This window comes from Mustela erminea, chromosome X (assembly GCF_009829155.1).
Source record: "Mustela erminea isolate mMusErm1 chromosome X, mMusErm1.Pri, whole genome shotgun sequence".
Classification (NCBI taxonomy): Eukaryota; Metazoa; Chordata; class Mammalia; order Carnivora; family Mustelidae; genus Mustela; species Mustela erminea.
Window position 1 is genome coordinate 108,909,235 of NC_045635.1, and position 124,775 is coordinate 109,034,009.

General features: G+C 37.1%; 1 protein-coding gene across 7 annotated transcripts; it reads right to left on the bottom strand.

The window, feature by feature from the left end:
* Positions 1 to 42,789: 42,789 nt before the first annotated feature.
* SMARCA1 (SWI/SNF related, matrix associated, actin dependent regulator of chromatin, subfamily a, member 1) lies at positions 42,790 to 117,464 on the bottom strand. Of its 7 annotated transcripts, none has more exons than XM_032330405.1 (25): positions 117,089 to 117,463; positions 112,425 to 112,511; positions 109,422 to 109,588; positions 108,999 to 109,099; positions 108,391 to 108,491; positions 105,829 to 106,008; positions 101,122 to 101,277; positions 99,852 to 99,983; positions 98,756 to 98,824; positions 93,628 to 93,737; positions 91,422 to 91,648; positions 90,485 to 90,606; positions 87,201 to 87,236; positions 86,114 to 86,266; positions 83,298 to 83,430; positions 81,704 to 81,852; positions 80,842 to 80,961; positions 75,373 to 75,483; positions 75,031 to 75,144; positions 64,452 to 64,574; positions 61,594 to 61,726; positions 58,613 to 58,731; positions 58,288 to 58,500; positions 44,643 to 44,753; positions 42,790 to 43,526 (listed from the first exon to the last, which is right to left on the bottom strand). In XM_032330405.1, exons 1-25 carry the CDS (start codon positions 117,260 to 117,262, stop codon positions 43,455 to 43,457), a joined length of 3,213 nt encoding a protein of 1,070 aa, XP_032186296.1. In that variant the 5' UTR covers positions 117,263 to 117,463; the 3' UTR covers positions 42,790 to 43,454. The 7 variants fall into 7 exon arrangements, with proteins under 7 accessions (XP_032186296.1, XP_032186300.1, XP_032186299.1 ...); XM_032330409.1 differs by having other exon boundaries at positions 42,790 to 43,595; XM_032330408.1 differs by having other exon boundaries at positions 44,612 to 44,753.
* Between the last annotated feature and the right edge of the window lie 7,311 nt (positions 117,465 to 124,775).

Sequence of the window (124,775 nt, forward strand, 5' to 3'; positions counted from 1 at the left end):
AACCATATAAGCAATGGGTACAGAAGCAAAAATAAACAGTACATGTAGGGGCACCTGGGTGGCTCAGTTGGTTAAGCATCTGCCTTTAGCTCAGACCATGATCCCAGCGTCCTGGGAGAAGCAGATTCTCTCTCTCCCTTTGCCCCTCCCCCCACTCATGTGGTCTCCCTCATTCTCTACTCCCACCTCAAATAAATAAAATCTTCTTTAAAAATTGTGATGTAGGGGCACCTGGGTGGCTCAGTGGGTTAAGCCTCTGCCTTCAGCTCAGGTCATGATCTCAGGGTCCTGAGATCGAACCCTGCATCAGGCTCTCTGCTCAGCAGGGAGTCTGCTTCCCCCTCTCTCTCTCTGCCTGCCTCTCTGCCTACTTGTGATCTCTGTCTGTCAAATAAATAAATAAAAATATTTTTTAAAAACTGTGTATGTAAAGAAAAGAATAAAAGATATATAGGTTAGGGGTACCTGGATGGCCCAATCATTAAGCATCTGCCTTCAGCTCAGATCGTCATCCCAGGATCCTGGGATCCCTGCATCTGGCTCCCTGCTGAATGGGAAGCCTGCGTCACCTGTCTAAATAACCTGTGTATATATATATATATGTTATGTGTATATATATATATGTTATGTTATTTTTGTAAACAAGGCTGGGATTCTGGAGTTGAGCAACAGGCATGCAAAGGTCAGTAGTGGGAGAAAAGTTGGATAGATCAGTTAAGACAAGTCGAAAGAGAGCTTCAAAACCCACAGCTCAGGGCACCTGGGTGGCTCAGTCAGTTAAGCATCCAACTCTTAATTTCAGCTAAGTTCATGATTTCAGGGTTGTGAGATGGAACCCTGTGTCAGGCTCCACATTCACAAGGAGTCTGCTTGAAATTCTCTCTCTCCATCTCCCTCTAGCCCTGCCCCCAAATGCTCTCTCTCTCTCTCTAAAAGAAATAAATTTTTAAAAACAAAAACAAAAAATAAAACCCACAGTTAACATCATACTCAATGGTGAAAGACTGAAGTCTTTCCCTCTCAGGTCAGAACAAAATAAGGATGTTCACTTTCACCAATTCTATTCAACATTGTGCTGATGGTTCTAGCCCAAGCAATCAGGCAAGAAAAAAGAAATAAAATGCATCCATATTGGAAAGGAAGAAGTAAAACTGTCTCTATTTGCATAATATAGAATCTTAATATTTAGAAAACACTAAGGAATCCACCAAAAATCTATTGTAACTAATAAACATGTTCATCAAGACTGCAGGATATAAGATCAATATACAAAAATCAATTGTATTTCTATACACTTGCAATGAACAATCAAAAACTGAAATTAAGAAAACAAGTATACTTCCAATAGCATCAAAAAGAATAAAATACTTAGGAAGAAACTTTAAAAGAAGTGAAAAACTGGGGCGCCTGGGTGGTGCAGTCAGTTAAGCATCTGACTCTTGGTTTCAGCTCAGGTCATGATCTCAGTGTCGCGTGATTGAGCCCAGCATCAGGCTCCATGCTTGCTACGGAGTCGTTTGAGTTTCTTTCTCTCTTTCCTTCTTCTCCTGCTCCTCCCACTCATTCTTTCTCTCTCTTCCTCCCAAATAAATAAATAAATAAATACATAAATCTTTTTTAAAAAATTAGAAATGAAAAACTGATACTCTGAAAAACTACAAAGTATTGTTGAAGGATATTAAAGATCTAAATAAATGGGAAAACATCCATGTTCACAGATTGGAAGACTTCATATCATAAAGATGGCAATATTCCCCAAATTAATCTGCAGATTCAACATAATCTCTATCAGAATCCCAGCTGACATTTTTGTAGAAAGTGACAAGCTGATTCTAACATTAATATGGAACTGCAAGTTTCCCAGGATAGCCAAAACAACCTTGAAAAAGAAAAAAGTAGGAGTACTCACACTTCCTGATTTCAAAACTTTACTAAAAACAACAGTAATCAGGACAGTATGGTAGTAGCACAGGATAGGCATATAGATCAGAAGAATAGGATCATGAGTTCAAAAATAAAATCATGTATCTAAGATCAACAGATTTTCAATAAGGGTGCCAAGACCATTTAGTTGGGAAAAATATTCCCTTCAATAAATGATGCTGGGACAGCTGGATAGTCATATGCAAAAAGAAAAAAAAAAAAACACCTCACACCTTACACAAAATTAACTCAATATGGATCAAAGACCTAAATGTAAGAGCTAAAACTATAAAACTCTCAGGACACATAGATGTAAGTCTTCATTACCTCAGATTTTACAAAGAATTCTTGGGACACCAAAAACATGTCCAACAACAACAAAAAAATAATGTGGACTTCATCAAAATTTAAAACTTTTGTGCTTCAAAGCATACCATGAAAACAAGTGGAAAAAAGAACAGAATGAATGCAAATATCTGTAAACTATATATTGAATAAAGACTTGTATCCAGACTATAAAAAGAACTCTTAAAAATCACCAATAAAACGACAAATAACTCAACTTAAGATATGGCCAAAAGATCTGAATAGACATTTCTCCAAAGAAGATACAAATGGCCACTAAGCACATGAAAAGATGCTCAACATCATTAGTCACTAGGGAAATACAAATTAAAATCACAATGGAACACTGAAAAAATAAAATTAAATTTATAAATAAATAAATAAATAAAACAATAAGATATCATTTCATACGCACTAGGATGGATATAATAATAGAGATAAACAAGGGTGCATGGCTGGCTCAGTTGGTACAGCATGTGATTCTTGATCTCAAGGTTGGGAATTTAAGCCAAAGATTGGGTATAGTTTACTTAAAAATAAATCTCAAAAAAAAAAAAATAGATGACTAGTACTAAGTGTTTAGGAGGATGTGAATTAAGTGGAAACCTCATACATTTCTGATGGAAATGTAAAATTGTGCAGCCACTATGGAACACCATTTGGCAATTCCTCAAATAGCTAAATATAGTAATCATATGACCCAGCAATTCATAATTATATACCCAAGAGGAACCTAAACATATGTCCACACAAAAGTTTTCAAACAAATGTTCATAGTAGCACTATCCATATAGCCCAAAAATGGAAATACAAATGTCTATCAACTGATGAAAGGATAGCCAAATTAGTATATCCATATGATGGAATATTATTCAGCCATAAAAAAACCAAAGTATTGATATATGCTATAATGTGAATCAAACTTGAAAACATTTTTCCAAATGAAATAACAGTTATATTGGACATACTGTATGATTCCATTTATATGAAATGTCTAGAAAATGCAATTATAGATTACCAATTGCTTAGGATTGGGGCAGGGAGAAAGGGTAAATAGAGAGTGGCTACTAATGGATATGAAGTTTCTTTTAGGGGGAATGGAAATTCTAAAATTAAATTGTGATGATGGTTACACAACCCTGTGAGTATACTAACAACAACTGATTGTACAATTTAAATGGGTGAATTGTATGATATGTAAATTATATATGAATAAAACTGATATCATGAGTTGAATTGTATCTCCCCCCAAAATATGTAAAAATCCTAACCCCCAGTACTGGTAAATAGGACCTTATTTATAAACTTAATCAAGATTTAATCAAGTTAAGATGAAGTCACTACATTGGTTCCTAATTCAACATGACTGGTGTCCTTATGAAAAGAAGAAAATTTTAACAAAGACACACAGGGAAAATGCCATGTACAACAGAAGCAGAGACTGGAGTAATGCATCTGCCAGCCAAGGAACACCAAAGATTGATACCCACCACAAGAAGACAGGAAGAAGCAAGGGATGATTCCAGCCAGAATCTCAGAGGGACCATGGCTCACTGATACCTTGATTTCAGGCTTCTAGCCTCCAGAGATGTGAAACAATAAATTTCTATAGTTTTAAGTCACCCAGTTCATGGAATTTTGTTATGATAACCATAGCAAAACAATATAGCTATTAAAAATAAATAAAGCAACCCAAAGTGTTTCAACTTGTAGGAGATTTCAAAAATAATTAAGAGACCTAAATTTCTTGTCCCAATTCTCTCCTGACTCACTGGATGACATAAGGCAAGTCACTAGCTCTCTCTGAGGCTACATTTTACCATTTATAAAATAATGCAAGAATTGGGTTACATAATCACTAATGTCCTCTCAAGGATGACATTCCCACTGTTAATAGAACTAATTAACTTTACAGTTCTGAAATGTCAGCATGGGGTCCCAAATTCAAATAACACTATTAAAAACTAGGGAAATATTTTGTAAACAAATCAACTTTGTCCATCTTGAAGCTCTTTTGTTCACCTTGAAATCTTGCTGGAACTAAAATCACACCCATTTCTTCTTAGCTCCTACAGGAACATGAAATCATTCTCCAAGCCTTGTAGGGACTATGAACTGAGACATAACATACTAAGACACAATACAGTTGTGAATTAAACTCCATTTGTTCTCTTACACTTTAAAAATGCAGAACATTCTTTCTAGCATTGTATTAATATAAAACTTATGTGATGCCAACAACTAAGCCTCATTTAACTAAATAAAGAGCATTGTCCTAGTTCTTGTTCTGGCTTGTATTCAAAGATACTTTATGTAGTTTGTAAAACATTGGTTTTGATATATATTAAAGAAATATCATGCTGACATGCCCTTCATTATTAAAAATGTACAGAATACTTACATAACACAGAATGTGTTCAAAATGGTTTCCCAATCCCCTTTCTATGTTTTAAAGATTTGGAACATAAAAAGCTTTCCTTTATGCTTCCTTTATGCTTTTTTTATACTCTTTTTATCTCTCCTGTGGTCCTTTCTCTTTGCAAGAAAAGTCACTTGACCCTCTTGACACTGGCAAAATCCTTTGTAGCTCAAGAAATGGAGTATGTATCAGTTGCTGAATTGCGCCCCAGCCATAAAAAGTGTCTTTTCTTCAATACATAGCCTCATGTGAAGTTTAAATTACCTTCCCAGATCACCACAAACCAGCAGAATGCTTTTTCATAGGCTGAATATTCAGGAAGCAGTTTTTTATTTAGTTTCAAAATAATGAACTCTTCTAAGGGTCAGTCATTGGCTTTTTGGCAACTCATTATGGTTTCTATTTAATAGCCTGCCTTTGCACTTAAGGTTTTCTAACTTACTACTGCTAATATGTATCAAAACTTTTTACCCTGTAGGTTTTAATAAAATGGCATTTTTAATTTCATGCTACAGTAGTTAGTTTTAAATTTATTCAGTCACTCATTCATTCAGCAAGTATTTGTTGAGTGTTGTGCAAAGCTAAAAAGATACGATTTTTACAAATTAAACCACATTTCAATATAATACATGAGTTGTTATTTAGAAGAAATTTAGAGGGGAACCTTCTGTCAAGTAAGTAATCATTTGGTAAAGAGATGCCTCTAACTTAATGTATGCTGCATTGAGTTTATTTAAAATAAGGACCTTATTAGTTGAACATAGATGGAACATTAATATTCCTAATGGGGCACGAAATGTGGTCTTGAGCCCACATAAGACAGAAAACTGGAATTGAGACTCCTTTTTAAAATTAGGATCCTCAAAATATACCCGTTCTTTGTAAAAGAGATGGGAACAATTTCACCCATCATCTCAGGAAAACATCATCTAGGATACTTACAGGATCCTGGGAGCTACAGATTGAAAACAAATTCCTCCATCAGAAGTAACATTCTGAGTATGTGACACATTTTTGCATGGGTGTGCCCCATTAACATTATTCACATAGAATACAACAATAAATTAACATAAAATTTGGTCCAGACCTGGTAAGACTCTTAAGGTTCTTATGGAATTGAAACCAATTACTTAGAAATACCTCCACACCCCATGGTATGAAACACCCAAGAAAAGACAACCTTGAGTTTATAATAAAAACATACAGACTAGGGGCACCTGGGTGACACAGTGGGTTAAGCGGCTGCCTTCAGCTCAAGTCATGCTCTCAAGGTCCTGAGATCAAGCCCCACATCATGCTCTCTTCTGTGTTTCCTGCTGAATGAGGAGTCAGCTTCTCACTCTTCCTCTGCTGCTTCCCCTGTACTTGTGATCTCTTGCTTGAACACCCTCTCTCTCAAAGAAATAAAAATCTTTAAAAAACAGACAAATATGTTTGTATATGTATTAAAAGCTTTTTTTAAAAAAACAATGGGGCATAGTACTTGTTTCAGCCTATACGTCTGATAGCTCAAGTTAACTACTTTCTGAAAATGAAAGAATTTGGGAATTAAAGATAGCAGGGCTGAAATAAAAAAGATAGCAGGGCTGAAATAATGACAATGAAAATAATAGCTACTTTATATTATTTATCAACTTATACATGACTATTTAATCCTTAAGTTACACGTGTTGATTACTGACACTCATTTTGTGAGGTCAAATCACTGTTCATCTTACTGGATCAGTTTTTGCCTCATCTAACACAATTTTTCAGAGCACATCATTTCAACTTCCAAATAGTAGAAGAAATATACAATGGAATATTATTCAGCCATAAAAAAGAATGAAATCTTGCTGTTTGCTAGACAAGGACAGAGCTAGAGCATATAAGCAAAATAAGAAAGCCAGAGAAAGGCAAATACCATATGATTTCACATATATGGGGAATTTAAGAAACAAAACAAATGAGCAAAGGGGGAAAAAGAAAGAGAAAGATGTAAATCAAGAAACAGACTCAAACGAGCGAGAACAAACTGATGGTTGCCAGAGGAGAAGTTGCCGGGGAGGGGAGAGAAGATGGGTGAAACAGATGAGGGGGATTAAGGAGTACACTTGTTGTGATGAGCACATGGTGATGTATGGAAGTGCTGAATTACTATATTGTACACCTGAAACTAACAGCACTTTATGTTAACTCGAATTAAAATTAAAACTTAAAAAATTTGGGGGTGCCTGGGTGGCTCAGTGGGTTAAACCTCTGCCTTCAGCTCAGTTCATGATCTCAGGTTCCTGGGATCAAGCCCTGCATCAGGCTCTCTGCTCAGTGGGGAACCTGCTCCCTCTTTCATTCTCTCTCTGCCTGCCTCTCTGCCTACTTCTGATCTCTGTTTCTTAAATAAATAATAAAATCTCTAAAAAAAAAACCTTAAAAATTTTTTTTAAAAATTTAAGGTACAGCATGTTAAAAATACTATGAAATTGAAAGAAAAAGCCATCAGTAGAAGAAAACTATGAAAGGAAAAAATGTCATATGTAAAAGCAAACATATAATAAAGGTACCAGACTAATCACTTAATACACATAAAATGTTATATATAAACTCAATGGTAACCACAAATCAAAAGCCTATCATAAATACACAAAAGATAGAGAAAGGAATCCAAACATAACGCTAAAGAAAGCCAACAAACCACAACAGAAGAAAAGAGGAAGAAAGGAACAGAGAACTACAAAAACAACCAGAAAACTATTAACAAAATGGTAAAAAGTACATAACTATCAATAATTACTTTAGGGGCAACTGGGTGGCTCAGCGGGTTAAGCCTCTGCCTTCGGCTCAGGTCATGACCTCAGGGTCCTGGGGTCAAGCCCTGCATCAGGCTCTCTGCTCAGCAGGGAGCCTGCTTCCTCCTCTCTCTCTGCCTGCCTCTCTGCCTACTTGTGATCTCTCTCTCTGTCAAATAAATAATAAAATCTTAAAAAAATAATTACTTTAAATGTAAACAAACTAATTGCTCCCATCAAAAGGCATAGTGTGACTGAGTTGAATAAAAAAACAAGACCCATCTATATGTTGCCTGAAAGACACTCACTTTAAACCATGCATACTGAAAGTAATGGAATAGAAAAACAAATATGATCCAAATGGAAGTTAAAAAAAAACAAGCTGAGGCAGCAATACTTATATCAGACAAAAGAGACTTCAAAACAAAGATTGTGGCAAGAGACAAAGGGCACTACATAGTGATAAAGGGATCAACCCAACAAGAGGACACAACAATTTTAAATATCTATGCACCCAACATAAGAGCACCTAAATACACAAATCAAATATTAACACACATAAAGGGATAAATTGACAGTAATACAATAATAATAACTTTAACACCCCACTTACATCAATGGATAGATCAGACTCAAATTGAGAAAAAAAAATCAGTGGCTTTGAATGACACATGAGGCCAGATGGACCTAACAGAGACTATTTCCTCTAAAACAAGCAGAATACACATTCCTTTTAAGTACACATGGAATACTTTCCAGGATAGATTACATGTCAGGCTACAAAACAAGTCTCAATAAATTTAAGAAGACTGAAATCATATGAAATATCTTTTCCAGGGGAGGAGTCAAGACAACAGAGAAGTAGCAGGCTGAGATGACATCAGCTAGCAGGAGATCAGGTAGATAGTTTATCAAACCATTCCAAACACCTACAATTCCAGCAGGAGATCAAAGAGAAGAAGAGCAGCAATTCTAGAAACAGAAAATCGACCACTTTCTGAAAGGTAGGACATGCAAAGAAGTGAATCCAAAGCAAAGGGAAGATAGACCGCTGGGGGAGCAGCTGGATCCCAGCAAGCAGAGGAGCAATGGAGCACAAAATCAGAACTTTTAAAAATCTGCTCCCCTGAGGGACATCAGAGTCTAAGCTGGGGTGAAGCCCACACGGGGACAGCAGGGTCTCAGGGCCTGCTCCAGAGGCTAAGTGGGGGTGGCCCCCTTGTGGGGACAGTGTGGTATTGGGTCCCACAGGGTCACAGAAGGATCAGGGGTGTCTGAGTGTCACAGACCTCACAGGTAGTAGAGCAGGGAAGCCGGCTACAGAGACGGAGCCAAGAAGTGAGCTCTCAACTCGAGGTTACCTTAAACTGTGATCCATGGCAGAGTCAGGCCACTGCTCTGTGAGCAGAGACCCCACAAGATCCAGGGAGACCCCCCTGGAAGAGCGCAGGGATCTGCTGGGTTTGGAGACTCCAGGCAGGGCTGTGTGCCAGAAAGAGAGAGAGAGATGCTTGGTCACAGGCTGGGTGAGCTCAGAGCACAGACGGAGGCCAGGGAGATGGGAGTGATTGAGCACTTTTCTCTGAGGGTGCACTGAGGAGTGGGGCCCCGAGCTCTCGGCTCCTCCGGGCCAGAGATTGGGAGGCTGCCATTTTCATTCCTGTCCTCCAGGGCTCAACAGAAAGTGTTCAGGGAACAAAAGCTCCCCAAAGCAAACCCGAGTGGATTACTTAGCCTAGGCCCTGATAAAGGCAGTGGAATTCCGCCTCAGGCAAAGACACTTGAGAATCACTACAACAGGCCCCTCCGCCAGAAGATCAGAAAGAAATCCAGCCAAGACCAAGTTCACTTACCATGGAGAACAGCAGAATTCCAGAAGAGGAGAAAGCAAAGCATGGAATTCATGGATTTCTCCCCATGATTCTTTAGTCTTTCAAAGTTAATTAAAATTTTTTTAATTTAATTTTTTTCTTAAGCTAAAATATTTAAACTTTTACACTTTTCTCTTTTAACATTTTTTAACTAGTTTATCTTAACAATACCCTTCATTAAAAAAACTTTTCTGAAACGTCATTATTAAAGTCATATTTTATCCTTCATTGTATCTAACTTTATTTTTTGTATACACATAGGGTTTTTTCTTCTAAAAAACTTTGGGATATAACTTCTTCTAATAGAACAAAATATACCCTAACTAGTGTAGGACTTTGTTCTAGTCTCCAGCCTGAGCAAATTCCCTCCACTTTCTTTTTCATTATTATCCCAACCAACTTATCTCATCAATTCATCTTTTAGAAATTTTTTTAAAAGTTTCATTTTATAGTCATATTGCATCCCTTCATTGTGTTTACCCTTATTTTGTGTATGTGTGTGTGTGTGTATTTTTTTTCATTCTTTAAAATTCTGGGAGGTAGTTTCTTCTAAGAGACCTAAATACTCCCAGAATTAAGTGGGTAACTCTGTTCTATTCACCAGTCTAATATGTATTTTTTCTTTTTTATATTTTTTCTTTATTTTTCCTTTTTTAAATACTTTTTACAACTTCTTTTTACTTCCTTTCGTCCCCCCACAATTTGTGTCTCTTCTGATTTAGTTAAAGCACATTTTCTTGGGGTCCTTGCCACCCTTTTAGTATTTTATTTGCTCCTTCATATATTCTTATCTGGATAAAATGACAAGGCTGAAAAACTCAACGCAAAAAAAAGAACAAGAGGAAGCATCAAAGGCTAGGGATCTAATCAATACGGACATTGGTAATATATCAGATCTAGAGTTCAGAATGACGATTCTCAAGGTGCTAGATGAGGTAAGAAAAGGCATGGAAGATATTAGAGAAACCCTGTCTGGAGAAATAAAAGCCCTCTCTGGAGAAATAAAAGAACTAAAATCTAACCAAGATGAAATCAAAAAAGCTATTAATGATGTGCAATAAAAAATGGAGGCTCTCACTGCTAGGATAAATAAGGTAGAAGAGAGAATTAGTGAAATAGAAGACCAAATGACAGAGAATAAAGAAGCTAAGCAAAAGAGAGACAAACAACTATTGGATCATGAGGGGAGAATTTAAGAGATAAGTGACACCATAAGATGAAACAACATTAGAATAATTGGGATTCCAGAAGAAGAAGAAAGAGAGAGGGGAGCAGAAGGTATATCGGACAGAATTAACACAGAGAATTTCCGTAATGTTGCAAAGGGAATAAGCATCAAAACCCAGGAGGTGCAGAAAACCCACCTCAAAATCAACAAGAATAGGTCCACACCCCATCATCTAATAGTAAAATTTACAAGTCTTAGTGACAAAGAGAAAATCCTGAAAGCAGCCCGGGATAAGACATCTGTAATATACAGTGGTAAAAATATTAGATTGGCAGCAGACTTATCCACAGAGACCTAGTAGGCCAGAAAGAACTGGCATGATATATTCAGGGAACTAAACGAGAACAACATGCAGTCAAGAATACTACATCCAGCTAGGCTATCACTGAAAATAGAAAAAGAGATTAAAAACCTTCTAGGACAAACAAAAACTAAAGGAATTTTTAAGCATCAAACCAGCCCTACAGGAAATATTGAAAGGGGTCCTCTAAGCAAAGAGAGACCCTAAAAGTAGTAGACCAGAAAGGAACAGAGACAATATACATAATAGTCACCTTACAGGCAATACAAAGGCACTAAATTCATATCTCTCAATAGTTACCCTGAATGTAAATGGGCTAAATGCTCCAATCAAAAGACAGAGGGTATCAGAATGGATCAAAAAACAAAACCCATCAATATGCTGTCTACAAGAAACTCATTATAGACCCAATGACACCTCCAGATTGAAAGTGACGGGGTGGAAAACAATTTACCATGCTAATGGACATCAAAAGAAAGTTGGGGTGGTAATCCTTATATCAGATAAATTACATTTTAAGACAAAGACTATAATAAAAGATGAGGAAGGACACAGTATCATACTCAAAGTGTCTCTCCAACAAGAAGATCTAACAATTTTAAATATCTATGACCCTAACATGGGATCAGCCAACCATATAAACCAATTAATAATGAAATCAAAGAAACACATCAACAATAATACAATAATTGTAGGGGACATTAACACTCCCCTCACTGAAATGGACAGATCATCCAAGCAAAAGATCAACAAGGAAATAAAGGCCTTAAATGACACATTAGACCAGATGGTCTTAAATGCCACATTAGACCAGATGTCCATCTGTGTATCACAGATCTGTGTATCACAGATATACTTAGCACATTCCATTCCAAAACAAAATAATACACATTCTTCTCTAGTGCACATGAAACATTCTCCAGAATAGATTACATTCTGGGTCAAAAATTGGGTCTCAACTGGTACCAAAAGATTGGGATCATTCCCGCATATTTTCAGACCACAATGCTCTGAAGCTAGAACTCAATCACAAGAGGAAACTTGGAAAGAACCCAAATACATGGAGGCTAAGGAGCATCCTTCTGAAGAATGAATGGGTCAACCAGGAAATTAAAGAAGAATTGAAAAATTTCGTGCAAACAAATGGTAATGAAAACACGTTTCAAAATCTGTGGGACACAGAAAGGCAGTCCCGAGAGGAAAATATATAGCGATACAAGCCTTTCTCAAGAAACAAGAAAGGTCTCAAATATATAGCGATACAAGCCTTTCTCAAGAAACAAGAAAGGTCTCATATCCCTACATCTAAAGGAGCTGGAGAAAGAAAAGCAAAGAAAGCCTAAACCCAGCAGGAGAAGAGAAATCATAAAGATCAGAGCAGAAATCAATGAAATAGAAACCAAAAAAACAGTAGAACAAATCAATGAAACTAGGAGCTGGTTCTTTGAAAGAATTAATAAGATTAATAAACCCCTGGCCAGACTTATCAAAAAGAAAAGAGAAAGGACCCAAATAAAAATCATGAATGAAAAAGGAGAGATCACAACCAACACCAAAGAAATACAATTATAAGAGCATATTATGAGCAAATATATGCCAGCAAATTTGACAATCTGGAATAAATGGATGCATTTCTAGAGACATATAAACTACCACAACTGAACAAGGAAGAAATAGAAAACCTGAGCAGACCCATAACCAGTAAGGAGATTGAAGCAGTCATCAAAAATCTCCCAACAAACAAGAGCCTGGGGCCAGATGGCTTCCCAGGGGAATTCTACCAAACATTTAAAGAAGAATTAATACCTATTCTCCTGAACCTGTTCCAGAAAACAGAAACAGAAGGAAAATATCCAAACTCTATTATAAGGCCAGCATTACCTTGATCTCCAAACCAGACAAAGACCCCACCAAAAAGGAGCATTACAGACCAATATCCTTAATGAACAGAGACATGAAAATTCTCACCAAAATACTACCAATAGGATACAACAGTACATTAAAAGGATTATTCACCATGACCGAGTGGGATTTATTCCAGGGCCGCAAGGTGGGTTCAACATCCGCAAATCAATGGGACACAATACACCAATAAAAGAAAGAACAAGAACCATAAGATACTCACAATAGATGCTGAAAAAGCATTTGACAAAGTACAGCATCCTTTCTTGATCAAAACTCTTCAAAGTGTAGGGATAGAGTGTACATACCTCAATATCATCAAAGCCATCTATGAAAAACCCACAGCAAATATCATTCTCAATAGGAAAAAACTGAGAACTTTTCCCCTAAGGTCAGGAACATGGCAGGGATGTCCATATCAGCACTGCTATTCAATATAGTACTAGAAGTCTCAGTCTCCACAATCAAACAACAAAAAGAAATTAAAGGCATCCTAATTGGCAAGGAAGAAGTCAAACTCTCACTCTTTCCAGATGATATGATACTATATGTGGAAAACCCAAAAGACTCCACTCCAAATCTGTTAGAGTTCATACAGGAATTCAGTAAAGTGTCAGGATATAAAATCAATGCACAGGAATCAGTAGCATTTCTTTACACCAACAACAAGAAAGAAGAAAGAGAAATTAAGGAGTCAATCCCATTTACAAATTGCACCCAAAACCATAAGATACATAGGAATAAACCTAACCAAAGAGGCAAAGACTCTCTACTCAGAAAACTACAAAGTACTCATGAAAGAAATCGAGGAAGACACAAAGAAATGGAAAAATGTTCCCTGCTCATGGATTGGCAGAACAAATATTGTGAAAATGTTTATGCTACCTAAAGCAATCTACACATTTAATGCAATCCCTATCAAAATACCATACATTTTTTTCAAAGAAATGGAACAAATAATCCTAAAATTTATATAGAACCAGAAAAGACCTCGAATAGCCAGATGAATATTGAAAAAGAAAGCCAAAGTTGGTGGCATCACAATTCCAGACTTAAGCTCTATTACAAAGCTGTCATCATAAAGACAGTATGGTACTGGCACAAAAACAGACACATAGATCAATGGAACAGATTAGAGAGCCCAGAAAGAGACCCTCAACTCTATGGTCAACTAATCTTTGAAGAAGCAGGAAAGAATGTCCAATGGGAAAAAGACAGTCTCTCCAACAAATGGTGTTGGGAAAATTGGACAGCCACATTCAGAAGAATGAAACTGGACCATTTCCTTACACCACACACAAAAATAGACTCAAAATGGATGAAAGACCTCAATGTGAAACAGGAATTCCTCAAAATCCTTGAGGAGAACACAGACAGCAACCTCTTCGACCTCAGCTGCAGCAACTTCTTCCTAGAAATATCGCCAAAAGCAAGGGAAGCAAGGGCAAAAGTGAACTGTTATGACTTCATCAAGATAAAAAGCTTTTGCACAGCAAAGGAAACTGTTAACAAAACCTAAAGACAACTGACAGAATGGGAGAAGATATTTGCAAATGACATATCAGATAATGGGCTAGTATCCAAAATCTATAAAGAACTTATCAAACTGAACACCCAAAGAACAAACAATCCAATCAAGAAATGGGCAGAGGACCTGAACAGATATTTCTGCAAAGAAGACATCAGATGGCCAACAGACACATGACAAAGTGCTCCACATCACTCGGCATCAGGGAAATACAAATCAAAACCACAATGAGATACCACCTCACACCAGTCAGAATGGCTAAAATTAACAAGTCGGGAACCACCTCACACCAGTCAGAATGGCTAAAATTAACAAGTCGGGAAACGACAAATGCTGGCGAGGATGCAGAGAAAGGGGAACCCTCCCACACTATTGGTCAGCCACTCTGGAAAACAGCATGGAGGTCCCTCAAAAAGTTGAAAATAGAGCTACCCTATGACCCAGCAATCGCACTACTGGGTATTTACCCTAAAGATACAAACGTAGTGATCCAAAGGGGCACGTGCAACCAAATGTTTATAGCAGCAATATCCACAATAGCCAAACTGTGGAAAGAACCTAGATGTCCATCAACAGATGAATGGATAAAGAAGACGTGGTATATATCTACAATGGAATACTATGCAGGCATCAAAAGAAATGAAATCTTGCCATTTGCAACATGGATGGAACTAGAGGGTATTATGCTTAACGAAATAAGTCAAGCAGAGAAAGACAATTATCATATGATCTCCCTGATATGAGGAAGTTGAGATGCAACATGGGGGGTTTGGGGGACAGGAAAAGTATAAATGAAACAAGATGGGGAATCCCATGTGGCTCAGTCAGTTAAGCATCTGCCTTTGGCTTGGTTCATGATCCCAGGATCCTGGGATCGAATCCCACATTGGACTCCTTGCTTGGTGGGGAGCCTGCCTCTCCCGCTGCCTGCTGTTCCCTCTGCTTGTGCTCTCTCTCTCTCTCGCTCTCTCTCTCTCTGACAAATAAATAAATAAAACCTTTAAGGAAAAAAAAAAAAAGAAACAAGATGGAATTGGGAGGGAGACAAACCATAAGAGACTCTCACTCTCACAAACAAATTGAGGGTTGCCGGGGGGAGGGGGGGAGGGAGAGGTTGGTGGATTTATGGACACTGGGGAAGGTATGTGCTATGAAGTGTGTAAACCTGGCGATTCAGAAACCTGTAGCCCTGAGGCTAATAATACATTATATGTTAATAAGAAATTTTTTAAAAAGAACATCTTTCCCAACCACAATGGTCTGAAAACAGAAATCAATTACAAGGATAAAAAAGTGGAAAAAACACAAACTCATGGAGGCTAAACAACATGCTACTGAACATCAAATGGATCAATGAAGAAATCAAAGAGGAAATTAAAGGAGTATGTGGATACAAACAAAAATGAAAACACAATGGCCCAAATATTTAAGAGGCAGCAAAAGCAGTTCTAAGAGAGAAATTCATAGCAATACAGGCCTACCCCAAGAAACAAGAAAAATCTAACCTTACACCTAAAGGTATAAGAAAAACAAAGCCCAAAGCTAGTAAAAGGAAGGAAATAGTAAATACAGTAGCAAAATAAATAAAATAGAGACTAAAAAAATAAAAAGGATTAATGAAACCAGGAGCTTGTTCTTTGTTAAGATAAACAATATTGATAAAAATTTTTTAAAAGATTTATTTATTTACTTTAGAGAGCATGCACCTGTGAGTGGGGTATAAGGGGCAGAGGGAGAGGGGGAGAATCTCGAGCAGTCTGCCTGCTGAGTGCAGAGCCCAATGCTATGAACTCAAGATCGTGACCCGAACTAAAATCAAGAGTTGGACACTTAACTGACTGAGCCAATCCAGGCGCCCTAATAAACCTTTAGCCAGAGTCACCAGGAGAAAAAGAGAAGAGAACTCAAATTAGCAAAATCAGAAATGAAGGAGACATAACAATCAACACTACGGAAATAGAATTACAAGAGAATCTTATGAAAAATAGGACAACCTAGAAGAAATGGACGACTTTATGGAAACATATAATCTTCCAAAACTGAAACAGGAATAAATAGCAAATTTGAACAGTACAATTACAGTAAGGAAATACAACTGGTAATCAAAAAACTCCCAAAAATCAAATATCCAGGATCACATGGTTTCATAGGGAATTTCTACCAAACATTTAAAGAAGAATTATGAATTCAGTAAAGTTGCAGAATACAAAATTAATATACAGAAATCTTCAGCATTTCATACACTAATAATGAAGTGGAAGAGAAATTAAGAAAATAATTCCATTTGTAATTGCATCAAAAAAGAATAAAATACCTAGGAATAAACTTAACCAAGGGGTGAAAAACCTATACTTCAAAAAGTATAAGACGTTGTCGAAAGAAAATGAATACAACAACAACAAAAGAAATTGAAGACATCATAAATGGAAAGACATACCAAGCTTGTGGACTGAAAGCATTAATATTGTTAAAATGTCCACACTAGGGGCGCTTGGGTGGCTCAATGTGTTAAAGCCTCTGCCTTAGGCTCAGGTCATGATCCCAGGGTCCTGGAATCGAGCCCCGCATCAGGCTCTCTGCTCAGCAGGGAGCCTGCTTCCTCCTCTCTCTCTCTGCCTGCCTCTCTGCCTACTTGTGATCTTTGTCTGTCAAATAAATAAATGAAATCTTTTAAATAAATAAATAAAATGTCCACACTACACAAAGCAATCTACAAATTCAATGCAATCCCTATCAAACTACCAATAGCATTTTTCACAAAACTAGAACAAATAATCCTAAAATTTGTTTGAAACCACAAAAGACCTCAAATTGTCAAAGCAATCTTGAGAAGAAAGAACAATTCTGGAGGTTCCAGATTTCAAGATATATTACAAAGTGTTAGTAATCAGAACAATATGGTACTGGCACAAAACTATATATATAGACCAATAGAAGAGGATAGAAAACCCACAATTAAACCCACACTTAAATGGTCAATTAATCTACAACAAATGGGGAAATAATGAATAAAAGAGTTGTTTGTTTGTTTGTTTGTTTTTCAAAAAAAACTGTGGAATTTAAGAAGTTAAACAAATGGCATGCCTGGGTGGCTCAGTCAGCTAAGCATCTGCCTTAGGCTCAGGTCAAGATCCCAGGGTCCTTGAATCAAGCCCCTCATCAGGTTTCCTGCTCAGCAGAGAGCCTGCTTCTCCCTCTACTTCTGCTGCTTCCTTTGTTCATGCACTCGTGCTCCCTTGCTCTCTAGCAAATAAATAAAATCTTAAAATAAAATAAATAAATAAACAAACAAAAAACCCAAACAGTGATGCCTGGGTGACTCCGTGGGTTAAACCTCTGCCTTCAGCTCAGGTCATGACCTCAGGGTCCTAGAATCAAGACCCACATTGGGCTCTCTGCTCATTGGGGAGCCTTCTTCCCCCTCTCTCTGCCTGCTGCTCTGCCTACTTGTAATATCTCTCTCTCTCTCTCTCTCTCTCTCATAAATAAATAAATAAGTCTTTTTAAAAAACAGACTCTTAAAAACAAAGGACAAACTGGTGGTTACCAGAGGGGATATTGGTGGGGAGATGGGCAAAATAGACAAAGGGGATTAAGAGGTACAAACTTCCAGTTAGAAAATAACTAAGTCATGGAGATGGAAAGTACAACACAGGGAATATAGTTGATAATATTGTAATAACATTGTATGGTGACAGATGATGACTGCACTTATGGTGAGCACTTAGTAATGTATAGAATTGTTGAATCAATATATTATATATCTAAAAGTAATATAATATCATATGTCAGTTAGTAGTAAGAATTTTTTCTCCTTAAATAAAGAAAATTACTTATAGGATAATAAAAATTACTATACATACATTACTTATATGACGTTCTGTATTTAAAAAAAGTTTCCAGGCGAACCCTCCTACACTGTTGGTGGGAATGCAAGCTGGTGCAACCACTCTGGAAAACAACATGGAGGTTCCTCAAAATGTTGAAAATAGAACTACCCTATGACCCAGCAATTGCACTACTGGGTATTTACCCTAAAGATACAAACGTATGGGGCGCCTGGGTGGCTCAGTGAGTTAAGCCACTGCCTTCAGCTCAGGTCATGATCTCGGAGTCCTGGGATCGAGCCCCACCTCGGGCTCTCTGCTCAGCGGGGAGCCTGCTTCCTCCTCTCTCTCTGCCTGCCTCTCTGACTGCTTGTGATCTCTGTCAAATAAATAAATAAAATCTTTAAAAAAAAAAAAAAGATACAAACGTAGTGATCTGAAGGGGCACGTGCACCCGAATGTTTATAGCAGCAATGTCTACAATAGCCAAACTATGGAAAGAACCTATATGTCCATCAACAGATGAATGGATAAAGAATATGTGGTATATATACACAATGGAATACTATGCAGCCATCAAAAGAAATGAAATCTTACCATTTGCGATGACGTGGATGGAACTAGAGGGTATCATGCTTAGCGAAATAAGTCAAGCAGAGACAGACAACTATCATATGATCTCCCTGATATAAGGAAGTGGAGATGCAACATGGGGGGTTAAGGGGGTAGGAGAAGAATAAACGAAACAAGATGGGATTGGGAGGGAGACAAACCATAAGTGACTCTTAATCTCAGAAAACAAACTGAGGGTTGCTGGGGGGAGGGGGGTTGGGAGAAGGGAGGTGGGGTTATGGACATTGGGGAGGGTATGTGCTATGGTGAGTGCTGTGAAGTGTGTAAACCTGGTGATTCACAGACCTGTACCCCTGGGGATAAAAATATATTATATGTTTATAAAAAATAAAAAATTAAAAAAAATAAGTTCCCAGGCAACAAGTATGTATAGGCATAACATGCATAACAGTCCATTTTTTCCCACTAATAATTTAACACAATGATTAAAATATAGTCTCTGGAGTTTAACAAGCTAACATCTATTGAGGACTTACTAAGTGCCAAACCTATTCTTCACAGTAATGCTGTGAAGTAAAGTGTGACTTAGCGGCATTTTTTAGATGATGAAAACCAAGTCTCTGAGAATCTGAATTATCTACAGCTAGGGAGGATCTGATGGTAAAGCCCAGTGTCTCTACTCTAGCTGCTCCTATCAAGAGGATTATCTACCCAGAGACATGTTATGAAATTAGCCACAAGAAATCTGGTAGAACGGGAATGTTGTCCACAATCCTTGTCAATGCTGTCAGAGCAAAATCTTGTTTTCAGTTCAACCAATGATTTCAAGTAATTTTGACAACAAGAATTCCAGAGAATTCAGATGTCTTTCCCTGAGCTTTTCAGATTGCTTAAATGTTCAAACTACCCAAAGCAATTGACAGATTCGTTGCAATTTCTATAAAACTTCCAATGGCATTTTTTACAGAAATATAAAAAACAATCCCAAAATTCATATGGAACCGCAAATGACCTCAAATAGTCAAACGAAGTTTGAGAAATAAAAGCAATTTTAAATAGCATCCTCAGAGAGACTCTGATATTACATCCCTAAAACAAGGACAAAATGCTATGACAAAGGACCAGAGAAAAAGTTTGTGTATACTTAAAATGTTATTTCCAGGTGTGCCTGGGTGACGCAGTCAGTTAAGCATCTGATTCTTGGTTTCAGCTCAGGTCATGATCTTGGAGGTGATGGGGTTGAGGCCCACATCTGGCTCTACACTGAGCATGAAGTCTACTTAGAGTTTCTCTCCCCCTCTTCCTCTGACACTCCCTCTTATACTCTTTCACTCTCTCTCTCCTCTAAAATTAAATCAATCTTTAAAAACTAAATAAAAATAAAGTGTTACTTTCAAAATAAAATTTACTGACAAGCTTGAGCATAAAGCTGAGGAAATTTCCCAGGAAATAGAAGAGACAAAGAGATAGGAAATACGAGCAAGAAGATTAGAGATATAGAGAATCAACACAAAAATTCCAAATTTGGTTAACAGGAGTTTCATAAAAGAGAACTGAGAAAGGAGAAGGAAAGAAAATTACCAGAACAAAAAATACAAGATAATTTTATGGAACTTTTTGAAGAACAGAGTTTCTATGTCAAATGGTCCCCCCTCCCCACAGTGTTGGGCACAATGAAAAAAAAAAAAAAAAAACCACTCCAAAACAGGCCACATCATTGTGAAATTTCAGAATGCCAAAAATCAAGAGAACTTTCTAAATGCATCCAAAGATTACAAAACTGTTCATCTACAAAGGTTACAAGAATCACACTCACATTATATTTTTCATCGGCCACATCAGATGTTCAAGAAGACACCTGAACCATGCCTCCAAATTCTGAACAAATTCTCAAATGAGAATTCTGTATCTACAAAGTTATCTATCAAGTATAAGACTAGAATGAAAATACTTTCAGATATGTAAAATTCAGAGTTTATCTCTCACACATTCTTTCTTAGGAAGTTACTTGAGGATCTATTCCAGCAAGAAAAAGTAGTAAACCAAAAAAAAAAAAAAAAAAAAGACACTGAGATCCAAGAACCAGTGTCTCCACCCAAGAACTTCAGTGAAGAGAAGTCCTAGGATGATTGCTGTTCTTTGGAACTGGGGAGCAATCAAGTCCGATTGCAACAAGGTAAAGGGCTCCAGAAGTGAGATATCCATGGAATCAAGAGATGTTGTACTATCTTTAAAAACAGGAACAACCTAAGGAGAGGATTAAGGCAAGAAATGCCTGGGAATTAGGAAAGCAACCAAGCTAGCAGTAAGTAATACAATGCCCACAGACCATTCTGGAAAGAAGTACTTAAGGATACAATACATTCAGGCAAGAAATATACAAAATAAACTTATAAATAGACATTCTTGTTAAAATGGACTGGTGGTCCTGGCATTAAATCAATGTAAATATAAAGATAAAATCAAGCAACTATGGAAACTGAGGTTATGGGGACTTCCCACCTCAGGTAATATGGTGAGTAATAACACTACATTTATTGGACTCCCCTAGAGATGGCAGGGGCCTGGGGCAGGCAATGAAATATAAGTGGTATTTGGGGCTTCTAAAAGAGTCTTTTTGAGGGCAGCTGGCTGGCTTAGTCATTAGACAATGAGACTCTTGATCCCAGGGTCATGAGTTTAAGACCCACATTGGGCACACAGATTACTTTAAAAAATTAAGACTATGAAATAAAGCACATTTTGTTTATAAGGGTCTTTTTTACCTTCTTCCACCTTCTTCCTGCTTCTTGCCTGGAGTATAAACACAAGGACTGGAACTCCAGAAGCCACCTTATGACCTTGAAAATGAAAATCATATACTAAACATGGTAAAGGAAGAAGATAGAGGAAACTAAGTTCCTAATGAGTTCATGGAGCCCTGCCCATGTCATAACCCTTACCTCCAATCTTCCTTTAGATGTGAAACTAAATCTTTATGTGTTTAAGTCACTATAGTCAGGTCTCTAGAAACTAGCAGTCAAACACAATTTCTAATCAATTACTAGAACATGAAATAAATGTATAAACTTGACATTGTGATAAATTTTATTATATAAAGCATAAATTATGGAAGGGGAGAAGAAAAACAGTCAATCAATACTATTAAAATTAAAACAAGGTGGAAAAAGTAACAACCTCTTGATGCTTTTTAACATCAATTTTTTTCCCTCAATCATACAGGGATCTATTAGAAACTGATATACTTTGTGGGTAATAAATGTTTTTTGGAAGTGTATAGTTTTTTCATTTTCTTTGTATTGCATTAATTTCTAGTAACAGTACATTGAGTAATTTTAATAAAAATATGATTCTGTACATCTATCACCTATCTATCTGCAATGAGATATTTGGAATGCTGTAAACCTCACATTAATGGTGTTTGTATCAGGGTGGGAAGAATTCAGGTGGTTGTAGCCCTCAACTTTTTACTTTGAACTGCTTAAATTTTTTAAAATAATGACCATGTAGCATTTTTAGAAGAACAAAAAAGTCATTTTGAAATGAGATTAGGCTCAAAGGTCTCCAAAAATCTCCAAGCTCTGTAAGTCTATGATGTAATATTCTGTGAAGCAAACATAGATTCATAATTCAATGATAAAAGTCTCCAGATTTTTTTTTTAAAGTGTCTCACTGAATCTTCTAGCCTTCTTTGATCACTGATCTTTGTCTAGGCACAAGCCAAATAGAAAAGAACTAAAGGACCTCAAATAATTAACCTTAGAAGACAGTGTGTTCTCATCAACTAAAAACAATTTTTTGAATATAAATGAAAATTTTAAAACAGGAAGCTTGCAGAGCACCTGGCTGGCTCAGTCAGAAGAGCATGTGACTCTTGATTTCAGGTCATGAGTTCGAGACTCATGTGGAATGTACAGATTACTTAAATAAATCTTTTTCAAGAAGCTAAAGAAATAAAATGAAGCATGCTATCTAATCCCAGAACAATGAAGAAACATTAACTTACACAAAAAGTTATTCTAGTATTTAACTGTAATTATGGTAAACTGTTTAGAGAGGTTGTAAATACAGCTTCCATTGGCATCCTTTCTTCAAACAAGGAGTACAAACATATGATCTGGTAGGAATATTCACTATTCCCCTTATCTCCCAGCTCCTGCATATATCTTTGTCTTTATACACATCCTATAGCTTCCTCCTTCATCTGTAATTTGGACCAATGCCATTTGCCTGGCAAAACTCAGTCCTTCCCACCACTTTAGGCCTATAGCTCTTGACTACAATATATACTATACTCTGTTGTAACAGTTCTCAGGGCCATAGTATATAACTGTGCAGTTTGTGCACTGCATAAAGGCACACAGAGTGGAGAGTAACTGGGAGTTGAAGTCCATCTTGAGTTCAGTTGCCAAGCTAGGCTGGACCTGCCCAGATGAAATCTTTCTCATTAAATTTGCACAAAGGAAACTTATAGGTTCACATTAACTCTTAAAACTGTTGGGTTGAAATCAGAGTTTATTCATCTATTGTTCTTCCTAGATGGTGAACTCATCAAAGACCCTTCACAGAGTAGGAATTTAACGTTTGCTTAATGGAACCTGAATAAATATAAGGGATAAACAATTCCCCTTACTCTCTTAACATCACAGTAAAAACAAGTGTCAGGTATTTTCTCTTCCTTTATTTAAGTTGAAATACATGTTTTTTAAAACTTCTATAGAAAAAAAGGAAGAATATAAAACTAAAATTTCATAAGTAGTCATTGTATTTTAGGAACTTCATATATATTTCATTTGATGTTCTCAATAACCCTACCAATTGAGGCTTATTCAGAGTAATAGCCAAAATATTTAACAACCAGTACTGTATGGGCATCCATCCGTCAGAGTAGACATTGGCCAAATCAGAACAGAGTCCAGCAATAAACAGCTGCTCCACTCATGCTGGCTAAGTATCAGCTGAATGTCAGCCCTGAATAGATCATCCCCACCTTACCGATGGACAAATTAATGCTCAGAGAGGTTACCCCCACATAGCTTGTAAGTGGTAAGTGGAGAAACTAGGACTAGACCCTGGATGATTCTGAATCCCAAAACCAGTGCTCTTTTCACTATACCATGATGCTTCTCCCTGTCTCCAAAGCCCAGCAGGAGTGTGGAAGTTGAGTCTGAGTTTCCTGAGTTCTAATCAAATGTCTATTCACTAGACTACTTACTTCCCCCAAAAGGAATAACCATTGTTTATGACTCTAGAATAATCACCCTCATTCCACAAGTCACATACAAAAAAGAGTCGTGTTGCTTTAGAGTCACGGTTCATATCATAATAAATCTGAGTGAGACATTTTTATTACTTTATATATTGAAGGGGTCAGCAAAAGGAGACAATTCTTGAATAATGTTCCTGACTCCCTCTGAATTACTAAAAGTCTGCATTCTTTGAATTTGAACTACATAATGTAGTTTCTTTCAGCAAACACACTTCAACTACTGAAGAATAAACCAAATGTAATTTTGTTCTGTGAAAGTTCAGGGCAATACTTTGCATCCTACACATTTTAGTATCAGCCGAATTCTAGCTTAAGACCTCATATGTTCTATGAACATATGTTCATTTCTGAATCCTATTATTTACTCAGTCCGTGGATCAGCACTGATCCATGATGGCCAGACACTATACATCATGCCAAATCCTTACCAGGAATGAAAACATTCAACAATGCTTGGTTTACTTCTAGGTTGTTTTCCATCACAGCCCTGTAGGAGATTCTAATAAATCTGTTTCTACTGTGAAATCAGTTCTTCTCTGTAAAGGAAAGGGGATTTTCCCCCCATAGGTCAATTTTACTAGAATATAATACTAACAGGCAACCAACTCATTCTGATTTGTGACCAAAATTAATTTTTCTGGCAATAGAAGAGTGAACCTAGGGAAAGATTATCACTTTAAAAATGCTTTTTAAACACCTGATTTCTTTTTTACATATTAAGTGGTGAACGTTTTTAAAAATGCAAAACTTATAGAAAGACACATTGAAATTGCTTTAAAATAAATCAACTGAATTACAAAATGTGTTACAACTATACTTACACAAGTACACAGAGAAAATACTGTACATATGCCTTCTGCAATATGAATTTTGAATCCTCTTTCCTTGCAAGTCACAGGAGTAGCATTCAAAATATTTAATAATCACTGTGGCACTAGGCCAATCAAAATGAAAGCCAACCCTAACCCTGGGACAGAAGCCTGGAGTCCTCTGCTATACCACAAATTAACTCTTTAGTTGCTGGGTAGTAAGAAGATCTTGGGGTTCTGAGTGAGAGGTCAAGTCAGCTGGGGTGGGAGAAACACTGAAGTGGCTCAGAAAAAAACCTACTTCTCACTAGGAGGTATTCAGTATTTTTTTTGGGTATTCAGTATTTCAATAACCAGTACAGCTGTACTAGCTAGCAAATAATTACCATTAGTATATTTTAATGTATATTATATTTTAATATTTTATTAAATATTACTATATTATTGAAAAATAACCAGTAGGGAAGGTAGCATCTGAAAACTAATCCTGCCAGTCAATATTCTATACTTAAAATATCCATTAGTGAGTGCCACAACCCAAGCCCCTGGCCTAACTACCCTACACTTAAACCCTGCTGCCCAATCTACCATGTTATATACCATATGACTCGGACATTCACTGGTTACAGCCACCAAGACAGACCATAGCCAATGGAACTCAGTATGGACTCACAATCCAAGGGATGAAAAACCAGAGGCCAGCCAGCAATGCTTTTTGGCCTAACACAAAAAGATAACCTGGCCAACCAATCAGATTCCCAGTCTTAGGATTTTGAGTTAGGAAACACAAAAAGACTGATACAAGCAGGAGTAAGTCCTTTCCTGGCAGGAAATTAGAATGGGAAAGATGATGACAAAGCTATCACTACATACACAAAAGAAGAGAGCAACTAGGGTTGGACACAAGTGGCAGCAGCTAATCGCAGAAGGGAGTATGTGCATCACAATCAGCACAAGAAGAACGCTGATGATCCAGGTGCCAGGATGGACAGAATACAGAGACCTCTGTTTTGGGTTTATAGATGGAAGGCTTCCCACAGAACGGAAAACTCAGAAATAAACCCACAATTATAAGGTCAATTAATCATCAACAAATCAAGAAAGAATATATAATGGGGAAAAGTCTCTTCAATAAATGGTGCTGGGAAAACTGGACAGCAACATCCAAAAGAAAGAAACTGGACCACTGTCTTACACCATACACAAAAAGTAAATTCAAAATGGATGAAAGACCTAAATGTGAGACCTGAAACCATAAAAGTCCTATAAAAGAACATAGGCACTAATTTATTTGACATCAACCATAGCAACTTTTTTTCTAGATAGGTGCCCTGAGGCAGAAGAAACAAAATCAAAAATAAACAATTGAGACTACATCAAACTAAAAAGCTTCTGCACAGCAAAGAAAACAATTAACAAAACTAAAAGGAGAGAGGGAGGAGCAAGATGGCTGAGGAGCTTTGATGATATTTAAGAGTCCTAAATATCATCTGGTCCTTGAGTTCAGCTAGATAGTTAACAAACCATTTTGAATAGCTACAAACTCAACAGGAGAGAGAAGTGAAGAAGAGCATCAATTCTAGGAACAGAAAATCAACCACTTTCCAGGAAAGTAGGAGTTGCGGAGAAGTGAGTCCAAAGCAACATTTGGAAAGATAGACCATCAGGGGAGGGGCTGGCTCCTGGCAAGTGAGAGAGCAGTGGAGCACAAATTCAGAACTTTTAGAAGGCTGCTCCACTGAGGGATGTCGCTCCAGAAGCTAAGAAGGGGGTGGAGCCCTTGCAGGGACAGTGTGGTCTCAGGACCTGTGGGGTCACAGTAGGATCAGGGGTGTCTGAGTGTGCAGAGCTCCCAGATATCAGAGCAGGGGAGCCTAGCAGTGGGCTCTCAGCTCAGGGTTACTTTAACTGTGATCTGCAGCACAGTCAGGCCACTGTTCTTCAAGCAGGGACCCAACAAGCAGCAGATCTGAGGAGACTCACCTCCCTCTTCTGGGACAAGTGACTCAAGATCATGCTGCAGGAATTTGCTGGGTTTGGAGACTCCAAACGGGGCCGTGTGCCAGAGATAGAAACACTCGGTCAGAGGCCCAGTGGGCATGGAGCATGGCCAGAGACCAGGGAGACAGGAGGGATGGACTGCTTTTCTCTGAGGGTGCACTGAGGAGTGGGACCCTGAGCTCTATCCTCCTACAGGGCCAGAGATTGGAAGGATGCCATTTTCATTGCTGTCCTCTGAAGCTGTACAGAAAGCATTCAGGGAACAAAAGCTACTGAGAGCAAACCCAAGCAGATTACTTAGCCTGGCCCCTGGCAAGGGCAAGGCAGTTCTGCCTTGAGCAAAGACATATGAGAATCATTGCAACAGGCCCCTCACCCAGAAAATCAGCAAGAACATCCAGACAAGACCAGGTTTACTGATCAAAGAGAACTGCAGGACTCCAGAGCTAGTGGAATGCAGCACATAGGATTCATGGCTTTTTTCCCATGTTCCTTTAGTCTTTCAAAGTTAAATCTTTTTAAATTTATTTTTTCCTATCCTATTTTTTAAAATTGTTCCTCTTTCCTATTTTAATGTTTTTAACTATTTTATCAATACCTTTTTAAAAATCTTTTTAGATTTTCATTGTTATACTCACATTTTATCCTTTCATTGTATTTAACACATAGAGATTTTTTTTCTTTAAAAGTTTAGGATACAATTTTTTCTAAAAGATTAAAATGTACCCTAAATCTAGCACATGACTTTGTTCTGACTCCGGCCTGATCATATTCCTTCCTCCTTTTCTTTCTTTTCATTTCTCAAACAACTTCTTTTCTTATAAATTCCTTTTTTAGAATCTTTTTAAATTTTCATTGTTACAGTCATATTCCAACACTTCATTGTGTTTACCCTTATTTGTGTGTGTGTGTGTGTATATATATATATTTATCTTTCTTTAACATTTTGGGAAGTAGCATCTTCTAGAAGACCAAAATACACCCAAAGAAAGTGTCTGTCTCCCTTCTATTCACCAGTCTAATATGGTTTTTTTTCTTTTCTTCCTCCTTTTGTCTCCTCCCAGTTTGGGGTTTCTCCTGACTTGGTTACTGTATATTTTTCTGGGGTTGTTGCTACCCTTTTAGTATGTTGTTCTCTAATTCATCTATTCTTATCCAGATAAAATGAGAAGGCTGAAAAACTCACCAGGCAGAAAAGAACAAGAGGCAGTACCGACAGCTAGGAACCTAATCAATATGGATATTAGTAATATGTCAGAACTAGAAAGATGACTATCAAGGAAATAGCTTGGCTCAAAAAAAGCATGGAAGATATTAGAGAATTCCTTTCTGGAGAAATAAAATCCCTTTCTGGAGAAATAAAAGAACTAAAATCTAAACAGGTTAAAATGAAAAAACCTATTAATGAGGTGCGATCAAAAATGGAGGCTCTTTCAGCTAGGATAAATAAGGCAGAAGAGAGAATTAGTGATATAGAAAACCAAATGATGGAGAATAAAGAAGCTGAGCAACAGAGAGAGAAACAACTACTGGACCACAAGGAGAGATTTTAAGAGACAAGTGATACCATAAGACAAAACAATATTAGAATAATTGAGATACCAGAAGAGAGAGGGTCAAAAGGTATATTGGAGCAAATTATAGCAGAGAATTTCCCTAATTTGGTGAATGCAAGAGGCCCCAAAATCCAGGAGGTACGAGAACCCCCCTCAAAATAGGTTAGGTCCACAACCCACCATCTAACAGTAAAACTTATAAGTCTCGGTGACAGAGAGAAAATCCTAAAAGCAGCTCAGGACAAGAGGTCTCTAACACACAATAGTAGAAATATTAGATTGGCAGCAGACCTATCCACAAAGACCTGGCAGGCCAGAAAAGACTGGCATGATATATTCAGAACACTAAGTGAGAAAACTACTGCCAAGAATACTATATCCAAGTAGGCTGTCATTGAAAATAGGAGAGGTTAATAAAGCTTCCAGGACAAACAAAAATTAAAAGAATTTGAAAACACCAAACCAGCCCTACAGGAAATATTGAAAGGGGTCCTCCAAGCAAAGAGAGAGCCTAAAAGTAACATAGACCACAAAGGAACAGAGACAATATACAGTAACAGTCACCTTACAGGCAAAACAATGGGAATAAATTCATCTTTCAATAGCTACCCTGAATATAAATGGGATAAATGCCCCAATCAAAAGACACAGGGTGTCAAAATGGAAAAAAAAAGACCCATATATATGCTGTCTGCAAGAAATTCATTTGAGATCCAAGGACACCTCCAGATTCAAAGTGAGGGTGTGGAAAAAAATTAGCATGCTAATGGACATCAAAAGAAAGCTGGGGTGGTAATCCTTATATCAGATCAATTAGATTTTAAGCCAAAGACTATAATAAGATATGAGGAAGGACACTATCTCATACTCAAAGGGTCTGTCCAACAAGAAGATCTAACAATTTTAAATATCTATGCCTCTAACATGAGAACAGCCAGCTATATAAACCAATTAAAAACAAAATCAAAAAAGCACATCAACATTAATAAATGATAGTAGGGGACTTTAATATACCACCCCCAACTGAAATGTACAGATCATCTAAGCAAAAGATCAACAAGGAAATAAAGGCTTTAAATGTCACACTGGACCAGATGGACATCACAGATATACTTAGAACATTCCATCCCAAAACAACAGAATAGACATTCCTCTCTAGTGCATATGAATATTCTCCAGAATAGATCACATCCTGGGTCACAAATCAGGTCTCAACTGGTACCAAAAGATTGGGATCATTCCCTGCATATTTTCAGACCACAATGCTTTGAAACTAGAACTCGACTACAAGAGGAAAGTTGAAAAGAACTCAAATACATGGAGGCTTAAGAGCATCCTACTAAGAATGAATGGGTCAACCAGGAAATTAAAAGAAGAATTGAAAAAAATTCTGGAAACAAATGAAAATGAAAACACAACTGTTCAAAATCTTTGGGATACAGCAAAGGCAGTCCTGAGAGGAATGTATATAGCAATACAAGCCTTTTTCAAGAAACAAGAAAGGTCTCAAGTACATAATCTAACCCTACAACTAGAGCTGGAGAAAAAACAGCAAAGAAAGCCTAAACCCAGCAGAAGGGAAACAAGAGAGAGCAGATCAGAAATCAATGAAATAGAAACCCCCCCCAAAAAAAAGTAGAACAAGGGCACCTGGGTGGCTCAGTGGGTTAAAGCCTCTGCCTTCGGCTCAGGTCATAATCCCAGGGTCCTGGGATCGAGCCCTGCGTCAGGCTCTCTGCTCAGTGGGGAGCCTGCTTCCTCCTCTCTCTCTCTCTCTGTCGCTCTCTCTCTCTCTCTGCCTGCCTCTCTGCCTACTTGTCATCTCTGTCTGGCAAATAAATAAAATCTTAAAAAAAAAAAACCAGTAGAACAAATCAACAAAACTAGGAGCTGGTTCTTTGAAAGAATTAATAAGATTGATAAACCCCTGGCCAGACTTATCAAAAAGAAAAGAGAAAGGACCAAAATTAATAAAATCATGAATGAAAAAGGAGAAATCACAACCAACACCAAAGAAATATAAAAAATTATAAGAACAAATTATGAGCAACCATACACCAGCAAATTTGACAATCTGGAATAAATGAATGCATTCCTAGAGACATATAAACTACCAAAACTGAGCCAGGAATAAATAGAAAACCTGAACAGAAGCACAACCAGTAAAAAGATTGGAGCAGTCATCAAAAATCCACCCCCCTCCAGAAAAGAGCCCAAGGCCAGATGGTTTCCCAGGGGAATTCTACCAAACATTTAAAGAGGAATGAATACCTATTCTCCTGAAACTGTTCCAAAAAACAGAAACTTCAAACCTCATTTTATGAGGCCAGCAATACCTTGATCCCAAAACCAGACAAAGACCCCACCAAAAAAGAGAATTGCTCACCAATATCCTTGATGAACAGGGATGCAAAAATTCTCATCAAAATACTAGTCAGTAGGATCCAACAGTATTTTAAAAGGATTATTCACAACCAAGTGGGATTTATTCCTGGGCTGCAAGGCTTGTTCAACATCTACAAATCAATGTGATATAAAACATTAATAAAAGAAAGAAGATCCATATGATATTCTCAATAGATGCTAAAAAAGCATTTGACAAAGTAAAGCACACTTTCTTGATTAAAACACTTCACAGTGTTGGGGCACCTGGGTGGCACAGTGGGTTAAGCCTCTGCCTTTGGCTCGGGTCAGGATCTCAGGGTCCTGGGATCAAGATCCCCATTGGGCTCTGATCAGCAGGGAACCTGCTTCCCCCTCTATCTCTCTGCCTGCCTCTCTGCCTACTTGTGATCTCACTCTTTGTCAAATAAGTAAATAAAATATTTTTTTAAAATAAATAATTTAAAATTTTAATTTTTTTTAAAAAACTCTTCACAGTGTAAGGATAGAGGGTACATACCTCAATATCATCAAAGCCATCTATGAAAAACCCACAGCAAATATCATTCTCAATAGGAAAAAACTGAGAGCTTTTCCCCTAAGGTCAGGAAAATGGCAGGGCTGTCCACTATCACCATTGCTATTCAACATAGTACTAGGAGTCCTAATCTCAGCAATCAAACAACAGATAGAAATTAAAGACATCCGAATCAGCAAAGAAGTCAAACTCTCACTCTTTGCAGGTGATGTGATACTTTAGGTGGAATACCCAAAAGACTCCACTCCAAATCTGCTAGAGCTCATACAGGAATTCAGTAAAGTGTCAGGATATAAAATCAATGCACAGAAATCAGCTGCATTTCGATACACCAACAGCAAGACAGAAGAGAAATTAAGGAGTCAATCCCATTTACAAATTGCACCCAAAACCATAAGATACCTAGGAATAAACCTAACCAAAGAGGCAAAGACTCTTTACTCAGAAAACTATAAAGCACTCATGAAAGAAATTGAGTAAGACACAAAGAAATGGAAAAATGTTCCCTGCTAATGGATTGGCAGAATAAATATTGTGAAAATGTCTATGCTACCTAAAGCAATCTATACGTTTAATGCAATCCTTATCAAAATACCATCCATGTTTTTTTCAAAGAAATGGAACAAATAATCCTAAAATTTATATGAAACCATAAAATCCCCAGAATAACCTGAGGAATATTGAAAAAGAAAGCCAAAGTTGGTGGCATCACAATTCCAGACTTAAGCTCTATTACAAAGCTGTCATCATAAAGACAGTATGGTACTGGCACAAAAACAGACACATAGATTAATGGAACAGAATAGAGAGCCCAGAAATAGACCCTCAACTCTATGGTCAACTAATCTTCGAAGAAGCAGGAAAGAATGTCCAATGGAAAAAAGACAGCCTCTTCAACAAATGGTGTTGGGAAAATTGGACAGCCACATTCAGAAGAATGAAACTGGACCATTTCCTTACACCACACACAAAAATAGACTCAAAATGGATGAAAGACCTCAATGTGAAACAGGAATCCTTCAAAATCCTTGAGGAGAACACAGACCTCAGCTGCAGCAACTTCTTCCTAGAAATATCGCCAAAAGCAAGGGAAGCAAGGGCAAAAGTGAACTGTTATGACTTCATCAAGATAAAAAGCTTTTGCACAGCAAAGGAAACTGTTAACAAAACCTAAAGACAACTGACAGAATGGGAGAAGATATTTGCAAATGACATATCAGATAAAGGGCTAGTATCCAAAATCTATAAAGAACTTATCAAACTGAACACCCAAAGAACAAACAATCCATTCAAGAAATGGGCAGAGGACCTGAACAGATACTTCTGCAAAGAAGACATCAGATGGCCAACAGACACATGACAAAGTGCTCCACATCACTCGGCATCAGGGAAATACAAATCAAAACCACAATGAGATACCACCTCACACCAGTCAGAATGGCTAAAATTAACAAGTCGGGAAACGACAAATGCTGGCGAGGATGCAGAGAAAGGGGAACCCTCCCACACTATTGGTCAGCCACTCTGGAAAACAGCATGGAGGTTCCTCAAAAAGTTGAAAATAGAGCTACTCAACGACCCAGCAATTGCTGTACTGGGTATTTACCATGAGAGACTATGGACTCTGAAAAACAACCTGAGGGTTTTGAAGGGGCTGGGGGTGGGAGGTTGGGGGAACCAGGTGGTGAGTATTAGGGAGGGCACGGATTGCATGGAGCACTGGGTGTGGTTCAAAAACAATGAATACTGTTATGCTGAAAAGAAATAAAAATTAAAAAAAAAAAGATACAAATGTGGTGATCTGAAGGCACACGTGCACCTGAATATTTATAGCAGCAATGTCCACAATAGCGAAACTATGGAAAGAGCCTAGATGTCCATCAATAGATTAATGGATAAAGAAGATGTGGTATATATCTACAATGGAATACTATGCAGCCATCAAAAGAAATGAAATCTTGCCATGTGGATGGAATATGAGGGTATTATGCTGAGTGAAATAAGTCAGAGAAAGACAGTTGTCATATGCTCTCCCTGTTATGAGGAATTTGAGAGGCAAAGTGGGGAGTCTGGGGGTAGGGAAGAAAAAAATGAAATAAGATGGAATTGGGAGGGAGACAAACCATAAGAGACTCTTAATCTCACAAAACAAACAGGGCTGCCAGGGGGAGGGGGTTAAGGAGAAGGTGGTTGGATTATGGACATTGGGGAGGGTATGTGATATGGTGAGTGCTGTGAAGTGTGTAAGCTTGATGATTCACAAACCTGTACCCCTGGGGCTAATAATATATTATATGTTAATAAATAAATAACGTAATGGTAATTACAACTTTGACTTAGGAGGATTTGCACTAAAGGAGACTGCCAGAAACAGATCACTTATATTTATAAGTATGGATGTGCAATAGCACAGATCCAGTCTGAAGAATGGGAAAATTCTGGAACATCTGAGGGGAGTTGCTCACAAATTCCTCATGGAATCACCAAGAAATTAGTATCAATTTCCAAGTCATAAAAATATATCAAGTAGAGGGGCGGGCGCCTGGGTGGTGCAGTTGGTTAAGCGTCCATACTTTTTTTTTAAAATATTTTATTTATTTATTTGACAGAGAGAGACACAGCAGAGAGGCAACACAATCAGGGGGAGTGGGAAAGTGAGAAGCAGGCTTCCCGATGGGCAGGGAGCCTGATGTGGGTCTCGATCCCTGGACCCTGGGATCATGAACTCCACTGAAGACAGATGCTTAATGACTGAGCCACCCAGGAACCCCCAAGTGTCCAACTCTTGATTTTGGCTCAGGTCATAGGATAGAGCTGCACATCAGGCTCTGAACTCAGTGTAGAGTCTTCTTGTCCCTTTCCCTCTGCTCCTTCCCCCCAAATGCTTTCTTTCTATAAACCTCTTAAATAGATAAGATCTTTTAAAAATATATAGCAGGTAGAACTAACCAATGACCCGATGGTCAATGTCTAAATATGCACATAGTAAAATTTATTAGAAACATAAAACTAAAAACTACATGTCATTTATAACATTGGCCACTCTGAAAACTAACCTGAGAAAATGTAGATTTGGTGGAAATAACCACTACAGAAAAACATGAAAAGTGGTGAAACTGCACATGATAAATTTTGTTATTGGCTGTAATTTTACAGAAAAATCACACGTTCTTGAAAAAATAAGATCTGTAAAGTTTGACTCAGGGAAACCAGACCTTGATGAAAATCATATCCACAAATCAAAAATCTACAATGCCAAGTAAAGTTTACTATGAAAAAGAATTTATTGATAAGGCAAACCCTTACTATAAAGTTAAGACGAAACTAACCAATCCCAATGAAAATACGTTCAGTAGAATAAAATTACAAATGGAAAAAAAATGGAAATAGTTTACCTTACAATTTAGAAAATTCATCAAGGACTTTAGTTGGCTTAAGGGAATCTGTTTCAACAAAAGCTTGCTCAATAAAATATCATCAATACTGGGGTATTCGGATAGAGTTCCATATACTAATAACAAAATGTAAGACAGTGCCTTAAACAGATGGAAAACTATTTCTCAATATAAAGGAGTCTGGAAGTGGGGATACCCCAGGACTGGAAGGCTGTTCCATGGTCATCAGGGACCCAGGCTCCTTCTATACAGTTGCTACACCATCCTTGATGTGCATCCATATAATTCAAGATGGTGGCTTGAACTCCAGCCATCAAGTCCTCATCCCAACCAGGAAGAAAGAAGAAAGGATGAAGAAAACTTCTTTTCAGGACACTTTCCAAAAGTTGCAATGTTACTTGTCTTTACAACTCATTGGTCAAAACCTGTATGTCTTAAGTTAAAACTTGTATGTCTTACCTCACTACAAAGGAAGCTGGGTAATGCAGGCTTTTAGCCAAGTGTCAGTATGGAAAAACTGAAAATAGATGTTCTTATTTCTAAGCAAGAAGATATATATTGGGAAACGACTAGCAGTCTCTTATCTCTGTTAACATGATTGTGATAAAACTGCTTATACTCAGAAACATGGAGTCCAAATATTCTTGGGACCAAAATAGATGGGCGGTCCAAATTGCTAGATCAAAAAGACTACTAGTTTAAAACAGAGTCAAAAATAAAATATATCTGTACCCTTCAAAAACATATCAGGAATGAAGGCTCTAAGTGATAGACTCTGACTTTTCCACTAAGCTATGCACATGGGGACTCAAATGTTATAATTTGGGATACTACTAGATGACTGTAAGTCACACACTAACTATGAATCAGGACACCTTAACAGAAGGAGCCTGTGATAGATTCCCTTCCACACTCATCTTATATCCAGATCTTCTGCAATGTAATTTTGCAGCATCTCCCATCTAGAAGTAGAATCAGTTTCTCTATCCCTTGAATCTGGTCTGGCTTTATGATTTTCTTTGACCAAAAGAATGTAGTAGAAGGTGTTTGAAATCTAAGCCTGGGTCTCAAGAGACTTGCAAGTTTTGCTCTTTCTGTTAGAACCCTGCCAGGCTACCATGTGAACAAGGCCAAACTAACCCACTGGACAATAAGAAATATTGTCTTACCCCCACTGACCAGGCCAACAATCAGTCAACCACCACAACCAGTGTCACCTAACTGATCAGAATTTAACCAAAGACACATGAGTGAGCCCAGTCAAGACAAAAGAACTACCTACCTGAGCCCAGCCCAAATTGCCAACCCACAGAATTGCAAGTTAAATGGTTGTCTTGGGGCATGTGGCTGGCTCAGTTGGTAGAGCATGTAACTCTTGATCTTGGGGTTGTTTGGAGATTGAGCCCCATGTTGGGCATGGAGATTACTTAAAATAATAAAAATAAAAATAAATGGTTGTTTCAGGTCACCAAGTTTTAGAGTGATTTGTTATGCAAGAAAAGTTAACTGATACAGAACCTAAATAAAACCAAGATTAGTTGTCTTCAAAGGCTGAAGCTGACAATTCTGAATTCACTTCCAAATGTTTCCTTCAGTGTATTAATTCTAAAATCTGCATCCTGGGAGAGACAATCACTAGTTCCAGTTCTACAAGGCTTGGGCAGTGCAGCTTGCTATGCTCCAGCACCCACATAACATTGTGGAAGATTTCCACGTGAGGAAAATTATGGCAGGCAAATTATTCACCCACAGTTTACAATGTTTGTTTTTTAATTACAAAATAAAAACATTTTTAAAAACGTAATCCATGCATATTCAAATTTTAGCAGTATATGTGCATTTATAATAGCATATGAAAAGCATCACTCTTTCTCCTACTATCATGACTGGCAAACATAACCTTTCTCCCAGAAGAGAAAACTCAAAATACTGTGACACCGTTGTATCGTAAACAAGTATTCACTGACAAATTTTATCTCACCAATAATCACAAAATATGATAGGTGATAAGAAATCCCACATAGGTGATAGGATTCTTGTTAGAAGTTACCAAGTTTGCATTCTATAACGGTACCTCTTCTGTAACAGTACCTCTTGTAACACTTTTTGTATTAGTCAATGTTCCAGCCACGTATCAACATGTATCAGCCACAAGCTGTAGGACTTGACCTGACTGTAGAAGTTAAGCATTGAAACAGTATAAGCATAGTGTTCATACTGGCCTCCAGGGGAAGGGGTTCAAAGTTCCTCTGCGATCCTCTCCCTATCCTCCTACACAAGTAGGAGGAGTGCTGAACTGATGGGTAAGATTCCCAAACACTTTTTGAACTGGAGTTTCTAAATGGGTAGAGCTTTGGGAATCTAAACAATCCCATAGAGAAAGAAAGCCTCTTTCTGGATTCATTACCTCTGGAGTTGGTAGTTGTGAGGTTTTTTTCCTCATTGGAATGGCAAATTTTGAGATTTGATTTTGGCTTAAAGGAAATGCTAAACAATTCACCTTACTTTGGTTCTGAGTTCCAGGCAGCCTCTACCCTAAACCTCCTTATGCTCAAGCACACCTCAGTAGCCCACTAAACCAGGGTTTGGAACAAAAATCCCAGTTAATAGAATGCTACTATGTTTCTTTTCTTTTTATGTACACAAATCCCTTGTGGAACACAAAGAGGTGGTAAGGTCAAGGCAGAATTTAAGTATTCCTGAGTCCCCTTGCCTATGACCATCATAATTTCATCCCTTAACAGTACTTGCCTCTCACCTCCACCCCTAACATGGGCATGATCTCAGCAGACAAAGCAAATATGTGCCCCAGGAACTGACATTTGGAGAGCAAAGTCCCTCTAAAGAGACTGAGGTTCAGTCCTCCAACTTGAAGTACTGCTTCTGTAGGCCCAGAATATAATTTCCCGTGTGTACCAGGCAGGTGCTGGTATTGGCGCAAATATTCACTTTAGGAGCTAGGGTAGACTTCAAATTACAGGAAGAGCAAGGTCCTAAAGTCTTCCTAAAATAAGCACCTTTGGCCTATTGGATTGGTAGATATAAATAATCGCATGGCCAACTAGATGGCAGGCCCAAACTCTAACTCTCTTAATCATGTTTTAACCTGCATCCAGGGATAAAGAGAGAGCGACAGCAAGATGAAATTCTGGGGAACCTTCTCTAAAGTTTTCAGAGTCCCTTCTCCACCATATGTTCTCATGTTGACTCTGATTTGAGCAATATCTAAATCCTAATCTACAAATCTGTGGAAAGAAGATAAAGGAATAGAGTAACAAAAATAACCCTTCGTCATTTGCAAGGCTTATTCAGGAGAAAATACTTTCCTTGAAATGGCTTTCTTGATCAGGTATCTTCAGTGAGCTCTGGTCATAATTATGGTTTTGGATTTCAGAGGCTTCAGAGTGTGGATACAATCACTGCAGGTAGAATTCACTAATAAGAAATTGAGGCCTTTGCTTCACAGTGAAAGTAGATTTTCTGAGGTGGAGAAGAAAATGTAGTGAAAGAAAAAAGTCAAAAGGATAGTAAGTAATGCCTGTACCCAGAATGCCTTGGCTTTGAGAAATGGGTTGGCCTGGAAATAGTGGGAGGCCCTTAGTCAGCAGGTACAATAATTATAGGGTATTTTGAAACTTTTAACCACAAGATACTCTGAGTTTTAGTTGTGATGGGGGGGGCAAACTAGGAAAGAATTAAGAAATGAAGAGAAAGATTAAAGCTTGAGATCTTAGAAACCAGGATAGATGGATACATGAAGGAAAAAAGGACATACCTACAAAAATATAACCAGATGTAATTGTAATCATCTCTCACAAAGGTATGGGAGTCCATCTACCTAACCGTGAACAATACACCCAACACATACTGAGAAAGAGTAGATTGAATACTTGGTGATCAGAAAAAAATGGGTAAATTATCATATTTTACCCACCCAGGGGTGTGTCATATGAGGCCATATGCCCTCATATGGCCAGTACAAAAACTAAATGGCATTTGGAGACTTATAGTTGGGTTCTAGGAAAGAACTGAATAAGGTATCAATCCCAACTGATGATGATGATGATCACATACCAAATATTCTAGATAAGACAAGACCTTATGCAAAGATCTTTACTGTCTTAGATATAGTAAACAGACTTGGATCTCTATCACTAAAGGAAATATATTAGCTCAAAACTGTATTCATGATGGGAGGCAGATAACTGCACCTACATGACACTCACCATCAATTTTCCATATATAGAAATCCTCAAAAATGGACCACAAAATTTGGTAGTACTATTTGAACAACTTCTAAAATGGATCTCATGGGAACACGATGAGAAATTAACAAAACATGTCTTGGCAATATGGAAGACAAGGCTGAAAGCCAGTGGGTATGCACAGCTTGAATCTGACCACAATGGCCTAGATGAAATTCTCCCCAGTAGGGAAGCAATGTATCAGGAAATGAACAAATCATCCGGTCACCAGGCCAACAGATTAAAAAGCCTGGTACCACCAGACTGTTGTACTGGCTATATGTCATAGTATAGGGAGAAAGGGCAACGCTTGGTCCAGTTATCTAAATGGACCACTGCTACAGGAAAGGGGCACCAACTACCATGGAGAACACTTCCAGAGACCATAGACTGGGCACTAGCTTTGACCTTACCAAAAGCTTGGGAACCATTTCACCTCTGCCTAATGATAATTCCCAATACCATAACTGTTGGTTATATGAGAAAGTTTCCTTTGTTTACAGAGAGAAATCAGAACCCAGCACTTCGTACCAGGGTAGAATATCCTGATGTAATCCTATCACCTACTAAGTGTCCACAGAGGGGTAGACCTTCTAAGAACAGATAAATGATATACGGTCATTACTCTCCTTAAGCACTCTATACCTTTTAATGAAATAACTGAAGGATAAGAGCTATGTACACAAGGTGAGTGTCTTAATTTGGGTTTCCCCAGTCTATCATACAAAGAGTAGAAAAACCTTCCAAGGCCTCTGATTGAGTTCTCAGACAAAGCCCTTAGACATAGAGATACTGGTAGTTCAAATCAGCTAGAGTACACAAAAATGATAAGGCTGAGGGATAGGGGACATGACAAACAGCATTAGCTACATGTATTTTAACCACATGAAAATCGTATCCCTTGTCAATTGGGCAGGATAGCTTAGGCAAACTAAATGAAGGAGACATGGAATAGAATACTGACAGAAGTTTGAAATTTGATGACAACTTGAGTTCAGGATTTGGTAAGAACAGCTACAGAGAAAGTGATGTGGACACCAGCACTGCCATGGGCCTTGAAACTGGCACAGGAATCTGAACTAGCTGGCTGCATTGGCTACTGCACCATACAGGAGGAACACACAGACCACAGTGGAGACCTTTGTCAGTAATTGGGAAAGAACAGCATTTTATTTTGGTGACAGTAGATAGTTTCACCAGTTGAGTTCAGGCTTTTCAAACCAAACACCCAGCACCTAAGATAGCTGTAATACCTTCTCTTAACTGGGAGGTCTCAGACAATGAATCCAGTTTGGGGGCATATTTCAAGGGGGAATTGTATAATGCAACAAGTACCCAGATTTTCCACATAGCAAAACCACTCATAGCCCAGGGAGCCAGCAGATAAAGGAGCTGTGCAATAAAGATTGAGATACAAATGGCTATTAGGCAAATGAGAGATTACTGAGCTCACCACCTTCTTTTGATTCTAAGGAAATTAGAGCCTGAGTACCCAGTGGATCAAGACAGATGCTTTCCAAGTGCCTCTGTGGGAGGATTATTGAAAAACCTATTCACCTCTTGTCTTCTACAGAGGTCCTGAGTGAAGAAAACCACTCAGGGTCCCTGTTCTTCTACTCACTTCCATTCTTGCACATTCTGCAAATAAGGTATCAGGAGGGTCAGATTCTCATACAATTGACTGGAACTTTTTTGCTGGTGGGCTGGATCATTATACATTTGCAAGATTGTCATGAAAACAGCACACTCTTCTGCTTCCCCTGGCCTCCAAGCAGCTGGTAAACTACATGTCCTGCTTTTTCTCCTCAAAAGGGCAGTTAGGTCTAGGGCTACTACCCTATCAGTCTCAGTCCCTCATTTGAAATGGGATTTCTTTCCCAGGACTTTTGAATTGTCTATCATACTTTAATTTCTCTGTGAGAACTGACAATAAGAGGTTTCAAATACAGACTGGGGCATTTTGTATCTCCAACATTGTATTATTTGGACTGTGCTATCATCTGGTGTTCACTGCATGGGCCTCCTTGGTAGGCTATGTTCAACAATAATGCTGTACATAATCTAAGATAAGGAATAGAGTAGGTGGTGAATTTTTCACTAAATATAGTACAATCTTTATGTTAATGTCATGGATAAAACCATTTCACAAGTTTCTGAGGACGACACCAGAGGCATTCATTGAACATCCTGGAGAGTTGAATTTCACTTCTCTTTGGTCCAAGAAAATCTCCTAAGAGTCATGATACAGATCAGGAAAATGGCCCCATGAAAAGGCTGGAAGAACTTACCTTCAGATTTTCTCCCCTAAAACAGATAGTGACATACAGCTTAGCTATTAACCCCTCTGGGCTAACAGGGAAAGAACAAGCAGAGATTGTCAAATTTCCACAAAAGAAGTTTAAAGATCCTAATTGTTTCAGCTCCCACCCTATATCTTAATTCCTAAGAAAAGAAATGCTAAGCCGATTGATCAGAGTCGACACCCCTCACTTTTCAGTACACAAAACTTGGGAGTTTCAGTAAAACCCTCCCAGGTATCATTTTCTGTAGCCCAGGTAACTACAGCATTTAAAACTCAATGAGTAGAAAATTCCAAGATTTTATTTTGGGCTTATGAGCTCTGGATTGAAGTTTGGAGTCAAAGCACCAGGTACTGCAGTATTACTTTGCTTACCTTCACCTGTTTTGTGGACCTTACAGAAAGGGTAGTTAAGACAGATTTGGGTAACTCTTGGTCCCTTGACCTAGTATCATCCTGACTTCATAGCCTAATAGCACCTCAATTTCACCCCAACTTCCAACAGAGTACAAGACTCTAAGTCCTAAGAATAGAAACAGTAAAAGGAATCCAATCAGAAGCATGGCAGTAAGAAATATGAAATCTAGACAATGAATGAAGACTTGGAAGAGTCCAGCAGACAGTGGATTGTCATTCTAGATCGATTCCTAGGTGTCAGAACCCCTATGAGAAGACTGAGGGTGTGAATTTCATGGCTACCCAACTTTTGCCGGAGACAGAATCGGACAGGAAATTTAAAGGATTTTGGTAGAGGGAGGGAGCAACTCTTTAGTGATCCAAATGTTGTTTTGATAACTAAAATCACTGTCCTGCATTCCCAACTTTGCTTATTTGCTATGTGTTTCACACTAGATTCCAATCCATTTTTCCCTGTTCCCTTATAACCTGACCTTGATTTTGATTAATCACATGCTAACAGTTCCATGTGAGAGACACAGGTTCTTTCCTGAGCCAACAGGCCCTGTGGCAGAGGCAGTAATGTAAAACATTCCGCTTGTTCCCCTACATTTGCCAGCCATCTTTCATACACACAGGACCATGTGACTACTTTAGGACGATGAAATATAAATAGATGGGACATTTGTCACATGTCCCATGTCTGGACCTAGGTAATGAAGAACCTACATGAGATTCTTCAGCCTTTCTCCTACAGCAGCAGCGGAAAAGGCCACATGTTCCAGATGGTACAGCGACAATATAAAACCTTGAAGCCTCAGTCAGCCTGGAACCTTGAGTGACTGTGGGGAAGAGGTCTCCTCCCATTCTCCTATCCTTTTGACTTGCGTGGAATCTGTAGTGTGAGTAAGAACTAAACCCTTGGTGTATAAAACCTCTGACACTTTGAAATTGTTTGTTATCCGAGCATAAGTGTATTCCTATAGAAGCCAGACCCCCTTCTTCTACATGCATAGCACTTATTTTGTACTCTTAACTTAGTTGTTAATAAATCTACATGTTACACCCAGACTCCTCCGAACTGGCTCTATGGGACAGAAGATCATGCACAATTCAGCAAGCAAAGCTTTAACTTTCAACCAAATACACAGTAGTGAGCAATGCAATTCAATAAACACAACTATTTTTCTACTGCACAAAACACAGGAAATAATTAAATTTCTTATAGACATTTCTTTATTATATTTTCCCACTTGAATATTTAGAGAATAATTTAAATGTAATGCATACTGACAGCAAGCACAGTATCAAATATTAGGGGTTTTTTTTAATATTTTTCTGTTCTCACCCTTTATTCCTTTAGGAAAAAAATATTTAGATGACCTCAAAAGAAACAATTATTATGCTAATCACAGTATGCAGTAACACATACAAGCCCATACTCAATAGAAAAGAAAGCAACAAAGAAGTGAAAAAGTCTTTCTCCTCAAATCATTTTAATTCATTTTTCCACAGCCATATAAATTTAAAGTATGAAACAACAATAATACAGCTATAGAATCTAGGTTCTCTTTCAAAGCAGCGGCATATAAAACATAGAAAAGCTAAAACCTCAGCACAAGCTTCAAAAAGAACAAGGACTGAGAGGATTTTGATGAAGACATGAAATGCACAAAATACAGTACACAAAAATACTAGAATGCATAAAATATAAAGCTACACATTTCAGGTAGAAAGCATTGTAAAATATATAAAATATGCAAGAAATCAAAACCAAAGAGATTTTTCTTAGAGTACCATGAATACACTGGAACTGGCAATTAGCATTTGAAGATGGGAACAAGAAAATAGCAGTTTCCCATTTAAAACTTTATTTCTAGGCTTTAGGATTTCACCTTCTTGACATCCTTCTTTCCAGAGCTCTCAGTAGCTGACTCTGCTTTTCTTTTCTGTGACTAAAATGGAAACAGATTTAATGTTCTGCTCCAATATGCACATTTTTAAATGGCCCAACAATGTTAAATCTAGGATGTAAATGCATTAAAAAAAAATTTTAACATGAATATTCACTTCAATGTTATACTCACAGTTAATGTTCTATATAGCCCAACAAAATATATAACCCAATGTAAAATAACCTCCAAAGATTTTTTTTTTAAGAAAAGACATAAAATACCCATCAAAAATAGTCAGCAAATGTCTACTTACAGATGGTACTATAAATGTACTTTCATCTTAAAGAACTACTTAATACTTAAAGTTTTCTGGACAAAATGCTATTTATGAATGTATTACTTTTTAAAACCATATGATAGATATTAAAATACCATATTTCATATATTCTATGATGTGCGTTACTTTTTCACTTTAGCACCTCTGAAATCAGGATGCATCTTACCAATGATGACAAATTAGTTACCTGGCAGCAGTTTTACTTAGTGATACACAAAATAATGCTGTGTCTTACAAGAGGAAGCCATCTTAGACTTGATGAAATATGGTAGTTTATTTAACCACACTCAAATAAAATGATCTATTAAAGAATATTTTAAATTGTAGCTATACAAGGCAACCTGACTAGATTAAAATCAAGTCATCTTATTATTCAACAGTTAATTTATGACCAAGTAAACCAAATAAAGCTTTGCTGTCTGCTCAAAGTTCTTATTTATACTCATAGTTCCACAAAGATCAGAAAACTTATTTGATCAAATCAGAACTCCCAGTTTCAACCTCAGCCCCACCCCACCCCCCCAACCCCTCTCCTATTCCCCCACGACAACCAGAGTCTCAATTCAAAGGATTTTACTTGCATTATACTTCTGCTTAAAGTCATGAGGAATTTTTTTTTTTAATACTGAGCCCTGTTACTAGGGAGTTCCTAACCCTATGCTCTACAAACAAATAGGGAATGCGGTTGTAGCATATTCTTTTTCTGTCAAAAACAAATCAGCACTTCATAAAAAGTTTTTATAATAGGTATCATGTGGCATTAAACATAATATAGGCATTTTAATTATGTAAAAAAAATGAGATCTACCTAAAAGTTAGGAAAATGCTGAAAATTTTACCATTGGAGTTTTAGTTGCCCGTTTCTTCTTTTCTGCTCTCTCTCTTTCCTCAATTTCCATATTTTCTTTCTCAATCAATGAAATCAGAGTATTACAGCGTCTCTGGAATTCCTAAACCAGATAATAAGAGAGTTTTAATTTCTGCAACTGAGACATAATCTTTAAAAAGTAGTAATTGTTTAATGGCATCATTTCTGTGGTACAGAATTCCTTAAGTTGGTATACTTCAGAACAATATTCATACAGGATATTAATAGATTCCACCAAAAAGATGAGGAGGGGTAAATGTTATTCCGTGGGTGAATGGGTAAACAAATGGTGGTCCATCCATACTATGAAATGTTATTCAGCAATAGAAAGGAAAGAACTATTGGTACACACAACAACCTGGATGAACCCGAAGTGAATTACGCTGAGTGAAAACAGCCAATCTCAAAAGGTTATTTATCATATTATTCCATTTATAGAACATTCTTGAAATGACAAAAGTTTAGGAATAGAGCACTTATCAATGGTGGCCAGGAGCTAGCCCAGGGGGAAGAGTGTGTGTGACTATAAAGAACCAGCATAAGGGAGTCTTTGTGGTGCTGACTACACAAAACCTACATGTGATAAAACTGCACTGAAACACACACACACACACACACACACACACACACGAGAGTGCATGTATAACCAATGAAATACGAATGAGCTCTATGGATTGTACTAATATGGATTTCCTAATTGTGACCCTGTAATATAGTTATGTAAGATGTTACCATTGGTTAAAATTTGGTGAAGGGTAAATAGGGCTTTCCTATATATTTTTGTATAATTTCCTGTGAATCCTTTCAAAATTAAAAGGTAACAAAAGTCACATAAACAGGAAAGAGAGGAAGGTCCTATTGCCAAAATAAGTTTTGGAAATATTCAGGTTACAAATGTCAAACAGATTTCTCTACTCCAGGGCTTCTCAGAGACTTAACTTCCTGCTGAGCACCGTCAAGCACTAGATGGGAGATGTAGGTTGCAAGCAGTTCCCAAAGCTAATGAACCAGCAGAAATCTCTTCTTAGAAGATGTCTTGAGGGATTAGAGCTCTGAGGAGCATATCTCAGGAAATGCTGCCGGATTTGTTAATGCAAGGCAAACAACAGCTGAAAAGATTTTGCATTAACCTTGCCACTACCTGTATTTCACTGCCAGCGAATCAATGCATCCAAACTATAAACGGTTTTCATGAATGTATGGTGAGCATTAAACATATGATTCATTAATATAGGTACTCACACATATTAACCCTGTATACTCAGCTGTGTTTAGAGATAAATCATAGATAAATAATATTTTAAAGTATAGTTCCTATTCTGTATAAGCAAAAATGTCTGATACATACAAAATAGCTAAACACATGAAGAAAATGTACATTTATTGGCAATTAAGAACCCCAACAAAAATATGGGAAAAATATAATAGAAATCACAGAAAATTAAAACATCCAAATATTTTAAAATTTTTCACTGAAACTAATGATCCAAGAAATGCAAAGTAAAATAATGCCATCTTTATTAAATTGCCAGTGATATGTGCACACATGTGTATTTGTATAGATCCAGTGTTGGCAATAAGATGGGGATACAGGCGTTGCCTAGGGGGCTCAGTCCATTAAGCATCTGCCTTCGGCTCAGGTCATGATCCCAGGGTCCTGGAATCAAGTCCCACATTGGACTCCCTGCTCAGTGGGAAGCCTGCTTCTCCCTCTGCCTGCTGTTTCCCCTACTTGTGCATGCCTGCTCACTCACTCTCTCTTGCGTGTATGCACTGTCTCAAATAAATAAAATTTTTTTAAAAGATAAGTTTAAAATCTACATTTAAAAAAAAGATGGAGTGGCGCCTGGGTGGCTCAGTGGGTTAAAGCCTCTGCCTTCGGCTCAGGTCATGATCCCGAGTCCTGGGATGGAGCCCCACATCAGGCTCTCTGCTCAGCAGGGAGCCTGCTTCCTCCTCTCTCTCTCTGCCTGCCTCTCTGCCTACTTGTGATCTCTGTCTGTCAAATAAATAATAAATAAAATCTTTTTTAAAAAATAAATAAATAAAAATTTTAAAAAGATGGGGATATGGGAACTCTCATTCTCTGATGATGGGATGCCAATGTTACTGCCTGTTAACAGACTGCATTGTAGCCCCCCAAAATTTATATGCTTAAGCTTAACACTCCCACAGTGTGACTATGTTTGAGTATAAAACCTTTAAGGAGGTAATAAAACTTAAATGAGGTTGTAAGGGTAGGGCTCTAATCCAACAGGACTGGTGTTCTTACAAGCGGAGAAGGAGGCACCCAGAGATACTTTTCTCTACACTCGTGCAGAGAAAGGACCATGTGAGAGCACAGTAAGAAGGCACCATCTACAAACCAGGGAGAAAGACCTCTCCACTAACCAACCCTGCTGGCACTGTGACCTTGGGCTTCCAGTCTCCAAAACTGTGGAAAAACTTCTGTTTAAGCCACCCCATTTGTGGTATTCCATATGGCATCCCAAACAGACTACTGCACTACACTCTGCAGGGCACCTGCCTGGCTCTGTTGGTGAAGCATGCGACACTTGATGTTGGGCTGTGGGTTTGAGTCCTACCTTGGGTGTGGAGGTCACTAAAATAAAATCGTTAAAAAAAAACTCTATACCTCTCTGAAAAACAATATGAGGGGTTTGAAGTGGCGGGGGGTGGGAGGTTGGGGTACCAGGTGGTGGGTATTATAGAGGGCATGAATTGCATGGAGCACTGGGTGTGGTGAAAAAATAATGATACTGTTATCCTGAAAATTAATAAATGAAAAAAAAAACTCTATACCTTTCTAGAAAGCAATTTGGGAATATCAATGGAGCATTTTAAAAATTTCCTCTTTTGAACTAACAATTCCACTCCTAGAAACTTAAAGGAAGTAAAAGATGTATACAAAAATTTACAAAAGAATGTTTGGAGAAGTATTATTTTTAGCCAGGAAATACTGAGAACTAAATTTCTGATCATGTCAAAGTGGAGGGGCACCAGGGTGCTCATTCTGTTAGCCATCTGTCTTCAGTTTAGGTCTGGACAGAGTCCCGGGATTGAGTCCCGGGATTGAGTCCTGACCATGTTGGGCCCCACTCAGTGGGGAGTCTACTTCTCCCTTTCCCTCTGCTCCTTCCCCCACTTGTGCTCTCTCTCTCTCTCTCACTCACTCACTTTCTGAAACAAAATCTTTAAAAAAAAAGAGATAGAAAATGGAATACACAGACACATCTTACAGTATATATGTATAGAGAAAAAAAGCAAGAGAATAGTAACTACAACATTATGAATAGTCAGCAGCAGCTACCTCTGAACATAGGACAAATGCTAAACTATTATTTTCATTTTTATGCTAGACTATATTTTCCAAATTTTCTGCAATGAACATTTAGGTCCTGGGCAACCTATACGCTTTGAAGAAATGGCAAATGGTTTTAACTTTCAAATTATAAGCCAGAAAAAATGATATACAACATAGGAAATGAAACATATGAAAAGATTATCAACTATCCAAGCATTTTCTACTTTCTAAAATTTCAAGCCCAAAAGGAGGCAGAAAACCAAAGAGAGTCTACCCAGAAAAACAAATTCTCCTTAATGTTTTTTTTAAAAATTACTATTTATTAAAAATAACCTTACAAAACACTGGCACATTCAAGTATCTCCTGCATCCCCAATTACCCAAGGTTAAATAATTCAGGAAAAATAACATCCTTACTTACCAAAACAATAGTGGTATCTTTAATATGCAGACCAAATACTCTTCATAGCTTCATTCAATAACACACATACAAATTAAACAGCATGTTATCCAATTTATCTTTTATAAAAAGGGTTAGGTTGGCCCTGATAAGATTTGATTGTTGGTTTCTAGAGACTAGATAGAGTCTTTATGTAAAGCTGATTCTTGAATCATTAAGCTATACCCTCTGGCTGTTATTATTCTCAATAAGTAATAGTTGCCAGTGACTGCAGATATCTTTAGATACATGTTCATGGTTCATATAAGGTGATTCAGAGGAAAAAAACTAATACTTTTGAGACTGTCTCATATTCAGGGAAGTAGAACATTTCCAAATGACTATAAGTAGACTGTATAATAAGTTCTTATCTTCATTCCTTTTAACATGTCACTAACTACTCCACACACAGAAAAATACCCTCTCAAGAGAAAGGCACCAAGGAATGAAACAGTATGGATGTTACCTTCCTAGCATATGTAATGTCACCTTTCCTTACAGATACCAACCCCATTTTTTATTCACATGCTTAAGCACTGACTGACTAAACGGATGGTATCATAAACAGAACACTAGCTAAAACCAGAAATTACAAGGCGGAAGGCCAGATTATCAATAAAAATGGTGACTCGCTTTTTGAATAACTCAGTGAATGAAAAATTTCATTATGTCAAAAGCACCTTCACCTTATACAATTTCTCCTTTCACACCCATATTCTTCTAAATTCATGTACATCTTTATATTCTTATTTTCCTGGGGCTACAGGGAATGTTTCTTGTGGTCTCTGTTTCCACAATTCTGTGGTCTAATTATCTTTTACCATTTCCCAATCAATGCTGGACTTAAGAATGAAGTTGGAGGAAGAAAAACAGCACACAAGAGGAAGAGAGAGGATGTAAAAAACAATAAAAAAAACTGAAGAGGGTGGGGCGCCGGGGTGGCTCAGTGGGTTAAGCCTCTGTCTTCAGCTCAGGTCGTGATCCCAGAGTCCTGGGATCGAGCCCCGCATGGGGCTCTCTGCTCAGCAGGGAGCCTGCTTTCTCCTCTCTCTCTGCCTGTCTCTCTGCCTACTTGTGATCTCTGTCTGTCAAATAAATAAATAAAAACTTTAAAAAAAAAACCGAAGAGGGTGAGAAAATGACAAATGGAGGGGCGCCTGGGTGGCTCTGTCAGTTGAGCATCTCACTTGGTTTTGGCTCATGATCTCAAGGCCATGAGGTCAAGTCCTGTGCTGGGCTCTGTGCTCAGCATGAAGTCTGCTTGAGATTCTCTACCTCTCCCTCTCCCTTTACTCTTTCTTCCCCCATGCTCTCTCTCCCTCTCATTCTCTCTCTCTCAAATAAATATATAATCTTCAAAAAATAAAAAGAAAATGACAAATGGAAAACTGGTGTTAGTATCTGTGGCAAAAAAAAAAAAAGTACTGTGTTGCTACACATGTGGGAAATACTGGATTTTTAAAAAGTTAAACAAATTTCTTCAGGGCAGTACTTGGGAGATGCTGTACAGAGTAAGAGCGATAAAGCTAAGTTTGGATCAAAGGGCAAAGAACCTAGACACTAACAGTGAAGAACTTAGGAATTTTACTGAATTTAGGTGACAAAAGGATCTCATTAATGGATTTTTGAGCAGAACTGGTGATGTAATCAAAGATGTATTTTGTACTCGGAAATCTTCCCTTGATACAGACTCTTCAATAGCATGAGTTCATAAAGTCACAGACTCTCAAGATTAGGATCTTTAAAAATCATTCAAGTTGATGCTGTATCCATTCTACTGGGTCTCTGCTAGTTAGTTGGCTGGTCTTTCTGAATTCTTCCAATGATGGCACTACCAACAGATTACCTTCCAAGGCTGCGTATTCCACCTTTGGACAAATTGAAAATGTTCCCTAATGCAGTACTGCCTTATATTTCCCACAATGGGTTCTAGGTCTAATTTTTGAAGTCACAGAGAACAAACTGATTCCCTCTTCTGTATGACAATCCTTCAGATATTACAAGGCAGCTTTCAGGCCACCACCACAATCACCACCAGACCTCCCAAACACCTCTCTTTTAGGCTAAAGAGGCTCTCCCTTTACCCATCCTTCATTTAACCAGAGCGCACATTTTTTCTGTGAAAAGCCAGATAGTACATATTTTCGGCTTTGCAGACCACACAGTCTCTGTCACAGCAACTCAGCTCTGCCACTGTAGCATGAAAGCAGCTGTAGACAATACACGAATGAGGGAGTGTGGCTGTGTTCCCATAAAGCCTTATCTACAGAAACAAAAATTTGAAATTTGTATCATTTTCACATATCACATAATAGCTTTTTAATTTTCTTCCAGCCATTTGAAAATGTAAAAATAACTCTTGGCTTATAGGCCATAGAAAAACAGGTCGGGGTAGGGGGTCTGTAGTTTGGCAAACCCTGTTTTAAACTATAGTCTTTAGATTTACTTTTTTTTTTTTTTAAGATTTTATTTATTTATTCGACAGACAGAGATCACAAGTAGGCAGAGAGGCAGGCAGAGAGAGAGAGAGGAGGAAGCAGGCTCCCTGCTGAGCACAGAGCCCGATGCGGGACTCAATCCCAGGACCCTGAGATCATGACCTGAGCCGAAGGCAGCGGCTTAACCCACTGAGCCACCCAGGCGCCCCTTTAGATTTACTTTAAACAAATTATGCTGCCTCAGTTTTCCATACCTTTCTAATCGTTTGTTATTCTACTCAATGCAAAGTCATCCAAGTTCCAACTTTTGAATACTAGGATATATATCTCTACCTTTACTTAATAAATGATGAAATGTTTGCAATAAGCAGCATTGCCCCTTACTGTGCAGTGAATATCAATCATGCCAGGCACCAAGTTCAAATATCCTTTGCCCCAACACTCAGCTTCAAAGCATCAATTCAAAAGGCACAGAAAGCATCAGTAGACTTGAAGTGACTTATTGAAAGAGATTAAAGAGGCTCCACATTACATTTCCTATATACTAAAATCCTAGACACTAAGCCTACCTAAGTCTGAATGACAGAAGGTCTGTGCCTGTTATATAGTTCAAAGTCAAAAGCAGGTGAATGAACAAGGGCATAAAATAAATAAATAAATAAATAAATTGCCCTCCACATTTGTGCCTCTAAATTCGTAGGTAGTTCTATAAAGTCAGAATTTTCTTCTACACTTCTTAGTAAAACATAATGGGTGTTTTTCTCCTTTGCTCTTTTATTAACTCCCTTAGCTTTACTTTAAGAATCAATACCTTCAACTGTACATTCTGTGGTATATTTTCCAGGTTGTCACTTTTGAACCTCTATCATACTTTAAGAAAAAGCAACACTTTTTCTATATTAGAATCTTAGGGCCCAAGCATACTGGCAGTTAAATGGGAGTTAATAGCCCAGTAAATATATTCTATATTTCTCAAACAAGTATCAACGTTATGATACTTTTAGTTAACTGATGCCATTTACACATCATTATTTATAAAATGTTATTGTCATCTCTTCACAAGAAAACACATAGGTAAAAATACATAAAACGGACTCCCATTAGTGCATTTATCATATTTCAGACTGTTAGAACAGTTCAGTCTTCAATTCCATACTACAGTTGCTAATAAAAACACATATTTATAACAGGCTATTAAAGCTTATGAAATAATAAAGCCTTCAGGGATGACAGCCAAACAAAAACAATCATTAGGAAAAGGTAGATGAAAAGAAGAGAACTTAAACCCATTGCTAGATTTCTTTACTTTCTATCTAAATCTGATCCAACCATAGGAGTTTATGAGATAGAAGTCAACTGAAGCACAAAAGTTCCGTGCTCGTTTATTCACTAAATGTCTACTTTGTGCAAGGTGTCCTGCTGGTCCCTTTAGATATAACTTAATTTCACTTGAAGGTTAAGAGAGCAGCAGTTAAAAAAAAAAAAAAGACTCTGGGGCAGATGGTGAATATATTAGCCAAGGGAAGGGAAAAAATTGGAGGAACAGAGGAAAGACAGAGATACAAATTTGGATATTATCAGCTTATGTGGTAACTGAGGTAGACATATGCCCATTTCCATAGAACACTATTTCTAAAATGTTAATCTGATCATTGTCACTGCCCTAGTAAAGCCTTTCAGTGACTCCCTCCATTTCCTCTAGACTAATAACGGAACAGCAGCCAAGGCCCTTCATAATTTGGCAGCCCACTATTTCCTCATCTCCCAAGACTTCCCTCCTCACACCCTACCATACTAACCTACCCACAATTTCTGAATATGCTGTGCTTGCTTATACCCTTGCATATGATATTTCCACAACCTGGAATGTAGTCCCATGGCCAACTCCTATTTTTTCAAGACTCAGATCCAAGAAGGACCTCTTCTGGGAAGCAGTTCCTCTAACCTAACCCTCAAGGCAAAGGTAAGCACTACCTCTCCTATACATGCCTCTGTATAGAACCTTTTTTAAAATTAAGGCTCAAAAGGAACATTTTATTCTTTTAGATGCATGAGGAACACTACCCCATGAGCATAAATATATTTTGTTTTTCATATTTTAATAATACTATAGTCAAGAATAACCCATCAATATATTTTACAGTTTACCAATTTTACCAATAGTGTATTAAATCATATTTTCATATTTCATTGTAATGCTCTAAGATACCAACATTGGCTATTAACACACAATTAAGTACTAATATATAAAATAAAAAGCCACAAGCAGCATTATGTATGAAATTTCCTGGACTATGTTGCATAAGCACAAAAGTGTTATTGTTGCTACAGAACAAGTTGGAAATTTTTGAATTTGACTTTCATTTTTCTAAAGTATCTATTTAAAAAATCCTCTGTAATTGGACAGATAATTTATAAAATATCATGTCCCAAACTAATAACCTAATTAAGATTTGCTATAGATAAATCCATAAAAAGGAAGCAAGCTAATAAAAAGCTATAGCAATATTTTCTAAAAAGTATTTTTTTCTCCTACAGTTCTAATGAGGAATGTCATTGTCTTAATTTTAAATAAGGAACACTTTGATTAATAATAGAGTTGTGATTTGAAAACAAACAGTAATAAGGTAGAATTTTATTACAGTGTATATGACTGTGTACAATTCTTTCTCTGAGATGCTATCAGAAAAATTCATTTAACTACCTAAGACAGGGTAACTGTAAACAATTCATTACTAATACTTTGATTCAACTCCAAGGTACATGGCTACAGGCAAATGACCACACAGCTTCTTGAGGTGGCTGAGAGGAGAAAGAAAAAACTCTTCAGAGGCTAAAAGGCAAGAATGTTTTTTGACTAAAATTAAAAGTCAAAGCAACCCTGCAAAGGATGCAATAAATGGCTATATCAAGAAATGTTCTTCATCTCAAAGAGTTAAAATTCTGCCTTTTCTCCTCTAAGTCCTTAAAAGCACCTAAGGAGGTCTAAGGAATTAAACATTGGGTATCTTCCACATGCCCTTTCCAGTAAACTTGAATAACATGCTAGATCTTTTGAATCTCTCGGATTCTTTTCACATCTCCCAGTCACATTAAGTCTGTTACTAAATGAATGGAGATAATACCCTGAAACTCATTCCCTAAAAGGAATGGCAAAAAAATTAATGAGCTAATGTTAGTAAACAGATTGGCAAGTATTACATAAAGGATACTACATAAACACAGAGTATTCATTTCCTAATAGTCACTTAGTAAAGTCCTTTTAATTCTGATCTTTGAAAGTCCTAAGATTAAGACCCCATTATAAGACATCTTTCTTAGCAAGAAAATGGTAAGGCGATTCACATGCTCTGAGCTTAAAAATCTAAATTGATCATATCCTTCCTACTTGTTTATGCAAGCTCAATAGCGACTGATTACTTACTTAAAGACCACACAAGTCCTCAGAGAAAAAAATCACAATCTTTTTAGCACATAGAAATAGAACTAAAACTCATTTTCTCTTTTGTATAGCCAGCATTTTTAAATGGAGAAGAGCCTCAAAGAAATCTTCGTACTTTAGCTGAAGGCTTTCAAAGTGAGACATATTTAGAAGAGGAGGTTCATGCCTTTAAGCAATGTAAGACTGTTAGTTAAGTCAGAAGCCACAAATTCAGTACTCTGAAATGGCTGAATAAAATATAACTATCAACGTTCTCACTTTTTTCCAAAGTATTTCACACTATTTATTGGTATCTCTGGGAAAGAAGAGTCACCTTTATGAAAACTATGTTTTTTAAAGACAGCTCCTTTAGTAAAGCTAAGTTTAAAGTTTACTCAGTAAGATTTTAATTTGAACACAGTGACACTCACATAATGTATCAAATTACAACCTTTGTAGTTCTAAGATAGGATTTTTCAATCAAACAAATTAACTTTGGAAAATACAACTGCCTTCTTCAAGAGGAAGTTCCTCTTCCTAGACTGTGCATGTGATTCACTATAAAGGAGCAATTATTTAAAATAAGAGGGCAGGGGTGCCTGGGTGGCTCAGTCATTAAGCATCTGCCTTGGGCTCCGGTCACAATCCCAGGGTCCTGGGATTGAGCCCCACATCAAGCCCCGCATCGGGCTCCCTACTCGGCAGGAGGCCTGCTGCTTCCTCTCCCACTCCCGCTCCTTGTGTTCCCTCTCTAGCTGTGTATCTCTCTGTCAAATAAACAAGTAAAATCTTTAAAAAATAAAATAAAATAACAGGGCAAAGGGATCATCTAGAATTATTAATAATCCATTCCTTTAATACCTTAATGACTGATAATGCCATGAAATATTCCAAAAAGACAGTCTAACTATATGCATGTTCTAAAATATATTACCTATACTCTAAATCCAGAAATATAAACATAAATTATCCACTAACCAGGAGGGAAATAAAAACAATATGACAGAAAAGTTAACTAACAAAAAGCTTTGGATTAAAATATTTAAATATGAAATAAACCATAATATGTTCTTACAGATTCTTTAGAAATCATAAATTCCACCTCACGGAAGGACAAAGGTATCTTCGTTATTAACAGACAAAATAAAGGTTTCACTTTGTAATCACATAATTAGTTAATATCTGCTCTTTGGAAAATATACATTGGAGATTTAAATCTCTTGGTAAAGAAAGAAGTAAATGCTTTGTAGAAGACAGAGGGAAATAAGAATCTTTACAAAGGAGTTCAGAGACATCTAGTGGTTGATAATAATATACCAGGGTTTTTTCTTAGAAAATAAAGTTATGTGGTTCTATAGCCATGTTCTTATTACAAATAATGTAAGGTTTTTCTTGCACTTTTGAATCTGTTCCATCCTCTGCTTTAGTTTAATGATTCTAGAAACTGGAAACAGCATTAAACTCTCAACCTTTTAAAAAATGAGTAAGATATCATTGAAATAATACTCAAAATTCAGCAAATGTTCTATCACATAAAAGGGCACTTACGAACTGAAACATGATTCATTGACAAATGCAGGTAGGCATTTGTCTTTTACAAGCTGTTGATGCTGCTCTACATGAGATCATTACACACATAAAACTCCAAGTGGCTAAAATTTTTAAATTCATGGCTTTTCAAAGGAGTTCTCTGCTAAACATGGTCATAAATGCACTGTGCTAGAAGATACCTTAAAAGGCCAACTAGCTCACTGCCAAAGTCTTCAGTCAAAAGAGAATCTCATTTTCAAAAATAATAGAAAAGCTATTTACATTGTTCCTCAATAATCTATTGCAATCATCTAAAGTACCCTGTTAAACAACTCTTTCCTCTCTCAAACATCAGCTTTTCATGCTACAGATTATTTTTTTATTTTTAATTCGATCTTCCTATTATTTCTTATTAACATATATACCTTTTCATATTCTTTGGTGTAAGCATAGCACTTTAAATTTTGTACCATACAGTGGCTAACTGAACTAACTAAAAAAATAAATATTCTTCTACACATTCAAAATAAATAAATAAATTTATCCCTATTAAATGTCATGTTGTGAGACGTAACCTGTCCATTGTTCCAATTTCTCTAGTTCCTTCTGAATCCTGGCTTAATCCAAAGTATTTACTAGCTCTCCAGCATTATGCATTCCATAAACATTCTAATAATCCAAGACCACTCTAAATTTATGTTCAAGTTTTAAGAAATATTTGATCTTATAAAGTATCTACCCAAATTAGTGTCTTCAATATAGCAACTCAGATTTTTCTTTTCCTTTTATTCAGCTTGAACTGAAAATATAAAATGAATCAAATAAAGTATTAAGCACTGTTTCACACCCCTATTCACACTTTAGGCCAAGAAAACACTTATGATAAACACCAACTACCTAAAAATGTCCATTGTTCAGGGGCACCTGGGTGGCTCAGTCAGTTAAGCGGCCAACTCTTGATTTCAGCTCAGGTCACAATCTCAGGGTTGTGAGATCAAGTCCCACGTTGGACTCCAACACTGCTTAAGATTCTCTCTCCCTCTCCCTCTGTCTTGTTCTCCCCCCATTTCTCTCTCTACCTCTCTAAAATAAAATGTCCATTGTTTAAATTGTTTGTTTCTGGTTCTTTTAATTTTTAGGCTATATAAATCTATTTTGTCTTAATTACCTCAGCTGACAAAAGACTGACAATCCTAACATTAAAAATGTGTTGCACTTAAAAAAGTGTTCAGTATCAATTTGAACACTGTCAAGCAGCAGTAGAATTTAACAGGAACAGAATTCATGTTAGAAAGTAATGAAGTAAATTGCACAAAGCTAAAATATCTCTTCTACTTAATTATTCTCTGTTGTATCATATTCTTTTAAAGATTCAACTTGAGCAAAAATTCCTTCTCATTAAAAACAAATCCTGGGCACCTGGGTGGCTCAGTGGGTTAAGCCGCTGCCTTCAGCTCGGGTTATGATCTCAAGGTCCTGGGATCGAGTCCCACATCAGGCTCTCTGCTCAGCAGAGGGCCTGATTCCCTTCCTCTCTCTCTGCCTGCTTCTCTGCCTACTTGTGATCTCTGTCTGTCAAATAAATAAATAAATAATCTTTAAAAAAATTAAATTAAATTAAAAAAAAAATAAAAACAAATCCTTAGGTCATTCATACCACCTCAAGTATCACCTGCCTAATTACAAAGGGGGAAGGTACCTTTAAAGCTCTGGTGGTCATCAGATTAACCAAGTGATCAAACTTAGCATTACCAAGAGCGGACAACCTATGTCAATGAGCCTCCTGATGTGATGTGGTAAGTACACATCACTTATGTACATTCTTGCCCCAAATGCTTAACCTAAATTTAACAATAAGCAAATGAGTTAATGTGGGACATTCTACAACACAATAAGCCCAGGCACCTTAAAAAAGCCACTGTCATAAAAAACAAAAAGAAAAATAAAAAGTTGTAGATTGAAAGAGACTAAAGAGAATCAACAACTAAATGCAGTATGTGAACTTTGCGTGGATCATCAATTTATAAAAAAGGAGTTGAACGACGCCTTGGGAACACCTGGACAATTTTGTACGGGGAATGTATACTACATGACATTACTGAATCAATGTTAACATTGTCAGGTAGGATAAAGCTATTATGGTTATGTAAGAAAAGGTCCTTATTTTTAGCAGATAAATGCTGAAGTATTTAGAGATGAACACTCATGATGTCTGCAACTTACCAACTGGCTCAGAAATCTAGATTTGTAGATTTATGAATACCAGATACAGGTATGTATTTCTGAATATAGATATATTTCTGTATTTCTGAATGTAAAATACAGATTCTATATGTATATATAGATTCTATGCATGTATGTTAAGTACGTATCTGGGCAGAGGACAAAATGTTAACAATTAGAGAATCTAAATGAAGAATATACAATATTTGAGATTTTTCAAGATAAAAAGTTGAAGGTAATAAGTAAGAAAAGAATACATACCATGGCAGTTCTAGACTTGATAAACCAGTCAAATCTAAACTGAGGAGCATTCCGTACACACTGTCTTAATTCTTCATATACGTTTTCCCTATCAAAGCCCATTTTGTGTAACATACAAATCAAGAATCTATCTTCTTCCTCAGTATAGTTCTTTCCTTTGCTGGTTCCATACTGAATACGCAACTGATGAAATGGAGCCTTGTATCTTGCAATCTGTAAATTTAAACAAAATAGTGATTTTAGTTAAATGTGCAATAACTCAAAGCTAATCATCCTGTCAATTAAAATAGTCTAATAATAATTTGAAAATTATGAAACATAGTACTTTGGCATCCAGGGCTTTCTTGATACTGATCCTTCGTTGAATTCTTGCTTCTCCACGTTCAATCTGAGCCATAATTTTTTCAATGTCTTGTAATTCATTGCAACGTTCCCAAAAGACAGCTGAAAAACAGAATTATTACTTTTCAGTAACTTTACTACCATCTTAAGCAAATGAATCCAAGGAGCTATAAAACAAAGAATTAAGATCCCTAATAATTCTTTAAGATAACAAAGAATTAATAAAAAATAAAGAATAATTCATGTATTTCTTTTCATGAAATATGGAATTTTTAGTTATCAACACCAAATGACTAGAATTTCAAGATACTACAGACACTAATTTAAGCTATGTGTTCATTCAAACATGATACAGAAAGGACCAAACATATAAAAAGAAGAGATGGTGACCATATAAACTTAAAGAACATAGCTTCCCAGCATGCAAAACCAAAAATGAAAACCACTGGGGTGCCTGGGTGGCTCAGTGGGTTAAAGCTTCTGCCTTCGGCTCAGGTCATGATCCCAGGGTCCTGGAATCGAGCCCCGCATCAGGCTCTCTGCTCTGCAGGGAGCCTGCTTCCTCCTCTCTCTCTGCCTGCCTCTCTGCCTACTTATGATCTCTGCCTATCAAATAAAAAACAAAATCTTTTAAAAAAATGAAACCCATTATCAACAGATTACTCAAACTTCCTAAGAAACAGCAATTTATACCAAAACTTGCTTTACTTTTGGAACCACTCACTATACTTAAATATTTCCAATGACCTGTATCTTGTTTTCTAAACTTACTTGAAATAGCCTTTTCTCTTAAAGACAAAAAACAAAAAACCCAACAAATTCACCCAAATTTTATGTATGATTTAAATAATTTGGCTGTATTATGTCACATGTTATGACTTCAGTGAAAGATTTTTTAATACCATACTCTACCTTCTCAAACTTTTCATTTTTAGAGCTTATCATAAAAGGAATGTTAGAGCTCTCTGACTTTTATTTATTTTTGTGGGGGTGGGGCTTCAACAACAAACATTTATTTTTCACAGTTATAGAAGCTGGGATGTTCCAAGATCAAGGTGCTGGCAGATGCCAAGTCCAGTGAGAGCCCACACTCTAGTTCATAGATGACCGTATTCCCAATGTGTCCTCACATGGTGGAAAAGGAAAGAGGGCTCTTTGGGGTCTTTTATAAGGGCACTAATTCCATTCATGAGGGCTCTACTTTTATGACCTATCCCAAAGCCCCCATTTGCTAATACCATCACGCTGAGGGTTATGATCTCAACATGGAAATTTGAGGGGGAAACATCCAGCCAAGAGCACAGAATTCGTACCGTAGTGGGCCATTTTCTTCTTTGCACTGGACATTAACCACCCATCTCAGCATCACATGAGGAACTGGCACTCTCTGACTTTCATAAGCACCTCTGTTCATTTTTCATTCTACTTATTCACTCATCATATAAATGCCTGCTATGTATGATATACCCACAAACAGCCAATTGTATTTTCTTTTATTACAACAAGCTACATGAAGTCATTCTAATCTCCCTACTCTCTAACATGACCCTATTTAAGCTGTCCTGAGGTAGTCATGCCACCAGAACATCTGACATGGTATTTTTTTAATCACTTGTTTTCTTACAATTTCATACACATTGATGCTATTTTAAAGAAAATTCTATTTCAGAAAAATCTCTCTGCACAAAATCTTAGACTCTTTTCATTCTATTCTTGCTACTAGAATTTCTCTCTCTCATCTATTTTTGCCCTCTCTAAGACCCCAAATGCCCTAAACTATATGGTAAAGCTTAAGAGTAATAGTAATGTTATGCTGGAATCAAGGAAAAGGTAGTTCTTAAATTTGATGTTATATGAAATAAAAACTCAATATAATCAGCCTCAAAATTCCCTGGTAATCACCAGAAACCCTTTCAGATTTCTAAAATAAAAAGCATCTTTTCTCAAAGAACCTGGATTTCTTCAAGCACTAACACTCTAGATAAATTAAAAGCTGTTCCTAACTTGTGTCAATTGTCAGTGTAATTATTAGTGCTATAACGTTTCCTCCCTGCTATTTACCACTAAAGAAACACAGAATTTCAGTTGTTAAGCTAAATAGGCTTTGAGAGGTTAACACTGAAATCTAAACCTTTGTATTATTGCTTCAATAAGAAAAAATGCTCTAGACTCTAAACAGTTCATATTCAGACTAAATGTGAAAGTTCAACCTATTTGGAAGTTAGAAACTTGCTATCCTATATATAGAAAACTTGCTAGAGATAATTACCTATCTTTAATAAGATTTGTTTCAGAAGCCTGAGGTTGGATGTGCTGTGACATGGGAATTAGTATTAACTCCATATGCTTCAAGACCAAAGACACAGCTGAGTAAGAAAGAGAGATGATTCTAGAGCCAATCAAGAGATTTATTCAACCAGGCTTTTTAGATCTATTCCAGCTTGCCCCAAGTTAATGGAATGCACATGACCTGCCTGGAGTTGACTGGAACCCTGAGGGTGTATGAAGATATAAAATGGCCTGAGAGGAATTTTCTACTTCAAGGATGACCTAGAAAGACACTAAGCCAATCCTTTGAACCTAAAGTCTCAGATCTGAATTGCCCAGAAGACCAAATTCCAGAGATGGGAAAGTGGGAAACTAAATTTTTCAACGCTCATTCAATAGCTACCTTTGTTTCATTAGGGCTTTACTTATCTCTATTAGCTAACTACTGATGATAATAGCAGTCCATTTAGATAATTTTTTAGATGATTTCTAAATATCTAATTCTAATCAATAATTAGATAATTTAGATAATTAGATAATTTCCATTTTTGTGGAAATTCAATGATATTTTATATTTTCACTTACACTTTATTTGTAAAAAGTTTAGAAAATCTCTGAACAATGATACAATTAAATTGACACTAAAGAAATGAATAAGGTTACAGTTAAATACTATCTTTAAGGTCATATACAAACCTGAATATTCCATGACCTCCTCAGGGGATTTGCCCTCCACCTCTCGAGCTATATTATCAATGTCATCTCTTCCGTACTTTTCATTAGCTTTAATAAACTGGTTAAAATCTCGCTTAGTCCAGTTTGTGAATCCCTGTGAACAAAAATTAAGCATTATCAATACAACTTAAATTAGCAAACCCGTTTATTGTTTTACTTTCTATACAATGATACATTAAAAATAGTTTAAAAGCCTTAAAGTGCCCCTCCTTACAAAATCCCAGGTTTTTTTTAGAAAGAGAAGTTGAGTGCTATAAAAATAACTGCTTTTCTATCATGAAGAGAATGCACTTCTCTCCAAGTACTATGAACGGATTTATAGTTCCAAGATATTGTGCAGTTTTTAATTCCGTATTTAATAGATGCCTACATTAAAATACAAATGCAATGATACAAAAATGCTAATACAAATAATAAAACCCTGATATTCTAGTACTTAAACAGTGTTTTTTCAAAGATCTGTTCCCCATGTAAATTACAAAAGGAATGTGATCGCATTAGATCAAAAAACACAGAGGAAAAAATAAGAACGCAGAAAAAAATGTGAAGCTCTTCTTCACATCATTCCAAACTACAGGTGACTTGAAGAACATGTGTTTGAATCGTGTAGGCCCACTTATAGATGGGATTTTCAATAAATACTGTGCGGTGCTGTAATGTATCTTCTCTTTCTTATGATCTTCTTAATACCATTTTCTCTTCGCTACCTTACTTTATTGTAAGAATACAGTATGCAATACATGTAACATACAAAATATGTGTTAATCAACTGTTTATGCTATCGGTAAGGCTTCCAGACAACAGTAGGATGTTATTTAAGTCAAAAGTTACAGGAAATTTTTCAGCTACATAGGGGGTCAACACCCTAACTCCCATGTTGTCTAGGATCAACTGTACTGTGAATAAATCATTTCTATTCAAAATTGTATTCATAAATAGAATTTCTATAAACAGAATATTATTGATCCCACTCACTTTCTTTATTAAAAGACAGAACAGTTTAACCAATCATGTCCTAAATCTCTTTGGTATTATTAGTATGTCTGTGAAGTCATAAAACCAAGAATTTTTTTCCATTCCTTATATCCAAACCCATAACAATGTGATATCCCTGGCTGTTCAAGACTCTATCTCAAGCCTTTAGCTGATGAAGATTTCAGATGACCCCACATTTTGTATCTTTGCCATGGTATTTTTAAAAGATTAATTGTTTAAGTCACCAGAGAAAGTGTTTAAAGGTGAATTCAACTACTAGGAGGGGCAAAAAAAATTGATTTTACTTCTAATTACAAACTAGAGCAATTTCTCAGTTGATACTGTATATTCACAATATAGTATACATTCACCATATACTGCAAGCCAAGTAGCATTCTAAGACCATAACTTTATTTTTATGTTCAGGAAATAAATTGTGAAAATAAAACATGAATATTTAAATGTTTTATTTTATTCTGCAGTAAGTCCTAACGGCCAACTGCAATTACATTTGCAAACTAAACTTTACAACTTCCAGGCATTTGGCTCAAAAACTTATGAATATAATTTGTAAAAATTCATTCAGTAAAATTACACATCATAACAAAGAAGAAACCTATATAATAAATAAGATATAAATACAAAAACTACCTCTCAATAATTAATGTGGCAACTTTCCTAGCACTGTGCCTTGTATATTGTTCAAAAGAATTTGTTGAATAAATAAATCTTGCTGGCATCTTTCTACACTAAGGTGGTTTCATACAGTATACATGTATGTTTATTATCTTGCAAAAGTCTTTTTTTTTTAAAGATTTTATTTATTTATTTGACAGAGAGAAATCACAAGTAGTCGGAGAGGCAGGCAGAGAGAGAGAGAGGGAAGCAGGCTACCCGCTGAGCAGAGAGCCCGATGTGGGACTCGATCCCAGGACCCCGAGATCATGACCTGAGCCGAAGGCAGCGGCTTAACCCACTAAGCCACCCAGGCACCCCCTTGCAAAAGTCTTTTAAGCTATAATTTTTTAATCTCCTATGGATTATTCATCTTCTATAGATTATTTGTATATTGTTTCTACACTCATAAGACTTATTAAAGCCACAATGACCAGAAAGCATTATTATTTTGCTCAAATGAAAACGTTCCATATTTAGTAACTATTAGCTTTTAATTATACAATAATCACCTTACAAAGTTTCAGAACTCTCTCACTGTTACATTAAAGCTCTTTCCAAGACAGGATAAAAGGCATTTTGAAAATTAAATAAAAGATTAGTAGAGTATAATTTCAGAGGACAGTTTACAATCAATAAAATAAATGTAAACTTTCAAGAATATGCTAGTACTGGGGCACCTGGGTGGCTCAGTGGGTTAAGCCGCTGCCTTCGGCTCAGGTCATGATCTCGGGGTCCTGGGATCGAGTCCCGCATTGGGCTCTCTGCTCAGCGGGGAGCCTGCTTCCTCTCTCTCTCTGCCTGCCTCTCTGCCTACTTGTGATCTCTCTGTCAAATAAATAAATAAAATCTTTAAAAAAAAAAAAGAATATGCTAGTACTTATGGCTTATCAGGAGTCATACATGGTTAACATAATTGATAAAATGTATGACTTCATAGAAATAACTGACACTTATATTTTGCATTTATGTATTTCCTAGCATTTCCAAATGGGTGTATTCTATAAACAGGATAAAAAATAGGAATAACTGATGTAAATGTATGTTTACAAAATAGCCCTGTGTGTTGTTGATGTGTCTAATCAGCCCATACAATAAAAGGTAAATGTGTTCTGTATTTTTTTTCTACCAGTTAATTAGAAACACTTCAGTCACTTAAAATATTTTACTTGGGTAAGAAGTTTTTCTTTTTCTTCAGTCTCTTCTGGTGTAAGAGGTTCAGCTGCATCAATCTTTTTTTGCTCCTCTCTTTGAGCCACAGCTGGATTTGGAATATCGGGATTCCTTGGGACCTATAAATCAAGAGATGAATTATAAGTAAACTGTTGAGAAAAATTAATTAACGGTGTATATTTATATATCAATCTTAGAGTTATTTCAACAGTAAACAATATAAAGTCATACCAGAATGACATATAATCTTCTCCACATCTAAGTACAATTATATTACCAAGATAAAAACCATTCTTAACGTGCTGCATGGTATTTTAGGGTTAAACCCCTTGCTAATTGCCACATTATATTCTAGATTTAATTATAACTGTGGGGACACCTGGGTGGCTCAGTTGGTTAAGCGGCTGCCTTCGGCTCAGGCCATGATCCCAGCGTCCTGGGATCGAGTCCCACATCGGGCACCTTGCTTGGTGGGGAGACTGCTTCTCCCTCTGCCTCCACCTGCCACTCTTCCTGCCTGTGCTCTTTCTCACTGACAAATAAATAAATAAAATATTTTTAGAAATAATTATAACTGTGGAACAAAATACATCATTGTAATATTGTAATATAGGGTAGTAACAATTTTATGCCAACACCAACATTATATAATAAAATCTCAAGCCCAGAACAAACAAAAAGTTTTGCGGTATAAAAAGAGCCCATATTCACCTGGCAATACAGACCAGGAGAGAGCAGTACAATGCACCTGAAGTGTATATTGAATGCTCTCATCAGGTCAAAATGCAAAAAGAAAGAAGTGCTTTTACTGCCTGCCAGGGAATGGAAAGGGAGAGCATCTTCACATAAAATGTAAAGACTGGAAGAAGTGAGAAGATAATGAAGAACCAAAAAAAAAAAAAAAAAAACGAGAGAGAGAGAGAATATATATATAAAAGGGAAAGGGTAGCAGAGCACACAAACAGTTATGATGGAACCAGCAATCAAGAGAAAAAGCTACAGTAGCAGTGACCAACAGAAACTCTAGTGTTTTAGATACAGAACTACAAATACACTGCCAACTGAGAAGAGAGCTCAAGTCCAAAAGACTGAGGACAGAAACTCAGCTCTCCAAAGAGATAAGCAATAAGCCATTCACCTGCATCCCAAAGCTGTGGCCCCTATGTTCCATGTGGCACAGTGAACACAGACAACCATTACAGCTCAGCAATACGGAACAGCATTCATTGTAGGCAGGGACAAACTAAGTCACTCAGGCCAAAGCCTCACACCATTTCTATGTGCACCTGCAGTAACAATGTAGCACCCTTGATTTAAGATAGCAGGTACAGGGGCGCCTGGGTGGCTTAGTGGGTTAAGCCTCTGCCTTCAGCTCGGGTCATGATCAGGGTCCTGGGATCGAGCCCTGCATCGGGCTCTCTGATCGGCAGGGAGCCTGTTTCCCCCTCTCTCTCTGCCTGCCTCTCTGACTACTTGTGATCTCTCTCTGCCAAATAAACAAATAAAACCCTTTAAAAAAAAGATAGCCGGTACATAACATGTGTGGTATATTTTATAGGATTCCATTAAACATGAAAAGGATTGACATTAGCCTTCCACTGTTTGATATGTACACCTACCACACACACCTCATTCCCTAGAGTTATCAGATAGTCATGGTTTTACTACAATGTAGTTATGTTTCAGAGTACACTTCCCTAATTGATATACATTTTCAGAGAGTTTGAAACTATAGCATGGCAACTTGAAAAAAAAAAAATTTTAAGATTTTATTTATCTGTCAGAGAGAGAAAAGAGCAAGTGAGCCCAAGCAGGGAGAACAGCAGGCAGAGGGAGAAGGAGGCTCCCCAAGGAGCAGGGAGCCCGATGTGGGACTCGATCCCCAGACCTTGGGACCATGACCTGAGCCGAAGGCAGCCGCTTAACCAAGTGAGCCACTCAGACATCCCGAAAAAAATATTTTTTAAAACGACTGCATCCAGTAGCTTTTTTAATATAAACCCCTGGGTTTATATTAATATAAATATATAAATAAATATAAATATAAAATAAATATAAATAAATATAAACTAACTAGGTTTAAAAGAATTACTGAAAGAACACGTTCATTTGCAATCATAAGTACCACACAAATTAATAAGTACTGATTAAATGTCTATTGTGTCCATAGCACTATGACAGGTATTCACTGGAATATAAAAGCAGTAGACATGATCCTTACCTACAGGAAGCTCACAACCTAGTTGTGGAATTTTGAAATCTAAGGGCTTGGGGAAATGGAGAAGACGGAAACAACATTCTAGGTTGGAACAGTATGAGCAAAAATGGTGAAAGCAAAGCCAAGAAGGACCATACAGGGTTTATATTGAAAAGGAGTAGAAACAAGACCAGGTTGAGATAGATTTACAGGGGCTTTTGAAATTATACAGCAGTGGGGGCATCTCGGTGGCTCAGTCGGTTAAGCATCTGACTTTTGATCTCAGTTCAGGTCTTGCTCTCAGTGTTGTGAATTCAAGCCCTACACTGCACCCCATGCCGGGCACGGAGCCTACTTTAAAAAAAAAAAAGCTATACAGTAGACAGCAGCAACCACTAGAGATTTTTCAGTAAAAGACTAAAGTGCCAAAACATAGTGTTTTCACTTGTAAGCTCTGTGCTGGATGGACTGAAGCAAGGAAGAACTAGAGGTAAGAGAACCAGCTGAATGGTCACAATCTAGAAATGAGGTATAACCACCTGGCCTAGGATAGTAACAAATGGAAATGGAAAAGAAAGTATAAATTAAAAATGAAATGCAGGCTAGTGATAAGCATAATTAAAAATAACTTTTATCTGGGGCACTTGGGTGGCTCAGTGGGTTAAGCCTATGCCTTCGGCTCAGGTCGTGATCCCGGGATCCTGGGATCAAGCCCCGCATCGGGCTCTCTGCTCAGCAGGAAGCCTGCTTCCCCCCTCTCTCTCTGCCTGCCTCTCTGCCTACTTGTGATCTCTCTCTCTCTCTGTCAAATAAAATCTTTAAAAAAATAATAACTTTTATCTTTTATATTTATTTTCTTGTGTAACTTTTTCAATAACTAAATTTAATTTTTAAATTAGAGAGACACCAGCAATTCCATTCCTGTATATCTATAAAAAGACCTTTGCAAAAATGTTCACAGCAGCTTTACTTATAATAGCCAAAAACCATAAAACAGCCCAGATGTCCACCGACATGAGAATGGATAAGGAAACTGTGTATAGCCTTACAATGGAATCGTACTCAGCAATAAAAAGGAATGAGCCACTGATAATGGGACATGAAGGCATCTCAAAAAACATTATGTTAAGGGGAAGATACCTTGCACTATTGTATGATTCCATGTGACATTCTAGGGAAGAAACTAATCTATGAAGGAAAATATCAGAACAGTGGTTGTATCTGGGGAGTGGGTCTAGATATTGACTAGGAAGAGGCAATTTCTGGGGTGACAGAAATGTTCGAGATCTTTCTAGAGGTTCCAGTTATGTCAGCATATACATTTGTAAAAATACATCGAATGAAACACTTAAAAGTTTATACATTTCATTATATGCAAATTTTACCTTAAGAAAAGAATCAAATAAATATTGAACTCTGGCTAATGATAGGCACATTGAAGTGTTTCTGGGTGAAATATACTTATGTCTGCAACTCTGAAATGCATTTTAAAAAGTTGGACAGGAGTGCCTAAGTGGCTCATTCAGTTGGGTGTCTGCCTTCAGCTCAGGTCATAATCCTGGAGTCCTGGGATCCAATCCTGCATAGGGTTTCACTGCTCAGCGGGGTCTGTTTCTCCCTCTGACCCTCTCCCCTCTCATACTTTCTCTCTCACTCACTCTCTCTCAAATAAACAAATAAAATCTTTTTTAAAAAAGTTGGATATCCATTCGCTAGAGGCTGGACGAATGGACAAATAGATGACAAAGCAAATACAGTAAGATGTTTATTGGAAAATTTATGTGGTGTGTATATAGATTTCACTATACAACTATTTCAATATTTTTGTATGTTAACAATTTTTTTCATAACAAAATGTTTGGAAAAAATTATAGGCATAGCTTTAAAAGTTTAACAGACCCTTGCTGGTATGTGAAATAACTTTGGCTTCAAACGTTAACTGAAGAAAAACCTCTTTAATTTTAAGGTATTTCTCTATCAAATAGCTTCAAATACTTCATGTCCAATAAACCATATTTTAACAAAGCATTTCATAAACACTGAACTTTATGCCAGAAAACATAAATGGACCTAGAAACATACCCACATAAAATAAACTGTTTACTCCTATGTACATATCCCCAGTACTAAAAATTGTCCCTTGAACTTTAATAAAAGCAAAATCATATTATATTATATTATACCATTAGTTTTTAGGCTCCATGGCAGACTACTACTTTCACATCCACTGCTCATATTTTTATTTTTTTTTAAAGATTTTATTTATTTATTTGACAGAGATCACAAGTAGGCAGAGAGGCAGGCAGAGAGAGAGGAGGAAGCAGGCTCCCTGCTGAGCAGAGAGCCCGATGTGGGGCTCGATCCCAGAACCCTGAGATCATGACCTGAGCCGAAGGCAGAGGCTTTAACCCACTGAGCCACCCAGGCGCCCCTGCTCATATTTTTAATACAACAAAACTTTAGAATGACTTCATCAATGTTATGTTAACTATTTTATTTTTTTTTTTATTTTTTAACATTTTTTTATTTGTGTGTGTGTGTGTTCCACAGTTCATTGTTTATGCACTTCATGCCTTCCTTAATACCCACCACCAGGATATGCCAACTATTTTAATTCAAATACATAACTGGTAAAATTTCTAAAACTAGAAATGAATCAAAATCCCTATATTCCTGTACCTCCTCCCACAAGAAAAAAAAACTCTTAATATTCATCATTTTTAAAAGCTGTTCATTTTTTATTTCATGAGGTTCTTGTTGGCATTAAACTTCCTGGAGTGATTTCAAAGTGCTATGTAAGAATTAAGTAGACAGGGGTGCCAGGGTGGCTCAGTGGGTTAAAGCCTCTGCCTTCGGCTCAGGTCATGATCTCAGGGTCTTGGGATCGAGCCCCGCATCGGGCTCTCTGCTCAGCAGGGAGCCTGCTTCCTCCTCTCTCTCTCTGCCTGCCTCTCTGTCTAGTTGTGATCTCTCTCTGTCAAATAAATAAATAAAATCTTTTATTTAAAAAATCAAGTATACAAATTATAGACTAACAATACTAATGAGATACCTAAAAGCTATCTCAAGCAACACTTAATACAGCCACAATTTAATCAGTTACCTTTCAAAAGGAAACAACTCAATGATTACTTGGATTTCTAGTCAGACATTAAGGAATTTGCAATTAAGAGCTATGTTCTATGGAAAAGTGAGAAGAAAATTCTGGTCTTGACTAGAACAAGTTTTAGCAAACATTTCATAGAAACATGGAAAAATGAATTAAATGTGGCAGCACACAAACTGAAATCCACACACTATACTGTTCTACCACGGCAAAAAGGTGGCTCACAATGGCACATTACCCAAACTCACAAAGATTATGAAACTTCCTCCATTTGTCAAATGTTTCTATCTGTCCCTAAAGAATTTTTTTATGAAGAAAAATGTCAGAATGTTTTACAGCTTTCTTCACTTCAAATATGGCAAAAGCCTTTCACTCCAGGTCTTAGATTTGTCAAGGGACTTCTATCTAGATCCTCTGGATTTTTAAATTCTACAATTGAAATTTCAGTTAAGTCCTCCTCTTCCAACAGAAGATTTCAGGGAACACAATGATTAAATACATTAACTCCTTTAAGTTGCAAGAGCAATAAAACTGCTAAATGTGTCTAACTTGCAACAAGGTCAAAGCTTAGACAGCAAGGAGAATTGACACATAATGCACTGCTACCCACCAAGTGGTTAGGGCAAAACAAACAATACTTCTCAGCCTCAAATAAAACAAAACTCCTTATTTCCAGATATTATCATGAGCAATAGAGTTGTGACCTTGCTATGTTAGATATCAGGGAGGGAAAACAAAATAGAAAATAAAAATGCAAATAAGCAAGCTCTGGAGAAAAATGTTCTTTACCAAGTGCTTCAAAAGTACGAAGCCCAGGGTGCTTGGGTAGCTCAGTAGGTTAACCATGTGCCTTTGACTCAGGTCATGACCTCAATGTCCTAGGACTGAGCCCCTGGTCAGGCTCCCTGCTCAGCTGGGAGTCTACTTCTTCCTCTACCTCTGTCCCTCCCCCCCAACTCGTGTGTGTGTGTGTGTGTGTGCACACGCGCGCACGTGCACACTCTCTCTTTCTCTCTCTCTCTCTTTCTCTGTCTCAAATAAATGAAAATAAAATCTATTTTTTTAAAAAAAGTACTGAGGGCACCTGGGTGGCTCAGTGGGTTAAGCCTCTGCCTTCCGCTCAGGTCGTGATCTCAGGGTCCTGGGATCAAGTTCCGCATCAGGCTCTCTGCTTGGCAGGGAGCCTGCTTCCTCCTCTCTCTCTCTGCCTGCCTCTCTGCCTACTTGTGATCTCGCTCTGTCAAATAAATAAATAAAATCTTTTTTTAATTAATTAATTAATTAATTAATTAAAATTAAAATTTAAATTTAAAAAAGTACTGAGCCCCTTGCTGTCCCACCCAAAATCACTACAGAGTAAGGCTATGGGGACTCAAAATTGACAGAACAGTACCATACACCATAATACCCCCAGCTCTAAGACTACACCTCTCTCCCTTGAGCTAGCAATCCTTTAAGCAGAGGGTGGAAAGGAGTCCCTTTCTGAGAACCTAACTATGCATAGAGAATACCAGGTAACTACACTGTAACAATTCTGTTCAACTGAGAATAAACTATTGCTCCATTCACACTGTGGTTCTGGTGAGTTTTCTGGAGCTATAGTGGGAAAAAAAAAACACATTAGGTATCTTCGAGAAGATATGTATAAGAGTTACCAATATCACAACATCCCTGAAAAAAAAAAGCAGATTTTGCAGATGACTAGCATGCCATGCTCATCCGTCTCTACTGTGAATTCAAACACAACACCTACCTAATTAAAGCACCCACCTTAGCTCAGGTCTGCATCCGCTGGTAAAGAATGGAAGAGACAAGGTTCAGAAAGAGCCAACATCCAGAATGTACTCTTAATTTGTCTCATAAATCCTCAGCTAAATACGCATATATATGAGCACAAGGCAAGTCTTCAGATGATACAGAGACAACTCAAAATGAGGCTAAAGAGAGCACAGGGCTAGTAGAGTGGAAGGGGCTGGATTTTCCTTCCACCACCCCCACCACACCACTATACTCCAAGCCACCACCATCTTCTCTTATCTTTTCACACTTTAACAGCCTCCTAGCTGGTTTTCCTGTATAAACTCATCATTCTCTGTACTGCAGCCAGAGTGATCTTTTAAAAATGTAAATCTGATCCTCTTCTACCATTTAAAAGTTGTTTGACCCAGGGCAAATTACTCGACCTCTATGTGCCTCAGTTTCGCCATCTATAAAACAGGGATGTAGTTTCCGGGCTGTTATGAGGATAATGAGCTAATCTTTTGAAAGAACTCAGAACAGAAAGCAACACAAGTAAGGACGAAATGAGTATCTGCTATTAGTATTTTACCACCCACCCATCCATCTGCCTTAAAAAAAACCTTAGTGGTTTTCCTCTGCTCTAGAGCTAAAGTTCAACCTAATTAATGTGACCTACAATGAATGTTCAGCACTTCAGATGGTCTGACTACTCAGTCACCAACTTCATCTCACCCCTCTCCCTCCTTACCAACACTGGGCTGCCTTCAGTTTCCAAAGGGGCCGCTGTCCTTCCTAATACAACCTATGGTCTCCCTGCCCGAGCTCTTCTCTCCCACACTTCCCTTGATTAATTCCTGTGTGTCTCTCTGATCTCAGTGCAATAACACTTCCTTAGGGACCCTCACCCTGATCTCCCAATCCACATTAGATACACACTGTCATGCTCCCTCATAGCACCCTCTGTAGGCACAGAAAACAGATAATGTCATTACTCTGTGGCGTCAGCTTAATATCTGTCTCCTCCATTAGAGCACAAAATCCGTGCACTGAGAGACCTCGTCTTTCTTCTTCACTACTTTATCACCAATGCATGGCCTAGGACCTGACACAGAGGAGTATTCAACAAGTACGGATTCAGTGAAAAGCAGCCCTTGTTTCACTCGCACACCCTTTTCCTGTCATGTATCTCTGGGAGGTGAGGAAGAGAAAAGAGTCAGGTGCCATCGCATAGATTCCATGTCGTCTTCCCTCTCCTCATTCATCCCTGGTGTCCCTTCTTCCACCCGCCTCCTTCTTGTCATCTTTTGCAGTTGTCCCTTCATTCCTCCCCCTTCTGAGGTTTCTCTCTCTTCCATCTCCTTCCAGTTGGCCACCACTCAACTGTGATTATGAGACCTCACCCCTAACCACAAACTGCCTGTAATGAAAGGAACTACTTGAACTAAAACCAGAGCTGTGGCCAGGATGTGGTGGGCGCTGTACTATGGCAGGGAACAGAATCTCAGAATCTCCAAAGAAGGAGCATTAACAGTCATATTGGCAGAGAGGACTTTTTTTATTGCTGATATTTGACTACTACTTGGCTCACCTCCCAAACAACATGTCACACCACTATAAACACAGTCCTTATTTAGGGCTGCAAAAAGCAGCAGGGCTATGTCACATGCAGAAATAGCACAGAATGTCTGAGTGTAAAGAGCGTAACATTTGAACACTGAGAAACTGGAGTGGAGACCAGCACCCCGTTAGCTATATGACCTTGAACAAGTACCTCTCTGAACTTCAGTCTCCTCACCTCTTATGTGGAGGTGATAATAACACCTATCTCACAGGGCTGTTAGAAATCAATGATGTATGTAATAAAGCATTTCATAAATCACAAAATGCTCTACACAGATATTTGGTTGACTACTAACTGGGCTTAACATTTCAATTTTTCTAAGTCTCACTAATAGCAATCTACAAAAGTAACAAAACAATGATCTAAACCTAAAATCTATGTAACTTTTAGTGGGATAATACATATTTATTTACCTCATGAAATATTACTACTTTATTAACTTTTACTGTTTTCATTTTTATTTTGGATCTACAATTTCCTGTTTCTTCTGGTATATCACCATTTTCACTTTCTTTGAAGGTGATTTAATTCCTGGTCTGAATGTTCAACCATGGTACTTTTATTCTTTGACAACTTCCAAAGACAGACTTCCTCCAGTCATGTTGGTTAAATACATTCAAAGGTAATTGTATATCCCTAAGAGATTATAACTAACTTATATTCACTTTCTTATTCCTATTTATGTGTATATTGAAATTTGGTACATAAATAGCAAGCAAACCCTCTTTTGTTCCATTTCAAAGAGTAATGCTCTCACTCTGGACAAATAGTACAAACACTCTAGAGATCCACTCTAGTTCCAAAATACAAATGAATTAAGTACCTAATACACATGAAGCCTTTCTTGGCACATTACAGCTACTAATCAAAATAATTGGGCTTTGTTCCACTTGTGATAAAGGTTCACAAAATAAATTTTAAAACACAGCTTCCAATTCATAAAATAGAAAATTTCATAAAATTACTATAGTATTAATATTTTTATAATTTTGCTTTTACTACTGAATTTTACACCTTTGGTTATCCCTTTCCATTCACTGGAAAGTCAATTTCAGCATATAGAAATACCAGGTATGCTTAATCTCTCAGTATGATACCTTTAGGGTGCCAAACGTTCCCCTCACTAAAAACAGGTTCCTACCTATCTATATAAATAAGAATCTTCATTTCCAAAAGATCATTTTAAAATGATAGAACTCATTATCACACTTATCATGAACACCTAAGTGGCAACAATCAAATAACTACCAATAGGGCTTTCATCAACCCAAGAACAATAAATACAAAAGTACTGTTCCTTTGTCATCTTAAGGAAAAGGATTAAAAACTTCCTGTCATCTATCATATATTCACTTCTAATTAAACATATGCCTATTGTTCTTTCTACACATTCTTTCATTACTCAAATATTTAGCATTATTACAATAATATATGTTATTATCATTTTTGAAATATTGGATAATTCTCCATTAATCCCATTCTGTGATGCTCCTACTGGTGATTTAGTAGTTTAATGCTTGACTCCTAATTAAACCTCCTCTTTAATTTATTTTAAGATTTTTTTATTTATTTATTGGACAGAGAGAGAGAGATCACGAATAGACAGAGCAGCAGGCAGAGAGAGCGGGGGAAGCAGGCTCTCCAATGAGCAGGGAGCTTCATGCAGGGTTCCATCCCAGACCGAGATCACAACTTGAGCGGAAGGCAGAGGCTTAACCCAATGAGCCACCCAGGCGCCCCTCCTCTTTAGCTTTAGAAACATCACTATTTTGATTTACTTTTACGTTCTCTTACATTAAAATAGAATGCTTTCTAGTCTGGTTTATAGATTATATTAGCTTAAAAGATTATATTATACTAATTAAAAATTTTTTTAAAATATATTAAATAAATAAAAACTTGAAAAATTACCTTATAGCCTATTGTCTTCCTATAATAAAGAATTTCCTTTTCCAGGAGCTCAAATAAACGTGGTGGGAAAAACTGAAAATCCTGGACATTTGGCTGCTTTGGAGGTCTTGGAGCCTATGGGAGAAAAATGCATTACATACATATTTGTTTTCAATACATAAAGTGAACATACTTCTTTTACTATTTCTTTTATATATAGAAAAATAAATACAATGACATCCCTTTATGTTGTGGGGCCACATCAAGTAATTTTATACATCATTGTTGTATTTTAAGGACTATAATGTTGCATTGATATAAGTCAATCTAAGTCACAGACCATGTTTTACCATAATGTTTTACCTTCGGAACCTTTGGCTCGCTGACACGTAAAGCCTCTCTAAAGTAGGCATCCACTGCATAGTTCGCTTTGCGTTCTCGTTTAGGAGGTTCAATCCATTCCACCATCCCAAGCTATACATAAGAACAAGGAATTTAATTATTCCAAAATGTTTTTAAAGATCAAACACATCAAGGTTGTAGAAGCATAGAAAAACTAAAGCCATTCAGAAAAAGCAAAACTTGCACTTTATAAGTCACAATTTTACATCCCATTTCCAAACCCTTATACTGTATATGCCAAGTTTAGGTGCAAGGATGCTTTTGTTTTCTTTTTTTTAATAAGTAAGTTTAGTTGTTATTAAAAACTTAGTTCTTCCTTAGTAATTGAGAAGAATTTGCACAATCTGGTTAGTATTTTATGGAGAAATAAATAGTATTTAATATAGAAGACTAACATTGACTCTGGTAACTGAGTTAAGTGTATGAATTAGAAAGTAGCTGAAAGGGGTAAATGATGAATATCAACACGACAGGCATATGTTCCTTCAAATCAAGAGAAATTTTAAACTGAAATAAGGTCTTGGTAAGGTAGCTATGGAAAAGGTCAGTGGAATCAGAAAAGACCTGAATTTGAAACCAGATTCTGCCACTCTACCAGTTGTATAACTTGGGGAAGATTAATTCCTCCCTCTGTGAAGTGGGAAGAGTAATACCTATCTTTGAGGATTAAATGTGACCACATAAATTAAGGCATTAGATAAACTGCCAAGAGTTAAACCTAAATTATTATTAAACACCCAAAGTTGAGTGAACAATGATGATTAGGTAGCACTACAAAACTCTACCCCAATATCAGCTAGAAAATACAATTTAAAAGCCAATAGGCTAAACCGACAACACAAAATTCTGGAGTCTATAAGGATGGTTTTCCAGTTCAGGTATTTTTCCTGATTTCACAGTGCTTATCCTAGTACCAGCACACAAAAGAGGCCACTAATCTACAATTAATGATCCCACTCTATTTGATCTTATCTAAGGATGGAATTCCAACCTTAGTATCATAGTTTAAGAGTGGATGATAAACTAAGATGAGTAGGATGGTTAGAGATCTACAAACTCTCACAGTGTCCAAAGAAGTAGACTAAAAACAGACATATCATGGCACTCACATATGTAAAAGCGTATCAACTAGAAAAGAACACAGTTCTCTGTTGATCCGTAAGGTTAAAACCAATGTGGAAAGTAGATTGCTACTCGACATAATTTAACAAATATGTCTTAAGTACCTATTGTATTATTTACAAGTCAATGTCAGGGATACAAAGCTGAATGAAATAATCTCTCCCATCAAGGAACCTATAAGTCAAATAAGAAGTTTTTTGAGAACGAAAAAATATAAAACAGTGAAATGAACTCTCCCAAAAGGAGGTAGATTCCCAGTATGATCATACTCAAATAGAGGCTGGATAAATGCCCTATAGATGGGATTTCTTAATTACAAAAAGGTTAAACTAAATGACCTTTAAGTTTATTTTAACTCTAAGAGTCTATGAGATAGTATAATGGGAGTTCACATAAAATAAAAAATACTCAGAGCACTGAAAGCAGTTTTGTTCCCTCCCTCAAATGGATTAATGTGAGAGGATAGAAATATAAAAGATAATTTACCGATGACCATTACGTCATTCATCTCAACTGGAATGAAAATAAATCAGTAATAATTAAAGTTAACTTAGTCAAATTTAAGTTGTTAATGTATTGGCCATTTAACCCATACTTACATGCAGGTCTAGGTATTCAAATTTGGAATAAGTTTTTAGGGCCAATTCCCAAACTTTCAAATACACTAAATCATGCTGAATTAGTTTGTTTTAGATAAGAGTACATTGATACAAACTAATTCAGGTCAGTTTCTTCAAGATCAATGTCAGTCATTATGACTTAATTTACCAGGCATGGTTATAAAATATGCAACTGGTTCAACAAATCCTATATGAAAATCTACCTCATTGTAATTCCCATGATTTATGTATAAACAATATTTTTGTAGGTTTCAATTCTCTTCAAAGGATAATTTGAATCTATCTTAAGAACCTATCTAGAAAATATGAAAAGCCAGAGATAAAAGATAATGTCAAGTCAGAATATTTTTAAATCTGATTTTGTCATTCAATTATAAAAATATAAGTAATCATAATTGTTACTAAAATTTCTCTATATTTGTACATTATTTTACTGGAATTGGAAGCACAAGAAACCTGCTATATTAGACATAGACAAGTATTTTAGTAAGTCTAATTTACTCTAAGAATGTAGATTAGAAGTTCCACTGATATTTAGACTCTTCACTGTTTAATATTTTTCCACTTTATAAAACACTCTTATACCAATAACCCAATAGAAAGAACTGTAAAATTTTAAAAATTTGTATCACACAATGAGATCTCAAAAACAATTTCTACCTTTTCATGCAAATCATCATGTTCACCTCATCAGAATAAAACATAAGCAGTCTAAATTAAGATTATAGATAAAACAACTAGATACATGTAAGTCAAGACACTAAAAACTACCAAATATAATGATAGCAACAAAGCATTATCAGCATACTAGTTGCGATGCAAACTAAAATGGCTCACCTCTCGTTCTTCAGTAAAATCAATATCCAAAAATAAGCTTTCTTATTTTAACAAAATTCATTTCTGTGAGTTAAAAATATAACAGCTTTACAGAACAATTTCGGCAAACAAAACAATGATAAAATTGTATTATAACTCAAAAAAATAAAATAAATATCCATTGAGTCCATGCTGATATAAATGAGTACAAAATAAATGAGAAGAGACAGGTCTTCCTTACAGAAAAATCCCAGTTAATAAATGCAGATGGAATGAAAGAAATACAAAATTACTATTAGTCAAACACCACAATAACTGTTGCAGAAAAATGCTACCAACATATGCTAAAATCAGTGGATATATGTGTGAGGAATGTATTCCCCAAGATATTTATCAAGGACAAAGGGGAAAATGGTAACTCTACAGTAAAGAAGCCCAGCAGACACCACCTCAACTAAGTGACAAGATTACTATTTCCTGTAATACAACACAACATCTTCTATTCTTTGGTAAGATGTACTGAAGACTTAACATTCCTGCCATGGCATTGTTGCCAAAAAATATATAATCTCAATCCAATCATGAGACAATGTCAGACAAACCCAAAATGAGAGACAAACTACAAACTAACTGACCAATACTCTTCAAAAGTATAAAGATCATGAAAGACAAAGGAAGACTGAGAACTAACATAAATTTCAAGAGCCTAAGAAGACACAGCCAGGAAAAAAACAAGGTGGGGCAAGAGAATGAGAGGAAAAGTCACAGGATGACAAGAAAATATTTGCAAACTGCATCTTATAAAGGACTGTTACCAAAATATAAAAAGAACTCTTAAAATTCAACAATAAGAAAACAATTTGATTTTAAAAAAGGGAAAAGACCTGAACAGATGCCTGACCAAAGAAGATACACAGATGGAAATAAGCAAATGAAAATGTGCTCAACATCTTATTGTCAGTGAAATGCAAATTAGAACAAGATACCACTACACACCTATTAGAATGACCAAAATCCAGAATACTGACAACACCAAATGCTAGTGAGAATGTGGAGCAACAGGAATTCTCATTCATTGCTCATGGGAATGCAAAATGGTATGGCCACTTTGGAAGAAGTGTTGGCAGCTTCTTACAAAACTAAACACAAGCTTATCATACACTCCAGCAATCATGCTCCTTGGCATTTACCCAAAGGAGATAAAAATCTATGTCCACCCAAAAACCTACACATGGATTTTTCTAACAGCTTTATTCATAATGGCCAAAACTTGGAGACAACCAAGATGTCCTTCAATAGATGAATGAATAAATTGTGATACATCCAGACAATGGAGTATTACTCAGCACCAAAAAGAAATGAGCTATCAAGCCATGAAAAAAACAAGAAAGTATATCTTAAATGCATATAATATACCTAAGTGAGAGAAGCCAATCTGAAAAGACTATATACTGTATGATTCCAACTACATGATATTCTGGAAAAGGCAAAACTATGGAAAGTAAGAGGCTATAGAGAGAGAGAAATGAATAGGCAGAGCACAGAGGACTTTTTAGGGCAGTAACACTATTCTGTATGATTCTGTAATGGTGGATACATGCCATTACACATTCATCCAAACCCACAGAATATACAATACCAAGAGTGAACCTTAACGTAAAAGATGGACTTTGGGGATAGATAATGATGTGTCAATGTAGGTTCAATTGTACCGAATGTACCACTCTGATGTGAGATATTGAGAGTGTAGTAGGCTTTGTTTATTTGGGGCAGGTGGATATGGGAACTCTAATTTTTCCACTTTATTTTGTTGTGAACCTAGAACTGCTCTTAAAAATAAAGCTATTTTTGGGCACCTGGGTGGCTCGGTGGGTTAAAGCCTCTGCCTTTGGCTCAGGTCATGATCTCAGGGTCCTGGGATCGAGTCCCACACCAGGCTCTCTGCTCAGCAGGGAGCCTGCTGCCCCCTAGCTCTGCCTCCCTCTCTGCCTATTTGTGATCTCTTTCTCTCTCTGTGAAATAAATACATAAAATCTTTTAAAAAAATAAATAAAATTTTTAAAAAAGCTATTTTTAAAAATTGCAATGTGAGATCTTGGATTGTATCCCCTGGAACAGGGAAAGAATGTTAGGGAGAAAACATGTTAATTTAAATGTACTATAATTATGTAAACTGTTAACATCAGGGGAAGCTCGGTGAAAGATATATGTGAACTCTGTACTATTTTTTGTAATAAAGTCATTTTCAAAGTCTATTTCTTTTAAAAATTAAAATTTTTAATTATAGCTCTTATAATTTCAAACAAAATAAATAAAACTCCCATTTTTTTCAAAGGATCTTTGCTGTCCATGCAGTATATTACTATACCCTCCATTTGATAGTGGAAAAAAATGAGTACCCAAAGTCACCTAACTAGTGATACAGTTAGGATTTCAGCTTCAAAATCCAGGAATTCCACCATAATCTTATCCTGTTTCTCAAAAACAATAGTAGCAGCAGCAAAGGCAGCACAAATGATGAGAAGGATGATGGTAATCACCATCATCATCATCATCATCATCATCATCATCATCCATCAAAATTTATTAAAGATAGCAACTGCATGAAATCTGACCTACATCAAATTTCACTCCATAGCAGAACACTGTAGTAGGTAAGTGCCAGTGGGGTTTTTTTAATTATTTTTTTAATTTTATTTATTTATTTAAGTAAACCCAACCTCCAACATTGGGTTTGAACTCACAACTCCAAGATCAATAGTCACACGCTCTACTGACTGAGACAGCCAAGCGCCCCCGTCAGTGTTTTTTAATAATAGTTATGGGAAGAATTGCTAATTTGAGAGTCTAATGGCTGAGGGTAAAAAGTTACCTTCTGTTTTTCTCTATAATCTTCTCCTTCAAACTTGTACAAACTTTGTTCAGTGTCCATTCTAAAATTTCTCAGAGAAGACTCTCCCATTTTCTGCAAGCGTTCATTCATCTCTGCAGTCTACAGTTCAATGCATTGAAATTAGAAAATTATCACTGAATTACTTATAAAAATCTGTGGGCTCTCTATCTTTTTAAGTCAGGTTTGACATGAAATACCCATTCTGTTAATTTACAAGGTAAGAATGCAAGGCTAACATTAAATGAATATAAATTTAACTTGCTCCAAGTACTTTAAATATTTAAGTGGTTATTCAAGTATTCTCAATTAGGCTTTCTTTAAAATCTTTTATCCCTGAAGATGTAGCCATATAATATTTTCTGTCTTCTTTTACTATGTTTGAAATTATGCAAAATAATTTGAAAAAAAGTAAATTCAACACAAAATTACAATATTCTGAAATAGTTTATTACACTTTAACAAATAATGCTTTAGTATTTCATGAAATGCTGACAAAAGATTTTCAGCTAATGCAATGTAATCCAGTGTGTTGTGAAAATGTAGTCCTGATATATGTGATTGAATATGAAATTTATTTGGCTTTCAAGTAAATACAAACGTTATTTTGAATAAACATGAGATATAAGGTCATTCAATTTTAAACTCTAGTTCTTAGTCTTTCTTACCAAAAATCAAACTAAAAAACCCTAAACTACCTTTGGATAAAAATCTACAAATCCTTAGAGAGAATAGGAGTCACTTGAAACATGCATTTGAAACAACACAAATCCAATTAAGCATGCTGAAGTACTTTGATTTTAAAGCAATTTATCATGAAAACAAATGCCATTTTAAAACTGACCTTCTTTTCCCCTCTTTCCAGAAGAGTTGTAATGTCTTCATCTGTCAGCTCACTTTCTTTAGAAGCAAAAACATGGGTGGCTCCATGACGTATCATCTGCAACATTTCCTCTTTTGCCAGCTTGTTAGACTGTTGGTCAATGAGTCTTCCTAATAATAAAAATAAAAGTTGTGTACATTCAATTATATTTTAGAGAAAGAATAGCATAATAGTTCTAATCAGACTCTATCACATTTAACCATAAGTAAAGCTCTATAAGCAGAGAAAATTAGTGAGCTTTAAAGTTTTATTAATTGGGGCACCTGGGAGGCTCAGTGGGTTAAAGCCTCTGCCTTGGGCTCAGGTCATAATCCCAGGGTCCTTGGATCGAGCCCCGAATCAGGCTCTCTGCTTAGCAGGGAGCCTGCTTCCTCCTCTCTCTCTCTGCCTGCCTCTCTGCCTACTTGTGAACTCTGTCAAATAAATAAATAAAAATCTTTTTTAAAAAATGAAGTTTTATTAATGAATATACCTACAAGTTTTTCTTCTACCATACCTTCTATTTCAATATGAGTTTCCTTCCATAAAATTCAGATAAAACTCAGAAGAACAGAACATTTTTTTCATTTTCAAAATTCATTTTTCAGATCAATTTTTTTTTCTATTAACAGGCACTCTCTAGAAAGTGTTTTAAAAATTTTTAGGGGTGCCTGGGTAGCTCAGTCAGTTAAGTGTCTGCCTTCAGCTCAGGTCATGATCCCAGAGTCCTGGGATGGAGTCTCATGTCCATCAGGCTCCACTTCTCCCTCTCCCTCTGCCCTTCCCCAACCTCCACTAGCTCATGCATATGTATATGTGTGTGTGTGTGTGTGCAAGTGCCTCTCTCTCTCATAAATAGTCTTAAATCTATAAAATAACTTTTTTTAAGATTTTACTTATTTGACACAGAGAGAGAGAGAGAGATCACAAGTAGGCAGAGGGGCAGGCAGAGAGAGAGGGGAAAGCAGGCTCCCTGCTGAGCAGAGAGCCCAAAGCAGGGCTCGATTCCAGGACCCTGAGATCATGACCTGAGGCACAGGCAGAGGCTTAACCCACTGAGCCACTCAGGAGCCCCTAAAAAATTTTTTAACAAGACATTTTACCTGCTAAATAATATCAGGTACTTCAGGAGACATGCCACTAGCATTCAACTATAAGCTAGTGATGTTCAGCTATCTATTCCATATACTGAATGCAAGGCTTTAAATTAAACAGATCTAAATTAGCACTTTTTTAAAAACTGACTTTTTTCCTGTAAGTTTGCAAATTTTAGTCAACTTTAGAAGTAATCTCCTTGGGGCGCATGGGTGGCTCAGTTGGTTAGGCATCCAACTCGATTTCAGATCAGGTCATGATCTCCAGGGTCCTGGAACGCAGCCACACATTGTGCTCCTGACTCAGAAGGGAATCTGCTTGCCTCCCTCTCCCTCTACCCCTTCCCCCACAACACGCATGCTTTGCTCTCTCTCTAAAATAAATAAGTAAATCTTTAAAAAAATAAGAATAATCTCCCTTAAAGAAAATTCCATGTGTTTTGGGGATAAAAACACCTAATTAAGTTTACATGTATAATTACCTTGTTGTATAACAATTGAGTCAAGTCTCAGTTTTATCTCTGCTCTTTCTACAATCCTTTCTTCAACAGTATTATCAGTGATGAGACGGAACACACGTACTGGCTTCTTCTGACCAATACGATGTGCTCGATCCTAGAAGATAGAATCCTAATATAAGATATCTGGTATTTTGGATAAAATATATAGTACAGCCACAATATGCTATAAAATTCTGAATATAAAATTAGTTTCTGAGCTCTCTAGACATGCCACTTGTTAAAGAAGGATAATGAATATTAAGAATATCTATGGGGTGCCTGGGTGGCTCAGTCAGTTAAGTGTTTGCCTTTGGCTCAGGTCATGATCTCAGGGTCCTGGGATCAAGTCCCCTTCTGGCTCTCTGCTCAGCAGGGAGTCTGCTTTTCCCTCTCCCTCGGCCTGCCACTCCCCCTGCTTGTGCTCTCTCTCCTCTCTGTCAAATAAGTAGAATCTTTTTTTTTTCAAAGAAAAAGTTCTATCTAGAGGTCTCTGTGACCAAAAAAAAAAATCTTCCAGTATTATACTATACTAGAAATAGAAAACTTCCAGAAAGGCAACAGCCAAAGCCCCTTTAAGACGAGGACTAGAGGGAGTTAACTAAGCAACTTTAAGCCACTGAATGCAAACATCTTCCACACTATCAAGTAGCTTTGTGAGGGGCAAAGTAGTTAGCAAGTGTTGCTATGGTGGCAAAAGTCTGCATAATCAAGCAGTTCTTTCTGCTTATGGAGGCAATTCAGGGATACATAATAAAAAGTAATAAAAATTAATGGTATATTAATATCCTTATTATATAGTGGTCTAGAATTAGTCCTATGGTTTAGAGTTGGTAAAGGTGACAGATGGCAAGTTCTGATAATACAAAAAATGCTAGGGGGAGTGTTTTTAAAACACAGAAGCTGCTAGAGCAAATAGGAGAAGGGAGGAGGACAGGTGAGAAAAACAAAGCAAGGAAGAAAGATTCAAAACAGCCTTTGAACTAAATATAAAAACACTAGAGCTCAGTAACAATTTCAACAAGGCACACTAAATGAGAATGTAACACCTCTACACAAATTTAAATTTTCAAACTCAAATCAGTAAATCATGAAAGATATACTAATTCAATTTCAATTTCAATACAATTTCAATGAAATGAAGTGCTATCAACAAGTTTTCCAGTTTAGTAACCCTGTATCTTACCGGAACTTACTTCTATTGAGTCATATTAAACAGGTAGCTTAGTACCATGCTGAAATAATGATAAAAAATCATTTTGATTTAAAAATGTCCTGGGATGCCTGGGTAATTCAGTCAGCTAAGCGTCCAACTCTTGTTGTCCACTCAGGTCATGATCTCATGGGTCATAAAACTGAGCCCCGGGCACCTGGGTGGCTCAGTGGGTTAAGCCGCTGCCTTCGGCTCAGGTCATGATCTCAGGGTCCTGGGATCGAGTCCCGCATCGGGCTCTCTGCTCAGCAGGGAGCCTGCTTCCTCCTCTCTCTCTCTCTCTCTGCCTGCCTCTCTGCCTACTTGTGATCTCTCTCTGTCAAATAAATAAATAAAATCTTTAAAAAAAAAAAAAAACTGAGCCCCACATCAGGCTCCGTGCTCAGTAGGGAGTCTGTTTGAAGATTCTCTCCCTCTGCCCCTCACTCCACTCATGCATGTGCACACATGTGGGCACTCTCTCTCTACAAATACAAATAAATCTTTAAAAAAAAATTAAAAAATTAGGGACGCCTGGGTGGCTCAGTTGGTTAAGCAGCTGCCTTTGGCTCAGGTCATGATCCCAGGGTCCTGGGATCAAGTCCCATATCGGGCTCCTTGCTCGGCAGGGAGCCTGCTTCTCCCTCTGCCTCTGCCTGCTTCTCTGTCTGCCTGTGCTTGCTCGCTCTCTCCCCCTCTGTCTCTGACAAATAAATAAATAAAATCTTTAAAAAAAATTAAAATGTCCTGATGGTCAATGTTTTTAATTCTGTTACCAAAAAAAGGGGAAGGTGGGTAGTTTCCTCCCAGGTTTCAGCACCAAAAAATATAAATATAAATATATATATATAATTTTTTAAAAGGAAGGACTTCTAAAGCTATGCCTCACTAACATATGACTTTAATTGCTTCCAAAAATAGTAATTTACCCATTAATTATTGAGATTTTGAGTGCATAGCTATTTTGCATCTTTGTACTTCTGAAATTACTTTTCTTCATCTCAAAATATGAGTCACACTGGCAGAAGTTGTAGCTCTACTTCAATAAATGACAGCATGATGACAGGTAAAAGAAATAGCTTCTTCAACTGTCTTTAAAAAAAGGATAGGATATTTTCCAATGGTGTCCTTAGGTATCAAATGTTTTCCTGGAATATATTCCTTTGTTATCTTTTTATTTCCTCATCCAAAATGTTTTATTACAAAAGTTGAAATACCTCTCCCAATTTTAGTGCTGAGGATTTTAATATATCTAGTTATCCAGAAGAATTAATATCAACAGGTCACTTTTTAACCCTTTTCATTAAGGCATATGTGTATGTCCTCTTCAATATTCAGGAATAGGAAAACACATTTCTGTTTCATGATAAATGCCAAAATAGACACACAAATGCTGTATCTGGATTTGGGGTGTGTGCATTTGCTTTAGTTTCCTTTTTTGTTTTTTAATAGCATAGTATCTTTGTTTTCCAAGACGATCTATTTTAACATCTAGAAAATCTCCCAAATATTTTTGTTGCCCTTTTATCATAAGTTACATCTGAGCCTCATAAATAACAGTAGTATTCCCAGCTAAAATAAATTTCTGACATCATTAAAGATTACTAACCATAGCCTGTAGATCAACCTGTGGATTCCAGTCTGAATCATATAATATAACCACATCAGCACTTGCCAAGTTAATTCCAAGACCTCCAGCTCTGGTACTCAGCATAAAGATGAATTTGCTACTATTAGGAACATTAAAGGCCTCTATTGCTTCCTTTTTTAAATTGATACAGGAAATGGAAGAAAAAGAAAAATAAAATTATATTAACAGAGTCCTTAAGAAAAAAAATGTTTTTAACATACATGTTCAAAAGCCCACTTTATGATATTCTTCCATCTCAAAAACTTAAGCATATATCTATATACTATACTGTGTGACTTGCTGTAGAAATTATATTACATAAAGTTCCTAATATTTAGAAGCTTACATCAATAGAGACAAACTCAGAACAATCGCATAGACAAATTTAACTAGGCAAGCAATAAATCATTTAAATTATTTAAAGCAGCAACAGTGAAAATATTTTGAGGGAGAGCTGGAAAAAATCTAGAAGATAAAATGTCAGCTAACTCAACTTCATTCCCATTAGTTTACATAGTATTAACAAAGAAGGTATAGTTTGGAAGACCAACCGAGAAAGAAAAATGTTCAGAAATGTGAATGAGAGAACTGGATAAAGGGGAGGTTAAGCGGATTTATTTCCATATGGTGACAAGAGGCAAACAGGAAAGTAATGAAGAAATTCAATAAGGTAATCCAGGGAAATTTAGTAAAGAGTCATAAAATTAATGGGATGTTAATATCCTTACTATATAAAGAGCTCATACAAATTAATTAGAAAGAAACACTAAGACCCCAATAAAAGAATGAACAAAAAAATAGGAAAAAAAGAACAGACAATTCACAGAAGAACAAATACGAATGGCTAATAATTACAAAAATAATGTTCAATCTCACTAGTAATCAAATAAATGTAAATTAAAACATAATACCATTTTTTGAAGATTAAAAAATTATAATACTCAATGTTGACGAGGGGGCGGTGAGACGGGCACTCTCATACATTGCTGCAGGGAATGGAAATTGGTACAACCTTTCTGGAAAGCAATTTGGCAATATGCATCAAGAGTCTTAAAAATGTTCATACCCTTTGACCCAGTAATTCCACTTCTAGGAATTTATCCTAAGGAAATAATCAGAAATGTGCACAAAGATTTATGTATAAGGACTTTCACTTTACCATTATTTATAATAGTGAAAAATTGGAAACAACCTAAATGATCAACAATTGGGAGATAAATTATTTATAGTATGTCCACTGGATATAATATATTTAAATTATTTTTACAATAAATTTTATTATTGGTATAGGAAAGAACAACATAATGCTGAGTAAAAATGTTACCAAACTTTATATATAGTATATATAATATAATATCAGCTTACTTATATAAATTATATGTACAAAAATAGATTGGCCAGAAATACTTTTATTTTGCAAATTTCCTTCAGTAATCATATATTACTTTTATGATCAGAAAATACAGGAAGTCAAATTTTTAATGAATGGAATGGCATGGTCGAAAGTTGCAGCAGAGAAGGTGACACTGCCACAGTCCATATAGCATGTAGAGGGCACAGTACAGAAAGCAGCATGGTGTAGTGAGAGGCAATTTGGTGTAGAGGAAATAGCAAAAACCTGGTGTTAATCATTACCATTTATTATATATGTGTTTCTAAGCAAGCTTTTAACCTCTCTGAGACAGTTTCAAGTAGAAAAAAATACTAGTAAATTATACTTTACTGAGCTGCTAGGAGAATTCAATTGGAACTATACATTGCCTAGCTTAGAGTCATTGCTTGACAAATGTTAGATCCTTTCTCTATAAAAGTGAGGAAGCCAATTAAGTAAAGGTTATAGGAACTGAGTCAGAGGATGACGAGAGACTCAGCCAGCTGAATTTAGCTGTAGCAATGAAGAAAGGGCAAATCTGAGAACTACTGAAAAGGAATTGCTGGCAAATAATTAGAGTAAGGAATCAAATGTGGCTTCCCCTTCTTAATAGGAAAATAGACAAAATGACTATGTGGACAAAAGTATAATGGAAAACTGGGGCATTTCAAAAAAAAAAAAGGAAGAATGAACAAAAGAAAGAAAATAAAATAACAGCTCTGACTTTGCTGTACCTAAAGTTAACATATGTAATTCAATACCTCTGAAGGGAGAAATTATTTGAAATTTTAAGAAACCAGAAAAATTTGGGTATAATTTGGTGAAGTCCACATTGCTCATAAGCAGGGAGATCAGTCAGAAATGTAAATTGGCTATTTGAGGTCAGAAAGCACCTACTTTTCTGCCTTAGTAACATCTTCATTCCAGGAAAAAGGGTCATTTTGAATACCACTATATGGCTTGTGCTTAATGTGGATTTGGAGAAACCCATTCTGAAGAATTAGCAAAAGCCAATCAAGCTTCAAGTTACGATTTTAGAAAAAGTGAACTACTATAGAGCAGGAACCAGTGTAAACTTTGAAACACCCCCTATTTGTAAACGTTATCAAAAATATTTCCCTAGGGCACCTGGGTGGCTCAGTTGTTAAGCATCTGCCTTGGGCTCAGGTCATGATCCCAGGATCCTGGGATCAAGCCCCGCATCAGGCTTCATGCTCAGCAGGAAGACTGCTTCTCCCTCTCCCACTCCACCTACTTGTGTTCCCTCTCTTGCTGTATGTGTGTGTGTCTCTCTCTGTCAAATAAATAAATAAAATCTTAAAAAAAAATTCCCCAAAATGGGTAGCAGGTAAACCCTTAGTATGAAAAGTGCCTGTATGCCTGCTATGGACCTTATCCTATACTATAACTAAGCTTCAATAAGGAAGCACACAAGGGACAGAGTGCTCACTGAAGTTAGAGAAGGACAGGGACATGGACTAAGTCTGCAGCCTGAAATGGGGCCCTAAAGCTGAGAGGTAAAAGGCCTGTGTGCAATTTCATGACATGCAGTATATTCTAAACTACAGTTTAAAAACTGCATTCAGCGGGGCGCCTGGGTGGCTCAGTTTGTTGGACGACTGCCTTCGGCTCAGGTCATGATCCTGGAGTCCCGGGATCGAGTCCCACATCGGGCTCCCAGCTCCATGGGGAGTCTGCTTCTCCCTCTGACCTTCTCCTCGCTCATGTTCTCTCTCACTGTCTCTCTCTCAAATAAATAAATAAAATCTTTAAAAAAAAAAAAAACTGCATTCAGGGGCACCTGGGTGGCTCAGTGGGTTAAGCCTCTGCCTTCAGCTCAGGTCATGACCCCAGGGTTCTGGGATCGAGCCCCACATCGGGCTCTCTGCTCAGCACGGAGCCTGCTTCCCTTCTTCTCTCTGCCTGCCTCTCTGTCTACTTGTGATCTCTGTCAAATAAATAAAATCTTTTAAAAATTTTTTAAAAATAAAAAAAATAAAAACTGCATTCATATCTATTATACCCAACAATCCTCAAAATATTGTCAAAAAAGAAGCCTAGGTATTAATATTACCCTGATAATAAAGATACTAAGGCTCAGAGAATTAAATAGCTTGCATACACTACAAAGTGGTAGAGCTGGTACTGAAATTTAGGTCTTCTGAAACCAAGTTCAATGCATTTTCCACTATACCATGAAATCACAATATTTGCCCAGAGCATGAGGATAGACTTAAAAGAGAGACCAAAGACAGAGCCTTGAAGGACCACAGAAAAGTGAAGCTAAATTAGCAAAGCCCTCCCCCCAAAAAAGTATTTAACATTAGACCCGTGACATTCGTGAGGGATAATCTAAAGATCTGTAAGAACTCCCAAATTTGAGAAAGACACTGGGTGCTATCTAGGATTCCTCACTGGCTAAGTAACTCAGTCCTATACACCAGCCTTTTGGTATTCCAAGATACAAATGCATGATAAGCACCTATACCTATGTTGTCCAATTTCGGTTTTACAAAAATCTAACACTGAGATTATTTCCTTTACAAATTATTGTTTCATGAGTCTTTACGGTTGTTCATAAACTGGAAAAATCTCAACTGTTAAACTCCACAAATGGCGAGGGTCTACTGTAGGAAGCAAATCAAGAAAAGAAAATGGCAGAATCAGAGATTACATAGTAGAATGAGAAACAGTAACCAGAAGGTCAGAGATAGCAGTAGTTAGAAGAGTTAAGGGTGTAACGGTATAGTATCATTTAGATAAGTAAGGATGTCTTTGAAGACCTTGAAAAGGATGCTTTGTAAAGAGTCAGTATAATGCAAGCCAAACTGAAGATCTGAGAGAGACAGAGAGGTGTTAGGGAGAAATTCAACACACCTGGCTATTTTATTAAAAGGCCAAAGTTCAAAACTATGTAATGATGAGAAACATGGCTTAACTTAACTCTGATTTTTGAAGTTTTATTTTCTTTTCCTCACCTCTCTTTCTTCATGTGGGGTTTGTCCATCCAGTCGACAATACTCATAACCACGCCACATACAATAATCCTCCAAAATGTCCAGCAAGCGAGTCATCTGGCTAAAAATGAGAACCCTTGAACCTAAAACATTTCCCCCAAAAAAGCAAGTTATTCAACTTGTATAAAAACTAATTTGAAAATTACAAACACATAAGCAAACGTCACATGTAATATAAATATATAGTACATGAACACTTCATGAAACACATACACATACACCTTCGAGGAAAGCTATACAGAATTAGACATTGCTGAGTTATGCATGTTTAAGGATTTCAAAACCTTCCACACGTACTGAGATGATTTAAAGTCTGCCTTTTCTCTGTCCTGAGGATGTGATCGGGACACACAACCTTTTACTAGACTACTGCAATAGTCTCCCAACTAGTCTCCTGTTTCTCAACTCTCATCCTCAGTATAAGTCCTGTACTGCTTCAAAGGTTCTCCTCCAAACATACAAGTCTGATTGTGTCAGATGACACAGCAAAATCTTCTATAACAAACCTTCCTCCCCACCTTTTAAACAGTCCACACTTTAAAGCATGTTGAAAAGGCCTTTCATAATCTGGCCCCATCCAGCTTTGCTTCCCTCTCATTCTTCCTTGTGATTTACTCCTAGACATTCTCCCAGGCTCACTACAAATGTCGCTTTTCTGAAGATTTCCCCAACTCTCAGTTTCTCAACATATGGCACTTATCACAATGAACTACAACTGTTCCTCCTCACTACACTGTGAGTTTGTCCAAGGCCAAGATGATTCCTAGCAGATAGTAAGTACTCAAGATTTGCTGAAGGAGTGAATGAATCAATGAATGATGATATGGAAAATGTTATTCATACACAAGGCACTAATATAAAAAGTCATTTCATGTTAATGTATAGATTTGTAACTCACCCTGTTCTTTGAGTTTGGCCAACAGTTTATCAAGAACTACCATTTTACCACTGTTGCTGACAATGTGCTCATCAGTGGTATAAGGTGGACCAGGTTCAGCACCATCGAACAAATAAGGATGGTTACAACACTTCCGGAGCTGCATCAGAATGTTTAAGAGTCGCATCTTGTCCATCTTGCCAGCAGAGTTTAACACATCAATATCTTTCATCAGGATTTTTGTATACCTAAAATTTTTAACTATAATTAATCATTTATTATATGTAGTTGATGAATCACTAAATTCTACTGCTGAAACCAATATTATACTATATATTAGCCAATAAGAATTTAAATAAAAATTTGAAAAGAAAAAGTAAAAAATAGTTTTGGTGAACATGTGGTGAAATAGGAAGATCTTATAAACTGACATGGATATGTTAGTACACTCTTTCTGAAGGGCAATTTGACAAGATAGATAAAAAGTTTTAAAATGTGAATATTCTACATCTGCAACTTTGTCCTTTGTAGATAGCAATATAAGTGGAATAATGTTCATCACAGCACTGTTTGTAATACTAAAAGTTACAGCAATCTAAAAAAAAGTTCAGTGACATCAAACAACATGCTTTTGGTGATCAGCATAGAGTCCTATCTAGGATAAACAACAAATTCAACTTTGAGACTAAATCTGATCAGCAAAACTAAGAAACTCTTGAACATTTTAACTTGTATGTTGCCTACAAACCTGTTTCTTCTTGCTTTAGTCATTGCTACAAATTGCTATCAACTGATTAACTATTCAGATAACCGTATCTGATAATTAATTATTCAATAAATAAATATTTGCTGAAAGTTGGCATCCAACTTTTACTTGTTTGAACTAAAAACAATCACAATTTCTTATACCTAATTTTTAATAAGGCATTTTTTTCTGATCCATAAACATTTTTCATTCTCTTTTGTTGACCTTTACCCAGGTAAAAATAGACCTATGTATCCACCTGAACAGTGATTAATATTTAATTATAATAACTGCCAACTTGTATTGAATGAAAGTGCCAGGTACCATGTGAAGGGCTTTATATAAATCATCTTGTTAAATCTTCACAACAACTCCCAGGTATGTACTAGAATCACTCCTACTTTATGAATGGAAATTCAGGCAGTAGTAAGAGAAGGAAAAAAAAACCTACTCAGGGCCACAGAAAGGGAAAAAGTCAGAGTTTGATCTTATGTCTGAATTTAGAGAAATATACTCTTCACCACCACCCTATACTGGTTTCAATAGTAGAGAAGTCATTACATATTATAAGTGATCTAATTTTGTTTATATCAGCAACATTTTTCTTCTTTTTTTTTTTTAAGTAGGCTCCATGCCCAACACAGTACTTGAACTCATGACTCTGAAATCAAGACCTGAGCTGAGATCAAGAGTCAGATGCCTAACCAACTGAGTCACCCAGGTGCCCCACAACATTTTGCTTCTTTTAGCAGCATTATTACATAAGCATGTCTAATTTAGGATTCCTTGTATCTTCTCTTGTTATTTTCCTGCTTTGCCTGTATTTATCAAACCAATTCAGCATCTATTTTTATAATATCCACAATCACTACTCTCATCCATCTTACTGATGTTTATTATTATGGTTATTACTACTTACACTGATGGAAAAAGCAAGCATACCAAAAAAATGCGCAAGTGACATTAGCCTCTTTAACCCTAACATTGACTCCACAAACTAAGTACTATTATCCCCATTTTATAGAAGGGAAACTGAAGTTATATAATTTACCCAAGCTAAATAGCTACAAAGGAGCAAAGTATGTGATTCAAATACAGGTCTTATAATTAACGAGGGCATGTGATATAATGAGCACTGGGTATTATATAAGACTGATTAATCACTGACCTCTACCTCTAACCAATAACATGTAATTAATTAAATTTAAATTAAAAATTATTTTAAAAAAACAAATTACAGTTCTATAGACTCAAAGCCCATGCTCCTTCCCAAAGGCTAAATAAAATGAATGTTTTTGGTGAATACCAATTTTTTATCAAAATACTTGAACTACTTAACTTGTTATTTAAATAGAAAATGTAAATTTTGATCTAAAGGCACAACTAAAATTTCTTTTAAATTTAGCTTTGGAGAAAGCTACAAAGCTGGATTTTAATAAATCTTTACACATAAATGAATTCATTGGAAATAAAATAGCTTACCATTCTCGTTGCATTTTACTCAGTCCCAAGTAAATCTTTATTTCCTTTTTAGGAGGCAGGCTCTTCTCTACATCAGTTTTTATACGACGTAACAAAAATGGTTTTAAAACCTAAAAAAGTGATAGTTTTTATAAAAGTTTGTAAGATATTTAATATTTAAACCACAGCACCCTAATGCAAAATTTACTTCCCAATGCATAACCTGAAAAACACTACCAATACCAGTTGCCAATTTTCTCAATAAAAAAGAACAAATGGCCCATTAAAAAATCAGAACAGGGGCCCTAAATTAGATATTCATAATCTGATGGCACAAAATACATTAAAATGTAAGACAACAAGATAATTGACTATTGAATAAGCATGAAAACATCTTTCAAAAAAAAAAAAGGTTACTGTCATACAACATTTGCTTCTTTATTCTGTATAGAAATAATTTTTTTAAGATTTTATTTATTTATTTGACAGAGATCAAAAGTAGGCAGAGAGGCAGGCAGAGAGAGAGAGAGGAGGAAGCAGGCTCCCTGCAGAGCAGAGAGCCCGACATGGGGCTCGATCCCAGGACCCTGGGATCATGACCTGAGCTGAAGGCAGAGGCTTTAACCCACTGAGCCACCCAGGTGCCCCTCTGTATAGAAATAATTTTGATGGAGGCATAATACTCTATCCCCAGGGGTACAGGTCTGTGAATCACCAGGTTTACACACTTCACAGCACTCACCAAAGCACATACCCTCCCCAATGTCCATAATCCCACCCCCTTCTCCCAAACCCCCTCCCCCCAGCAACCCTCAGTTTGTTTTGTGAGATTAAAAGTCACTTATGGTTTGTCTCCCTCCCAATCTCCATCAGAAAGGATGAATACCCAACTTTTGTAGCAACATGGACGGGACTGGAAGAGATTATGCTGAGTGAAATAAGTCAAGCAGAGACAGTCAATTAGCATATGGTTTCACTTATTTGTGGAGCATAACAAATAGCATGGAGGACATGGGGACTTAGAGTGGAGAAGGGAGTTGGGGGAAATTGGAAGGGGAGGTGAACCATGAGAGACTATGGACTCTGAAAAACAATCTGAGGGTTTTGAAGGGACGGGGGGTGGGAGGTTGGGGTACCAGGTGGTGGGTATTATAGAGGGCACGGATTGCATGGAGCACGGGGTGTGGTGCAAAAATAATGAATACTGTTATGCTGGAAATAAATAAAAAAAATAATAAAAAATAAAATAAAAAAAAAAAGAAATAATTTTGATGGTAACAGAAATTTTTCCAGAAAAGACATCCAGATGACCAACAGACACATGAAGAAAAGATGCTCAACATCACTCATCATCAGGGAAAGACAAATCAAAATTGCAATGAGAGGGCACCTGGGTGGCTCAGTGGGTTAAGCCGCTGCCTTCGGCTCAGGTCATGATCTCAGGGTCCTGGGATCGAGTCCCGAATCGGGCTCTGTGCTCAGCAGGAAGCCTGCTTCCTCCCCACTCTCTGCCTGCCTCTCTGCCTACTTGTGATCTCTGTGTGTCAAATAAATAAATAAATCTTTAAAAAAAAATTGCAATGAGATATCACCTTACATCTATCAGAATGGCTAGTATCAAAAAGACAAGAAATATCAAGAGCTGGCAAGGATGTGGAGAAAAGAAACCCTCATACACTGCTGGAAATATAAATTGGTGCAGATACTGTGGAAAACAGTGTGGAGGTTCCTCAAAAAAATAAAAATAGAAATACCATGTGATCCAATAATTCCACTCCTGGGTATTTACCCATAGAAAAAGAAACCACTATAATTTGAAAACATATATGCACCCCTATGTTTATTGTAGCATTATTTATAATAACCAAGATACAGAAGCAACACCTAAGTATCCATTGACAGATAAATAGATAAAGAAGATATGGTCTCTATATATACATGTGTGTATACATATATTCATACATACACACATGTATATGTATGTATACATGTGTATGTGTGTGTATGAATATATATTATATATACACACATTACACACACAAACACACACACACACACACACAATGGAATGTTACTCAGCCATAAAAAGGATGAGATCTTGCCATTTGTAACGACATGAATGGACCCAGAAGGTATTACACTAAGTGAAACAATAATATTTTTGAATCTTAGAGGAAATCTAAGTCAGAGTACGGATCAGAGAGTCTCTACAAGTGAGATAAAAATGCAGGCCATTTCAAAATAGTTAAACATATGATTTGAGATAATGGTTCAGTATTAAGGAAGATATGGATGACTAGAGAAAAAAGATGAAATAATCAGTATATACCTGCGAGACAAATTCTATCACAGGAAAATAATAGAGCTACCATCACCTGTAGAGTATGTGCAGTGTAGCAGACGGTGCACTATGAACTTTACAATCCAGAGTACTAAATCCTTACAATAAATCTTTAAGGGAAATGTGATTATTTTAATTTTATTTCTTTTTTAAAGATTTTATTTATTTATTTATTTTAGAGGGAGAAAGAGAGAGCACAAGCAAGGGAAGCGGCAGAGGAAGAGGTAGAAAATCTCAAGCAGACTCTGCATTCAGCCCAAAGTGGGGCTCAGTCTCACAACCCTGAGATCATGACCTGAGCTGAAACCAAGAGCCAAATGCCCAAATGACTGAGCCACCCAGGCACCCTTCAATTTTATTAATTTAACTGAAGTCCTTTTGCTAGTAAGTGGTAGAAGTCAAATTCAAATCAGATCAAAGCGATTCTACAAACAGCTCAGTCCCTGGTTAGCTGTTGTAAGCATGGACAAGTTCCTTAACTTTTCTGAGTCTGTTTCCTAATCCATTCATTAGAAAAAATTATGGTATATGTCTATTACAAGCATTTTAAAATGAGGATAATGATACCTATTTCCAAAGCTGCCATGAAAATTTATAGTAGTATTTGTGTAGAGCTTAACCACAGTAGACGTTAGTAAACAGTAGCCACTACTATTAGAGATCTATGGGAGGTAAGGAAAAGGAAAGAGTGAAAGACAACTTCTGATCTCTGGTTTGAGCCTCCTAAAATTGTCCAAGAGAGATTCCTTTTATGAGTTAAACTGCCTGTGAGACATTTAGAGAGAAAGACTTAGAAGGCAGTAGGATATACAGGAACTAGGCAAGAAATAATGGAAAGATAAATTTGGGAGTTATAAGTAGATAGGTGGTACCTGTAACCATAGGAGTGGATCCCCAGGGAGAGCACATATGAAAAAGAAAGTCAAAGACAAAGCTCTACAAAACACTAACCTTTCAGGGGCAGACTAAGAAAGAAAAGCCCATAAAGAGGAATAATATGAGTGGCCAAAAAGGTAAGAGAAAATCCAAGAAGAGAATCTAATTCCTACCAGAAACCAGGTAGGAAAGGGTTTCATGCAGGAGTGGTTAGAAGTGCTAACCAGTGCAGAGAAACCAAAATACTGAGCAACAAGTATACCCTGAATTCAGCAACTAGAAAATGATTAAAGACCTTCCAAGATAAGTTTCAGTTGTGTAGGATGGATAAAAGCCAGTGGTCAATGAGGCAAGAGTAAATAGGAGATTAGGTAGTGGAGATGGAGAAAATAAACCACTTCTTCAAGAAGCTTAGCTATCAAGGGAAGACACCAGAATCACAGCTAGAGACACACAGTGTGAAGAGAGTACTATTTTGTACATGCATGAGTGTGCGTGTGTATGGGTATGGGTTTGGATTATAACACAGCACATACTTGAGCATGTTTACATTTTAGTACAAAGAGTCAATATAGAGTGAAAGCTAGAAAAATCAGTCAGTAAAATGGATAAATTATGGGGAAAGGTCCCATAAGGAAACAGGGAGAAATGAGATCCAGGGTTCATGTCGGAAGACTTAGCTACTGACCAAAGAAAATACCTCTTCCCTTCGGAAAGAAGGTAACACAGAGGCATATATCCTTGGAAGGGGGATATCCTTGAAGGAGTTCCTACCTAGTAACTTTTCCTTTTTCTTTGAGAAAATAATGATGGAACTTACTGAAAAGGGAGGGGGAGCAGAGAGTATCTGGGATAGAAGTCTTGGAGTGATTGGGAAAGGTCTGAAGCAACTGTTACTGGAAATGGGAAAGAATGCTGTAGAAGGCCATGTTCAAGGATTGCTGACATCATCAAACACCACCTTATGTTATAGAACATGAAACTGGAGTTGTTCCAACATGTACAATTGTATATCTTTCTTTATCAGTGTTGAACAGCCCCAGTACAGAACAAGTCACTCTGCTAGTAAGTGGTAGAAGCAGAATCCTAACCCAGATGACAAAGACATTGCAGTATTCTGGTTTCGGGCTTCCAGGAAGAAATGGCAGATGGACAAGAAAGTTTGGGAGTATTGGCAAAAGCATGGTTCCAGGGATAGAAAATGGACTCCTTGTCTGATAGAGAAGAAAATAACAAAGTAACAACAGGAGCACCTGACTCGCTCAGTTGGTGGAGTCTGCAACTCTTGATCTTGGGGTTGTGAGTTCAAGCCCTATGTTTAGTATAGAGATTATTTAAAAAGTAAAGTCTGAAATAAGGTGATGGATGAGAAAAAGCAGGGATCCAAGGACTGGAGGTCTCTGTAAGGTAATAGAATAAGTACAGAAGGGAGTAACATGAGTGAAAGAGCTAAAAAAAGGAGACAAGAAGTTGTTATCAAAGAATTGAAAACTGGTATTTAATGAATGTGAGGGGTCACCTGGAGAAGAGTGGATGACAGAGAAGAGGGTGGAAGGGGGACCTGCAAGATAACTTCACCTTAAAGGATAAGTCCTATACATGATGGTGGAGAACCAGTGGCTTACAAGTGGCACTGGGGAACTAGGAAAATACAGATGCCATCTTAAGGACCTGTGGGGTATGGGAATATGAACAGCCTCAACTGGAGAGGACCACATTATCCATGCAGGAGAGCTAAAGCAAAAAGGCTCTTTCCTAGACAGGCTAAAAAGAGAGCACAGTTTATTTCCCAAAGAGGCTGTCAGAATGACTGTGAGGGAGACACAGTGAGACTGAGCCAGGAGGTAAACCTACAAGTTCAGAGTCTATGGCAGTTTGTTTTCTAGCTTGGAATATATATTTAATTACTAAATTCTCTTGCCTATTACTTACTGCGTGAAGTCTTTCCACAAGTTTTTGATCACCAAGACAATTTTTAGTGTCAAACCAAGAGTCAAAGTCCTGTGGAAGAGTGAAAATACTGCAGTAAGCACACAGGTGGTTGGTTGGTTTTTTGTTTTTGTTTTTGTTTTTAAATAAACTCGATACTGTATAAATTCCTGTAAAATGACACAACAGTATTTAATTTTAAAAACACTTTCAAAAATACATTTACTGTGATGGTCAATATTATTTATTTCTCAAAAAGAGCTAAAATACTGAGGGAGTTAAAATTTGAACTCCACCAGCACTGTTTCCTTAAAATACTTTTATTAGGCTTCCGCATACCATAGTACCATTACATCTAGTTAAAAGTTACTGTATAGTGACTAACATGCCACAGTAATTTTTTAAAAAGAGTTTGGAGTAGGAGTAAGAATATAAAATTGAAGGCACATAATGACAACAAAAATTTTAAACAATAAAAATAAATCAAAGCAAGATAAGGTATATAAAGCAATGGATAACAGAACTTGGTACTTTTCATTACCAATTAATATCAGTAATGAGGAAAATAAGGCTCCAAAGTCCTTACATCATTCAATTCAGTTTGCTGCACTAACTTAACCTTATTTTAATGATAAAAACAATGTAAATCACACATTTACAAAATATTGTTTTTTGAATCACACATTAATTATGAGCTCTTTAGTACTCACCAAATGTTAATGACTACAAAAATCAAAGACCATTTTAAAGACTCCACCTGCCAAACTAGTATATAAAAAGCCTTTCCAATTTAATTAAAAGAAAATTTTGAATTTACAATTATGAACTCAGCCTATCTCATTTCAGAAGTTGTGACAGTAGTGCGATATAGGCAAAGTTTAACAGGCAGAATAATCTCAAAGAAAAGAAACATTATTCCTCTAAATAACCCCATTTAAAATATTTGTGCTTAAGAATGCTTTTTTCTGAGAAAACTGAAACACACAGATAAAGAATTAAAAATGAAAAAATTATAAATTTCAATCTACATTCTATGCTTTGAAAACAGAAGTCTATGAACATAAGAAAATTATATTTAAAACATATGACTTAAACTTACATCTGCAGAATTAAAGACATCAGGCAATAAAAAGTTGAGTAAAGCCCAGAGTTCATGCAGGTTATTCTGCAAAGGCGTTCCAGTTAGGAGCAAGCGGTTGGTTGACTTGAACTCACGAACAATCTCTGAAAGCTAGAAAAATAACAGTTATGTTAACATTACTTTATTTATTAGAATTCTCAAAATTCAGTTCTGTATCCAACTATGTTTTGAATAAAACAAAACTCGAAAATTATTTTTCTATAGAAAAATATCCTAGCTCAGGTGACATTGCCATAATCAATCACAACTAAACAAAATATTCTAGGCATTTCTACACCTACAAGAATGCAAATCATAGTCATACCTAAGATCTCTCCCTGACTTCAAAAAATGTATTTCTCCATTTTGGGTCCACAGAAACAGTCAAAACTCCATGGAATCCAGACTAGTCACTTTACACAATAATATCTCCTTCTCCCTGCCAATCATGTTCATCTACATACCTAGCCAAGTTCTAACTTGGCCTGGTGACAGTTGCTAAACACCAGAGCTGCACCCATTTTTCCTATCTTAGTTTAACTTTCTAAATATAAGACCATGAAAATCAAAGCACAAAAGCATAAAAGAACAACAACCTTATCAATAAAAATGCACATTTATAACACTCAAACAATTATTCACTAACATGCATCTTTTTTTATTGGGTATTAGTTTCAATTTGAAATTAGTATCATCCACCTGGTGGTTTTCCTCCAGTTCTGTCCCTGTTTCTCCCAAAGTAGCCCAGTGATCCAAAGAGAGGTTCATCGTAATAACTGATGCTTTTCCTACTGTTGATGGAGTTGAATGGCAAGAAATATTGATATTTTTCAAAATTAACACCATACTCTAATTCACAGAAATCAGATAACTCCACGAATGCTTTTCTCTAATCCTTATGAATACATATAAGCTGGTAGGCTCCTCAATAAAAGCCAAATCAATGCAAATAACTTTTGTACACCAAATATTACCAAAATACTAAAATACTGTAGCACAACAGAGTTAGGCTGCAACAGATATAGCAAATGAACACTTAATTTTCTTTATATTAAAAACTGTGCTCAATTTTCATTTGCCTCATATTCAATAATTTAAACTTTAAAAAATTTTTAAAACTAACTTCATTCATATTCTGTGAATAAAATCACAATCTTCCAACCCTTTTTAATGCTGAATACACAGAAGTAAACAAACAGATATGGTAGTTAAAAGAAAACTTTAACAATGATATTGAAAACTGGCTTACCTTAGATTTTTCATTCTTTATTCTATGAGCCTCGTCAATGACTAGGTATCGCCAATGAAACTTTTTGAATACAGATTTTTCTTTAATTACCATCTCATAAGAAGTAACACAAACATCCCATTCTCCTGGCATCATTTCATCACGAATAAAAGCAGCCTAATGCAAAACAAAGTTCCTCATATTAAAACACACTGATAAGATGGTCACAGAATTAAAACATCAAGAGAATATTAATAATTCTAAGAGACTTGGGAATCATTTAGTCTCATCCATTTTAAAGATAGAAAAACCAAGGCCCAAAGACACATCTGTGGGCAATTATCTAGATGACATGTTAATACATTCATTAATGTTAATTAATAACTCATTAATATTAATACATTCATTAACAAAGGAAGCAAATGCTTCCCTAAAATGACTACAGCATATCCAATGAACCAGAGAAAATCTTATCACCAGAAGAGGACTACATTACTAAGCTCTCTTCATTAGACAGTCCAAAAAGAAATGGGCAAAGTAAACTGCCTTCTGAAAACCATGTTCTTACCAAGAGCCAAGCATTACCAACTATTACCAACACAGATTAACAAATGAAAGGAACTTAATATACATGAGTGATTTCAACATTTTGAAATCTCTTAATATGTTCCTTCCCTTTCTAGCAGGAATGAGTCACATATTTTGTTAAGGTTATGAAAGCCCATCAATGCTTTTGTGAACTTCCTGATGTTGTTTTGAGGCTACAGATATGATTTTATAAAGGGGACTTGCTCTATCTAATACAGGAGACTATTTAAAATAGTGATACTATTTAGAACTATTTTTAAATCTTTCCAGTGGCCAAAATAGTAGCCAAGCTGACTGAGAGCATTTTCAACTTGTACAAACTGAATTCCAGATGTTACAGGTCAAAATAAAACCACAGAAGTTAACAGGGAACAGCCAAATCTATATTGAGAAAGTTCTGATTAGTACTGTAAATCTGAAATTACAGTGCAAAAACAAAATAACTGTTCACTGCAAACTCATTATTTCATAAAGTCAGTTACACACCAAACACACTGTGGACTCATTCAACAAGTATTTACTGAATGCCCATATATATAAAAGAATCACCTGGACTAAAGTAAAGAACAAAAAAAGGACTTTCTAGAGGTCTCAGTTGCACTCTGGGAATTGGTCATATTTTAAAAGGTAATTAAGACATTAGGGAACTGGAAGCAACGTAAAGAGAACCAGGGTGCTAGACCGCTTTTAGTCTTGCCAATATTTTATCTTTCTTTGATTTTGCGAAACACTCAGTTTAATGGTTCCTCCTATAGTTTCATGAAACATATGCATATTTTTAAATTAAATTACCCCTACTTTGAATTTGTGTGACAGAATATTTAGTATCATATAATCCAAAAGCTCTCTTTATAAGTGACAAAATTAAGGCCCTTCAAGAGTCACTCAACGTCACACAGTCAACGGCAACTCTAGAACTAAAACCAGATCTCCTGTTTCCATGTCCAAGATCTTTGATGACTCCGGAGTAGAAAAGGAAGGGGCCAAAACTCAAGTTAGGGGGTGTCTAGCTGGCTCAGTTGGTAGAGCATGCAACTCTTGATCTCAAGGTTATGAGATCAAGTCCCACACTGGAATGTGGAGCCTACTTAAAAAATATGTAAAAACCCTACTTGGGATTCATACCTCTATATACTTGAGGACTACATTAGCATCAAACTGGATCAACAGTATTACTAAGAATTACCCAACTCAATCAAATACCTGTTATAATTGACACCAAATTTTAATAAAATATTGACCTCATAAAATGTTTACAAAAGACCAGGAACTATAAAGACCCAATATATCTATCCCATATGGCACCAAGATTCAAAATCTATCTGTAAGTAATAATCTGGATTTTCTCTATACATACTGACATCAATCTCTAAATGTTGAATATAGTACATTATTTATGTTATTAATAATTACCAGTTTACAAACTCTTTCACCCATGGCCCAGAGTAAAATTATAGTTTAGGTTGCAATCCTTAAAAAAAGGAGCAGTACATATCCCCACCATGTGTGAAACACTGTGCCATTTTCCATTCTATTGTATCTCAATGTTTTAAAAAATTGTTGTCACCACCAACATGAATTCCTGATATTAACAAGTGGCAATATGAAAAACACTGACTTTGAAGATTGGTTTTCAAAGTGAAAAAATTTTGAAGCTGCCAGTAAAATTCCAGTCTCCCCTGGGGTAGAGATAGGACAGTCACAAATTAAATACATCCACTCTTTCTTCAAAACTCACAGAGGTATTTCATGAAATCCTTGGATACCATATAAGATAGTTGAAAACAACTGACAATTTTACTAAGACACATGAAAACACAAGCATAGCATATTTCTCTTTTGTTTATGATCTTCAAGAAATAATTTCAGCCAAAAATCAGTACTTTAGAAATGTAAAGTTTTATAAGGATTGGTATTACATCAAAGAACAACAGTGAGGGGCACCTGAGTGTCTGCCTTTGGCTCAGGTTGAGATCTCCAGGTCCTGGGATAGAGCCTTGTTTCTGGCTATCTACTCAGCAGGAAGTCAGCCTCTCTTACTCCCTCTCCCGCTGTCCCTCCCCCTGCCACTCGTGTTCTCTTTCTCTAATAAAGAAATTTTTTTTTTTCTAAGAAAAGAGGGCGACTGAGTGGCTCAGTTAGTTAAGCAACTGCCTTCGGCTCAGGTCATGATCCTAGAGTCCTGGGATCATGTCCCACACGGACTCCCAGCTCCAAGGGAGTCTGCTTCTTCCTATGACCTCCCCTCCCATGCTCTCTCTCACTGTCTCTCTCTCAAATAAATAAATAAAATCTCGGGGCGCCTGGGTGGCTCAGCGGGTTAAGCCTCTGCCTTTAGCTCAGGTCATGATCTCAGGGTCCTGGGATCGAGCCCCATATCAGGCTCTCTGCTCAGCAGGGAGCCTGCTTCCCTCTCTCTCTGCCTGCCTCTCTGCCTACTTGTGATCTCTCTCTCTCAAATAAATAAATAAAATCTTTTAATAAATAAATAAATAAAATCTTAAAAAGAATAAGAAAAAGGAAAAAGGAAAAAAGAAAAGAACAGCAGTGATAAGAGCGAGCTCTGAGTGACTAATTCGCCACTGAGATATATTAGGCATAGGGAAGAATCAGGCCTGTAATTCTAAATTTATGAGCTCATTATTTCAATATTTAAATTATTTATAAGTTAAATTTAAATAAATTTAAGTAATTTTTCTTCAAACAAAATGATAAGAAAAAAATTACATAATTCATTATGTTACCATTCTTTTTTTTTAAAGATTTTATTTTTTATTTATTTGACAGACAGAGATCATGAGTATGCAGAGAGGCAGGCAGAGAGAGGAGGAAGCAGGCTCCCCACTGAGCAGAGAGCCCTGATGCAGGGCTCGATCCCAGGACCCTGGGATCATGACCTGAGCCGAAGGCAGAGGCTTTAACCCACTGAGCCACCCAGGCGCCCCTATGTTACCATTCTTTTGAGGATATCTTTTGATAACCTAACTAAATATGTAAAATTGAATTTACTCTAAACTCTGTCCTCTGTAGGCAAAATAAAGGCAAAGTTTAATAATATGCTTTCTAAGCTGATTATTCATTTTGATATTTTTGCATAATTTATTTCTTTTAGATTAATTCTACAGTCCTAAATAATTGTAGCCTACTACATTGACAAATGGATAATTTAAGCAAGAGCTCAGAATTTCTAATATCTAAGAATGAATGCAGATATGTATTTTTCTATTCAAAGACCAAAACTGAAAGTTGTGTCTACGCATAAACACAAAACACAAGGCTCTCTGTACAAACAGAAAAGATTCCAAGAACACTACAGGTATACATATATACCAAGTCAAAGTCAAAAGTGAAAAATTTAAGCATAAATTAAGTCATGCAAATTTTACAGTTTTGGTGTCAAAACAGCATAAATGATAGAGTCACTGAAAAGACACACTGTAGATAAGGAATTCTTTTATAAAAACTTATTCAAAATGCAACTCAAAAATGTTGAGGTTAATGACCTAGTTGAAATTAAATGCGGATAAGCATAGTAATGGATTGTCTGGGGGCACCTGGGTGGCTCAGCTGTTAAGCGTGTGTCTTCGGCTCAGGTGGTGATCCCAGGGTGGCCTGCTTCTCCCTCTAGTCTATACTAATGTCACAAAGTCGTTTTCTTAGACTCAAGTTAACTCTGTTTCATTCCGGCTTTCAGTTACTGTAGTTCTGGCGAAACTCAGCTACAAAGACCAAGTTCCTAGGGCGCCTGGATGGCTCAGTTGGTTAAACAACTGCCTTCAGCTCAGGTCATGATCCTAGAGTCCCCAGATCAAGTCCCACACTGGGCTCCCGGGGAAGCCTGCTTCTCCCTCTGACACTCTCCTTGCTTGTGTTCCCTCTCTCCCTGTGTCTCTCTCTGTCAAATAAATAAATATTTTTTTAAAAAGTAATGGACTGTCTGTTATTAATAAGCAACACATCTACTACACAGGAGTATTGTGAGCATTAATTAATATATAAAAGGCACTTACAACAGAGCCTAACATAGAGTTACTTACTAGTAGCAGTCAACTTCAATGTCTTTTATGGTTAATAGCATACAACTTAACCCCAGAAATGATGTTATTCTCGATGGCCTCTTTAAACCTATTTCTCACTTACTCTCACATCCTTGTCTCCAACGAAACAAATAACGCGGAGGGATGGGACCCATCGTTTAAATTCATTCATCCAGTTGTATAAAGTAGACTTTGGAACTAAAACCATGTGAGGTCCGGGAATGTTTCGGTAATGTTTCAGGTAACCGAGCAAAGCAATCGTTTGTAAAGTCTTACCAAGACCCTGCATTATCATTACAAAGAAAAAAAATCCGTAAGTGTTTATTTAATGAAAACATTTTATTATAATAACATTACAAAAGACATTTGTCAACTCTGTCACATAGGGAAAAATTTAAAGACTTTTGTTTTTTTAAGTGAGTAACAATTCCAATTTGTACTTACTGTGTGTACAAAAAGAAACCAGGGGACTTGCAGTTAGAAAGCTCTTTGTTACTCCTCTTAAAGAAGTCTACTTTATAATTTTTTCTAGAGGCAAAATTAGGAATTTTGTGTATATGTTTCACACTCATTTCCTTTACCAGCCTGCTTAGATACTAGTCTTTCTTTCCCCTTGTTCCCAACATTATTATATATGATATTATATATTATGAAATATTCAGACTATGCATTTCAAGGGACTTGTGACTCTCTGTACTTGTACCTCACACCCTGGAAGACCTATGGAACCATAAAAGAACAGAACATAAAAGAACTCTGCAGCCAGAAAGGGCCTTAGAGATCACCCGGTCTGGTGAACTTTTTAAAAAATAGCATACTGAACGCCACAAACCCACCACCTAACTGATAAGAAAGGGAATGATGTTCTATGATGTGTGTCCTTTTAAAAGAGTTTCTGGCTTTATCTCTATGCAAGGTATATATTTACTTTCATAAACCCAGACTTAAACTATTTTTATAGGGTTTATCCCATCTAATGTTTCACTTAATGAGATGCATCAAAACTTTAAAATATTTAAAATTCTTTTATCATGTAATTCCATTTTTAGGAATCCTCTGGAAGTAATTTTGAAAGGTGCAGAAAAACTAAATTACAAGGGCTCTCAAAACAGTATTATTACATACCATATGTACATATATATCAACCCATATATATTAAATATACAATATATATACTACACATCCATCCAGATGACCTGCAATAAGGGAGAAGATGAATAGAACCATGGTAACTTCCCATGATTAATTATTATAGAATTAACAATTATTTTTACAAATATGTGAATTATGTAGAAAATGTGTGAATGTGAAGAAATTAGAGGATCATATTATATGTAAAATATGATCTCAACTATATAAAATAAATACATTTGGACTTAAAATACTAAATGAAATATGCCAAAATGTCAACTGTGATTATTTCTATGTAGCATAATTATGATTTACTTTCAATTTTTTCTTGATTTTTTTCCTAATTTTCTATACCCCTTATTAAAGTCTCTTTCCCTTTTTTAATAATTAAAAAGTATCTGGTGTCAGCATAATTTCAGTATGAAGGATCTTTAGATCCTGTAGACAACCTGCAGCCAAGAGGAGCTTGGGACAAGTAATCACGGTCTTTCTGTTATCCAATTAACCAAGCTTCTCCTCCTCTGAGCTAACTGTAGTCTCCAACCCAGAATACTGAATATAAGGACCTACAGACCCTTGATTTAAAGGACCTCCTGCCACACATCTAACAGTTCCTCAGCATCTATGGGATCAACTACTACACTACATGTTATAGACCATAAATTGTCATATGGCTCTTCTGGATAAGAGTAATTACAAATATGGCTCCGGAGTCACATAAATATGAGTATCACTGGGTCATAAAGATCTAGAACTCCTCCCCCTTAATCCTATCTTACTCATTTGGTCTTAAAATACCAATCTAGGCCTTCATGTATTCCCCTGATCTGCTGAATTAGCATCTTAAATGCCTTACTTTTTCTCTTTGGTCATTTTGTTTATATACCCATTATTCCTTATTTCCCAGGTCCTACCTGGTATATCAGGACTCTGCTATATCAGGACTCAACATTGCTCTTTACTTCTTTTTATTCTATCTATTCACTTTCTGACTGCTCACATATTGAGGTGCTTATATTCATTCATTCACACTTTCATCAATTATTGTTTGGTTTATTCATCCACTCATTTAGTGTTTGGTTTATATACCCCACCTCATTACCAAAAGGATTTCAGGTCACCTACAAAGAAAATAGGTTTCAGGTGGCCTACAATGAAAACATGGAACTTTAATAATAAAATAGAAATAAAGAAGGGCTGGCCATTATGTCACACAGGGTCTCCATTTTGGCATTCATTTTGGCTCTGAGTTTCCTGGAAGCCAAAGTGCAAACAAAACAAAAACAAAAGTACAAGGAGGTCTTTTAAACCATATGGGGAAAATGCACTAAGAATTTTGTGGCCTGTGAAAGTAGATGTTCTTGAGGTTACTTAAAGAAACAATTCTAGACTTTACAAATGCCTTTTACATTGTAACTAAATAAAGCAGTTAGCCTTCAGGGCAGGGGAGGGGGGCAGGCAATACAGCTCAGGTATTTCAAATTTACTTAAAAATTGAAAACCGATATTGTGCTTTTAGCTATCGACTCCTTACCATTTCATCTGCCAAGATACCATTGACTCCATTTTCATACAAAGAGATCAACCAGTTCAGCCCTCGAATCTGATAATCTCTCAGTGGTCCTCCCTTCACATCTGAAAAAGAAATCAAAATGTCTCATACTTTCATTAATACAGTCAAATACAGGGGTGCCTGGGTGGTTCAGCTGGTTAAGCCTCTGCCTTCAGCTCAGGTCATGATCCTGGGGTCCTGGGATTGAGCCCCCTTGGTGGCTCCCTGCTCAGTGAGGAGTCTGCTTCTTCCTCTGCCCCCTTCCTCGTGCTCTCTCATGCGTGATCTTTCTCTCAAATACATAAATAAAATATTTTTAAAAATACAATCAAGAGGGCGCCTGGGTGGCTCAGTGGGTTAAGCCGCTGCCTTCGGCTCAGGTCATGATCTCAGGGTCCTGGGATCGAGTCCCGCATCGGGCTCTCTGCTCGGCAGGGAGCCTGCTTCCCTCTCTCTCTCTGCCTGCCTCTCCATCTACTTGTGATTTCTCTCTGTCAAATAAATAAATAAAATCTTTAAAAAAAATACAATCAAGAATAATTTTTCTAAGACCAAACTAGAAAAAAATACCAACATAATGAGATACTTACATGAAGGTGACACCTCAAATCTGACACACACATTAGATGTTTTCCGACTCTCTGAGAGTAGCTCTTCATCTTCTTCTTGTTCTGTGCGCCTGTGGCGGTAGCTGAAATGAAAAGAAATATCCTTATATTCATCCCAAATATTAAGCTGTCAATTAAGCTACTACTGTACACTGTTAATGTCTGTCATGAAAACAAAAGTGGTTCTAAGGTCTTGCTTAGAAGTTGATAGAACCAGCATACATTTTTCTTGATTTCTAGTGAGGAAAAATTGTTGCTTCCAAAACTTATTTATACTGACAATAACCTTATTTTTTAAATACAGAATTATACTGAATAAGAAAAGACGGAATGAGAATATAAGAGGAGGGACAGGTGGAAACAGGAGGAAGAGAGGGAATAAAGTAGAGAGAGATGCCAACATACTCTCCAGCAGAAATTAAGCTCTGCTTGTCATCTTTCTTTATTCGGGGACGTCCCAATTTCATGTTCAGAGGAGATGTTGGAGATTTCTGTGCTGAAGGTTGAATGAAATGTGCAAAAAGTTCTGTCTGCTTTAATAAAAATTCAAATCTCTTCGCTCGGTCTGCTTTCTAATGTACAAAACAAAAGAACAAGTAATGACTCTCTTTCTTATTCGAAGTTATTTAACAAACACTTAAATTGCCCTGCTACTTTACTATGTTCTAAGCACTTTAAACATACAGCTCATTTAATTTTCTTAGTAAACTTATGAGGTGGGTACTAATATTATCTCCATTTTACAGATGATAAAAGTAAAGTAGGGAGAGGGTAACTAACTTGCCCAAGTTCCCATAGCTAGTAAGCAAAATTTGAAAATGACGTTTTCAGACAGTCTGGAGAGAAGCCAAGTGATCTAACAGCAGTAAATGTCCCAATTAAAAGTACCCTGCTTAAAGAATCAGGGCCAAAAAGCAAATCTTCTTTCCAAAACATAATGATTTTCTTTTCCTAGTGAACAAAATAAAGCATCATAATATAAACTATATTCTAAATACAGAAATATAAATTATTAGCTATGCATCTAGGAATAATTAATATCTTAGAATACAGCATCATCTTATCTCAAAATACTGTGAATGCATGGTAAAATAATGTAATAAATATTTCTCCCTTCATTTACAGTGATCTGGAAAATTGCACTTTCTTAAAGATTTTATTTATTTGAGAGAGAGAAAGAGAGTGCAAGCGTGGGGAGAGGGCCAGAGGGACAAGCAGACTCCCCACATGGGAGAGTGGATGTGGGCCTTGATCCCAGGACCCCGAGATCATGACCTGAGCAAAAGTCAGACATTTAAATGATTGAGCCACAAAGGTGCCCCTGGAAAATTGTACTTTATGCTAATAATATAAAAAGTGAGCACAATTTGGAGGAAAAATATATACACACATGTAAGTAAAAATAGTTAATATATATTAACTGTTAAAAATTGGTGTGTTTTATAATTTCTCAATAAATTATAAAAGGCTGTGTAGCTTATACCACATTAATGAAATAGAACTTCAATAAAAAAATCTTAGAAAACCAAAAGATATATACATCATTCTAGATAAAGAAAAAAATGAAAATGATCTTTTAATTCCCAATCACTTTCTCACCACAGGAAAGAGAATATTTGATTGCTAATGAAGGCTGCATAACTAATAACACCAGAAAAGTACAAGAGTTCTTTAACATAAACACAAGAATTAGACAAGTACATTCAGACCAGAAGTTGGAAGGAGGCCAAACTTTTCCATTTTATGTTACCCTCACTGGAATGTTGTTTTTAGAGTTGTTAAAACATTAACTGTCTGCATCAGACGTGACCTTAGACATTTAGGCATGGAGTTTGGTAAAATCACTAGGAACAGCCAAAAAATAGACTTCATCTCTACTTATTTTTATAATATTATTGCAAAAACAACCCCTCAACCAAAAAGTTCAGTTCCAACTAAAATGAAAGCTAAAATATGGATTTTATCTTTTAAGATTTTACTTATTTATTTGACGAGAGAGAGAGAACACAAGTAGACAAGAGGCAGGCACAGAGAGAGGGGGAAGCAGGCTCCCCACTAAGCAGAGAGCCCCATGCAGCGATCTATCCCAGGATCCTGAGATCATGACCTGAGCCGAAGGTAGAGGGCTAACCCACTGGGCCACCCAGGCACCCCTAAAATATGGATTTTAGTGAATAAAAAATTTTTTTAATAAAAACTAATTTAAATCTATGGCAAAGCAGTAGGTGGGCATAACTGAGATTATACTGCTTAAATATGTAATGTTTCCAGGTATTGGGCTAATCTCCTTTCCTCCAGAAAATGTATTATTATATTACATGCTTTACAATGTATAACATTAATATATCCAAAGCAAGAAGAGAAGAAGAAAAAAAAATATCAGTCTGGCTTTGTGACCTGCTTTCTTTCAGCCATACTGATGCTGCCACTGATTATGTTCACTTAGTGGAGACAGTATTTTTAGCTTAAAACATCTTATGATGGAGGTGGCAGCGTGGCTCAGTCAGTTAAGTGTCTGACTCTTGATTCAGCTCAGGTCATGATCTCAGGGTCCTGGAATGGAGCTCACACCAGGCTCTGGGCTCAGCAGGGAGTTGGCTTGAGGATTCTCTCCTTCTCCCTCCCCCACCCCTCAAATAATCTTTAAAAAAATATATTGGGGGCAGCTATGTGGCTCAGTTGCTTAAGCATCTGCCTTCGGCTCAGGTCATCATCCCAGGGTCCTGGGATCATCTCGGATGGGCTCCCTGCTCAGCGGGGAGTCGGCTTCACCCTCACCCTCTCACTCCTCTGTGCCCTCTCATGCTCTCTCTTGCACTCTCTCTCAAATAAATAAGATATTTTTAAAAATCTTATTATGGGATAAAGAGCACCTAACAAAAGTGAAGAGATGAGACTTCTGTTCCCAACTAGTCCATATAGTTTCTCTGATCCTTATTCTTTCATATGAAAACAAAGAGATTCATTTATTCAATAAAAAATCTATTATGATGGGGCTGTCTAGGTGGCTCAGTTCATTGGGTGTCTGACTTTGGCTCAGGTCATGATCTCTGAGTCCTGGGATCAAACCTCAAGCCCCAAGGCCAGCATTAGGCTCCCCACCCAGCAGAGCGTCTGCTTGTCCCTCTCCTTCTTGCTCTGCCCCTCCCCCCGCTTGTGCTCTGTCTCTCTCAAATAAAAAAAATATATTTTTTTAAAAAAATCCATTATAATTGATTATATATTAAATTACTTTCCAATTCTAAAATCTAGGACCCTATATTCATTATACATACACTGATACTTTTTCAATCTTTCACATCTCCTCTGTAAAAAGCAACTATGGCGAAACTAATTTAAGACTGAGTTTCTTCAATAAGGAAAAAACCAACTATGGTAATTTACTATCCTACCCAAGAATATATTTACCATTTTCTCTTCATATTCTGGGTCCATTTCCTTTTCAGATTTAGAAGCTTTAGCAGCAAGTTTGAGTTGAAATGAAGAAACATTTTTCTAAAATTTCAAAAAAAAAATAAGCCATCAAATTACAAAGCAAGATCTTAAAAGTGGTCAACATTTGCATCTGAAGAAAGTGAAAGTAATTAAATAATAAATAAATGAAACTGGACAACACATAGACCAAGGATGAGAGCATGTCATGAAGCAGGGCTTATAATTAATCCAGTTCTGTGCAGCTGAGGTCCAATGAAAAAATCTGACTTGTTAAAGCCAGAGAAATAACATTAATTAAACACCAAAAGGTGAAACACTGACCTTTTTCACCTTTTTTAAATTTAAAGCATAAAAAAGCCTATGACCATTGAATAGAAGATTCAAAATCTAGAATATGCTAATATTATCAACCACAAACCAAAAAATTCAAGGAAAGTAAATATTAATTCTCAGAAACACTTCTTTATGTAATGGAAACAAGCCAGACTCTCAGAAGAAGACTGTGGTTTCTGTTCCTGAAAAGACACGTTTTATTGTTTTCATATTCTAATCAGAACTTTAAAACTTTTTAATGTAATGCAATGTGTTCATTCCTATTTAAATAATAAAACAGTACAGTTTCTAACTTTTGGTTTATGTTAATTTTCTCCAACTGGAAAGAAAAGTATTTTCAACCATATTACATAAACATTTCATAGAAGCAGTTTCTCAAGGCTATCAACTATTAACTTTTGATATTTAAAAAGTTGTAATTTAGTGAAAACTGGCATAAGTCAGCTTCTTAAAAATACTGAAATTATCTGGAGGGTTATTTTATGCACACCATCCTTCGTAAAGATAAACTTGTCCTTGTAAATACAAATAGGCATATAAAATACACCACCTTTCCTGTAAGAAATGGAGAAATAAAATAATAAAAACACAAATCTACCTCTTAGTACCAGAACCAAGAGCATTTGTTTTAACACAGACTGCACAAATCAAAACACAAATCTGTCTGTGAAAACTAAAGCCATTTTATCGTGACTTTTTGTCGACCAGTTTCCAAAAATTTAGGTTCTAAATCAACAAAATGTGATCTTAAATGTAAGAAAGACATGACTCCGATAGTTAATGAGTATGTCTTCCAACATTTACTGAAATTTCTATTTTGAGAAAATCCAAACAAAGATTATGGAATTTGACCCTTGTCAGAGTTCCACTTTGAAGCACTGATCAGGTACTGTTCAATTATTCTTAACCCAAATAATAGCCATCTTGATTTAAGCACCTCATATGTATATATCGTCTATGTGGGGTGTTTTTAATATAATCCTGGATGGGCAAGAACAGAAAACTGCTAAAATTCCCTCAACCCCACACTTTCAAACTGTCACATATACTCTAAATCTGATTTTATTTTCAAAACAACAAGTAAAGAAAAACTGGGTAAACACACACACACACACACACACACACACACACACACACCTTTACCATTACTTGAAAAGCTGTATAAAGTCCAGTTTTCAACTTTCAAAACAGTCAAAATTACTTCCCCTCATATACACAAGTGTATATCTAATAATGTGGGACATAGATTTTACTCATAGAAAAATTAAAGCTTTAATTAGAAAAAATTTCACTCAATACTCTTATCTACCTTGTGGTAGAATACTATAAAATTTAATTATATGCTGATTAAAATTCCTAATCTTGAGCAGTGCTATTAAAAGCTGTAGGTAATTACTTAATTGGCACTATCTTCCACAACAAATTTTAAAATACCTACCTTCTAAACCTCCTTTGTATATTTTCAAAAGTACACTTCTCACACAAGATAAAATAGTGACTAAAATAATCTAATGAATTTCTTGTGGATTTTATTATCTGGTAGTTTAGATGCCATAAGAATATACCAAAAGGTCATCAAGATGCCCTATCTTAAAGACCATGACCATTTTCTTGATGCTTTCATTACCAAAAACAGCAACTCCAACTTCCAGTGTTAGGTTATCCAACTATCACTTAAACCAAGTAAATTCTAGAACCAGAAGGTAAGCAAAAATGCCTTTCTGTAGCTGAATGTCACAGGTCAATCTACAAAATCTCATCTATATTACGCATCACAAGAGGCACTTCTTCAGAGCCTATTTTCTTTATTTGATAGACAATTCTAGCAAGTTTGATAATCTGGCTTGCCATACTACAGAGAATAAAAGCAGCAGCAAATGACATGGGAAAGATCACTAGAAGAAGACACAATGTAAAAAGCAAGAAGGGATGGCAGAAGCCCAGGACTAAAACATGAGTCCACCACAGTAACATCCCTTTTCCTTACACACAGGGCTAATGATTTCCCTCTACCTACTGCATCACTTGTACTTCTGTCTCTTTGTATTTTTACAGTTTTAAATGGTTTTATGGTTTTGTAACATCGATGTCCTTTATTATAAACTCTTTCTGATCAAAGTAGATGAAGTGTTTAAAGAATGATAGCTAACAGCCTTACAATTGGAGGAGGAGAGAGAAAAATCATTAAGAGAATCAACACAATACTGGAAATGTCTTGGAAGTGGTTATTTAATTGAGGGGAAACAGCCTCCTGCATCTCAAATGCCTTTATACAACTTCCAGAGCACAATAACTAATGAACATGAGGAACAGGTTAATCTGCACTTTCAGTACATCACTTAAGGAGTCAAGGGAGTGAGCAATCTATTTAGATTTGGGGGGTATGTTTGCCAAATTACTTTATTTGAAGGAATGATACAAATGAAAGAACTTAAGTAGATGTTTTAGTAGTCTTTAGCTTTTTCAGGAAAAATAAAAAAGATTTGGTGACTAGAGTAATAAACTTCAGGTACTCAGAAAGTTCCTGCCATGCAACATCTCATTTCCCTAAGCTGAGCAGACAAATGAGGTATTATCAGGGCAATTTCTGATGAGGTTACCTAATTCATTAATAGATATGTATCAGTTCAGTGTTCGTTACACGGGGTTTTTTATTGACTCCCAATCTTTTCACAATTCAAAAAATTTACACAATCTGGAAATTCAGCAACCTTCACTGCCATGCAAAAGACAGTTTAGCCCCTACCTTTGCCCAGTCTAACGAATAAAAAGCACCTAGACTCATGTCTGAATTCTCCAATATGTGATTTTGTATTGACACTTGGCATTTGACCCATCTTTACAATATTGTCTTATTGATCCAAGTACCACATAGATCTTAAAATGTGCATGTTTTCTATGGTTTTCACTTAACACTACAACTGTCTTTCTGTTTAGTCAACCTTATAACAGTAAAATATGTCACTTAAACAACTGCTGCATTTAAAATCACTCTAATTCACGGCAAAAGGTGTTACTTTCCCTCAAAAGCTTTTCATTTGGTCCTATCCTATCAGATAATGATTCAGACAAAGCCACTTGAGATCTCTAAAGCATAATTTTAATTACCTACCGTTTTTTTAATTGTGATACGTCTACTCATAAACGGAAAGAAATCCACCCATAAACGATCCATTCTACAATTTTATTATACATCAACAATCCTTATGTCCCATCCTATTTTTTATTTCAAATCTGAACGTGTTTCATAGTTCCATTTGAATGTCTTGGTCCATATGAGATATGCCTTATGGAAATAATACATATTTTCTGGATTTGGCTTTAATAAGGTGTCTAAGCGGTTCCCTTACGTATGTTAGAAGCAGCTCATCCTAGCGACGCTGGGTTAAAGAAAAATTAAAAAATAAAAAAAATAAAAAGCCTGCGTGTGTCCAGGAGCCAGCAGCGCCCACTAGGAGAGGGAGGCGGAAGCCTGGAAGGCTTGGGGCCGGATTGGGGGACCATTTGGGTGGCCCTGGAGTGAAACACTATACCGTCGGGGGCGGGGCAGGAGAGGGTGAGGGTGCACACGTTGGAAATTTTCCTAAGCCTGCGTCCACGATTCCTCAGTTTGGGGTTTGGATTGCGGGGGAAGGGGGGCTAGGACGCGGAGAGCTCATTTTCTCGGGGTGACAGCCCCGCTTCAGCAGGCAGGGACCAAACGAACAAGGGATGATTTTTTTGCTGCCACCTAAAAGGCCGACAATGCCATTCAAAAAAACAAGCCTCTCCTATCGTCCTCCCCCTCCCAACCACCAGCACCTTAAAATTCAAATTTAAAAAAATAAGCCCCAGCAGAACCCCTTTTGCGCGGGTGTGGGATTGAAGGGCCCAGATTTCCCAGGCAGAGGCCGACGGGAAGGGGGGGAGAGGGAGCGAGCAAGAGGAGAGGGAGAGGCGGAGGCTTTTTCCTGCACAGCCCCATCCCCCACCCTGTTACCCCAGTTCCGGGAATGTGAATGGGGCCGGGGGCTGTCGAGGGGCTCCAAAGCCCCCAGCTCCCAGGATAACGGGCACCCTCCACCCCGCGCCGCGCCCGTGCCCAGCCCCGCCCCCGCCCTCCAGGCGGCAAGGAGGAAAGGGGGAGGGGAACGAATGCTAGACTGTTCCGCCGCCCCCCACCCCCAGCGCGCCCTCGGCCCCCATCCCCGCGGAGCTCCGCCGGTACCTGTCGGCGCCAAAAGGTCAGGGCTTGGGCCCCTCGGAGGGGCCCGACTCAGGATTTGTTCACCACACACACACACACACACCCCCTTCCTATTTACCTCCTTCTTTTTCTCGCCCTTCTCCGTGGCCACGGTGGCTTCGGTGGCCGCGGCGGCCGCTCCCTCCTCCTTAGAGGTGGATGGCCCCGGCTGCTCGTCCTCTATGACCACGATTGTGGCGGTCGCATTAGCGGGTGCCACGGTGGCTGCCACTGCAGCGGAGTCCGGCTCCATGGCGTTGGAGCGGGAATGAGAAGGGGGACGAGGAAGGGGACGAGGGCTCCTGGGCGGCGGCAGTGGCTGCACTGGAAAGAGCTAGATGGAGCAGGGGTGGGGAATCACTCCGCTTCCAACCCCTTCGCTCAGCCCCCCCTTCTTTAAATAACCCTCAACCCTGCCCCACTTCCGTCCACCCACCCTACGTCATGGCCTCCCCCCGTCACCCTCCCCCCTTCCTCCACCCCCCCTCAACGATCGCGAGACTCCCCCTCCCCACCCAGAGCCCGGGCCGGCCCCGCACGACCAACTGTTGCCTGAGTATGGGGCGCGGACTGGGGTGGAGGCGGGAACCCACAAGCCCGCGGCTCCCTAAAAATCTCCTTTCCCACACGCCCCCAACAGTCAGCCTGAGCTCCCCTCGCAGATGTGTGCAGAAGGAATCCTCTTTCCCTTAAATCTGCTCTTTGTACCTCGAGGCGCTCTCCTCTTCTTGCACAAAGAACTTTTCCTCTGCTAGTAACTGCAAGGCAAAAGGTCTTTCTCACCATTTGCAAAGCCCAGAACCCCTCCGGGGACTGCCCTTTCCCAGGTCTCCAAAGAGGGATTGGTGGTGCTATTCCCACCTTTATAAATTCTGCAGAAGAACTCCTTGAATCTCCTAATTGCAGCTGCAAACATTCTCTTACAAGGCAAAGCGTGACTTTTCGGTTTTATGTATATTGCTCTATTTGCAACTCTGATACTTCTCAGATGGCCAATGTGCAGGAGCCCTTCTTTTGCCTTCACTACTGAATTTTAAAACTCCTGCAGGGAGACAAAGTGAAGGGCCTCACAGAACGTGGGGCAAATCATGGTAGGTACCCAATATTAGTAATTGGATTGAATTACTGTGAGTTTATTGGTGTGTGTTCCTTTTGTACCCCTGTTATTAAGTAGTAATTAAACACCAATAATATGCGTGATCATGGATATGAAAGAATTTTGTAAAGGGTGGAACATTATGCAAGGTCAATTATTAAATATTATTGTTTCTATTTCTATTTATTTTGATCAAAAATGGGAAGATTTACATCTTAGTTTTTAAATTTCAGTCATTAGGTAGGAAAGACAGAAAACACATCAAAAATAGCAGACCACTCTGCAGGGAGCCTGCTTCCTCCTCTCTTGTCTCTCTCTCTCCCTGCCTCTGCCTACTTGTGATCTCTGTCTGTCAAATAAATAAATAAAATCTTAAAAAAAAATAGCAGACCAAACCCGGATCACAAGATCTGTAATTTCCAAAATGAACCAAATGCTTTTCAAAGTATAGAAAAATCATGATTAATTTCCCTCGACACAAATTACCAACTAAAGTCAAGTATGATTTATGTGAATGGGAGGAAAGCACACAATTGTCCCCCAAATATCTCTTTTTCCTGGGGACAGTAGCCTAAATTCCTTTGTTTTAAACCTGCCACTCCTTAGTATGCAAACTCCTTGTGACATTTTAGTTTCTATGGGTCATTTAGACCTTAGCGTGAAGGACTGTGAGGTCCCATCCAGGGACTGGTTTTACCCAGAGAAGTTTTTAGAGGAAAGGAGCAAGACACTGGTGACTGAAGGAGTGTGTCACTGAGAATGGTGGTGCTAGCTTTGCTCTGATTTGCTTTTATTATGTTCTTATCATTTGCCCTTGTTTCCCATCCTGAAGTACACCTGTGTACTATACAATGGGTATAGGGATTCTCTGTATAACCATGGTTCATATTTCTGGAACATCAGCCTTAGTCAAAGAGTTGGATGGAATTAAGTCACTTAACTGATCACTTAAAACACTGTTTTTTCTATTAAATGTGCAGATGTATTAAGGAATGAGCTACAGAGTTGGAATTGTCTCCAAATAAAAGCTTGAGACTTCCAGTTAGACGCCCTACCCCTTCCCCACCATCTGTTCTGTCTCCTCAGTCATTAAAAGTCATTCGGTGGGGAATTCTGTTCAGGAAGGACTAAAAGAGAAGGATTCTGCAATTCGTCCATCTACCTGACTTGAGAAGGATACTTTTAGACAAGCAGGATGGAAGATTTCTTTTTCACCAAACTGTAGCTATGGGGGATAGAATTCACCTTTCCTTGCCTGGGGCTTCAGATGAAAAGGGGGTCAGTAAATACTTGTTATGTACTGGTGTGTTCCTGCTAGTGAAAATACTTTGTTACATTGTATTTCTCATTGCCAACGTAGGGTATTTTGGTTACATCCTGAGCTAAATGTACTTTTATGAGGACATCTGAGAAACTCACATTTCTTTATAATAGCTTTTCTGTGGAAATGTGTTCCAAGTTCCAAAAAAAATTTAGAAATTAATTTGGGGGACAGAACATATTTGTATTTTGGCTATTTTCCATGTATGTATAATGTGATCCTTCCTTTTTCAGCATGACATTGCTGAAACTGCTACCAAGTAGTGCGTTTGGTTGGAAAGGTCAATGCTTGGTCCGTAGACCTTGCTTCAGGATTCATGTAAATATTGCCCTTTGGCTTGTGGCAACAGCTGCTATTTACAGAGCATGTGCTATCCTTATTTGCAAATCTGCCTAAAATTCATGATCTATAGACTCTGTTCAACAAGAGTCACCTCGTTTCTGAACCTACTCAACACCTTGCTCTATCTGCTACTACTTTCTCCTATTTTGTCTTTTCATTTGAAATTGCTATACTCCAGTAAGGTAGGAGAACAAAGCAAACTTTTATAGAGGACATTGGGGCCATATTTGAGAACCTCAAGACCAATCTTAATCTACTGAACAATATATCCATTCTGTCAGGTTGTGAATATTGCAGAATTTATTCAGTAGTCATTTTTATATAGCCAAACTTGTCAGTAGCTGCCAGAATGCATGTGCAGTGGTGATTTAAGTACTTTTATAAAGTTCATGAAGGCAAGGTCAAAGACTTGGTGTTCATTCTCTTACATTGAAACCACAGTATGACTTAAAACTACATTGTAATTCCACTTATCAATGTTGTTCAGAAGCTGGTACAAGGGATTCTGGTCACAGTATCTTGCTTACAACTATAGTAACAATTCTGTTCACAGCAGTAAGCTTTCTCACCATTCTTCTTGAAGACATTTATGATAGTGGAATTTCTGAAAATGTGATATTTCCTTGGTGCTGTGTATGTTAAGGAAAAGGTAATCATAATGGACAGTATGCATCCACAATTTCTTAAGCACTGTGCTAGGTTCCTTATGTAGAATATTGCTAATCCTGCTGGTGATTTTATGAAATAAATGTCATGATCCCTGTTTTACAGATCAGAAAATGGAGACTGAGGTTATATAACTTATCTAAGTTCTCACAGCTAGTGAGTGACAAAACCCAGATTCAAATCCCAGACCAGCTGGCTCCAAACTTCATCTTTCTACTTCACCTTTATTTTTTTTAAAGATTTTATTTTATTTGTCAGAGAGAGAGAGAGCAAGAGAGCGAGCACAAGCAGTGAAAACAGCAGGCAGAAGCAGAAGCAGGCTCCCTGCTGAGCAAGGAGCCGTGCAGGACTCAATCCTAGGACTCTGGGATCATGACCTGAGCCGAAGGCAGACACCTAACTGACTGAGCCACCCAGGGCCCCTCCACTTTGCCTTTATTAAGTTCTCTGTTCTTCACAGGGCTTCCTCCTTGACAGTAGAAATCATATTGGGAAAATTACTGAAAAATATTTCTGCCATCTGTCTCCATAGTGTTCCCTCTGGATTTATGAGGAGGCACTGTCACTCTTAAGGCTCTGATAGTATGCACAGCCAGATAATTTCTTTAGCTCCACAGAAAAGTTGCTGTAAGGTGGAGGTTAGAGAATAACTTGGAATTCTTGCATGGCCTGTACCCAAAGTAAATTCTCAGAAGAGTGATGGGACTTAGGACTCAGTGCAGGGTTGGGGAAAAACTAACTGAAACAATAGAAATGTGCAAGAGGAATTGTTTGCAAAATGTGCAAAACATTCATAAATGGAATACTATGCAATCATGATGAAGGATTATGGAAATACGTATCTGTTGGCATGCAAATATGCTGCTAACATCTTTTTTCCCCATTTTTTTAGTTTTTCATTTTATTTGTTTCATTATGTGTATATAAAGTATTTGAAAAAAATAAAGTATTTGAGTCTCAACAGTCGAAATTATGTTAAAATATATATTCATAAAACCTCTACTGCAACACTGCCTTATCTTTTTCCTGCTCCTAACAAGTAGCCACTTCAGTATTCTTTTTGGTTGTATTTCCCATTTTTACACCAAAAAGCTGGCTATGTCATATTCTCCACATTTAGTGGAGATCACTCCATATTATATTAGTAGTCTTTCGGATGTTTATAGCTTCATGTTATATAATCATGTGTCTCTCCCCATTTCCCAAGTTATTTTCATCAAGGCAAGTCAATATGACAAATTCTGCCTAATAGTATAAGAGTAGAATAGATGTCTCTCTCCTAGACCAGTTGTGTAAGAGCCAATTTGTGACCCTCTTGCTCCCTGTTCCTTTGCAGTCGTGATGACAGAGGTCCCTAATATACTGTTAAGTGAAAAAAGGCAAGCAAAAAAATAGAATGATCACATTTTTGAAGAGAAAGAAAGGAAGGAAGAAACTGTTTACATGAATAGATTTCCACAAAGGAAAAGGTCTCAAAGGTTCTATTCCAAATGTTAACAGTAGTTGTAGGAAGGCGGTGGGATTATGGATGAACTTTTTCCTTATTTTTGTCCCTCTATTAGTTCTAATTTTCCTTGATGAGGGTGTTTATACTTATACAGTGAATAAATAACATTTTAAAGATTAATTGAAAAATATTGCTCAAAATGAGGCAGGTTGAAATAATCTCTAACAGATGGAGTAGGAACAAGTAGACAGGATGAGTCAAAAAAGGGAAAGAACAGTTTCATACCAAAGACACAAGGTAGTTATTTAATGTGTAAAATAAGAGAAGGAATATAAATTACTGGGCTATTTACAATGTTACCTGGTTAAGGAGCTATTTTTGAGGGGCGCCTGGGTGGCTCAGTGGGTTAAAGCCTCTGCCTTCGGCTCGGGTCATAGCAGGGAGCCTGCTTCCTCCTCTCTCTGCCTGCCTTTCTGCCTACTTGTGATCTCTCTGTCTGTCAAATAAATAAAATAAAAAATCTTTTTTAAAAAGGAGCTATTTTTGACATTATCATTTTAAGTTGTATGTAAAAGAATTCTTCTACTCTTAAAAATTATCACACAGGTGCGCCTGGGTGGCTCAGTGGGTTAAAGCCTCTGCTTTCGGCTCAGCTCATGACCTCAGGGTCCTGGGATGAGCCTGGGCTCTCTGCTCAGCAGGGAGACTGCTTCCTCCCTTCTCTCTCTGCCTGCCTCTCTGCCTACTTGTGATCTCTGTCAAATAAATAAAATCTTTAAAAAAATAAAAATTATCACACAAATCCTGGCTCTGAAAAAAGATACATAGTCGATTTTCTAAACACTTCCCAACCTGGAATTCTGTACACCAAAGTGTGTTAAAAATATGTAACACATGCTAAGTAATCTGATTTGGGTTTGCTAAAAGCACATGGTGAATATTATTAGAAGCAGAATAACATAATTATTACCAACTTAGGCCTCTAGACTCAGAAAGACTTGGAGTTCAAATGCTACCAAATTATTTAACCTCTCTAAGCCTCAGATTTACATCTGTAAAATGGATTTAATATGTAACTCAAAACTAACTGGAATTAAAATAACAACTAAAAAACTAATTCAGAGTGACTTTATGAGGATTTAATGTAAAAATACATGTAAAACATTTAACATTGTCTTAGCATGCCATTTGCATGCAATGGCTGGTGGTTAACAAGAAGAAAAAAATCATCAGACTGAGCCAAGGGAAAAGCCAGGACATAAGAAAGTCAGTCTAGAAGTCAGTCCTGAACTAAAGTGAGAATAAAGCAAAGCTGTTGTTCGCCAAGTTAATTTTTTCTGTTCGTTATCATCTATTAGGGTCAATAATTTGGTGCAATTACACTTCATCAAAGGTAAGTTTTGAGGAGAAGCAGTCAATGAGGGAGAAGAGGATCAGGACATACATAGAACCCTACATAGAACATGACCTCCTTGAGGACAGGGACCATACCTGATTCATGTTTGTTAAAAGGCTGCATGAAACGAGGTGGAAGGAAAGAGGCCCAGGGGCTGGTTCCCTAGCCTTCATTGTGCCCTCCACCCTCCACATATATCCTTCAGGTTTTATGTTGCCTTCTGTGGTTTCTCCCATTTTTCCTCCTCTAAGTTTGACTTAGGTGTCTATTTTGGCCAGATTTCACATGCACAAAAATATATTTATAGGACACTTTTGAAGGCTCTTTTATAGCTTGCCCACTATGGGTAGAACAAAACATGAAGGACTATGATGGCTTGCAAAGAAAATGGATTAGGTCCTTGTCCAGCACCTAGACCAATTGTCTCAAACTTGAACACATCAGCATTACCTGGAGGGCTTGTTAAAACTCAGGTAGCTTGCCCTAATCGCAGAGTTTCTGAATCAATAATTTTGGGTTGTGGCTAGGAATTTGCCTTTCTTTTCTTTTCTTTTCTTTTTTTTTAGGATTTTATTTATTTATTTGACAGAGAGACACAACAAGAAAGGGAACACAGGCAGGGGGAGTGGGAGAGGAAGAAGCAGGCTTCCTGCTGAGCAGGGAGTCCAGTCAGGGCTGGATACCAGGACCCTGGGATCATGATGGGAACCGAAGGCAGACACTCAAATGACTGAGCCACCCAGACGCCCCTGCTTTCTTTCTTTCTTTTTTTTTTTTAAGATTTTATTTTTTTATTTGACAGAGAGTAAGAGAAAGCACAAACTGGGGGAGCAGCAGAGGGAGAGGGAGAAGCAGCTCTCCACTGAGCAGGGAGCCCCAGCATGGGGACCAGCAGAGGTAAAGGGAGAAGCAGGCTCCCCAATGAACAGAGAACCCGACACAGGGCTCCTAGTGGGGCTCAAGGCAGGGCTCAAAGAGGGGCTCAACGCAGGAATTGACCCCAGGATCTAGGATCATGACCGGAACTAAAGGCAGACACTTAACCAACTGAGCCACCCAGGCGCCCTGGAATTTTCCTTTCTAACAAGTTCCCAGGTGATAATGATACTACTGGCCCAGGGATCACACCTTAGAACCAGGAACCTAGACTAGAGATCAGCAAACTTTTTCTGTAAAAGGCCAGATAGTAAATATTTCAGACATCGTGGCGAAGTCTTTGTCACAATAACCTCTGATGGGGTAGCATGAAAACATCCAAAGACAATAGGTAGACACATGACAATAGCTGGGTTCCAATAAAGCTTTATTTAGGGACACTGAAATTTGAATTTCATATAATGAAGTATTATTCCTCCTTTGATTTTTTTGGACAATTTAAAAATATGAAAACCATTATTAGGTTGAGGGGCATACAAATATTGGCATCAGGCTCTGTTCGCTGATTCCTACCTGAAAAAGGCTCATTATCTAGGGAAGACAAAACAAATACACATGGGAA

Bases quoted from the DNA above. Each gene is read 5' to 3' on its own strand.
- SMARCA1 (XM_032330405.1), bottom strand. From the start codon at position 117,262: ATGGAGCCGGACTCCGCTGCAGTGGCAGCCACCGTGGCACCCGCTAAT. The intron at 58,732-61,593 runs GTTTGTATATGA...TCTGTTTTTCAG, and splicing joins GGAGGTCATGGAATATTCAG to CTGTCTTTTGGGAACGTTGC. The intron at 44,754-58,287 runs GTATGTATTCTT...TATCTGGTTTAG, and splicing joins TCAAGTCTAGAACTGCCATG to GAATTCCAGAGACGCTGTAA.